Source organism: Ammospiza nelsoni, chromosome 5 (assembly GCF_027579445.1).
Source record: "Ammospiza nelsoni isolate bAmmNel1 chromosome 5, bAmmNel1.pri, whole genome shotgun sequence".
NCBI lineage: Eukaryota > Metazoa > Chordata > Aves > Passeriformes > Passerellidae > Ammospiza > Ammospiza nelsoni.
In genome coordinates this window covers 50,704,472-50,842,578 of record NC_080637.1, presented here as the reverse complement: position 1 = coordinate 50,842,578, position 138,107 = coordinate 50,704,472, and the positions used below count along the sequence as shown (strand labels likewise).

Here is a 138,107-nt window from a genome sequence, read left to right as displayed (position 1 = left end):
GCAGAAGCAGCTAAGCCAAGGAAGCAGAGCCTAATGACAGGACCTCTGGACTGCTAATTCGCTTCCAGCAGCACCCAGCAGGATGGGAGCAAAGAGAGAAGCATGTCTCAGGGACCCACAAGTGCACAGAATGGCCTCCTGAGTCTGGCTTGTCCCTGAGATCTGACCCATGCTGTTCCAGCATGGCTCTGCTATGCCCAGTGTGTCCCTCCGGGCTTTGCAGCAGGGCTTGCGCTGAGAACAACGATCCCTGGAGCACAGAGTGATATCCCTGTGCCTGGGCCCTGGAGCACTCGGCCAGTGCTAAGTACCCTTGCTTAGCGAGGAGCAGTGCCTCAGGCTGGGCTCTCTCCCAGGGCTGCACTCAGCATCAGCCCAGCTGCCTTCACACGCCCAGAGGTGCAGCAGAGGCCCTGAGCAGAGTCCAGCTTTTCCACTTTCCAGCACAGCAAGTTCCCACTCCCCCAGGCCCACCAGCCAGCCCCTGCCAAATCCATTTGTCCAATCTTGTGCTTTCTACTAATCCTGTTGAGCCATCCTTTAAGTTGCTCTGAGGCAGAGATAGAAAAATACAAAGATGCCCTAAGAAGCTTCCCCTGACCTTGCTCAATTCAAGATAAAGGGCTACGATTTAAAAAATTGCAGTGGGGGTCTGTCACTGATCCATTGCGTGGATTAAAAGGAAACAAACAGAGACACAGGATGCAGCTAGCGCTAGGTGAGCAGACAGGGAGGGGAGAAAGGTTACAATCAGCATGGGGGAGGAGACAAAATGAAAGAAAGAACAGAAAATGAGAGGGGAGGAAGAAAAATTACTTCTCCCTTGCCATCTCCATACTTGGTAGAAATTCTTTGTGCATTCATGATGTTATACAATGTCTCACCACTTTCTTGGTCTGTAAGGAAGAGCGAGGCAGCTGTACTCTCTGTGGTGTGACCAGGCTGGGGACAGGGTGCTGGGGCTGGAGATGAGCTCCTTGCCCTGCCAGAAGCATCCAGTGGGGTACCTGACTGAAATCCCAAGGCACAAGTGCCTGCTAAAGAGATTGTCATCACTATCTCTGCTTACGAAGTTGTTCAGACTTTTCTTCCTCCACCCCTTCACCCTCCCTTCACAGCAGACCTCTCAGCTCATCTCCTTCTCTTCCTGACAGTGCTGTCTCTCACTCTCCCTGCTGCTTGCCCTGGCCCACATCACATCTGGCAGCATCTAAACACATTTCCTACCACCCACCCCAGTCCCCTACAGCCCTTGACTCAAAGGTTACTCAGAACAATTTTCCTCTGTAGGAATGTCATAATGTCAATAAGGACTAGTGACAGTGCCTTCTTTCCCTGTACCCTCCAACATTTGTTCACCCCACAAGGGCCCTTTGGTCCCTGGCATGAGCCTGTTTCCCCCTCCTGAACCTATTCTTTTTGAAGAATAGGTTGGATCACTCACAAGATGGCTGGTGTTTCATTTTCATTCTTCTTTTACAGGTATGTTAACCAGAAAAGGAAGCTTAAAGAAGGTGTACACATCTCATAAAAAATGCTGGGAAACTGTTAACAATGGATGAGGAAAAGGCTAAAGTACTCAACAAAATTTTTTGTCTCAGTCTTCAATAACAACATTTCTTCCCACTTCTCTTAAGTGGATGGACAGGAGGATGGGGACATGGAGAGCAAAGTGCTTCCCACTCCAAGTTCAGGTTCATGGGCACCCAAAGAACCTGAACATACATAAGTCTATGGGCCCTGACAATATGCATCCCTGAGAGAATTGTCCCAGTGTAGTTGCCAAGCCACCCTCCATGATATCTAAAAAGTCATGGCAGTAAAATGAAGTTCCAGGTAAAGGGAGAAGGGAAGCACTGTACCCATCTTTAAAAAGGTAGAAAGGAGAACCCTGGGAACTACCAACCTGTCAGCCTCACTTCTGTGCCTGGGAAGATCATGGAAGATCCCCTTCCTCTTTTTCAAGCCTCCCCAGAGCCTGCCCACTTCTATCTTGATGACCAAGGCACCTTCAGCTGGTTTCAGAATTTTTGCCCAGCTTGTTCAGCTCCTCCTGTACCATGTATGGGCACTGCAGCTGACTGAAACATTTTCACGTGAGTGGACCTGGTGCAGTTCATTGCTGTGATGTCACTTCCCACCCAGCAATGCCCCATGTCCTGCTGCTAAAAGCTATACCACCGTAGCCAAGAAGGAGGCAGCAGATAGATGCAGAGAGATGAAAGGTGAAGGGATACAGGAAAAGAGACAACAGAGACCATGAAATGAGACAAGTCTGTAACACCACACATGACAAAGGAAGGGCAGGGGAAAGAGGTGTTAACAGCCTCTTCCCACTCAAAGATCAAGGGTCAGGAAATGAAACCAGAAAGTTACAGGTTCAAGACAAACTGCATGTGTGTGCTGCACCACTTCCTACTGTGAGATTCTGAGGATGCTAAAACTTATCTGACCTCAAAAATCGACAGGACAAATTCAGGGAGGAAATAAATCCACTGAGAACTAAAAGTGCACAAACAGCACTGGGTCCTTCAAATATGCTGAGGCTGAAAGGGTGTTCAGAGGAAGTGCTACTACACAGTTGTCCTGCCTATATGCTATTCCTTTTTTCTGCTGCAGCTGGAGATACTGCACTGGAAGGATCACAGACCTGGCTTGGTAAGGTCCTTTTTGTATTTGTATGGCTTTCCATAGCTAGGCTGACCCAGAAGTCATGGGGAAGAGTAGCTCTGAGTAACAGTATCATTTTGGTGCTTCAGATCATTTTGGAGATGGATGGACAAGGCAGCAAACAACATAGCTCATTCCAAGAAAGATTTTTTTTTCCCCTGACCAAAAGCTGGAAGGATGTCAGGTGTCATTTCAACCAGTCATTCCAGTATGGATCCTTGTTGAGAATAAAATCTCTGCTTGAGCCCTAGCTCCCTCAATGCCTATTTCCAGACTTTTCTAAGACCAAATCCCCTTTCTCTGTGTTGATAAACACAGAACTCTTTAAACAGACCATCTGTAACAGGTCCAACCCCTTTGAATTCCCTTCCATTTCCCTGACCTGTCTATCACACTATTCATGGCAGGCTCTCCACACTAATCCTTTTATTATGATCTCGCTCAATTTTCCTGGCCTATGACTGCAATGAGGAAAAAGGGGAGGGGTATTAATCCTTCTGACCTTGTTGTCCCAATTCTGGGCCATCTGTGACTAGGAATTCAGAGGAGGGAAGTCTGATCCTCCTGACCCCACTATCAACCCCTTGCTTTGGGAGGTTCAGTTTGTAGTGTCCTAGAAAGATGTTGTGGAAAAGCCCCTTTTCACTTACAGCCACTTCCTGTGAGATTGCTTCCTAGACTACCTTTCCAGCCAGAGAGGGTGGAGGGAATAATGCCCTCCACCTCCATCAGACTCTGTTTACTTATTCCTCCTGTATCACCTCTCTGCTCCCTCAACAGCACTGTCTGTGGGTTCTTCCCAGCCACGAGACAGGGAATCAATAAAAGGTGAAAGACAATCAAACATCTCACAGAATTTCCCTGGCAGTGCTGCATATAAAGGGGAGGCCTTGCAGCTCACTCCACTTCCACCAAGGGCCGAGTGTAGCCTGTTCCCTCTACCCCTTCCCACCACCATGTTTCCTTGCTGCCAGCAGCTGCATCTCCATAAACCTGCCACACTATTTCATAGACAGCTTGAGGACTCACAGCAGGAAGCTTGCATGTATCCTCAAGAGACAAGTATTCTCCTCTTTGCTCAACTTCATCCATACCTCTCACCTTGCCCATTTTTTGACACTTTAAACAATCTCCTCCTTTCCTTGGTGTTTACAGCTCTCAATACACACAAACTGTTACACATCATCGTTTAGTCAAGCTCTACATATTTTGTTCTTTTAATCTCTCCTCATAAATAAGTATCTTCAGCTCTTTCATAATTTTTATTGCTCTTCTCTGAACTCCCTCCTATTTATCACCTTTCTTCAGCTAGCACAGCACCCAGGTCTGCATGCTAGGTTTTCCAGACTGATCTTACTAAGGCCTTGGACGTAACATGAATTCAATCTCCCCAGTGCTTCAAGGCTTGATGTTTCTGGGTGTCCTTGAGTTTCTGGATGTCAGGAAAGCTGTCTCACTTCATACAGGTGGCATCAGCTAATACAACTCAAGGCTATCTCCCCAGAGAGAGGAGGAAGAAGGTTCATGAGAGGTGGGGAGAAGAAGACACATGGACAGGTGGAACAGATATCCTGCAGCTGAGCAGGGGACACGACTACAAACTCTTACATAGTCACACACCTCAAGAAGAGACATCAGATCCTGGATATGGAAAAGGTGCATATGCACACACACACAAACACGTGTTCACTCCACAAATAAACCCCCAGTGACCTGCATCACACACGAGTGCACACAGGAACACACACACAGGGATAATGCCACAAGGCAGGAATGACAGCCCTGTGTACGGAGACTTTGGGCATGCACAGGTAACCGGTGCACATAAGAGGACAGGACAAAGTCTAGCAGAAAATGGTGCTCTCCCTGCTCACAAACATACATGTTCTCATGCATAAACCAATGCTGCCAGAAGAAAGACACAGCTCATGGAGTCCTTATAGTAGCCTAAAAATACACAGGCAGCTCTGACCCATCTGGTCTGCAGATTGAGCCTATGAGCCATGGAAAGAATGAAGACAAACATATGACACCTTGCCTTAAGGCAACTGGTAGCACATGCATCATACTGAGCCAGTCTTCATATCTACAGACCCTTCCATAGTGATTACATTGTCACCAAAGGACCACAGAGGGGAAGAAAGGGACTCTCTACAGGGCACTTGTGGCAGAGCTAGGGATCCTGCCTCCTACTCTGTGACCTCCCCTCCCTGAGTCATGCTACCGATGATCCTTCCTCACAAGGATGTATTTCCTCCATCTCTCTGCTATCAGACATCCAAAGGAGCCAAAAGCACCCACAGTTTCTTGCAAACAGTCTTTCCCCTACAGCTTACCTAAACCAGACAGGTATTAACATTTTGTGAGTGTCAATGTATAGAGAATACAAATTCTTGGCCCCCAGACACATCTTCTCATTTCTGTGAAATTCATACTGCACCATCAGCTCCCCAGAGCATCACCTGAGAAGAAATTCTGTACTAAAGGGCTGAAAAAGCTGGAGATGCGCTCCCCAGGGTGATTGCAGACAAGAAAGAACAGCCCCAGCACATCAGTCAGGTCAGCACAGAATGAGCTTCACCTCCAACAGCAGAACAGACTCACCTGTGGGGATTTGATCCCATGCCTATCTCCATGGCATCTGATGCCATGCTGTAGGGCACCATGTAGCCACTGAGACTCCCCACACCAGTGATGCCTGGAGACCTTTAAAGACTCCCTGCAAGTGGCAACATCTAGGGACAAAACCCATCAAGTCACTCACCTTAACCTGACTCCTGGTAGCTTGTTTGCCACCTCTTAAAATGCCATGGAAAGAGTGACAACTGCCCTTCCCTCCTTCTGTACCTCAGCTGGTCAGCTGGAACTGGGTTTCCTCTTGGCTTATGAATATTGAGAAAATGAGGTCATTTCTCCTCAAGTGACAGAAAATTATTTGGTGAGAAACCAGTTCATCTCAGGCAATGGCTATGTACCCCTGAACTACCCAGGCGACCCTTAAAGAGGAGGTCAGGGCAAAGCAAGGCACGAAACCAGCACCAGCTGGGGAGCACAGGAAAGTCAGGGCACAAATGCAGTGCTGCTAAAGTGGGGCTGTAGCTGCTGCCAGACCAGCTCACCACTGAAGCAAACACAACAGCAGTGCCACAGTCTGTCACCTCCATAGTGTCAAGCTTGACTCATCTGAGGATTTAAATACAGCACTCATCTGGTTCACAGCTGTGAGAAACTCATTCTGACCCCGCAAAGAGAAAGGGCTGGAGGGGGGTCAGAACCCCGTGGTCTGCTCCCTGAGTTCTGCATTCTCCCTTTCCAGACCACAGAAAGGATTTCAGTGCCCCACTACCCTGGCAAAAGAGATGGCTCCCATGCCGGCAGCTTGCCTCTCCTTCAGTAGCTCACTCCATGTCCTCCCTCACCCTCTTCCCACATGGAAAGGCACTGGGGGACGCAGAGCTCTCTGCTCCTTTGGAACTGCTCAAGCACCTGCTGTAACTCCAGTCTGGGCAATCTTCACCAGCAGAACCTGCAGAGCTACCAGGCAAACTCCAGCTTTCCCCATAGCTGCCAGCAGCCTGGGATCCCTCACTGCTCAGGACAGCTCTGCTCCTCCATGAAGGAGAAAAGCAAAACCACTTCTGTTTCCAGAAAAGGGGATATTTTGCTGGAACACATTTGCTCTGCACCTAAGCTGCTGCTGTCTGCTCTGGTGCACAGGCATGGGCAAGCGCTGCAAGTGTTTTTTGGGACATCACATCCCTTTACCAGGGCAAGGCAGCCCTCATGAGCTCACAAGAGTGTGAGGACAGAGGTGTTCCCTACATGTTCTCTGCCCTCCCTCACACTAATAAAAGAAACAGCTTACCCCAGGTCCATTCTTACAGAAGACCAAGGGAAAAAAAAACCCACAGTATTTAGGATGAAGGAGAGAGCAGCCAGGTCTCTCTCCTCAGCAAATATGCTGATATTTTCTGACACAGCTGATAAGAGCACTGGGTGGTTTCAACAGGCCCTGATATGACCAGTAGCTTTTTTCCCAGGTGGGCAGAGCTTTTCACCACTCTTCAACAGGGTCAGATGAGGCAGCTGCACTCTGCCTGGAGCTGCATCTGGCTTCTGACATGACCCAGGTAAGAACAAACACCGCGGACATCATCACAGCTATGCTTCCCTCCCTCTGCCTTCCCTGCAGTTGTTACCTTTCCCATTTTAATTGCAAGCTGCCCCCCAGCAAAACCTCCACCCCTGTATGCCCCCCTTCCCCAAATGTCCTCCCTATCCTTCGAGTGGCTTCTGCTCCACAGCGTAGCTTTGCACCAGTGCAGCGGATCAGACGGCACTTTCCCAAATACCCACTTTGCCTGGAGCTGGGGCAGAGTGGGAAAGGCCATGCATGCACAGTTCTTCCCTTGGTGTCATAGTTTTTGATGGGGGAAGAGCAATGAAGGCAGTTTGCTTCATGCCGACAAATCTGCATGCTTTGTAGGATGGGTGCCCTGAAAGCCAATCTCCCCCCAGGGAAAACAAAGGCAGGAGGAGGGTGGCAGGTGGGGAAGGGGTTGGAGGTGGGGGGAAGGTTGGTAGGTTGGGGAAATCAGTGGGATTAAAGTGTCTGCTTCTCATCCCTGGCACTGCATCGGCACCCTTCCACTCCCTGCAGCTTCCTCACTGCTGCTGGTACGGTCTGCACAGAGCAGGGAGGCGAGAGGGGGGCTGTATTTAAATATATTAATAATGCATGTTCCATGCAAATGAAGCTTCCTTTGAATATTACATTAGCGATGCTGTCAGGCTGCGCTTCTTGGGACCCAGGAGTGACGGGATGTGTGGGGACCCGGAAGGGGGGGTGTGGGGAGGTAGGGCTCACCAGAAATTCCCTCATACCCCAGCACAGCCTCCTTCCTCCCCCTCCACCCCAGCTCCCCCACATTACACACACTCCCACTCCCTCCCACTCTCCGTGCATGACAAATTCCTTGGCTCACAGCATGCAATGCAGCCAGGCTCCCCAGTCCTCAGGCCCCTCCAGTGGCATGGGGCCCCCCTCCACTCCCTACATCATCTGTACCCTGCTCCAATCTCAGCAATGCTCTCCCTGCTCCACAGCTTGGTTCATACCTCTGTGCCTCCAGAGTGGGGAGGAGGGTCCTGCTCTGCAGCCTTCAGGGGAAAGGAAGGGGAGCAGTTCCTAAGTCCAGCCTGCATCCTGTGCACCCCTTTTGTTTGCACCTACCGTGCTCGTGTGAGCCCAGAATGGATGCCAAAGGACCTGTGCCAGCTGTATTTGCCCACAGCACAGGAGCGATGCTCTCCCTCCCCATCACAGACACCCTGTTTGTTGCCTGGACACTGGGGAGGCTGTTTGGTGTCTGTGCACAGCCAGCCCGGCTCTGTGCACACTCGGACACGGGACACGCACGCGTGTGCTGCGTGCACGGTGCAGGGCTGGGGCACACCAGCACACACACGCGAGAGGGCATTACGCACAGCAGCTCCTGAATGTGCTGCCTCCTGCAGTATTAGCTGATTTATGCTGCCTTTCCCCAGCCAGATCCAAGCTCTGGAATGGGAGCAGTGGCAGCTGTGCACTCCTGCCTGTCCTGGGATGAGAATAGGATGCGCCTGTTCGTCTCTCTCCCCCACCCCCCATCACTCCTTCTTCTCCCTCCTTTTGCTCCCATTCATTCATTCAGCTTCTCCTCCCCCCCATCCCATGCCCCAAAGCAGGAAGATCCTTATGAATAAAAATGTGGGCATGCTTTCTCTGGTGGAATAAACGGGCATGCAGACACCCTGCAGGCAATACATATACACTTACATATGCATTGGAGTAGCTGTCCTGGGCCCCTACATAAATACCTGGCTCCCACCACCAGCACAGACACATTCACACACCCGACAGACACCACGCAATGACTTTTCTGCAGCCAGCCAGTCTCCCAGCAGAGCAGTGTAAGAGCAGAGGAGAGATTTACTCACTCCCTTGCATGCAAACCAGGCGAATATCCACACTCCACATAACAGACAGACACACAGACACAGACCAACCACTGTCCGCAGAGGCTCCCCTGCAAAGTTTACAGAGAGACAGGGAACAGGGGGCTGAGGGATGAGACTGACTCCTTCTCTGTCCCATAACTGCAGGCGATACACAGAGAGGACTGTCTGTCTGAACATGCACATGTGTGCATGTGTGTGGGGGGTATATACGCACACCTATAGCTACACCTATACATGGATACACACATGAACTCACACAGATCATAAATTCACATCTATTCACACATATCTATATTCACAGACACAGGTACATATACATACATATATCACCTCCTTTTGCAAGGTCCAAATAGATGCAGACAGGTCAAACCCAGCTGTGTGCAGCAAGCCCTGAACCTATTCAGCATCCCAATCCTAAACAGAGCACACACACACACACACACACACACATACACACACACACACACACACACACACACACACACACACACACACACGGTGAAAGGGAGACCCGACTCCAAGCCTCTCTCCCTCCCTCCCTCCCTCCCTCCCATCACCCCATGTAGGCATAATCTCCCCCCCTCCGCCACCCCCAAACACACACACCCTGGGCCACTTCCCCATCTCCTTTGCACTCACCCCTCGCCTTCATCCTCGGATCAGAGGCATCCAACCCCCAGGGAGTGCGTGCACAAGCTGGAGGAAAAGGGCAATCCATGCATCCTGCCCTTCTCCCCCCTTTCCAATCTCAGCTGCTTCTCCGAGAGGCAGCACGGCCGGCAGCCGGGAGCCGAGGACACGCGAGGCAGCAGCACAAGGACTGCACACAAAAACGTGTCACACACGCACACATATACACGTACCTGCTTCTGGAGGGGTGACTGCTCCCAGCTTCCATACGGGGCATGACAGAGACGAAGTGGAGGCACAAAAGACCCCGGTCCTCGAGCAACTTGCAGCCCTGCAGATGTGTTTGTGCGGGGGGGTGTCCCCCACTGGTGTCACCCCTCGGAGCTGTAGCGTTCCCTGCCCCGCAGCTGGCTCATTCCCGGCCGCACCTAGGCAGCGCTCCCAGCCATGCACACGCGCGAGCACGACAGGCGGGGATGGAGCAGCAGTCCAGGGAGGGCACGCACAGCCGGAGGATTTGCTGCCTTCGCCGCATCCGCATCACTGGGGGAAGAAGGCAGAAAGGGCTGTATTGGCATTTAAAACGCAAGTGATTAATTCGCCACAGGCTCGGCTGATAGGGCTCAGGAACCAGAGCCGGCGGCACTGCTTCTCCCGGCTGGGAAGGCTCTGACAGGCAAAGGACCCTCTCCCATGGAGCCAGTTCCGAGCTCTCCTCGCCTGCACAGCCACTGCTCCGGTGCAGGCGGAAAGGGGTGGGCCTCCACCGGAGACATGAGCACACGCATGCAACAGCTGCTGGGAACTGCACACACACGCACGAACACACACACAGACACAATTCCCCACAACAGCTGCTCGGGAGCTACACACAACACACAACAGCTTCCCGGGAATACACACAAACAACAGCTGCTGGGAAATCGCACACACACAGAGGCTACAGCTTCTCAGGATTAAGTCACCCACATGAAAATACAACAGCTTCTAGGAACCACACAGCTACAAGCAACAGCTGCTGAGGAGACACACACACACACACACACACACACACACACACGCGCGGATGCATACAACAGCTGTACACCTACTGACACAGGTACGTGCAACAGCCATGGGAAACTACACCTGGATACAAGCCCCTGTGTTATTTGCTAAAAAAATTTGACATATAAAAACATAACAGGAGGTGGAGAAAACCTTTCATCCACACACAAACACATGCATGTGACTGCTCTGGGGACATTGTCTATCACACACCTCCTCAAATCACCACCACAGAAACACAACAGCTCCTCAGGAAGCTCCTGGAGCCACATACCCTCCTGTACGTCTGGAAGACCTTCCATCTCCCTCTCCCCAACCCCACACGTGCCATGACCAATGGAGATCTTGCTCACAGTCAGAAACAAGCATCCATGTGCACCAGGTGTTGGGGACTCAGCCACAGCTTGGCCCCCAAAAACTTCACACAGGCAATACCTGCTAGGAAAGCACATTACCAAACACAGGGACGCTCTTAAGAAATAACTCCCCAGTTCCTTGACAGAAAGCAGAAGCACACCTGACAGACATAAATAATCCCTGCACAGACAGCAAGACCACAGCTGAAGGGACACGATGCACCCCTCACACTCACCACAGCAGTGGAGGGACTGCCTGCTCACTCAGAGAGACGCACACAAGCAACAGCTGAAAAAACTTATAGACATTGGATGGGAGCTGGCTTCCTAGGATGTACAATCCAGCCTCCTGCTATTCCAGGCAACCACATCATACAGTCTAGCTCATAAATGTCTCCAGGTCCATCTGAGTACTGTGAGACTATTTGCTTCCTGCTCAGAAGCTACGTTGAAATTAAAAGCCTGCCCCAACATCTGCATTTACCCAGGCCCAATTCAACCCCACATGTTCCTGGGCCAGCTGGCCACATTCTTCACCTGGGCATGCATAGAGGGTGCAAGAACAAGTGGAAGTGCCCTGAAACCTCCACTCCCACCTGAACAGGCACTTGCTGCCCCCCTGCTTCACACAAACATAACACACACGCAACAACTGGGTGAAAACCTTCCCCTCAGCATAAATACCAACATGCTTGCAACAGCTTCTAGGTAAACAGCCATCTAAGCCTGCCACCCTCAGCACTCACATGGACTCAGGTACAGAATATACAAACATGTGTAACCTCTAATGGCGAACTAATGATTTTCTTCATGCAGTCCAGAAATTGAAGAAGAATTAGGCTGACACACTCCCACACCACTGCAAACAGCACTGCTATTAAATATATTATGTTAATGGCATGCAACTGCAGCAGGGGAGGTTTAGGCTGGATATTAGGAAAAGATTTTTCACCCAGAAGGTGGTTGACACTTGAACAGAGTCCCCAGGGAAGTGGTCACACCACCAGCCTGACAGAGTTCCATAAGCATTTGAGCAATACTGTGAGCCACATGGTGTGATTTTGGGGTTGTCTTGCGCAGAACCAGGAGCTGGATCCAATGTTTCTTGTGGATCCCTTCAAATTCAGGATATTCTATTCTATTCTATTCTATTCTAGTCTAGTCTAGTCTAGTCTAGTCTAGTCTATATTGTGACACCCATTGCCTCTGAAGAAGCTCACCTGTGGCCCACCTCCCCATCCTTCCAGTTAATAAATGAGCACAGAGCAATGTAATTGCCCCATCTGTCTCATGCCTGCAGCTTTATAGAAGGAAGGTGAGCTCTTTTGACCCCCCTGCATGAGGGGTCATGCATAATCATCTCATGTAAATCCAAACCCAGCAAGCAGAGGACTGCCCCTAATCTTCTCACAGGCCTACAAAAGCCTCATGGACAGAACACCAAACCAATAAACCTCTGCATGGGGAGGCAAACAATAAATAGCCCCAAGGGAATGAGCTGCCTCCCTCAGAACACAGGCAAGCACAAAGGACCTATCTACAGAAGGAGGCCCAGGATCACAAACATCAGCTGCATGGCATGAAGAAGCAAGTTGGCCCACTAGTCACAAACACACAAACCATCAATTCTTTTGAAAATGACACATAGGAAGCTTGCTGTGCCCTCTCGTACTCCAAACCTGCAAGCCCAAGTGGGAAAAATCACCCAGACACAAAAATACACACAAAGACCCACACACTCCTCAGGCAGACGAGCATGCAGCTCTGAGGACACTTCTGGATGTTCCCTGGACTATCTGTAGACATCTGTTCCCAGTGGATTAAATGCCAAAGCTACTCACACCTCCCAGAATCAGAGAAGGAAGCTTGTCTTGGCAACTACAGGCTCAAATTTCCTTGCCTTTATCACTTTGGGGTGTTATGACTGTGGGGTGTTTCCTCCAAGCTCTTTTGAAGCTAAAAGCTAAAGGAACATAGACTTGCTTCCATCTCTCTCTACTTCCTCCAAGGACAGACAGTATCTAATTTTGGAGGGTGTTGAAGTAGGAGAAAAGGTTTCCAACTCCAAATTAATGCAGGATTTGTTCCTGCTTGAGTTCCTCCAGGATCATCTTGCAGTCTGTTTGTGATGAGTCTCCCAGAGGCTCTCCTGCTGGCACACATCCCTTCAGGACTCAGAAGGGCTAGGGCAGGATCCTTGTGCAACCAGGGCTTCTTCTGGGGGTCAAATGGTATTTGCTCTTACTCCCACTGACCCAGGAACAACACTTAACTCCAGCAGAACAGAAGTGCCCCAAGAGACAAGCAGAAGCAAGTACCACATTTCCAGCAGTGTGGCACATTTGGGTCCTCAATCTGATTCAAAGCCAGTCCCTCCATGCGTATTTGTCCCATTGCAGATGATCTGGATGATACAAAAGCTCACCCCCATGTTTATTTTGCAGAGGCTCTGACCTTGCAAAAAGCCCTGGAAAGACTCTGTTGTTTTTTGCTTCACAAATTAAAAAAAAAAAAAAAAAAATCACTGAGAGAGGAAAAAAAACCTCCTAAGGACGTCATAGATACTCTAAGTCAGCTGCAGAGGTGCCTCATTCCTATGTCCGGCGGTACAGAAAAAGAATCACCTTCTAATTCTTTTGTGCTGATGTCTTTGAGACCACTACCTACAGTCAGGCCTGACCTCTCTGTCCCCTTAATGGGGATGAAAACAGCCTCAAAAACCAGTCTGGTTTACACCTTTCTGCTGAGCTCCTGCTCTGTTGGGCTGCCATGTCCTCTAAGACCGGAGATTCTGTTAGGGGTGAACTAGGGAGCTGACCTTATTAGAGCAATTCCCTAGTGTTTTCCCAACATATGCCAGGGAGTTGTTAAGTCCTAGAACAGCCCAGAATCTGGGAATCACAAAAGTGATGATAAAACTGTTTTTTTAACCCTGTGTGCCCCGCCTAGGCATTATCAGTTCAGTGGGGATGGTACTTCCACTCCACGTAAGGAGTAGGGGCGGGGAGTGCAGCCAGCCATCCCCCTCTCACCCATCGCCCTGTGCCGTTTGTCCCCGGCAGGAGCGAGGGCCGGGCAGGGAAGGCAGCCACGCAGTCTCCTGCACTACCTGCGGTATGCTGCCAGGCAGGGGAGCCTCGCTGGCAGCGCTTCCAGCTCGCCGAGCCGGCGGATCAGCCCTTCTCCCTCTCTGTCTCTTCCCCTGCCCATCTGCCCGTGTCCCACCGGGGCACAAGTGGGTCCCAGGGATGGGGAAAACAGGCCAAGGAAGAAGGCTGGGCTCTGCCCTCGTTGCAGTCAGAATCTCTCCACTGATCTATACTGCGGTGAACAGTGACAGATTGATTTTACAGCTCTGCTTGGAGCCGGCCGCTGGCCCTGGGCTGTGGATGAATCAGCTTTCTCTGGTCCTTGGCTTTTATTTCATTATTTTACTGCAGCCTCACTCACAGGCAGCTAAAGAGGGAGCGACAGGGAGAAACATGAAGTTGGCAGATTTCCTTCCTTGCTCTTGTGCTCCCAGCCTCCCAGCCTGGCTTTGGGACTCCAGGAGGAGGGAGGGAAGGGATTGTTTTCCAGGAACTGACATCTATCAGGAATAAAGACATGAGGCTCCTTCTGCATGGGCAGATGCATGTTGCAGTGGCTGTGGGAGACAGCAAGGACTGCACAGGCACTGCACAGCATGAACGGCTCCTGCTCTGACAGCATGAATGGCTCCTGCTCTGCTGTGACAATGACTCAATCCTTGCCAAATGGAGGGGGGCCCAGTTTCCAATGCAAGGGACAGCATGTTGGGAAATAACAATGCACTCAATCCATGAGTGCATTGGACATTAACCTGCTTTCAGACTCCAGCATGGAAGTGGTTCCAAATTCTCTTCTTATAGCTGTGGACATAGAGGAGGGGGCAAGGGCTGTACCCTGCTGTCCCCAGGAGGTCTCAGAGCAGACACAAGGTTCTCCTGGAATGAGGTAGCACCTCTAGGTATGGAATTGACTTTCTTCCCTCTCCTGGCTGTGGTTGCTCAGAGAAAGCTAGTTCTAACTCTCCTGGCTCTCGCACTGTCAAGAAGAGCAACAAAACTCAAGCAAGGATAGAGCAACAAAATCAAAGGGCAGAAAGGTGTTGGGTTTTTCCAGCTCTGACCTGGAACTACAGTGGGACAGCTCAAGCCAGACTGTTGAAGCAGTCTGGAAACAGAAGAGCAGAGAACAGAGGGACCGACCAAAGTGCAACAAATGTTCCTCTCCACACCCCCAACATCTCAGGAGTGAATAGGAGAGAATATCTGCTCTATCAGACTTGCTTCTGAAAAAATCTCTTTGTCAGAACTGAAGATCTACTCAGAGGGCCCCTCACCTTTGCTGGCATCTGCTCTGTAAAAGGAGGAATAGCCAAAGGAATCCAACACCAGTTTGGCCTGCTCCAACCTTCTTCCCACATGCTCATGTCCCAAGGGGGACACATCACAATGGGTGGTACTTCCATTGCAACGGATTCAGGACATCCTGGAGCTTTCTCCTGCCTGATTCCAGAGCTCTCCAGCAATACAGACCACCTAGGGAAGGAGTGTTCCTCAGAGGACAAATGTCTGAAGACAGACAGCTAAAGCATTGTGTCATTGGGCTCCCCCAAGCTCACACGTATCCTTTCTCTCCACTTGCCCCTGCACAAGCATCAGAGAGTGGCCTTGAAGGTGGCCAGCACAGCTCAAACCATCAGAAGGCAAGCGCCTTTTGATCTGCAAAGATCAAGGTGTGGGAGGGGAAGGGAGGGGAATCAAGACAGGAAAAGCAGGAGAGGCTTCCCAGTGGTCCGTCCCAGCAAGAGGGACGGAGACAGCAAAGTCCATCTCATCCATTTTGTGTAATCTTTTAATCTCTCGTTTTTTAATCTTTCACATCAAGAATGAGACACATCATTAAGAGCAGAAGAAATCCCAGTAGGAAGGGAGATGAGGATGGTGAAAGAGACAAAAAGTCCTCTTGCTTCTAAGTCTTCTGCTTTGTTCCCCTTCTCTGTGTCTCTCTCTTCCTTCCTTCCTTTTTCCTCTCTGCTTACAAGCAATAACATAGGTGACCTGACAGTCACAGAACACACTGGGGGCCTCAGCAGCTGGAGGAAGGGCAGTGCCATAGCCTAGGTGTGGTGCAGATCAAGCACTCCCTTGGTGGCACTCTGTGGTGACACACAGGCATGAGGCTCAGTGTGCCAGCTCCTCTTGAAAAGCCCTTCTGCAGCTAGAGAGACAATCAGCAAACATTGCCAGCCAGGCTTTCTCTTGTCAGAGACAGGGTGACCTGTAGAAGCCAGCCCACCCCTCATCAGGAGAGGAGAGACAAGTTTTTGGAGGGCAAAGGCGGACCTGGTAGCACTGACTGACTTGTCTCACAGCCTCAGGCTGGGCACTCCACATCTCAGCTTCTCCCATCTGTCCAATCCCATGGATAACAATCCTCACCTCAGAAGGTGATTGAAAGAGGTTAATGAATTAACATTTGTAAAAGCTTTAGATAAAAGGCTAAAGATTATTGCTGTTGTTATGCATGGAAACAACTCCTAACGAGCATTTCCCATCTCCTCCCTCCTTCGAGCCTGGGGGATCATCTGACACAGATCCTGCCACACAGGAGCTCCCCCAGAGATGGAATTACAGGGAGCAGGCTGCGGATTGCCAGAGACACTAATCAGGGGAAGACAAATTGGGGCCACTCCATCAACCAGCAACATGCTGGGCTGTGGGGCTGAGAGCCTCTCCACTCACTCTCTAATAACTGGTGACAGGTCCATGCCACCCCCATCGAAGTTCAGCAGGAAAAGGCTGCTGACTTCTGACCATAGCAAGCCTGCCCCTCCTCTTGCCCTTTCAAGGCTGTCGACTGACCCAAGATAGATGCACAAGGATTTGCTTTAAGGAAAGCTTGATCCCCAAAGGATCAACCCAAAGGAAACTTCTGGGCTGCTGGCTTGCAGTAAGATTCAGGAACAGGCCAGACAGACATTCCAATCACAGGCATAGGAAGAGACTAGCTGGGATCAGATTTCGGTATCTTAAACCTTGAGCAAAATGTTTTCTAGGCTAGGGATGAGAAGTAATTCAAAGCAGAAGTCTTAACAGTATATATCCCTCCCTTACACACAAATATAACCTCAAGGAAGAAAAGCCCTCCCTAACTTGCCTGCTATAAATACACCAAACCACTTAAAATGGCTACGTTAAAAGAGAGCTGGTAATTTGATAGTGGTCTCCACTTAATTAGATTAGGCTCTTCTTGAACTCAAGGGCTGAAAGCAGCTGATCCTCCTTTCTTTTTCAGTATTATCCCATCAGCTGCCATGCAGGAAATTATTGTAGTCACCCATGTCTTGGGCAGCTGGATCACCAACCACATCTGTGCCACAAAGTGCAGAACTCCAGGTCCCAGGAGAGAGTGGCTGCACCAGCACAGTGCCCTGTCTGGGCTGCTCAGCAGTGCTGAAAGTAAACAGTGCTGTGCACAGGTGGTGACAAAGCTCTTCTGTCACATCTGGGGCACAAATCAGCCTCTCTGCACTGCAATGGGTGGTAATCACACTTGAGCTAGGCAAATAGCAAACAGCACAGTCAGTCCCCCCTGCAACAGGAGACCAGAGGACAGCACTACCTTGGTCTTCGCAGGAGACTAGAGCATTTGTTAATAAACCATATACACAGACAGAATCTTTTTTAAAGTACCTTGTTTGTCTGACTTCTCATTTAGAAGGAAATAAGTGACCTGTTTGTAGGGTACTGGAGCTAGTTGCCAGGGTCTGTACCTGATCATCATTGATAATAAGACAGAAAGTCACTTGGAAGGGAGAGGCAAAGTTGTTCTGGTGTTAGGACAGTGACTTGGCTTCATCAGCTCTTGAGGGATTTGCCAAGCCCCCCCCAGCAATGCAGTCAGCCAGCCATTACCTTTTTCTCTGGAGTCCAATCCAGTTCTCATTCAAACTGAGAATAATTGTGTCACTGCTGTTAAACTGCTGTATTGGACTGATGTCCTCCCTCTCCTGGTCTTCCAGCCTTTGCTCAGTGAACTTTATTCTGTCCCTAGCAAGGCTGCATTCTGCTCCCTCCACAAAACACCTCCAGATCTGGAGAATTAAAATTGCCAGACCTTTTGCTCTCCTTCAACAATGGAGGAAGTTTGTTTTAACAACACATAATTTTCTATTCAGAATGTTCTTAATTAATAATAAAATATGTGTCAGTTGTTTTGTTGTGGTTGTTAATTTTTTTTAATCCTCCTTTTTTTGTTAGTTATTCAGTTTGATTTTTTTATTTTACCTCGTTAATGTAGTGGTGATTTAGATGCAGTTTCCTCTCTCTGCTGCACTTAATGAGTCGTCAGCTTTATTCACTCTCACCCGCATCCTCATGGGAGCATGCTTTGATTTTCTAGTGGGTGCATGAAAACACAGATTAAAGCAATTAGACAGAAATAATCTTAGGGAAAGGGGAAAGAGATCCAGAGCACCTAATTATACCATTTTAATCAAGATACAATTATGCAGAGACTTTTATAGATTATAAATTAACCAAACTCCAAAGGCAGAAAAAATATCATTTTAAATATGGTTCATTATGCTTGTTGTTTCTGTCTTGTGAGCTCTCTCAAACTGGACTTCAGGGTTCATTTAGAAAAAAAATCTGGACCGGGCTGTGCAGAAATGGAGGAGAAATAGACTTAGAAGACCCTGCTTGCTAGGATCAGGGTCTGGAAAGGGCCTCTGAGGGAAGGTGAGGAGACACAGCATGTTTCTCACTCACTGATCTCACCAGTCTTTTCACATTGAGTGTGTGCACCTGCTGGTTAGTCAGGCTGACTGAAGGCCTCCAGCCACCAGCTTGGCTCAGGTAAGGAAAGCCCCAGTTCATGTCTGGGTCTTGCTTTGCCCGAAAAGGCTGTGCCAAGCTTCCAGTGAAGGACTGTGGGTACTGTAGTCTAAGGACCAATTTTCCAAGCTACAAACATTCCAATTAGAAACACAGTGAGTGGGCAAACAAAACACATCAGGCTGGATGTGTTTTCTTCTGAACCCTGGAGGAACTTAAGCCAGCTGCTCCAGATTTATAGCTGCTCCAGATTTATTGCAGCAAAACCACAAGGCACTCAGGCTCTCAGAGCACGTAGGAAGGTGCTTTGCTCCTGCCGTCTCTGCAGAGGAGACAGGGAGACCCCCGCCCCCCCCCAGAACTCCAGGAAATCCCAGTTTCCCATGTAGCTGTCATACTGACTTTATGATGGGGAAGGTGTCCAGACCTTAGGCAGAAGCAGGAGGCCAACTCAGGCACCTCTGGCTCTGTGGCTGCAGCCCAGTCACATCTGTGAGGCGTCCTGCTGGTCACTTGTGCCATGAGCACAGCTCCAGCCATCCCTCCTGCACTGTGTGTGGCACTCCTCGAGCTGCTTCCAGGTGATGAGGAGACAGGAGAGGGCTTACCGCAGTGATCCTCGGCTTCCTGAGAGGTTTGCCAAATCTCCTGAACGGTTTTGCTGCACTGCGGCCTGTGCAAAACACTTCTCCAGAAGAGTCTGCTGCCAGGCACCTCTCACAGGGGCATCTCAACCCACCAGGGCTTGTCTCCATGGCCATGGGCACCCATGCCATGAGCAGCAGGGCTGAAATGGCTCCTATCTTCTCCATTCAAAGCCATGCTCTCATCTGCCCAGGAGCAGCCTTGACCATTTCCCACCTGCGAGTCAGTCCTGCTGACACTGTCTGCAAGGTGAGCATGGCTGGGATGTGCTCAGAGCTGGTCTGCCACAGTGACATCACCAGGACAGGCAGCTGGGAAAGGAAGGGATTGATGGGTCCTACCATGGAGCCTGAGGCTCCAGGGAGTGAAAGACAGCTGCCCTTTCACTCAGCTGCCCTGTGCCAGAGCCATGCCATTGCCTGGGTGGGGGAAACCCTGGCCTGTGTGTACTCTACCTCCCATCCATGTCTGTGTCCAAGTGAGCTGATGGAGACAGGCATGGGAGATTCCTAGGACTCCTCTCCCTTGCATCCTCCTCACCCATTTTCTCCTTCCCCCTCCGGCAGGGATGAAAACACGGCTTGCTGCTGTTGCACTTCATCATCATCGCCTCCTTCAGCCAGGGCAGAGCCCCTCAGGGCCACAGGGTTTCGGGGGCAGCCCGTTCCCCCTCTGAGGGCTCGGCCTGAGCGGCGGTATCGGAGTGCCCTCTGCTGGCCCCATGGCCGGACTATCTGGCCGGCCCGAGGCTCGCACACCGCCCAGCAGCCCTGGGGAGCTGGGTCTCGGCCTGCCCCCACCGTGCCCCGACATCCCCGCCATACTGAGCACCCTGCAGCCCACAGGAGCCAGCCCACGGGCAGCACGGAGCCCTGCCCGTGCTGGGCCATAGCCCCAGAGGAGCCGGCATGGTGGGGAAGGGGGACAGAAACGACTGCAAGTCAGCAATTGCTCTCCTGCTTACCCAGTGCTGCGGTGGCCTTGCGGCAGAGACTCCCTGTGGGATGTGTGCCCCATTCCGTGGAAGGAACAGTCCGTCCCATCCTCCTTAGCCCCAAGAGGCACAAAAATGAGTTGTGGTGAAAGGGGCAGAGGAAGAGAACTCTCTCTCCCTTCAGGCTTGGTGCCATTGGTTGACCCTGTGAATGAGTGTCCACAGAGCTGGAGCAAAACATCCTGACTATTTACCTGTTCCAGGTGGTTGGGATCTTCCGTCACATTGGGATGTGCGTGCATCTTATTCTCTTATTCCTCGCGCCAAATCTTCCTGCAGAGCTCCCCTAGATAACTCCCAGTGTTTTGACTATGCCAACCTTCCATGGTGAAACTGGCAGGGAAGACTGGAATCATTCTGCCTGGACCCAGGACACCAGGATTCAGACCCACCTGGATTCCCGAGTTATGCTAAGAAAGCTCCCAAGACTGAGTATGCAGAGTGGGGGTCTGAAGTCCCTGTGGATCAATGCTGATTTAAACCAGCAGAAAATATGTCTGGAACTAAGGTGACATTGAGTTGCTCTCAGGAGTGGAGAAAAAGAGAGTGAGAGGACAATCCAAGGAGCTCAGGTCTTTTTGTGGAGCTAGTCACTGGGTGCTTCAGCACATTAGCCATTCAAGCAGGGATCACACTGACCTGACAGATATGAGGTGAGCTAATCAGCAGTCCTTTTCTCAGGTTCCTTCCAAGCTCAGGTGCTGCAGAAATGCTGAATACCAGGTCTAGTTATGATCCAGGACAATTGTTAGTTGGAAAGAGGCAATAGAGAATGGTTTTCCAGGGAGATGACTTGAGTTTGGGTCTGGGGGTATGTTGAGGTATTTGGGAGTCTCTGAGGGAGAGATACAGCGAGGTGCTGATCATGCCAGTATGAGCAGGCCTGACAGAGCAGAGAGGAGTCCCAGAGGAGCCCTGGAGGAGAATCCCTGAGGAGAAATTTCCTCCCACATGTCATGGGTAGGCAACTGAGCCCTGCATGCTCTTCCACCAGGAACTGCCCTTTATAAATATTACAGAACATTGACTGCAAAAAACAAAAAGCATATGCAGTGAAAGGAGGGGTTTTGTAATGAAGAAAAAAAGGTGTCCTGCAGCCTCATCAAGGGGAGCAGTGCTGCATCCTGCACTGGAAGAAAACATTCAAATTGCTTAGATATGCAGTACATCAAAAGACTTCATCATGGGACTAACACAAAGTGTTGCCACCCTCACTGGGACTCCTTGTGGTCTTGAAATGCCATGCATGGCAGCTCTCTGCCAGGGAGGGGTATGAGTGGATACCATCCTTTCCTGGCCTTCATTAGAGTAATGTAAAAAATAAGCTGACAGCATCCAAGGTGAAGTAAAAACTTCCCTTTCCCTCAGCTTTTCATTAAGCACTGCTGAAACCACTGCCCTCTCTCCCTGTCTGATAGTCATCTAAATGTCGAGCCACAGACAATGAGGAGCCAACCTCTGCTCCTATTAACCCAAAGTGCTGGAAGGATTGCAGGGCAGAAAAACCACTTTGCCTGGTAAAAATGTAAATGTCACTTTACAGAGGACAACTACAATTTGACAGAAAATCCACTGCCTCTTCCAAACACTTTGTGAGCTTTTTTGGATGCCATGCCATGGCTTGTTGAGCAAGCAAGGTGGAACACAACTGCTATTTTTTCAGACCCATCCACTCAATCTCCATCTGCAGTCCATTTATCTGTCACTGGATGGGCCTGTCACTGCCACAAGGGCTCCCATTTTTAAAAAGCACCAAAAACAGTGAAAGGCAGCCAAGACCTCCTCACCAGACAAATTCAGATCTGTAAAATATTGGCATGGATCCCATTCTCCATGATCCCCTGGCTAAATCCCAACCAGAGTGGTGTCAGACTGGGAGTTCCCTGGGCTCCTCTAAATGAAAATGATTTTCTGCAACTGAAATTGAGATCCCATTATCCCACGTTGGATCACTTCCAAGTAGCACAGAAGCCTTCAGCCTGTTTTCTCACCCACTAGATACCAGCTCCTACCAAGTAAGTCAATATCCTCTCTCGTTTTCCTGCAGCAATGCTGGGCAACAGCTACAGGGACATCTCAGTGTTTGCAGAGCTACCAGAGGGAAGAAGCCTGTGATTAGTCCTGTGCCATCAAAACTAGACCTTAAGAAGAAGAGCTGAGAGATAGGAATCCACACTGAAGTCCTGGAGCAAGCCCTGACTACAAAGCTCTGCAAGCTTATTTTCCTCAATCTCTCTATGGTCTTCTGCCCCATTCCCAGCCTGGTTGTTCTGTGTTGGCACAGACCACATGAGAAACAAAACCCAGAATTCTTCTGAGATATAGGAAATTCTTTTTATCAGCGCTCTACCCAATCCACCCATCCATTAATCAGTGACTCCCACTGTCTGCCAGACTGTTTTAATTCCTTTTCTGTGAATGCTTCCTGCCTTCACCACCCTTGAAGTTCCTCCTTAGATCAGGTGGAAGGCACGGGGCAGTGTGTGAAATAGTTAACTCTCCTGCTGAGGATGCCAAGCCCCATCAGCCGTACCAGGGTTCCAAAAAAATAAGAACACTCCAGGTATTTTGCACTCCAGGGCAGAGAGGGCTCTCAGAGAAACTCACTGTGGAAATAACCACAGAGAAATAACCAGGAGAACAAAAAAGAGATATAAAAAGGAAAGCAGAAAAATGCACACATTTGAGGGCAGGGAAAGGAAAAGAGCAATGTGGAGATGCAGAGCAGCAGAAAGTGAGAAGATAAAATGATATCCACAGAGACCTGGCTATAGGGAAAGAGAAGGGGAGGGAGCCATATAGAGGAGAGAGCACAGATGCAAGGAAAGAGAACACAGGGCATGGAACGGAAGGGGGGAGTCAGACAGGGAAAAGGGAGGGATCTGGAGAGATTGCCTGATGTCAAATCTGATAGAAAAGAGGATTTATCTGCAAAAATAACCCAGATCTAAGCCACAGCTTCAGAGCAGCTGCGCACACAGCCGCAGCACTATTTGCTCTTAAGCAAGAGAAAAAATGTGCTGGTGCAGGTTGCAAAGCAAAGCAGGGTCGTGCCACACCAGGAGGCTGCCCATCAGCCTGGACCAAGACGAAGGCAGGCAAGGCAAGGCAAGGCTAAGAAAGAAAGACGAGGCAAGGCAGAGGAAGGCAAGAGCGAGCAGGGGCGGCGGTCGGTCCCTGTCCAGGGTGCTGACCAGAGCCTGCCGCCTCCAGACCCGCCCGCACTCCTCCTCCTGCCCCTTCCCGTCCCAGAGGGCTGGGGCCACTCTGGGGACTGCAGGCAGACAAAAGCACTGCGCTTCCCGGAGCGAGCTGAGCAGCGGGGAAAGACACACACACAGCTACAAATAAAATATATTTTCCCCATGCCTCTCTGCTGCCAGTGTTTTCAGCAGTGGGGCTGGGCTCTCTCAGGGCAGGCCTGGATGAGCAGCAGTAAAGTGCATATCCATGGTCAGGGAATGAATGAGCATAAGGCACCTCTGGAGCTGCACTTCTGACCTGTCTGGAAAGGTCATTGTATGGATTGGACATCCCCTCCGTGAAGGACAGCCCCCATTCCTCCTTGAACTAGCCTGTGCTGCCCTGGATGTGTCTGGGTGCCCTCTGTCTCTTTTGCTGCTGGATTCCAGGCAGTCAGAGATAGAGGTGGGAGGATGAACTCACAGCTATCCCACCTGCCCCTGATCCATCCAGATTACATGACGAGGAACTGGCAGTCACAAAAGCACAGTGTGTGTTGTCCCATGTTTGCCACCAGGGAGCTTTTGGTGGGGAGGTTTCACTCCATGGCCTTGATGATTACAAAAGGCTGAGTCTGAAAAGAGGTCCTAAAACCGTGGTCCACCCACAGGTGGACAGCTGCTCTGTCCACACAGCAGTTTGAGCTGTGACTGTGGCCTGCCAAGTCATTTCAAAAGAAGAAAGGGCTGGAATGGAGCTTGGCCTCCTCTGCCCTCAGCTCTAGGATGTGTCTCTGCCTCTTCCCAAACACATCCTGGCCTCACCAGGCCATTTTTGTTCCAGAGAATTGCAAATCAGCTGCCTCACAGAGGAGAAAGCAGTGCCCAGGACCCTGACAGAGCTGCTCAATGGGCATCTACAAACGGTGTTGGCACAGCGCTGCAGAACAAACCCATCTCTTCAAGATCAACCAGGTACAAGTGCTTTACTAGCAGAAACTGGGCTTTCAATTCCAGCACTGATAGTCTGGACAGAAATATGTGTTTTAAGAGCCAGTTGGACAAACATCTGATGGAAGGGGTACAAGGTGGCTGGCCCTGCTGCAGGATTAGATAACGTCCTGATAGCTGAATAACAGCACCTCTCTAACTCTCTGTGATTCTAATATGTGACCAAATCAGAGTGCAGTTTCCAGTCACACAGATCATTGTGATACCAGACTAAAAACAACACAAACACATTTTTCCAACACTGAAATCTTGCTTGTATGTCAAATGTAGCAGGAACTTGATATGGCACAAACATTATTCATGGCTTGTCCATGTAACAGCAAGCATGACTCTATAAGAACCTTTCTCCAGGTCACTGTAAGAGGCAAAATGACCTCCAGGGATGCAGATGCAGGGCATCAGCTGGGTCCCAACTCTCCTGTCAACCAAGCAAATAAGGAAGCTTTTAATCAACTAGGCCCACATTACACAAAGATGTGCTGCCTGTCAGCAAGCCAGCCCCATCTTTTGGGATGACTGAAGCCAGAAAAATAAACCAAGAAGAATCAGAACAGAACAGCACAGTCCCAGGTTAGCTAGGATAAATTACCTGCCTTGTGGCATCTCCCCCAGCTCTGCTCTCCTTGGCTGTGCTGTGCCCAGTAGCTGGCTGGCTGAGTAGCCATCGCTTTCTGGTGGCCAGTGCCACACGTTTAAGTTGGAACATTATTCTCCAGTTCTAGGAAATTGGATTAAGGTTCAGACAATACTGACTGTTATTTACCTTTGATTAAAACCAGCCCTCCTCCCTCCTGGGCCAGAGAGACCAATGTTGCTGTTATTTACTCTGCTGCCAAACCTGGAGTTCAATCCCTTCCCTGAGGCACTCAATAAAAGTCAGCACAGAGGTGGGGGTGTGCAGCAGGCAGGGCTGAGTGGGTGGAAGAGGAGTGATTATCCAGGCCACCATATCCAGTTTGTTTCTTTTGCAGTCAGACTCTGGCTCAGCAAGGACTGGGGTGCTCAAATTGCCTGCCTCTGTGGCTCGTAGGGCTGAGGAATCCAGCCAGGGTGATCCCAAGCAAGCCGTGTTTGGCCCCATGCCTGCCTCTGGTCCTCTCTCTCAACAAATCCCCACTTCCATACAGCTTTCCTTTTTGTGTGTCCTTCTTTCTCTCTCTTCCTTCAGCCTCCCCTCTCTGCCACGACCTCCCCGCCTCCTCTTTCTGCCTTTTCCTCTCTTCTGCTCCCACTCCTTCCCTCCCTCTTCCCCCCAGTCCCCTTCTCATTCCTCTCGTTCCCCTCCTTCCCTCTCCCCCAGTCTCCAAGCCGCTATTCCAGGACAATAGAGCAGATGGCAGGCTGTTTGTTTTATGTGTCCCTTTGGAAAATCAGCTCAGCTGTTGAATCTGCGACTTTTGCTAAAAACAGACTCCGTCCAATACAGCTGAATGCCAGGCAGAAAGGAGAGGGTGTGGGGGGAGCTGCTCTCCCTACCAGCTGCACCAAGACTCTGTCAGCACCCCACACCATGGGAAACAAGCCTGTCAGAGAGCCCAGAGAGGAGCTTCTGCCCTGGCAAGCAGAGAGCTTGGCCAGCTTCTACAGTCAGCCTCACTCCACCAAAACTGATGGTGATGTGGGAAAGGTGGGGCAGCGTGGAAGGGGCAGACTCTTGTCAGCACATCCATCCTGCTCATTGCCCCAGCTTGCTGCTTCTCCCAGTGTTCATGGAAGCTGAGTTATGTGGGGTATGCTCAGGCAGAAGATGTAGAACAGAGTAGAAGCTGATGCTCTTTGCCAGCCCCATATCTCCTCATATGCTACTGGGAGAGCCATGAGTGAAAAACCAGCAGCCAGTAATGAGTGTGTGGAGAGGGGAAGACAGTCCTTACCTTCTTCCTTCTGGCTTTCCCCCCTTTTTTTTGAAGCAGTACCCTAGGCCCCACGGTACTGGCCATCAGGCCACCATTCATTATTTGCCAGCATAGCTATGAAGAGGATGTAGATTTTTTTTCTCTGGTTCTTTCTCTTATCCAAACTGCTTGCTTCATTCCTCACCTCTCCCTTCACATGTGCTTACACCAAAAATCTTTCAGATCTTCATGGTATTTCTGGGTGGAAAGGAAACTCTGCTCCTGAACTCTGCCCCTTCTTGGCCCAAAAGGCATCATCTTCTCCCTGCTCAGACATAACAATACTGCCTCATCGATCCTGTAAGCCCTCTCCTCCTTCCTCACCCTGTCCCTGCTTGCAAGTAATTCAGAGTAGGCACCCTGTCCAGCACAAAGTACAGGCTTGCCTTGGCTCAGAACCAGGGCTGCTGGATTCTTTGCCAGTGCAATTGCTGGATATTTCATGGCTTATCCTCTGTTTGATACAACGTGGCCAAAGGCACCAGCTGTGGGCTCTCTCTGTGCTCCACTTCTGGGTGGGATGGGAAAAGCAGGGTTTCAGAATAGCAGCATCTCTCCCCATCCAAATGCCCTGTTTCATCACACTTCTTTCTACACTGCTAAAATCAACACTGTCTTGTTTTCAAGCAGTGGTAGAAGGGTCAGGGCCAGAAAATCCTATTTAATTTGTTCTTAAAGTTCACTAGGGATCAGATGCAGCTCCCAACAAAACCAAGAGAGGCTTAACCGAGGCACAGTCAGCTGTAAAATCAGAAGAGGCTCCTTAGCCTCACAAAATCCTGGAAGGCAATTTAAACACAAGAGATAGGCAAGGAGCCCATTCTTGGGGTCTGTAATTAATCACTTACAGTTCAAACAGGGAGAGAGATAAGTTCCCAGCTTTCTTGGAGTCCAAGCTGGATCAAGCAGGAAGGGAAAAAAAATCTCAGGCTGTCAAGGAACAGCCTTAAGAGGCAATGCCATCTGAGCAACAACAGCTCAGTTCTGCACTCCTTTAACCTCCCAGGTATTTAGGCAGAAAGTCTACAGGAAAAAAATCCTGCACCAGCTGGTGAGAACAGGCACAGTTACTTCAACATTTATGATGCTGCTCCTCGTCCTGGCCCTGCTTATGTCTATGGCAACCCTTGCACCCTCTTCAGTGGAGCCACATGATGAGCACTATTTGGCAGAGGAGAAAGTTCTAGTTAGTCTGAGATTCCATCTCAGGCACCAACTGCTAGCAGGTTCCTTGAGGAAAAATATAAGGATGGTCTATGCCTCCCTGTGCCCATGCACCTACTGAATGGAGCAGTCACTCATCCTCCTTCAGTTCTGCATCCATCCCAGAAGTGTGCAGAGCCAGCTGTCAAGTCAGGTTTTTCAGAGATTGAAGACAAAAGAAATTTAACAAATTAACTTAAAGAGTTGCTGATCCCACTCTGGACTATTTGAAAAGGCTGCATTGTAAGCAAGGGCACAAGTAACAGAAGAAGCTAAATCTGTTGTAAGCAATTGACTGTAACACTGGTGAAAAGCCACTAACTTATCTGGAATGTTACTAAAAAAAAGAAGAGGTTCAGGGCCAACAAAACTGATCTCACCTCTTCCAAGGTGGACTCTGTCTCACAGTCTGACATCTTCAGTGACATTGGTGAGCTGCAGTTGCCCTGATCACAAAAAGAATCCAGACCTGGGGGGCCCGGCAATACCCCCTTTCCTGCTCCTGCTGGGCAACCCCCAAACAGCACTTTCAATGCACTGCTAAAACTCCTACACTCCTCCAAGGCATTGCTCGATGGTTTCTTTCCTTCCAATCTCCTTTCTTCCTGTTCCCATTTCTCATCCTTTGACTTCTGTCTGATAAACTGCTCACCTTTTGAAGGCTGCCTCCTTAGCAAGAAGCCTGGGGAGAGAGCTGAAGGCTGCAGCCTGGGTACAAGTTGGGCAAATCCCACAGTGGCTCAGGAATCTGTTTTTTTCTTTGGCAGCACAGCTGTTAAGAGGAGTTGGCACCAGAGACAGAACCATTGTCTATTGTTGCTATTCTTCTCTCTCCCCTTCAAGTCTTTAGCAACAACTGCATTTTCCCACCTATTTCAACTAACTTCTTTTCCCCTAAAGAAAGGATAGTCATTAGCATTTTTTTGCACTGTCAAATAGGACTTTTCTTATAAAAATTCTTCATGCTAAGGGGAAAGTGAAGAAAAGATATTGTTAACATGAAAGCCTTACTTAATATTTTACATTTCAAATACTGTAACTGCTTTTTTTTTCCCTCCTTCTCCTTTTTCTGAATTTTCAGTATACAGTTTAAACATCATTAATAGTGTTGGTTGCTATGGTGTTGGGCAGGCAGAGGTGTCTGTACTTGAAACCTTGAACTACACTTAATGTTGTACAACAGCAGGGTCATGCCAACACCCTTGACTTTGACCCCATTTTTCCCAGTAAAATATAAAGACCATGTCTCCATTCCTTTCCATTCTTGGGAGAGGTTTTTTTTTTCCCTGCAATGAGAAAAGGAAGTGTGAGCTAGGTAAAGATATTTAAAAAAAAAAAAAGAAGAAGAAGAAAATACAAATTTAATAGACCCAGTGGAACCTTTCCAAAATCTTTGTTACATCAAGAGAAAGAGAATAAAAGAAGACAGCCCCCTGAAAAGTTTCACATGAGATTGTTTCTCATTTTCCCAAGCAGCTAAACATTTTAATAAACTAGGAAAATGAGACTGTAAAACCACAATATCTGACAGCAAGCCCCAGGGGCAGGAACCATTCCTGAAACTAATTTTAACTCATGTTTTAACGTTGATCAGATTTCATGCAGTGAGCGTCCCATTAAGCTGTCTCTCTGTTCTAAGAGAAAACCTGGTTTCTTTTGTCAACTCAGAAGCTATTTTCTTTCCAGCCTATTGTCGTCACAGGCATAGCAGGACTCTTCTGTCATTCATTTCTCTACAGCCCAAGAGATGCCCTGCCCCAGACATCTTCTCATCTGTTCTGTTTCCTTATGAGACAAGACATTTTCCACAAAAGTGGCACTTAACTGCTCTAGCAACGAAACCGAGTCTTAAACGGGTCCCCATGCAGCCACTCAAGGATTCAACCCATTAAACATCTGATCTTCAACCGTGCAAAAGGCACCAGGTCAATTCAGACCAGCTGAAGCCAGGATCCAAAGCAAGCTTTCAGTTTCTCTGCTTTGCTTTTACCCCAGGGAAGTGAAGCTGCTCTACCAGTTTCCTCACATGAATCGCATTTTGCTCTGACTGTCACCAGGACATCTACAGCCAGGACCAGCTTTTTACCTCAAAGTCTCTATTAACATCAGCTGAAAATCTGAATGGGGAAAAATGATATATCCAAGTAGTGTAGGTTTCTCTTGAAGACTCATTCCTTCTCACAAAACCGTATTTCATCTTCTGGCTGTGCCCAAACCACTAGTCCTGTGGGGCAGGACTTCTTGGTGGTGCATCCCTCTTCCAATAGCTGTGTCCCTGTTTTGTGCCATGTGGATTCTTGGCTGGCGTAGCTGTGTGAGCCAAGGGCTTTCCACAACTCAAGAAATGGTCACTGGCCTCAGCTCGCCCTTGCACCTGCTCAGGACAAACTTCTACTTCAAAGGCCTGTTGTGCAACAGAAGAAAGCAAGGCTGTGTGCTGCTGCACAAGCCGACTAAATGCCAGTAAGAATTACCAGGTTGGAAAACAGCTCCGCAGGCTCCTGCCTTCTGTTTTTTCCAAAAATTAAAGTGCTCATTCCTTTCTAGATCCCCCTTTACAGAGGTGGAAGGTCTTTCTGTCACCTTTCCTTTAAACTTTGTGTGCACTGTGTAGGAGATGCTGGTGCTTGGGGGTGGCAGGAGGTGACAGAGTGGCCAGTTTTCAAAACGGCAAAGCCACAGTGACAGTCGCCTTTGGCTCTTCCAGCCCACCAGCAGCAGGCTTAGTCACATCAGCAGCATCAAAGCTGAGCAGCTCTGTAGAGAAAGGGCATTTCTCCTTTCATCTGGAGATTACAGGATCTCTCACAGATCCCAGCAGTCTGTTTTGAAATACTCTTTAAAGAAAGATACCTGTTTGTGGCACCACCTGCCATTTAAAACTGCCTCTCTGCCTTCCAGGTTTCCTCGCAAAACCCTCCACCAGCCACTTAACTGTGTGTACAAGGACAAAATGATGCCAAAGTTCATTCCCCAGCAAGGACCATTGCCCAGCTTTCACACTGGGCACTGTATTGAGAAAAGCACCCTTCACAAACATGCCAGAAAGCCTGTAACCTATTTGGGTCCACTCCTTCCCTCTGTTAGGCTCAGCAGGGAGAGCAGGAAGGCAGAAAGCTGCTATTGGCACCTGGAGGGAAGCCCCACAGAGATAAAAAGCTCTTTGCCTTGCTGTTTCCATTCCATCATGACTTAATTTTTTTGGATGGGGACAGAAAAGATTATAAAGCCGTAACCTCTAATCCGCTCCTGAGAGCTCCTTCTCCATCTCTTCCTTCCTCCTCTCTTTCAGCCAGCTCTAATCCTTTATGTCTCTTCTCACAGATATGAGCTGGACTCTAATCTCAGACGACAGGTTGGTAATTAGAGCAAGAGATTAGCCTGACCCCACATCAAGAAGGTAAAAGGAGAGGAATAATGCAGTACCATACAAGATCAAACCTTCAACATTCAATGCAAGAACCATCCCCATCTCACTCAGTTTCCCCCTGGCTCCCTTACTCCATGCCCTCTTTTTTGTCCCAGCAGAGCAGAGGATTCCTGATTCTTTGTACTTCCTGTCCATCTCCCCTCTGTTGAGCAAGGACTATGCTTTTCCAGGATTCATTCAGCCCAAAAATGGTCACATTTTCCATTTCTATAGACTTTGACTATGCAGAGACTCAACAGGTCTGTGGCTGCAAAGTGTGGGCAGCAGGGAAAGCACCAATATGGAGGAAGAGGCCCTGCTCAGAGAGCCTGGAGCAATGACATGATGCCTCCCACCAGGAGCTGGGCACCAGGTATGCACACACAGGGCCCTTCTAGTCCAGAAAGATGCAACCAGGGCACAGCGCAGCAGCAGCAGCAAGTCCTCATCTCTGCTCAGATGCCAAGCAGTCACTATTCTATTCTTGATCTGCTCAGAAGGCATACTGCTCCCATTCCTTGCACATATCCCAACTCGCATGAGAAGCTCATTCATGTGTCCAGCCCATCCTATCCATCTTTGGATCAGAACTCGTCTCTTGTCCTGAGTCACCACTATTGAGCGAGGACCAAGAAAGCCATCACAGCACACCAAGACCACCAGGGTGAAGGTGAAATTGGGAGCACCAAGCTTCTTCCGTGTCCCACTCCCTGCAGGTAAACAGGTGTCACCTGGAGCCGCTGCAGCTGAGGCTCAGGCATCACCAGCCAACAGCCTGCAGGCACCAGGAGGTGTTGGGATAGAGGTGGCAGTGGAGGGATCGAAACCTGCTGGGGAGAAAGCAAAGTGAGGTCAGAGGACAGTTTTTACACCAGCACACAGCTAGAAGATGGGAGGCCTCTCCCTCATGCCCCATTCCACATCAGGTGCCCACCCTGCACCACAGAGCTCAGGACTGTTTGCTCACTCTAAGGTGTCTTTTCTCAGCAAAGCCTCCCTCTGATACCCAAATCCAGCTCTAGCCCATGGAGCCCAAGCCCACAGCTCACCCTGATCAGAGGCAGGGAGATGGGCACTGCACCAGCTCCTGCTACATGGTTCTGCTGATGCTCTTTTCATCACCTAGCTGCTTCCCACCCCTCCTATCTCCGCTAGGATCTTCCTACTCATGCTCTGCAAATAACAACTTTAGGTTTGTTCACTCAAAGAGGAGAAGGTAAATCAAAGAACAGTTTTGTTTGCAGTCAGCCTGAAGTGAACCTTTTTCTTTTTTCCCTTCAGTTTTCTCAGCAAAGCATAAAATGAAAAAAACAAGCAGAATTTCCTTCCTTGAGTTTAAAAGAACATTTCTGTTCCTGTCCCTGAGGTAAAAGGTTAGCTTGTTCAGTCTCAAAATGGGAAATAAACAGCAATACTTTTGGCTTAGGCATTGTCCAAATAAAATGTTTTAAATGCTTCATTTCTTTCCACTCACCCAAAAAGGTTTGCAATGTTTATAATGGTTCACAAATAGCTTAATGCTGGGGTGCCCCTCACCCAATAAGCCATGTGGCTGTAAGGTTCCTGTCCCTTCCTCTAGCCCTCCTGCACCCCATTGGGCTGCCTCCCCCTCCCAGCCTGTTGTCTGAGGGCTCACACAGCAGCAACACCCAGAGCACTCATGCCCCATACCTTGAAGGATCCTCCTGGGGCGAGAAGGGGCCGCTGAGCTCAATGACATTGAGTTTGTTCTCAAACACACCATAGCTGAGGGTGACCTACAAAGTAGCAGTGGGAAAAGAGTAGAGAGAATGAGATGAGTTCAGGAGCAAGGAATTTGCTGTGGATGACAAAAAACTCCCATTCTAGTTCCTTCTCTGCTGGCTTAGCCTCTGCTTTCCACATCTCCCCTTTTTTCCTTCCCATGATGGTCCACCCTACTAGTCCTTTGCAAGGCGGAGAGAGTGCCATGTCAAAGGCCCTTTCCCAATCAATCATCATTTCTGCTTGTCCCTGTGCCACATTCTCCCAGGGATGCCCTCAATCCTCCCATCACTCTCCCTACATGTGCTCCCCACCACTGATCCCAGGGCACTGTGACTGGCAGCTGTGCTGCAGGCAACATCTGCTCCTTATTTCAAAGATGCATTCGTCAGGAAAGCCTCCCCAGAAGAGCAGATGATTGATTCAATTCACATCAGTGCCATCAGTGGAACATCATGCCTGTAAGCTTCCTGCCACTCCTCCTTCCTCACACACCTCTCTCTTGCTTCCCTTCCCCTCCTCACCTGCTGCATGAGCTGAGAGGTGGGGATGAGCTGCAGGTTCTCCAGGTGGGAGTGGAAGAGTGCATTGGGAATCAGCTGCCCACCGACTTTGCACTCAATGATGTAACCCACGGTGCAGTCATCCGGCAGGCGGATGAGTTCCGAAGTGCTCAGGAAGTTCCTGCCACTGGAAGAGAGTAGGGCTGCATGGGCTAGGAAAAGGGTAGGGGCAGATGTAGGCATCCACTTGGGCAGGAGATTACTGAAAAACAGAGTAAATCCTGTAACCAGGCAAGAAATCCCTGAGTTCCAGCTGCACATACTCGGGAACAGGCTTGCTCTTTCACCATTCCCAGCCATGCTGTCCCTGATTCATGATCCAGGTCCTTGGTAAGCTGAGGCATAGAGCTGACAGACTTTACTGAGTCATTTCTCCACGTGTTTGGTGAAGTGCACTGAGCCCCTGGGGGTCAAACAAGCCACCACAAGAGAAACAGTGGGAGCACATGGCAAGGTCCAGGGGGAAGTGAAAACAGGACATGCAGCTTGGATAAGCCATCTACACCACATACTTGGCCACCTTCTGATGACAGACTATAACCAGTTTTAAGGCTTCGGGAACTGGAATTATTTACACAGTATGAGGCACGGTCTACTACAACAACTCCCAGCAAACTAAAATGTGTTTTAAGCATTTTAAAAACAGTAGTGGCAGATTTTATGCCAGGTCAGGCATTGTCTATCTGTGCCACTTTCACTTTACCCTAGATCACAGATCATCCTGTTGACTGGGTCTACCATACAATACCTATCATGGGATTTGGCTAAAGCAGCCACCTGGTGTGGATCAGATTTGTCCTTCTGGGTACGCTGAGATCTGGTTAAGGCTGGTTAAGGCACAGCCAATGCCCACCAGTGTACATGCCTGGGGTATAACCTAGGGCATCACCTTGTTCTAGGCTGGGATAACACCTTGGGACCTACCTGTGTTCTCCATGCATCAAGCTGAGGAAATGACAGTGGACACCTGAGAAGCCAAAGAAGGTTTAGGGTGAGGGAACAAAAAATTAGCTCAGGAGGGAGGTACGGAAATCTGGGAAGAGGCAGATGAAGGGGAGATGAGATAGGCAGATGGGAAAAGAGTCACACAAAGCTGAAAGGGATGGGAAGGAGTGTGAGGAATAACCAAGAGCCTTAAGGAGATGGGGAGAGAGGAGTACATCATCCTGTGACCATGTTTACTGATGTGCCTGCTCTTGCCAGTTTTCAGTGAGTTGGCAGACCCACCCACTACATCCTTCCTCCAGTCTCACATCTTGCAGACGTGCAGCACGCAGCACTCTGCACCTTTGCAAACACCACATGCACAAATCCAGGGCTGACACTGCCAGGAATTAATGTGCAGCCACGTTGCTCATCCCCAAAGGCTCCCACACTCCCCAGCTCACCTGGCCCAGGGCACCATCTTCCTTGCCAGCTTGCGGCTGATGCAGAACCCGGCCCCTCCAGTGGCAAACCAGAAGCGCACGGATTTCTGGAGAGAAACACCAGAGAAAATCAATGGCAGAGGCTCAGAAAATACCACACTCCCAGAGGTGGGAATGCTGGAAACCCAGCTTTGATGTCAGGACAAACACAGCCCTATTGTCATCCCAGCCCCCTGACTGCTGCCCAGAGGAAGGACTTTCTCGCAGTACAGCATGGATTTTCACTTCCTCATAACTAGAACAGCCAGTTGCTCCTGCTGGCAGCAACAGGTGGGGTGCCTAGGGCAGGCTTTTGTCCTGTTAGACATGTACCCAAAGGCAGAGCAGCAACGCGGGACTCTGCCCCTTGAATGATCAAATTTAGTCAACACCTTACAGCCATGTATAGACAAGATGGCAAGTTTTCAGCTGTTGTCATTCCTCTTGGGACCTGTTTCTCCTTGCAATAGTGCTGGTTTTGGCTGGGGTAGAATTAACTTTTTCACAGTGGCTGGTGTGGGGTTGTGTTTTGGATTTGTGCTGAATGCAGTGTTGACAATACAGAGATGTTTTTGTTATTGCTAAGCAGGGTTTACACAACAGCCAAGGTCTTTTTTGCTTTCCTACTGCCACACTGGTGAGGAAACTGGGTGTGCAAGGGAGGTTGTGAGGAGACACTGCCAGAACAGGTAACCCCAGCTGCCCAAAGGGATTTTCCAGCCCATATGACACCATGCTTAGTCTATAAAGTGTGGGTAGAAGGAGGAAGGGGAGGGACATTTGGAGTGATGGTGTTTGTCTTCCCAAGTCACCATTACATGTGATGGGGCCCTGCTCTCCTGGAGGTGGCTGAACACCTGCCTGCCTGTGGGAAGCAGTGACGTAATTCCTTGTTTTACTTTGCTTATGTACATGGCTTTTGCTTTCCCTGTCTTCACCTCAACCCACGAGTTTTCTACCTTTTACCCTTTCAATTCTCTCCCCACTCCCTCTGGTGGGAGAGTGAGTGAGCAGCTGCGTAGGGCTTGGCTGCTGGCTGGAGTTAAACCATGACAAATGTGAGCCAGAGCACCAAAACACCCCCTGCCCCCAGTCCACCTCACTGCCCCAGGCTGTACCGTCTGGTTGTTTGGCAGCGTTTCAGAGGCCCAGATGGGTCGGTTCAGGCTGGGTTTGCCCAGGTAAACATCCCGTGTCTCCGCATAGGAGGACAAGAGCTTCAGGAGTGCCCCAGGGTTCAGGTAGTTGTCATCATCCAAGTGGCAAAACCAGCTGGGGCAGACAGGAAGACACAAGAAGTTTTCAGTAAGGAGGGTGCCTCTTGCCCTCGGGGGTCCCCCCACAGCAGCCCTGACCCACCTCAGGCCGCTGGCCAGGAAGGCGTCGAACTCTGCAGCCATCTTGCAGGACAGGGCCAGGTGGCTGTGCTCGGCAGAGCAGTTGGTGAAGATCACATGGCCACCTGCCAGAGGAGGAAAAACTCAGAGCCAGCCCACTTTGCATGGTCACAGGGAGGACATCTGGGCAGGAGGGAAGGGGTTTGTTCACAGTCAGTGTCCTCATGCCCCCCCAAAAGGCATCCAAACCCATGGAGACACGGGTTCCACTCCTCCCCCTACCAGGAGATGAGACATGGACAGAGCCAAGCAATCTGGCCAAGACTAGAATGCCTGCCATCCACACTTCCACCCTGCCCACTGCCAACCATGATGCAGAGATTGAGGGGCTCTCTCATATGCCACTTCTACCCATGGATGCTTTAAAGCAGTCAGCACCCTGCCTCCAGCTGGCTGCATGCCCTGGGGTAAGCCAGATACACCAAACTATCACCATCACAGGACATGGCAAGGGGCCTGTTTCATTGGGCAGTGCTGGTGCAGGACAGCCACTCCTCACACCAGGCTCCTCTCAAGGCCAGGACAGCTCAGGGGCGGAAGGTGGTGGCATAGGATAGGTCATTACCCATTCTCCTTTCCAAGGCATCATCTTCTTCATCGGTGAAGATGTAGGTCTGGGGAAACAAGGAAAAGAGATTACTCTCAGCGATGGAGCTGGTGCTGTTCCTGGCTGCCCACTTCTTCCTCCCACAGCTGGACACACTTGACATGGTTACCCCCCTCCATGCTCTGCTTCTGTACCCACTCCCAGGCAGCAGATGAACAGAAGGATGGCTGTGCTCCCCCTTCCTGCAGGGCACAACCATCAGTACTTGTGTGGCTTCATTTTCACCCCCAATCCCACTGCCTTGGGAACAGGGGACCCAGGATACTGAGTGAGGGGGCAAGGTAGCCCTGGATTAGGTGTCAGTGGTAGAAAAATTAAGGCATTGTGGTTAAATGATGCTTGGGTTAAAAGAACATCTGCTTGTCTGTGAAGTGTGCACAGCCCCCTGCCACTTTCTGCCCCCTCCTCCTCCTCTTCCTCCACTCCCAGGCTTCTCTAATCCCCCTTGCTGCCATTATGTGGCACAGCTCCCCCTGTTCAGAGCCAGGCGAGGATCAGGGCTGGTGGAGAAAAGCTTTCCTCAGGCAGAAAATGAGCTTTCATGAAATGAAAAAGGAGTCGCGAGCCATAAACAGCCTCCCCACCAGCTGCCCACAGGCTGGTTAAACACAGCACCTGCACAGGCACAAAGGGAACAAGGCAGGCAGACAGCAGTTCCAGGAGCCATCACTGCTCCCAAAGGCAGGGAGACACGAGTCTCTACATCTCCCACACCCACCCAGCATGTGGGAGATATCCCTATCTGGAGAACATAGCAGGAGAAAAGTTGTGTATATGAAAATACGGCAGTGAAGGACCCTCAGAGATACCTGGCTCAAGCAGAGACAGCAGGATGGTTTCCTGATCTCAGACGGATGAGCTACAGGCTCGGTGAATTACCCTCTGAAAGCTGAGCTGCAGCAATGGAGCATGCACACATTCCTACCCCACCCCACCAGTAAAGTCTCTTAGTTAACACCACTTTCAAGAGTTTCATGTGACAAGCAGCAATTAGCCAAGTCTCAGGTGAAGGAACTGCTCTGGGTCAGGGGACCATATCACAACCTTCAGGCAAGGCAGGGACTGTCAGCAGCACAGGATTTCCCTTGGCAGCATGTCAGAGTTAGAAATTTCCACTATCGCAAATATTTCCAACTTAAGAAAAACAAAATCTGAAGCCATTGAAATTTTCTGACATTTTCAAAATAAAAAACCCAAGAAATATTGTTGCTGGAAATTAATTGCTTACAGATATAAAACCAACTTGATATCACATGTCAAACAAACATCACATTTGACTTAAAATAGCAAGATGCATCTTTTCCAAATTTTCTACTTGTAAAAATATTCTGAGGTTCCCAGTTTTCTCTTGATGCAAGATGAGAAATGTTGGGGGGTTTTTTGCAGACATCCAACATATTCCTGTAGAACCCAAGGATGAAAGTACACTGTCACCACAGGCAACACCAGACTGTCCAAAATAACTGGGAAAAGGGAAATATGAGTGTGGGGACCAGGCGAGTCCAATTTTTCTGGCACTTTCAAACTCTGATCTCCATGGCACACCTGGCTGTGGTCAAGAAGTGCAAAAGAAGATCACAATAGCAAATGCAGCTGCCTCCATCCTCGTCTCACCATCCCTCACACACCTGAGGGTGGGAAACCCGGCACAGCAGCTGCTGCCAGAGATGAAGCACAGAAAGTATCTCTCCATTCTGGAGCAGAGAAGATGTCTGTGTAGGAAAGGATGTCTGCTGGACATCAGTGCAAGCAGCGATAAGGAGCCATTGTGTCAAACAGCTCTTTCTGGCAGCTCTTCATGAACAGAAGAGCTCAGGCAATGGATAAATGCTAGACTTTGAGACCTCCTCACCCCAAATTAGGGAAATAGCCTATCAATAAAAAAGTAGCACAAAGGAATAAAGATGTGGAACCTGACAATCCAGGGCCGTGTTCATCGCCTAAGCTCCCAGGGTATCCTTCCTCTATGAAGAAACCCTCTCCAAAATGCAAACACATCAACAGGATTACTGTTGTGTCCTGCACAGAGAACAGATTCAAAATCTGGGGTGCATTCACATCACTGAAAATCTGAAAGCCAGTTCAGGATGGGCCATTCAAAGGTTTCATTCCCATTGGCTGGGTGTGTGGGCTTCTAAATGGAGGGGAAGTGCTAGAAACAGCTCACATTACCAAGCCACACCAAAAAGCTGGACTCCTCTCCATCAAAACTACTGGGGCCAGGAGTGTAAGTCACTCCAAGATTCTGTCCAGCTAAACAATCATCAGAAACCCCACTACTATTTAGATTAAGCTTTTGCTGAGGAAAAGGCTTTTCACTAAAATGGCTTTCACATCAATCTCCAGTGGGAAGTTTGTCATGGATCAGTTCTCAGGAGGCAGAGAATGGTCCAGCAAAGAGTGCCCATCTCACAGTTCCCCATCTCTCACCAACTGCATGTCTTCAGATTAAATTTCAGAGCAGTTTCAGAGACCTTCTCTCTCTTATTCTCTACCCCAACAGAGTCCAACACAGAGGATTTTTAATTCAGCTCCCATACAGTCTGTCCTTGCCATCAAAACCACAGCTGTTCCTGCCTCCTGTTACAGTCACCTAAGCCTGACCTGGGAGGTCTGGGCTGCTTCCTCCAGGAGGAAACCATGCAGGTATCCTGCTCTGAAGCCAGGCTTGGAATCAGCAACACAGCCAGCTGCTAAAATTTCCCTGCTGGCCACTGGTGGAGAAACACTCACTGAATTGGTCTCCAGCCATGACTGAGGGCAAGTGAGACAGAAAGAAGCTGGATCAGCCCTAGGAGAAGGCAGCCTCTGCACATCAGGACTTCTGAGACCTGAATTTCTCCAGGACTGGTTCCTAAAGCCTATGTCTCTCCATAAGGACTCAATAACAGGAGGTCTGATGTACTATTCCTGTCCCCACAACAACTGAATGTCCTTTGCAAAATGAAAGCTGTCCTTTTTTTGCTAAGTGAGGCTTTCTATATTGTCAAATTTTCAAAACTAACCATTTCCTGGAAACTTAAAAAACCCCTTAAACAGGAATATATTTTAAAAAATGGTTTTGACTTTCATGTACTTCTCTTTACCTCCCTTTCTGTTCCCACTCCCCTTCCCTCAAAGCCATTTTGTAAAAAAGAAGAAGAAAAACACAGAAAATTGAGGAGGGAGAAGGAAAATATCAATCTTGCAACAAAAATTGGTAACACTGAAAAAACTCTGTTTTAAAATGAGTGACACTCCCATTCTATGCCTTCCTTCCTATTTCTCTGCTCAGTCTGTGTAGCTTTCCAGAGGCTGGCAGCAGCATGGAAAATTCAACACCTCTTCCAAGGTTTCGACACCACTTCCATTCCAGAGGGGATCAGATGAGTCTGGGGAGCTAGTATCTAATTCCTGTCATCAGCAGAACAGCGAGGCACTGATTTGTCAAACAAAGGAGGGACAGGTGAATTGCTCCCTAACAACCCACTGGCAAGGCCCCACGAGCAATATCCTACTGCCAGTGCAGGCACGTGGTTGGGTTTGGTTTCTCCAAGGAGCTGCTGGGCTGGAGCTGGCTGGAGAGGAGAAGTGCCTCTGCAGGAGGAAGCAGGGCACCTCAGACACCGAGAGGGACACACAGCCACGAGAGGAAGCGTGCTGAAAATAGGACTTGGCTTCCTGTGACGACCGCAGCGGGCCAGACAGTTGCAGCACCACAAAGTGGAAAACCACCCTTACCCAGAAAACCCTGGACTGCTTCAGGCACTCTCCTACCCAGCATCTCCGCCCCCGTCCCCCTTTCTCACTGGGGCCTGGATTTGCCTTATAGGCACCCATCACACACAGGCAGAGGCAAAAAAAAACCCCTTCAGGGCAGCCATAGGATTTCTTCTTTCTTGAGGAGCAGCTCTGCAAGGGAGGGAGGAAAGCACCGAAGCTCTGGGGAGTGCTCCTGCCCACCAGTGAGCCAGCCTGCACAGCACCACTAATGTGGTGCCCTGCACCAGTTTCTCTAGCAGGAAGGAAACTCTCCAAACTCTTTGAGCAAAGGATGGAAACATTGGGCCCCCAGTTTAAAAAAAGAAAGAAAGAAAAAGTCAAAAATACACCCACATCACTTCAAGATCATGCACATGAAGGCATCTGCCCAAGAAGGAAAAGTATGGACTGTGCTGATGTGCTGGGGGGTGAACAGGGCTCACTACAGGAGGTCCTCCAGGAGCCTGCCTGCCTTGTTCTCTTACCCACTGCACTGCACCTTTACAGGGCAATGGGTGCCCAGGCACATTGTAGGCATCCTGACAAACAGCCTGGGGAGCCGGTCAGCTCCAAACCCAACAAACCCATGGAACCAGGAGAAATGGAAAGCCACCATTTCACACAGACACAGGCTGGTCTGTGCATTCAGTCTGGCATGGCATCTTCACCAGCCTTTCCCTGTTCCACCAGCTACTGGTGAAACATTTTGCTGAATAGCATCTCCCTTTGAATGTGAAGTGAGAAATAAGAGAAAATGAGGCAAAGCACTGAGGGGCACCATGATGCCCAGCTTCCCCTTCCTCTGGCTTTTATCCCCTTGCCCCATTACTAACACCTTCTCTCTAGTCAGAATCCACACACTCACCTGTTTGCTGGCCTGGGATATCCACGTGTCCAGGAGCAGCTCCATCCTGCTCCGGTGAAACCTCTTTGTTGTCTTCACAGCTATGAAAATGTCCCCAAGCGTCAGGCTTCCCTCGCTCCTGTATCCCTCCGGAGGATGGAGTCTGAGGTCCGTCTGCCCCCTGCCACCGGCTCCCTCTGGGCTCCCTTGGCTCTGTTGCTCTGGCTTCTCCAACATCCCCTCCCCGATCCCTGGGTACTGAGCCGCCTCCCGAGCCCCACGGTGCCGCATGGAGAGGAGGGCCACGCTGGCAAGGACGACTGCGGCTCCAGAGACACCGCGGAGGAGCCGACGGCCCATGGCTCCCGAACCGATCCTGCCGCAGCCCGTATCCTCCCGAACGGGGACAAGCTCTGCTCCACCTCCACGTGACGCTGCCTGCTCCTCTCGAAGCCTCCGAGGGGGCAAGATTTGTCAAGAGCAGGGTCTGAACAGACGTGGTCGAGGAACAGGGTGGGCAAAGACCAGGAAGCCAAAGAGTCAGCAGAGCCGAAGTATCCCGCTGAAGCAGGGGGGGTTTTCACAGACTACGGAGAGCTCAGTGCCCCAGCGAGGCAGGGACACACGGCTGGAAGACACTCCGAGGTGACAGCACGTGGCTGGCACAACCTGCCAGGAGGAAAGCGAGCATCCCTGCTTCCGAGGGAAAGGCTGCGTGTCCCAGGCTGGGTGCTGAGGGGGCGGCAAAGGAGATCAGAGCCATGAGGGGGAAGCCTGGGCCGAAGGCATCAGAAGACACCAGCGCACAGGGGCGAGCCGGCAGCAGGCGGGCGGCAGGGACGCGGTGCAGGGTGCGGCGGGGCTGCTCGCCACCTGCTCCCCTCGCAGTCCCTGGCCCTGCCAGCCCCGGCTCCTGCCAGCCCCTGCTCCCCCCGCAGCCCCGGTTCCGCCTCCGGGCACGGGGCGGGGCGGCGGCCCCGGGGAGGAAGGATGGAGCACGGGAGGCCCGCGTCTGACAGCGGGTTTGCCTCAGCAGGGCAGCCCCGCTCTGGGGCACCTGCGAGGTGACCAACGGCAACAGGAGGACAAACCTGTTGCCTGACTGATTTCCCCGCTTCTCTGTGACAGCTCGGCCCGATCTCTGCAGGCATGCTCATCCCCCTGCTCTTGAGAGAGGATGGGGACGGTGACACTGATGTGGGCTCTGGTGAAGTTAAGGTGCGGGGTCCTCTGTGGTTCTTGCAAAGAACGATTTTTCCCCAGGAATTCCCTTAGCCCCAAACTTTTCCTATGGATACAGGTCTGAGTTTGCTGCTCCTGCCTTTCAGTCCCAGCTTGCCTCCCAAAGTAGGATCGTGTATTCCCTGCTGTCCCTCCTGCCGCCACACCCCAGACTCTCAAGCTGGCAGACCCTCACTTCTAACACCCATCTCCCTAAACCATGACTCTGCTCCAGAAGGTCCCTTTTTCTCTGCCTCCAGCCCTGCAACCTCCACTAGGATATCCAAGGACATTCTGCTGCCCAGGTGGCTGCAGAACCAGTGACATTCACAGGAAGAGGTGCACCAGCAACCAAAAGCATGAGGAAGGGCGTACTGCCTCCCTTCCAGCCGTAGAATCACAGAAGGACTTGGGTTGGAAGGAACCTTAAAGATCATCCAGTTCCAAGCCCACTGCCATGGGCAGGGACACCTTCCCCTACATCAGGTTGTTCAGAGCCCCATCCAACCTGGCCTTGAACACTTCTGGGGAGCACAGGGTGGGGGCAGGGAGTGCAGTGTCACTGCTGAGTTTATATCCCATCCAGGTCCTTGCCCCCTGCAAGGACTGCAGCCCCTGCAGGGCTGAGCTCATCCATTTGTCCCTTGTGGGTTTTGTGCTATCCAAGATGTTGCTTTCCTTTCCCTGGGAAAGGAAAGGGAATGTCCTCTATCTTTGGAAAACCTGAGAGACCTGCAGGCACAGCAGCAAAGTGGCACCTCCAGCTCCCTCTTCATCCCCCACCTTCACCACTGGTCTCCCCTGAGCCACTTTCACTTCAGCCCTCTGGGTGCCAGCAAGGGACAGGGATATCAGAGGACGGGAAATTCTGGGGTGAGTACCACAGATTGCTGCATGCTTTTGCTGGTTCAGTTAGACATGGGGTAGGTGACCATGCAGTCCCTTCACACTACCTGCAGGCCACTTTACAGAGCAGCCAGAGAGATCCAGAGAGACCACCAGCCCAGGAGGGGGGATGATATCCATGCTCCCATCTCAGCTTCCCTGTGCTGCGAGCATGGGGCAGCTCGGGAGGGGAGGGGAGTGCTCTACATAAGCTGCTGAAATCAGAGCGCCTCCTCAGGGAGCTACAAGCTGTGGGCATCCAATCTCAGCATGGCAAAAAAATAAAAATAAGAAGTAATAAGTTGGGGCCCAGGAGAATTGGCGGGGGTGTGGAATGGCTCCATGTGGAAAAGGACACCCCGCCCCATGCACATGTCAGATCATGGGACCTTAGAACAGAGGGGTGGGCAGCCTGCCAGGGCCCTCTGTGCCACACTCCCATCGTGTGTCCAGCCACAGGCACTTCCCAGGCACACAGGGAAGATCTCCCTGCAGGGCTAAACCCACATGCTCAGTTTCTCCACATCTCAGATATACTTTCACTCTGCCCCTGTCCTGGCTATGGCTTTTTACTTTTGTAAGGAAGAAACCACTGAATCCTCTTCTCTTCCCTCCTCTCCTGTATTTCTCTAAGTCTCAAAGACTCCTGCCTTCCCCTGAAGCAAGAGCATCTCCAGAGCATCTCCTGTATCCCTTTGGAGAGTCCCTGCAGGTTTTATTTTTAGATCCCTTTGAATACTGATGCTTTCTTACACTGATTTGGGGCACAGGGGGAGTCATTCACCTTCAGGCCTTACATTACTGCAGGGATGTGAACCTGGTGTGACTGGGATTGCTCACATGGCTGGCCAATGCTCCTGAACCAGAAATTAACCTCCCTGAGTGCTCCAGCCACAGGCCAGCAGCCTCAGGCACCTGTAAAGGAAGCTTCTGTAGCTCCAAGGCATCCTGCAGCACCTTGCAGCTCTGGCTTAGGAGATCATTTGGGAGGCACAGGTGGGGCACAGGCAGGGCCCCTTAGTGATGGCCCCAGAAGGCATTACAAATACAATTCAAAGCTACCTCATACAGACCATGGTGCCAGGAAACTCTGCTGGGGCACGGGGCCACTGTGGACTTCTCAGGGTGACACATGTGCCACCTCAACAATCCCCTCCCTGGAGAGAGAAATCTTGCTCTCAGTGACTCTTTACAGGGGTTTGCACAAGACTGTTACAGCTGGTAATTGGTGCCCAGGGCTGCTAATTGCATTGTGCCTGTTACCTAACCTGTGACTCATTCCTCCAAGCAGGCAGCCACCCACCTAGGAGATAAAAAAGGTGGGCTGGAGTGTGCAGGGCAGACAGGGTCATTTATGTTTGCCTTGGAGCCCTCTGCTCCACTTCTCACCCATGTCCAGAACAGGTTAAGGCTGGATTTTTAAAGCCTCAGGGGAGAGAGGCTGGATGGAGAGCCTGGAAGAAGCCTGGGAGCAGGGGAGGCAGTGCTGCTGCTGCTTGGCTAGCTGGGCAGTGCCAGCCTGCCTCCCACAGCCTCCCTTTCCCCCTGGCTGAGAGCACTGATGGCCCAGAAAAGTGCTGGGGGATGTGATTCTTTGGGAGGGCAGCAAGGGCTGATATAGGTAAGCACAGCCTGGCTACCCACGGTGGAGGGGCTGCTTTTAACCCCCTTCAGCCCTGCCCATAGGGCTGGGGCTGGTTCCCAGTGCTAGTAGGGACAAGTCTGAAGCCCTGTGTCACAGTGCCTCACACACAGTGTTTTCCCTGAATACTCAAGTGCTACTTTTGCCCAGCAAAGATGCAAATTCCCATCTCCAAATCCATGACAGGGTGAATGGGAACTTGTTTTGGGACTTGTCTTCTCATCAGCTCAACAAGAATCCCACTTTGTTTGCCTGCAGGGCAAGCACCCTCCCAGGGGATTGGCTGTATTGCAATGCTCAGGCTGCATCCCCTGGAGTGGATGCCACTTGGGAGCTTTCATCTGGAGCCCTGTGTATGCCAGCTCCCCCTTCCCTGAGAGAAGAGTTGCATGGCTCCAGGGCAGAGCGAGGATTCTGCTCTACATTTTAGTGACTGCCAGTTAAAATCTTCATTTTCTTTCCTCCCCCCTTCTCTCTCGTCCTCATAAAAGACACAGGCAACTGGTTTAGAGCCTGAAATAACACCTCACAGGGGACTAGCAAAGATCAGCAAGTTAATCTTTGCTCAGAGCTTCACAAGTGCATGGCACCAGCAGTGCCAAACCACAGGGGCAGGGGGACACAGAGGGGACCTAACTCCGGTGCTGGCTGCCCATCTTCTCCCACTGACCCCAGCATCAGCAGACTCTGCCTGACCTCATGCCCCAAGAGCCCCAAGCCTCTCAGAGCCACAGACTTCATTTTCCTCTGGCCTGCCTCAGGAAAAACCACCTACGACCACAACCACCCCCTCTCCCCAGTGTGGGTACCCTGGCACCCCTTTCCTAGGGCATCTGCTAAGGGTGGCTGCATTACAGGATTTGGGACCATGCAGTTTAGGTGAGCACTGCTGTGGCTGCCCAAAGGCTCCGTCTTCCCCCTGCCAGAGTCTGAACCCACTCTGGCCCCATGTCAGGGTGAGAACCCCACCTTGCAGGGGCACTGTGCCCCTTTCTCCCAGCAGCATGGCTGGGCTCAGTCTCCTTGCTGCCCCCCAGGAGGCTGAGGTAGCTGGCTTGTCACGTCATGCCAACCAGGCCATGGAGGGATGCAAAGCTCTAGGGATCCCAGCCAGACACAATTCAAAACTCAAGTGAGTTTTTCCCTGACTTTCCTAAAGCACTCTGACCAACATCAGTGCTGGGGAGAGCAAGGGACTGAAAACCAGGGGCCAAGTAGAAAAAGGAGGAGACTTAGTCTGTGGCACACTTAGCCTGTCCTCTCCCCACACTTCTTGCTGCCCTACAAGAGCAACGTCAGTGCTCCCTCCCTCCCCTGAAGGGCTGGGCAGTTGGGTCTCACCTAAAGGAGGAGAAAAATATCCCATTGTGCGCCACCCACACCTTCCCAGTAACACACAAGCTGGCAGCCTGCCACCCATTCCCATTATGAATTGTATTTAATTCTCCTTTACAGGCGGTTTGCCAATGAAAGGCTCCATTAATAATTTACAAGCAATAAAGAGTACAGCTCCTATAAAACGAGGGTTTGTTGCAACCTGAATGTCACTCCAGCCGCCGTGGGTCACAGGTGCATGAGCCATGCTCCCTATGCCTTGGGGCCAGAGGCGAGGTAGATGGGAAGAGAGGACCCAGAGCACACGGTGCCACCGGGCAGGGGAGATGGTGGTGACAGGAGAAGAGCTCAGGAGCTTAAAATCTGTGTGAGAAATGATCCTAGGCAGCCTGATCCCACAGAGTTCCCCTACATTCCCTGTCAGTCTGACCACGTACAAGGGCAGCCCAAGGTGACAGGGAGCAGCCCACAGGGGTGGTTTCCACCATGGTGGTGGAAGACACCTTTCCAATGAAATACAGAAAGCTCAGACAGGAGAGGCACTGTTATCTGTTACTTCCTGGCTCTTGGTGGCCCTCAAGGGGGGAGAAAGGCTACCCTGGGGGGCCTTTAGCTACCAGCATCCCCTCAGGGAGGAAGAACACACTGCCTGGAGGGGCTTGGGAAGGCAGGGACCTCTGAGAGCAGCTCTTGGGGACAGTAGGTGGCAGGAGCCATTCTGCTACCTCCCCACTCAGTCCTCGCCCTCCTCAATCCACAGCGGGCGGGTTTGCTCCTGGAAGATGCAGCCACGAACCACCTTGGGCAGCTCCTGGGCGTGGCTCCAGGCGTGGGGCTCCACCTGGGCCCAGGAGCAGGGCAGGGTGTGGAGAGCCCGCTCCACAGCACGGCTCATCTTCAGCACCTCCGAGTCCCGCTGGCCCGCCTTCCCCAGCAAGCTCCTAGGGAAAACAGGGAGAAATGTCACCCTTGGCATAAAGAGGTGGGGTGGCCAAACCACCCAGAAATGCGCTCACACGTACAGAAAGGAATTGCTCCCCTCACAGCACCGAGCCCAGCACACACATCCAGTGCTCTCGCCTGATCCTTGCCGTGTCTCTGATCAGAGACCAGGGCTTCTCTCTCCTCCCGCGACACCCTCCATCCATGCCATGCTCTCTCCTCACCTGAGTCCTCGAACGTTCTTCTCAGTGACCTCGACATGGATAACGATGGGGTATATTTCACTTTTAATTAGATCCCTCACACCCTCAACTCCCAGCTCTAGCAGGCAGTGTTTATTCTGGAAAGGAAATTGAATAGATTTACTGATTTAAATGGAGAAAAAATAACCCCGGCCCCTGACAGTTACATTAAATCAAACCCCATACTGTGCAGTATCATTGCTTTTCCAATACTAATTCCATTAAAAGTGAGATTTATGGACAGTGCCAATAGAAAAGGGGAGAATTAAAGAGCAGGGTCACCCACTCCATCACTGCCAATCCAACCCAAGAGCTCACTGGACCCCTCTCTCAGCCACAACTCATCTTCACATCCTCTTTGTCACTTCTGTCACCCAGAGCCTCACATTTCTGCCCTGAGCAGAGCTGTTGCCACTTGGTGAACATGAGGAATGTGAGAGCAGGGAGGTCACTTCTGAGTATGGCATGTCCCACAGCCTCCCCCACAAATCCCCATTTCCCATTTATTTTATCTGAGCTTATCAGAGACTCAGGGAAATGTCCATATTTGCTGCTCCACAACTCCACAGCACCTTGACCTGAAACACTCCCCAAATTACACAACCTCCAAGCAAGCAACTCCTTTTCTATCACCACACCACTCTCCCTCTTCCCCCACTCAGCTGCCCCCTCCTTTCCTCTCCTCCAGTGTGAATGAGCTGTCCCATCCTGGCCCTTTCTCGCCACACCAAAAGCCTCAGCACCTTCTCCATTGCCTCCCGGATCATGTGGATTCGTCTGCTCTCCCTCTGGTCCTGGTGGGCAGTTCTAGGCACAGGGTGCTCCTGAGCGTGGGTTGTGCTGGGATCCCCTCCTGCCAGCTTCTCTGCAAGCCAAGAAGAAATGTCAGCCCCTTCTCCCTCCTGCACAGACTATCTACCTCAGATCCCATAGGTTCACTGCTGCACTGGTGCTTATCAAGTTCAGTGTTTACAGATTCTGGAGAGCAAGACTAATTATACAGCATCACACTCTGGGCATGGATCTCCTGCAGCTTTCTGGGAGGCAACAAGCGAGATATCACAGCTGAAGACACCTTGCATGGCAAGAGCAGCACCTTGTGTTGTATCACAGCAGCCTAAGCTAGCTCACAGACATTATCCACCCACTGCTACACTGTCCCAACCCCTCCCTAACAGAGCATGGCAAAAAAATAACCACTTTATCCTGCCAAATAGGTTTTCTGCAGGGTTTGAGTGCTACACAGGCTTATACACAGCTCCTGTAAGTGAGCACCATGGCTGGGGAAGCAAGAGGAGTGGGTGTATTGCTGGGAGAGTGGGAGGAAAATGGGGATGAGCTGAACCTCCTCTTGCTGGTGGCAGCCTGCTCAGAGGCAGGACAGCACGCAGCAGCCAGCACCAGGAAAGCAGCACAGAGGTGATGCTGGGACAGAGAACTGGGGGCAGAGCTGGATGCAGCAGTGGTCAAAGCAAGGAAAGCCAGGTGCCCCTGGTAACTCCCAAAAAAGGCTGACACCACACACACACACAGATCTGGCTTGGGAGCCACAGGCCACAAGCCCTGCACTCCAGTGTGGCTGAGGCAGGAGCCAGGCCTTACCTGCCTACCATGCTGCCCTAGGCAGCTGCCCACACTGCCACAGAAACATGAGGAGGCATCATAAAAAGGCTTTTAGGAGCTGCTTGTCTCTAAGATGGAAATAAAGTAATATTTTTAGCAGAAGACGTGTTTGGAACTGGGTCCAGAGCATGTTCCAGTTATCCCAGGTTCCAGGCTGGCTGGGCATTCTCTACCTGGTGACACAGTACTTCCCAGGCAGACCTGGATCCTGCAAAGCCATGTTTCCTTTGCAGGCAGCAGACTCTCCTGGAAGATCCAAAGAAAATACAGGCAGCAAACTAAAGAGAAATGGCTTGGGGCTCATGGATTATTTTCCTTCCCTCATAGACGGCAAAACTAGCAGGGGACAATGGAGTTTTTGCCCTCAGTGTAAGTTCCCAATCAGAGTAAAAGCTTGGAAGCAGGTCCCCCATGCAGTGTGAGGGGAACCCTGCAGAGGGCTCAGCAGGACAGGATATATGGCCAAGTCACTCAGCTGAGAAGCCCAGCAGCCAAAATTTTCAGAGCCATCCTTCAGGAAACCAGAGATTTTTCACTACCTCCATCATTACCCCGCAAACAAATAAACCAACTCATTTTTCAGTCCTGCAGCTGGCAAAGGGAGAGCTCTAAACATCAGGAAAAGAGAGCACTGGAGAAGTGAGGAGGAAGGAGGAAAGAGGGAGTTGTCCTCTCTGAACATTCCCTATGGGAGAAATGCCCTTTCCCCAGCAGCCTCTTCAGCCATGTGTCAGCATTGCATCTCCTGGCAGAAGAGGGGGATAACAGCTCTAAGGTTGGAGCCTCCTATTCCTGGGCAGGAAGAGCGGGCATGAAGTCAACCTGCAGATCCCACATCAGCCAGGGTTTTCATCTTTGGGAAGAGCCACCCAGAGCAGCAAGGCAATGCTACACCACTCAAGGGAAGAGAAAAGAACCCCATGTCTCAGGTGACCAGAAGGGAGGGCTGGATTCCCAGTGGGCCAAAGGGATAGGACACAGTTAAAAACTGCAGGGAACATCTTGCAGACACTCAGCCCAATAAAGTGACATGTCAACAGGTATTACATGGGAAAACCGAGAGATTCCTACATGCACCCTCTGAAGAGAGATCTCATGGGCTTTCCAAGACTCCCACGAGACCATAACTCAACCTTCCAAGAAAAGAGCAGCTCTTCACTGAAATGGACTGAGCAACCTCGTGTTTCTGCCTACCTGCTGGGCACACGTGGAAGTCCAGGCGAGAGGTGGGCAGGTCCAGCAGGTTCCTGATGAGCCGAGGTGCAATGCAGCTTGGCAACAGCACCACGGGACGGGGTGTCTTGACCACCACAGGGTGCACCAGGCTGTAAGGCTTCAGGGTCGTGTCTGGGTCTGAAAGACAGCATTGAAAAGAGAAAGGCAAAGACGAGAACACAGGAGATCAGGACAGCCTAAAGACCATCCCATTGTTCTGTACCACCTCCTCATCCTGAATCATAGAGGCACCTACCAAACCATCTTATGTCCCAGGAGAGACCCTACCCTGGTTACAACACTCACTCATGGACAGATACCCTGGATGCAGACCCCCTGGCCATTATCTGGGACTCCCTCGAGTTACACAGCAGTTTATTCTCCACAAAAAGTTGGATGGCCAGGGGACAACTGGGTCTCCAAGGGTGACAGGGCAGGCACAGGGCTCACCTGAGCAGGGGTCCAGCCACAGCTGCTGGGGAGGCTGTTCTGGGCTCTTCCGCGGTTTGGATTTCACCAAGCGCAGCTGGCCCAAGGCACGTTTCTTTAGCTGAGGAGAAAGTGAGGGCAATTAGGCTGAGAACACTGCCCTTTTCACACACATGAAGAACTGGCTGCAGAACATCCTCTGGCAAAAAGGATGGAGCACCCTTACAAAAAGCAAGGTATTAGGACTGCCATTCATTAGGTTCAGTCTGGGAAGTGGGGAAGTGGTAGAAAAGCAGCCACAGAGCAGTAACATTGTGTGGCCTAAAAGCTTTGTTTGCTAACCCATCTGTCACCTCTGCACAAGTTGGTTTACCAACAGAGTGGGGCAGATTGTCTCTGAGGTGATGAGATGGCCATGGGCACACACCCCAGCTATCATCACTCGCTTCTTTGCCTTACAGTATTTCTGTGGCCTCTCTGCTGCCCAGGCATCTGGCGCTTCTCCTGGATCTTCAAAAGCTGATGAGCCCTGAAAAGACAAAGAGCTTGCACTCAAGCAACTCCAGAAGCCCCAGGGACCATAGCCTGCAGGGATCCTCTTCACCAATCCCACAGACCTGCTGAAGCACAGGCATTTCAAAGCCCTCACTCAACCTCCCAGTCCCTCAAAGGCTCCCAAACGCTACCACACTGGTCCCTGAACAAGACTTAGTCATGCTACAGCATCGAGAGAACCCCAGGACTGCTAGGGGATGGCCAGCGCAGACAAGGGGCAGGCAGCCCCTGCCTCCCTCCTCGTACTGGGTACCTGCTGTAGTTGGGCACCGTGCCCTTGTCCAGGTCCCGCAGCGTCAGGGGGTCGACACGGGAGCAGTACCACTCCAGGCGGCCCCTGTGCATGGTGTCTGTGACGTGCAGGATCTCCCGACACCTCACGCACAGCGCGTACGGGTCCGACGGCTCCAGGAGCGACACGCTGCTGCGCACGTAGAACGAGTCCCCCGAAAACTTCTTCCCCTCCTCCAGGGCTGCCCGCAGAGACTGGTATCCTGCAGCACAGAACACAGGGCACCACAGGTGGGGACGCAGCAGACAACAGTCACCAGTAAGAAAGCCAAGTCCCCAGCACAGTTGCGACACTCTGGATTGGGGTTGGGGTGCAGAGGAGGCAAACAGACAGAAGGTCTGTACCTCTGTCCTGTAACTCAGAGGATGCACAAGTCACACCAGAGAGGGAAAGCTACTGGAGCTATGGCCAACCCCTCTGTCTGACATGGTGGCCTAGGACCAAACAGGAGAGGAGAGAGAATAACTGAGATTAATCTCCAGGTTTAGGTGGAGGGTCTAGAAAGGGAGGCAGAGAGCTCAGGTTCAAAGCTGATGTAGCTGCCAGCACCTTACCTTCTAAGTCAAGCTGAAAGATGAGACTAGACGGCTCATCCCAGTGCAGCAGGCTCAGGTAGGCAACCTCCCGTGTGCAGTTCTCCAGGGAAAGCACCTCTTCCTTCAGCGATGGCATCCTCAGCTAGCAAGGACCCGATGCCATTAGACCTAAGGGCTGGAAGAGCATGCACCCCCCCAGGCTCCCTCACCCATCAGGGTTACACAAAAGGTTTTACAGAGTGAGGCAGGTCCGGGAAAAACTGTATCTGAGGACCTGGCATCCTCAGTCTGCCTCTGGCTGATACCTGCTGCCAGCCATCACCCAGTCTGGATGGTGGGCTGTTGTGAAAGGAAATGTGTGTGTGCATGAACATGTGTGGGAGCAGGAGCACTGGTTTGTTTTCAGTTACAGGTGGGATATTAATTCAAGTAGTGCAGCTGTATTTCAAGTGGTGTCATTCTTGGCAAAAGAAATGCCCTTCCCTCCTTCCAGGAGCCTTCTTCAGAGCAATTATTCTCTAACTCAGGAGGGTCACAAAAGCCTGAGAAATCTTGCTCCAGAATTGATTGGTTTGTGATGGGCATGTGCAGGATGCGGGATGCAAACTGCTCTGAAGAGCCACAAGGTGACAGACACAAAGGTGAGGGACACAAAGCTGTACTGGCATCTTAATTGTGTGACTCATTTTTGTTTCTCCCTTCCCACACCTCAAGGAAGGGTTTCAGAAGGTCTTGGCATTTTTACATGCACAGGTACACTCAAGTACTATGAGACCTGGGTGGGTGTTCGTGCTGTGTAAGCTCTAGAATGGGAGCAGCCCTGGAAAATAAGAGAAATAGAGGTGGACTTCAAGCTGGGGAGAGGTCATCTTGCACTGGGGATCACTCTGCACTCCTTGCATCATCTCAGGTGCTCTGCAAACCCACAAAAGGAGCCCGTTCCCAGACTCACCTCAAGGAGCCGGCACCCTTCCCTGAGTCCTGCTTTTTCAGCCTGTGAGCCCGGCTTGACCCACTGGACATAAATTCCTGTCCTGTTCCCTCCAAGGATGGAGATGTCTGCTCCGAGCCTCTTCTCCTGGGGTGAGGGGTGGCTGGGATGACCCATACTAGTGAGCTGCACCACCAGTGACCTGGCAGGGAGAAATGCCAAGTCTGGCAACTGACGTTTACTGCCTTTTCTAAGAGCCAGTCCCCCAAGCCTTGTGTCCAGCTACAGCAGCACAGAGCTCATGACTCACCAGGGCACACAGAGCTGACAAAGCCCCACAGCCCCATCTATCCCACCAGCCCCACCACCAAAGCCAAGCTGGGTTCCCACAGTCCTTCCCTACCTCGACACTTGCATGTCCAGCCCAGAGCAACATCTCCAGCCCTACCATAACCAATAGGATGGTGCAAAAAATTGAAGTCCTGCTAGGAAGCCAGGACTGTAGGATCTTCATTTCTCTCCTCTCCCACTAGCAAGAAAGGGCCTGCAACTGCAAGGCAGGGGCAGAAAGGAAGGGCCTCCCAAGCACGGTCCCTGGCACCACGAAATGCCCCCTCAAGCACCACCACAGAGTGCCCAGTTCAGAGAGCAGCAGTCACCTCCTGGTGACCTCCTTGCAGCTGGAAAGCGTGGACAAGCAGATCTCCGACTTCACCCTGGTGTAGGTGCTGCTGGAAGAAGAGGAGAAGGCCCCCAGAAAGGTGCCAGGAAAACTGCTGCCTAGGAAAGAGCAAAAGGGAGAGGGAGCACTTTACCTGTGCTAATGCTACGTGTTCTGGGTGTGGCAAGGGTCTGCCATCCTCTCCTGACCATTTTCTAGCATCTGATTGGGAAACTGAGGTTGCAGGGAAGCTTTGAATAGTCATCCTTAATAAAAGGGTTTCCCGTGTTTCCTGAGAACAAGCAGCAGCAGCCAGGACCACCTGGATGTGCCCAGAGATCAGCCACCAGCACCCACCACAGGACCTGCCAGCACCAGGATGAGGATGCTCCTCTTCACTCCAGGAGACTTACAACCCATCACACAGGTAGTAGCAGGTGAAGGGAGCATCCAGTAACACCTCAGGGCAAAAGTATTTCCCTCTTCTATTACCTCCTCCCCTCAACAGCTCTCCATGAGCCAAACAGAGCTGATGCAAACAGCTACCTGCTCTGCAGAGGAAAAGCCAGCTTTTCCAGCTGCTGTGCCTGACAAGGCATGGGGGGATATGAGGGGCCATTGTGCCATGCTACAGGTTCAGAGCCCTCACAATGAGCTGCACAAACCAGAAGTGTGAGGGAGGACCAACCCCTCTCCCCACAGGCCCCACTCTTTTTCAGCTAAGCGCGTGGAGGAAAGCCTTGTACCTGTTCCATCTTCCATGCTGCTAAAGGAGCCACAGGACAAGCTAGAAAGGAGACACAAAATGGATCTGTAAGGTAGCAGCTTTTCCAAAGCCTGTTTGCATTCCATTCTCAATCTCAGCTCCACAGACTACCCCACAACCCCCAAGCACCCCTGGAGCCACCACACAACCTCCTGACAGCCTTTCCACTCACTTCCCACTCCAGGTTCTCTCCTAACCCTGCCAGGCATCTCCTCCTGGAGCGCAGAATGCCAAGAGGAGTCAAGCAGCCCTCAGCAATCACCTTTTGTGAGGCATGCACCTCTCCTCCCGCTGCCGACGGAGGATGGAGCCGATGCAGGGAGGGAAGGGGAAGGTGGAAAGGCGGTTGATGTCCTTCTCGCTGTCGGGAGTCTCATCCTGGGGCAGAGTGAGAGACATGCACACTAACACCAACACCCAGCATCATTTCTTCCCTCCCTTCAGGCCAAGGGAGCAAACAGCTCCTTGGCTACCACAGCCCTCTTTGGGATAATCCACATCCCTCCAAACTCCCAGGGGCACCTTGTTTTGCCAAGCAGATAGCTCAGCTAGAGGTCCATGACACTGCATCCCCATCTTTTTGCAAAGCACAAGCTGTGGGAGCAGTAGCAGATGAACAGACTATCCAAACCTAGTCCTTAAATTTCTGTTTCAGCCACCACACACGCAGAGGTGTGAGTAACCTGTGGCACTGCCCATTTCAGGGTGCTCTGGGATGACAGTTCAAGGAGTCAAAGGAAAGAACCCGACTCCATTAAAAATCACACAATGCTGCTACAGGGTTCAAAAGAGTCTGGATTTCTACTCCACCATGTGTAGATTAAATAGCATTTTAGGGAGGATAGCATCTTACATAAGGCTGTTGGTTTCTAGGGTGTCATATGGAATGAAGGGTTTTCACACACTTTAGGGCAGGATTGGCCAGTTTGTTAGAGACTGAGAGCTTCGCATTTGAGATCTGCTTACACCTTACACACCATCCCACACCAAGTCTCATGATGAAGCCACTCCAACGCCTGAGCAGTGTCTCCACTACCTCAGTTGAGGGCCAGCCTCACATGGTCAAGCACTCACCATGCTCTGAATGGCTGAATCTCCTGGGAATGGGGTGACAGAAGTCCCCAGGGTATCCATGAGTCCATTTGCAGGGCTGTCTATGAGGCTCCAGGTGCTGCTGAGGTTGGAGCAGAGGGAGTAGGAAGAGCTGCACATCTGGGAAAGAACGGACTTCATCATCCCATTTGCATCCTCCAGAAATCAGTCCTGACCCCTTTGCCTTCCCTCTTTCCCCTTCCTTCTAGCCACCCTCACCTTGCTGAGGCTGCGGCTGCCTTGGCAGCGCTGCAGCTGTGCCTCCAGCGTGCTGTTCAGCCCCTCTGCCTGGCTCAGTTTGCTTAGGAGCTCATCCCGCTCCTCCTCCAGGGCCCGCACTCGTTTGCGGTACTGGTCCTTCTCAATCAGGCTCTGGGAGTATTGCAGCTGCACCCCATCACGGCTCTGGATGGCCTGCAAGGAGCCAGAGAGCGAGAAAAGACACAGAATCGCACTGCTGACCCACACCTCCCACCCTGGCATGGCTGCACGACATCCACTGGGGAAGGAGAGGTATCCAGAGCCCTGTTCTTGCTGGGCAGTCACAAGCAATTTACCTGGTCCCGCTCTTTTTCGATCTCCTCCAGCTGCAGCAGCACTGTGTTCATGCGATGCTTGTAGAGATCACAGTCCTTCTGCAGCGTTCGGTATTTCAGCTGCAGATCTTCCACCTCCTGGAGGTACTGGTAACAGCAAGCAATGAGCATTAGCTTTCCTGAAAGCAACTGCCTTACAGCATCCTTCCCTTCTCTTCCAGGCCCTGCTTGGTGTGCAGGGACAGAGGTGGTGATGAATGCTCTACCTTATCCCTCAGCTCTTCGGCCCACTGCAGCTCATTCTGCAGGGAGTTGAGTTTCTGACAGAGATCCTGCCGGTCATCTTGGGCTTCCTTCCAGTCATGCTCCAGGATGTCCAGAAGGATCTGCTCAGAGCCTGGCACCGGGCCCTCACCGGGTTTCTAAGAGGCAAGAGGGCACTGTCACTGCACCAAAAGCACCAAGGGAGCAACAGAGCAGGGCTGTGACTGCAGATTGCCACAACTGCCATCATCATGCAGCATCAATCTGCTGTACACTCCAAAACACAAAGTCACACTTGTGAGCCCAACCAAGAATTACAGAGCTGGAAAAAAGCACCCATCACTACCTGGACACAATGGCAGCTACCATAACCAAGCAATATGCTCGGAGGATGGGACAGGCCAGCCCAAACCGACGATTTCCCCATCTTTCCAGTGGTTATGTAAACATCACTGGAGATGGCCCAGGACAGGAGGTGACCTGGAGCCTGCCCTGCCCTAGCAGGTACCTGCAGCATGCCCTGCAGCTCCTGCAGCGATGCTGTGAGCCGCTGGTTCTCAGCCCATAGCTCAGACACGGTGTCAGACTGGCCCCTCTCCTCCGCCTCTCGCTGCGGCGCTGCTGACGCCTGTCTCCGCAGCAGGCTGCACTCCTCCTCCAGGCTGGACACTTTGCATTTCAGCTGGTCCACCTGCAACCCAGGGAAGAAACAGTCTAACACACATGGCCCTGCACCTCTGCCTTACTAGGAGAGTGAAGCAGACAAGGTGCTGAGAAGAAAACAGGTCTGGAGGCAAGTAAGGCATGGGAGGCAACCACAGGCAACCATGTGAAGGAGTATCCTACTGCTGGGCTGAGGTTAGAGCACAGCTGCACTCAAAAGCTTCTCCCTCAGGAAAAGGAGGAAGACACACTTGCATAAGCACATTCAGGATCATCTCTTGGTGCAACAACCTTCTTGCTACCCCGGGGCATCCACAGTGCAGCTGGACTTGACTGTGGGTGGACAGGGGACCTCTGGTGCGCGGCCAGGGCCAGCAGCTGTATCTCAAAGATTCCTAGAGCAGCTGAGAAACAAATTCACAGCAGCAAAATCCACTGGAGGCTACTCAGTGTGGGAGGCCACCTCTGGCCTGGGAGGTGTTTTAGGCTCAAGCTGCCGGAGGCTGCAGAGTACTACAGAGGCATCATCATTCCCTGGCCTGGTCCCACCTTCCTCCACCAACATGTCTCATCAACAGGAGACAGCAGAGGTCAGTGACTTTTAAGGATAAGAAAGGTCCTCCCAGACCTGTAATGAATGATAAAATTGATCAGAGAACCAATTTCACAGGTAAGGCTTTGAGAGGAAACAGGACAGGAGAAGCCTATCAAAGCCACCAAGAAGCACTGCCAAAATTACCAAGGAGGGATTGAGGAACTGAATTACTTCTGTGAATGTGCCCAAAAGACCTACAATGACTTTTGGGGACCAGACACTTCTGGACTCAAGAGTAAGGAGAGGAAGGCAAGCTGAGACTCTGCTTCCAGGGGGATTTCTTCGGCCCACAGTTACCTTCAAGTGATTCACCTCCCTGCTCCAAAGAGACCCAGGGGAGCTGGCATTGTCAGGAATACAGAAAAAAAAAGGTAGGGGAGGATCCTGCCACTGGCAGAACAGAATGAGTTATGAAAGGAAATCACAAGGCTCTGTGAGAGGTCCAGGCCCAGACTGGTAGGGAGAATGCCAGGAGGCAGCAGAGCACTTAAAAACACAGGTTATTAATAGGTTCAAGGTAGGGCTGTCCTTGCCCAGACAGGAAATGGGTGCATGTTTGCAGGAGGTGAGAGCATGGCAGCTGGAGTGCAGCGTCATGAATTCCTGCAGCTATGCAAGGCATGAGTCTTGCAAACGTCATGAGAGACATGAGGAGGCGGTGGGGCGTGGCAGGGGGAATGGAGTCTAAGCCAAAAGGCTCCTAAGCTCAGCAAGGCAGGCTGGGCAGCTCCAGGCAGCACACATACACACCCAGTGTGAGTGGCTGCACAGCCACTGGCCCCCTTAGGGAGAGGAAAACACAATCCCTTGAAGGGGAAAAAGTAAATACAAACGGTTTGACAGCGTGGAGCTGTCTGCTGCCTGCCTGTGCCGCCCAGAGAGCAGTGCAGGCAGCACAGACAGGAGCACACAGGGCATCTTGTGGTGCCAGCAGCCAGGCTGAGCATCAAGGGATGCCAGGGAAGACATCAGCCCTGCTTCTGGCTCCTCTAGAGATATACCTCCAACCACACCAGTTGGCAGGAGCTGGTGATGTATCTCCAGCTGCCCCCGGTCATGGTGAGCCCCCTGCACTGTGCCCATGCCTCAGCCTCTCTGCAGGGCACATTTCCACCAAGAGCAGGGCAGGATCCCCATCACGCATCCTGTGTGCCATCAGCTCCTTCACGCTCTCAAGCCACCACGTGCAGACATCCATGGGCCGTCAGAGCCCCACCACATCCCGCTGCCCACCCCCTGCTCTCTGCCCAGGATCCCACCAGCAGCTGCAGGTCCCTGCTCCGCAGCACGGCCACATTCTTCTCCTCGCAGAGCTGCGCGTAGCGCATGGCCATCATGTAGTTCTCGTCCTTCAGCCTCAGCAGCTCCACGCTGTTGGAGTCCCACTCCTCTCTCAGCCGCTGGCAGCGCTCCTGCACCTTCAGGAGCTCCTTCAGCTGCTGCTCCAGCCGGACCTGCTCTTGTTCCAATGCCTGGTTTTTCACCTGGAGCTGGTGTTCCTTCAGCAGGTGCTCTTTCCGCTGAGCCCTCACCTTCTTCACCTCCATCATCAGGAACTGAGTTAGTCCCTCAGGGCCTTCCTCATCTGGGAAGAGAAAAAGGAGAACCTGTTCCTGGCTGCTGAAACAGGGGTAACCCCAAGAAACAGATTTGCTCAATGCTCTGTTTTCCACAAGGGGTGACAAGTTCTCCTGAGGGTTTGCAGCCCTTGCTGTCCCAGGCTTATGGCACCAGTCTGTCACACCTGTATACATGGCCCCCTCCCTGCCAGTTCCAGAGTACAGAACTGTCCTCACACACTGCCAGCATGAACCTGGTTTTTAAGCAGACACATGAACTTGCACAAAATTTTCTGGCCCTTCCATGCAAGCAGCAGCTGAAAGGAGAACAGAGCACCTGCTCCTACCCAGGATCATGGAGCAGCGCTGGGCTGGTTCCCTCCCCGTGAGCCGTGTGTAGTGCTCTGGGTAGTAAAACTCCAAGGATTCCAGGAACGCTTCATAGCCTCGCTTTCCACGGCGCCGAAGGATGTCCATCAGGTAACCTGGAAGAACAGATAAAGAGCTAGGATGAATGAAGATTAAGAGTTCTCCCTGCAAAACAGAGAACATTGTGTAGCCCCACTTCATGATATGAAAACAGCACCTCCATCAGCTCTACTTCCATCCACAAAAATGGGAGTGGCGAGAGGAGGGAGAATGAGGTGAGAGCACTGCCCTCTTCTGTGTGCAAGCAGGGGGAGGCCCTGGGTACAGAGCACCTCAGAGAACAACAAAGCATAGTGTGTGCAGCATCCACTCTGTGTCAGAACCACGTTATCCCCCCAAACCAGGCCCATCCAAGTGCAAGTTTGCGTCTTCTCCCACCTGTCTGGTTGCTCTTGCAAGGGAATCGGCAGGAGTTGAGCACCTCCTCCTCATCCTGCTCGTCTATGACGCGGCACTGGCGCAGGTACGGCGTCAGCTTGGCCGGGTTCAGGGAGCGCGTCAGCTGGTGTCGGGCACTCTCAATCTTCTCCCAGATGGTGTCTTCCTCCTCCTCCTGCTCTGAGAGGCTGCTGGCTGGGAGAGGTGCATTCTCCACGGCTGGAAGGATAAAAGGAAAGCAGAAAATGATGAAGAATGATAGAGAAGCACAGGCAGAAGGCATAAGTAGGCATAAGTCGAGGTATGATCCTGCAAATGATCCATTTGTCCAATCTTGCAAATGGGACTCAGATACATTAGAAAATATTTTACATACAAATGGGTTCAGCAGCTTCTTGAGTGTCCACCCAGAGCCTTAGATATGTAGAAGGCAAGTGATGCATAAGGGAGTTAGAAGCCTATATAGTAGGAAGTCTAGAGAAGATATAATCGTCCTCTCTCAAACATTCTTAAATCCCCCCAGCCATCACACACCCCCCCTTTTGTCCCATCCCTGAGAAAGAGAAACTCTCAGGACCAAGAATTTTTGCAGCCTGGGACATGCTTTCTCCTCCTCGGGGCTGGAAATTACCCAGCAAATGAATCCCTGGCGCTGTGCAGCAAGCATTGGTGACCAAACAAGTTCTCAAGGGCACCATCCCACAGAGAAGCTTGGCTACAGGTACTGGAATCAGCAGGGAATCACAGGAGCATATCTTTGGTGTATCTTCCGCACAGCTGTACGGAGCCCTGAAAATATGTAGCAACAAGGCAAGCACTCTGCCAGCCAAATAAAGCAAGCGAGAACCCCTCAAGTGAATGGGCCAAAACCTCTCAGAACCATGGTGAACCCGCTCCATTAAGTCCTACAAGCTGTGATGGAGCAGGTATGAGCAATGTGCTTTCTCCAGCCATGGATCAACTCAAACAGTGTTATCTGTTTTCACTCAAGGAATGAAGTCTGCTTCACAGGCCAACACAAATCCTTTAAGCTGTCAAGGAAAAGCACAGCAAAGATCTCCTGAGACTTAGAAGGATTTCTCCTCCAACATGTGCACGGTTACCTGCTGCTGTGCTGCTGGCATTGAGTCTAGCTTTGGAAGCCAAGGCACACAAACATCCCCAGGGGCAGGGCAGAGGTTCACATTCCATGGGGAAAGGAAATGTCCCAGTCTTTTCCTTTTCTTTGGAAATTTGAGGGTGGAGTTCTGTTTGTTGGTTTCGGTTGGTTTTTTTTGCTTTTTTTTAACTTGTGGTGCAAATTATAGCATGCTTTTTCAGACTGGCAGCCAGCACAACAAGGAGGATGGCTAAGAGAGCTGTGCAGAAGTGAATCCTCCAGATACAAACACAAGAGGCTTGGGGTCTGATGGATGGAAGATAGCAGGAACAGAGAATTGCTGACACCACAAAAGACTCCCAAGTGTCTCATTTTTTGCGCCAAAGAGTTTAGGAGCCTAAATACATATACAGATATGGATTGTTTTATGTTAAATAAAACCAGTGTTTCTTGCAGAAACTGAACTCTCATTTGAGACTCTTGTCCCATAGACGCAAGTATGCTGGAGGGGACACAACAGCAGGTCACAGAAGTTGAGCTGTTTCAAACTGCGCAGCAGTTTTGTCCCTTTAAGTCAAACTCTTTCTCCAAGAAACTCAAGCCGGCTGCACAAGCCGCGACCAGCTTCTCGGCAGGAGGCTGGGCAGAGATGGAAAGGGAGAGGGAGGGACAGAACGAGAGGAGAGGGGTGGGCAGAAGGTTCCAGAGCCGGCAGCCCCGCTCCCGCTCGGGGTGCCCCCCTCCCGCGGCGGGCGGAGGGAGCGCTTCCCTTTCGCGGTCTGAAGGCGCCCTTCGAGAAACGCCGAGCCGGAGGAGTTGCCGGGCGAAGAGGATAAGGAGCACAGACATCCCCCACCACCACCGCTCCCGAGCCGGTGCCAAACTCACGTCCCGGGGCGATGCCGACGAGCTCCGCCGCCTCCGCGCCACAGGGGCCCGGCGGAGCTCGCCGACCCGAGACCCCGTTCCTGCCGGGGTTCGCCGACCCGAGACCCCGTTCCTGCCGGGGCTCGCCGACCCGGGACCCCGTTCCTGCCGGGGCTCGCCCCTTACCTGCCATCCCCGCTCCCCGCTCCGCTCCGCGCTGCCGCCCCGCCGCCCGGCAGGTGTGTCTGAAGCGCCCTGCCCACCCCCCGCACCTTCCCACCCTCTTTCCCTCCCTCCCTCTCTCTCCCTCCCTCCCTCGTCCGGCCGGCTGGAGAGAAGCCGGCACCCCCGGGCTATGCAGGGCTCAGCTCCGCCCGCCCCCGGGGGTCGCGGGGCACTCACCGGCGGGGCGGGGGCGGATCCCCCTCGGCCACTCCCGGTTCCTGAGAGCTCCCGGCGCTCCTCACCTGGGCGAGCCGGGGAAGGGTTTTTCTCTGCCTGTGTCCTGTCCTAACCCACCTCGGTCCCAGCCCCGGGACAGAGCTGCTCCCCGGAAGGATGTGGCTCGCCAGCCACTTCTCTTCCGAAACGCCCCCGACGGACCGGCAGGGAAAGGGGGTGCCCGCCTTGGCCAGGACCTTGCCCGGGCGGGATGGGGGTCTCCTCGGCAAGGCACAGCCCCCCCGCGCTCTTCCACAAAGAAGAGATTCGTAAGGAGAGGCTGCCTTTGGTTCCAGGGCTGCAGAAATTGTAGCCAGGCCCAAGCTGTAGGCCTGGCTCTGGACTGGAGGGGGGATCCAAGCAAGGGGAAAAAGTTGAGAGTGTTGGAAAGATGCCTGATCCAGGCCAAGAAGACATCCCACGGGCTAGATTTTGGCCCCAAACCTCAGCTGTGTCCGTGGGTGGAACTGGGTGTGGAGACACCCCGAGGCAGTGTGATGGAGATGTACTCCAGGGCATGCAGGGGCTTGCAACCGGGGCCAGGCACAGTGGATGCTGGGAAGCCTTCCTCTGGTCCAGGTGGCCACAGCAATCCCAGGAGTGGACCTGCGTGTCCACACAGCATCCCAAAGAGTTTGCACAGAGTACCCTCCACACCTGCCATGTACTCAGTTGCCCAAATCTATGCACACCACTGAACAAAGAGAGCTCTGGGAGAGATGGAACTGGACACCAACATCAACCCTCCCCCTTCAAAGCTGTTCTTCATTTTCTCTAGCAACCCTATTTCACTCTCATTTCTTCATTCTCAGCTGTGTCAGACCTCAATAGCCAGGCTATGCAGTGCAGGCTCTGTACAAGAAATTCGCAATGCATTATCGAGCTCATAAGAAATGGGAGTTCCCTGATTCTCCCCAGCCTTGGAGTCAGCCCAGGGTAGCACAGAGCACTGCTGTGCATCCCTCCAGGCTCTGAACACTACATGAAGGAGCCCTGCACTGCTCCTGCCCCTGCCAACACACTCAGAAAAGGGAGGTGCCTTTAGCACCCCACCACTCCAGCTTCTAGACCCCACCTTTCCACAGAAATCTTTCTCTCCTCATTCACATAAGTGAAGAAGCGGATGTATGAACCAGGCCACCCTTCCCTAAAGAATTTCTGCTGCACCCAAACTGAACATCTTCATTTGTTTCTCCTCCAGGGCCAATGGCAGAGTTCCTGCACCAGTTTCAGTGAGGTGATTTGGGGGAAGGCAGGCTTCCATGAGACCCTCTCCCCATACTGCATAGCTCCTGTCAAAATCAAGCACAGCCAGCACCTGGGAACTGAAATGCATCTGTGTGATGCACAGAGCACACAGCCTTTTTGTTGCGAAATATACACAAATACTGAGCAAATTCCAGGCAAGTGCCCAGATGCGGAGCTTTCAGCAAACGGCCCTTGGGTAGCATCCATCCCAACAGGCACTGGTTGACACTCTGAGCACATGGATTTGTTGTTGATTCACCCACCCTGGGAGGGGTCCCAACAGCCCCTCCCCTCCCCTCCCCTGTAAGCCCAGCACTGCACAGCTCCTACACAGAGGGCGCATGGTGACCCAGGACCATCAGCAGCAGGGCACAGCTCCTCTCTCCAGCCCTTACCTCCAGCCAGAGGCATCCAGCTGAGTGATGAAAAGCAAGTACAAGCAAAGCTGCCGGCTGGAAACTCGTTCTGACTCAGGCCATGTCAATTTTTGCCCGCTAGGTATGCTCTCAAAAACCACTCAGGTCTCTCTCTCTCCCTCTCTAGTGAAAAGACTTCCTGAGCTGAGTATTATGTGGTGATAGAAGATAAGATCTTCACAATCCTGATAAAAGTCCCAAAGCAAGAGTTGGTTTCTCTCATTCACACAGAGACCAACACAAGGCTGATGACAAAGAAATCCTCTTCCTCCACCCACCCTGACCCCACGGGCAGTGGCTGCACTGCTTTGTGACTCAGAGCACTCAGACATCAGACAGAACAGGTCCCACATAAAGAAATATCTTCACCCTAGGTTGCCCACGGAAGAGTCTCAGACATCCAAGTCCAGGGAAAAAGAAATAATTCAATAACTGACTGGTACTGCAATGAGGGCAGGTCCTTAGACTGACTAAGTGACTAATTTCCATCATTAGTCTATTACCTGTTCTCCTTCTTGGAGAGTCTCTGAACTTGACAGGTATTCCACAAGCAACAAGACCACCCCTGGCTCTGGGCTGGGTAACTGATTCCAACAGCTCCTGAAGAGCAATAATACATTCCATGCTTTTTTTTTGGCCAGGCTGTGGGGGCACAGGGATGCAAAGCTCATGCTTTGGAGGGAAGCTTCAGTTGTATAAGACAACCCCAGTTTGCTGGAGCTACACAATCCCACCTGACTGTACATGCTCACAGCCAGGTATCACATTTCCAAAATAGCTTTAGCAGCAGCACTTGCTTTAGTGCTGGCACACTTGAGTTCACACTAGGAATGACACTGGGGTGTTTGGGTGGGGTTTTTTTGTTCTTGTATTGTTGGTTTGGTTTGTTGTTTTGGGTTTTTATCAAATCCTAACCAAAATAGTCACACTGGTAAAACTTTCCCAGCCGCACAGGCTCACAGAGGAAATCTATAACAAGCTAGCAAATGGTGAGCCACGAGTCCTTTCCACCACCAGAAGATGGGCTTAGCACACATGGCCACAGAGTGTGGCAGCTGCTGGGTTTTCTGCAGAGCCTTGTGGTGTGAGGTGGCACTAAGAGGTCAGAGGGATCCCGCCGAGGCGAGTGAGTCCGTGCTGTGGTGAGCTGGGCTGGCCATGCCTCAGCACTGCATTGTTTGCCCCTGCCTGGAAATAGCTTTAGGGAGGTCTGCAACGGGGCAGGAATTCAATAAATTCCTGATTGTGTGGCTAAAATGCCATTGGTACAAAGCTCAAGCTGCGGTTACAGATGGTGAGCCGAGTGCTCTGTAAAGTCTTGCCCTGTGTTTTGGGAAGCAGTAAATTTACAAAGCTGAAACTGCCTACCCACAGTGTCCAGAGTGTGAGCCAGTCAGAACATCTTCAGAACTTGGTCCTTCTTTTTTTTTTTTTTTTTTTTTTTTTTTTTTTTTTTTTTTTTTTCCTTCCCCAATCAAAATAAGTGATTCTTCTTGCAGCCTGGTGATTTGCGGAGACTTAGAGTTCCCACTGAAGTTTTAGGGGGGAGGTTTGTTAAGGTCTCCAGGGTGATCTCCCACCCAAGTCAGGTTGAGGAAGTGAGTATGAAATAATTCCCCTAATAATAAAAACTTCCACCCTGCAATAGCTGTCCCAACACGATTTGGTATCATGAAAAAACCCTCTGCAGTTTCTGTTCCTGTGTGGAACAAAACAAATGCCAAAAACACAAAAGGACTTGTGAAACAAAATAATCGACTCCAACCTGGTCTAATTGGCTCATGCACTGCTTCACGGTGGATTAGTTAACACACAGAGGAAAAAAGCTCCTCTTAACGACTCTCATCAAACTCAGTGTTTATATTAACAGCCTTTGCAAGGACTTTGACTACCTGTTCTTTTGCCCGACACTTTTAACAGCAGATATAATACCACAGAAGCACTGGCAGTGGTTTATTCCTTTCACAGCAGTGGCTGCAGAAGGGAGGAGGAATGAGGTCTCCCCTCAAAAAGCGAGTGGCCTTTACAGCAGGAAGGAAATGCGTGTGTCTGTGTGGAGATAGCAAAACAAGCAAATATTTCCTTCAGCATTCCTCCCCCTCACCACACGCACACACCCATCGCCTGGAGCTACAGGAGGCAAAAGCATGTGGGAGCCCTTTGGTAAGGTATTGGCAAGAAATCTGTGCCCTCCTTAGGGCACCAGAGGTGTGCAGGGTCACAAGGAAGACCTGAATTAGAGCAGAATGACGGGATTAGAGTCACTGGGATGAGCTTTCTCGCTCCAAGGCTGCCCAGCTGCCCCTGGCAAAGGGGCTCCAACTCAGCAGTTGCTTTACTCTTAAACCATTATCCCAGTGGGATTAGTCTCAGCTTTTTTCCCCTCGCTCTCCAGAATACAAGCCAACCAAGAGTCCATCTCAGGGGTCATTGTGAATCTGGTTGGTGACCCTTTGCAAGAGGACCATTAAAGTCTGCCCTCGGCTGCATAGGACGGGTCTGTGAATACAGGTTACAGTGAACACAGGGGAGCAGTCTGGTCTCCCCAAATATGACCCACTCTGTCTAGAAACTGGGAGTGAATTCAGTTCTCCAACAAGGGATCCACCTTTGTTGCTTACTGGACTGTGTGCAAGCAGAATTTGTTTCTCAGGGAGAGGAACTACATGGACTGAGGGTGTACTCACAAAGAGTGGGTATCTGCTCAGAGAGGAAAACAAATTACTGTCCAAGAGGAGAGGTGGTGGGGAATGGAGCCTAGAGAAGGAACAAATACAACGGCATTTCAACTGCAGCCAGCAAACTCACCCAACCCAGCCTGCCTGCCTTAGTACCTCCTTGCACTCCAAGGCTACAGCCACCAGAGGTCAATGTGACCACATGAACCTCACCCAGCGGCTGGCTGCTGCACCCCTTAGAAACTGGAACGTCGAACGCACGTATGAAGTAGTGTTTTCCACCTCTCAGGACATAACTTTGGGACAGATTTGCATGTAAACCAACATTCAAAGCATTAATCACAAAAGGGCCCCAGCATTATCCTGGGGGGAAAAAAAGAGCTTGGGAATGACAATGTCTCCAGTTAGCATCCTGCAAGCCCACTGAATTGAGACTCTTACTTGGCTGTGGTCCCCACAAGTGCTCCTGACTCTCCGGGCATGTCTCAGTCCTTCTGAGGGTTTCAGTGTCACTCAGGTATTCTCACCAATCCCAGCCTTGGGAGCAGGGAAGGAGTGGAAATGGGCAATCTATCCTTCCTGTTTCTGCTTTCTGGGATATAGGTCTGTCATAGTGAATGAGGTCTGCCCCAGATCCATTCTGGCTGGATAAAACAAGTAGCTGACCCGCAGCAATGGGTTAAATGGGTTAAATGAGGCAGGGTCATCAGTCTGGGTTAGAAGTCAGAGAGGGATGATGAGACTGCAGAACAGAAATCAATGTGTCTAGATAGCTTTGTAACAGCCAGCCATTCCTCTGCACTCCCATGTGCACCAGTTCTCCTCTCTATTTCCCCTATATCCTCTAGACCTCCTTAAACAGTCACAAGAAGCCCTTTCCATCCTGGCCTCCCAACCCCTGCATCACCTCTGTGGACACTCACCTAGTCAGAGCAAACAAAACACTCCCACTCCACACCAGCAGAGCTCCAGCCTTGTGGGATGTACAGGTTTCCCCAGACAGTACACCTCACCCTCTCCAAGAAGACTCCACTGCACTGCAGGATCACCAGTGACCCCCCCACAAGGCCAGCTGCCCAGACCAAGTGTGTTTCCACCATCTCCCAGGAACACTAGCTTAGGATGGGAGCAAAGAAGCACCAACAGGCAAACCCTGGCAGGGCAGCTGAAGGCAAAGATACTGTGACAGTGAGAAGAACCAGCTCAGATGTCATCATGGAGATGAGCAAACTGTCTGTAAGCAGTTTGAATTCAGAAGAATAAATTGTCACCAAGACATCAGCTGCTTAGCTGGGAGCTCTGCTTACCCCTGTTCAGAAATACTCTGAATGATTCAACAGGAGAAAAGGAAGAAACATAGATAGATATCACCATTTCCATCTTCCCTTCCTCTTCTCTGAGGTGATCCAAGTCCTGTATAGCTCCTCTCCTGAGCTGGTACATAAACATGCTCCAGGGTGTGCAGCTGCCAGAGTCCCTGGGTCAGTGTCAGGCTGAGACTGGCCAGATGCTGATGGAGGAGAGGCAGGAGGGGTGATACCATCCCACAACACTCATACTAAACATGTGCCATATCAGGGAAAGGGACAGGTCAGGACTATATCAGGAGCTTTTCCTCTTGGCTGGAGAGGAAACCTGTCCAGGACATGAAGAGGGGAAAGAGCTGAGTAGATGCTAAGAGGACAAAGTCTCTGTAGAGAGGGCAGAGAGCAGCCAAGTGCTACCATCGCTTATAACGCTACTCCAGAGCCAGAGGGTGTCACCACCCCACCAGCCAACCCCTTGGGGAAGGAGGTGGTTAGGCAAAGCCAAAATGCTGTGGGTCAGCCTGGCCTTAAACTGGAGCCCTTGCAAAGGGAAGGATATGGGGAGCCAAGGGCTGTGCCTGTTCCTGACCCACCCAAGGAGCCAAGGGCTGTGCCTGTTCCTGACCCACAGACCTGCCAGGGCTCCTTGCTTCTGACTGTGTGACCTTCCCTAAGACCTTTCATGGAATGGCTTTAAAATTACAGACAGCAGGTTTATATTAGATATAGGAAGAAATTCTTAACTCTGAGGGTGGTGAGGCACCAGAACAGGTTGCCCAGAGAAACAGTGGATGCTCCATCCCTGGAAGTGTTCAAGGCCAGGGTGGGACTCTGGGCAACCTGATCTAGTGGGAGGTGCCCCTGCCCTTGGCAAGGGGTGTGGAACTGGATGAACTTTAAGGTCCCTTCCAACCCTAGCACTTTTATTATTCAGTGATTCTATGACCTACATTGCATTCAGCTATTTGTGTCCTGCAGCTGCTGCACTGAGCCAGGCCTGGGCTTACTTGTGGGACTGCAAAGGGCTGTAACTCCCATCTGCCCCTGTTAGTGCTGCCTAATGGTGTGTCCTCCAGGGCATCCACCAGAGGTGGCACAGAGCACACCTCCACCCACACTCAGCATGAGCCAAGGACTACAAACCAAAGCTGAGATATGACAAATTCAGTACAGATGTGACCTAAGCCAGAGCAGTATTGTGCCAGAGGTGAAGAAAAGAGCGTGGCATCTTGGACCTCATTTCCTCCTCCGCATACCAGCACGGCCACACCAGATGCCCTGCAAGATGTGACCCTAGATAACATGGGAGGTCTGTATGGGATCTGTTCTAAAGCCATCATAGCTGAACAGGCACCCTCCCCTAAACATTCCACCGTGCCTAGCATTCCCAGTGCTCCCCATTCCTCCGTCCCAAAGCCAGAATACCCAGCTACCTCCTTGTCTTAGCCTGAGTGGGTCTTTGCCCTTTAGACCATCCCACAGAGACCAGCATCAGCCAGAGACAACCATGGGAGGAATCAAAGTCTGGCATGTAGCGGAGCTGTCCCTCACTTCCCAGGAAGCTAACCACAGTCTCTCCCTTAGAACAGAGCTTCACAAGGCCCAGAATGCAACCCTAGCCCTCCCTGGAGCTGGATGCCCATTTCCCCTGCAAACAAGTCACACCCTGCCACATAGAAGCAATCCCTGGGCTGAGTCGCAGACAGTCACTTGCTGGAGCCCGCCCAAGAGCAATGAGCTTTCCAAGCCCTTTCCCTTTCTTGGGGGTCTGCTAGTCACATAAACAGGAAGAGCCTGGCCCTCTCCCTCCCCCTCGCAGGTCTCTGCCTCCCTCCCCGCTCTGCGGCGGGTGGGCGCCGGCACGATGCAAGGCCCAGCGCGGGGCCTAGCCCTTCGGGAGGAGCTGCGGGCTGGCCTCTGACCTCCAGGCTCCGCATTTCCTGTGGAGCCCGCGAGGGAGACGAGGCCCCTTCTTCCAGACGCTGGGGCTGGGCGTAAAAGGGCCTCTATGGGCCAGTCCGCGGGGAAAAGGAAAGGTCACGGCGGTCCTTTGCCTGCAGCAGCCCGAGGTCGGAGGAGGCAAAGATGGCAGCAGCCCCGGTGGAGGAGCTGGGAGCATCGCTGGGACACGGCCGTCCAGCCTCAATGACAGGGCGAGGGCCCTGCTCCCGCCCCCGCCCTGCAGCCAGCTCTCCAAACCTTTCTTTATCTCCCGGCGTTTATTTTTAAAAGCTTTGTGGCTTTCTGTCCCAAAACCAAAGGCAGCCACACCAGGTCTGAGCTGCTGCCCAGGAGGGAGCAGAGCCCGTGCCTGCAGGAGAAGGGTGCAGCTGCAAAGCCCAGCACTGTTAACCCTCAGCAAGCTAAACCCAGCTGCAGGAATAGGTGCCTAGGTGCCTGTCCTAAAATTGCCTAGCTAGGTGTTGCCCCTTTCCCCCAGATCTCTCTAGAGAGGAGTAAGCGGAGACTGGTATCCCTGACTCCTCCTCACATCTCCCATGGGTCATGACAGGGAACAGGACTGAGACCTGCCGAGGGAACCAGGAAGAAGGACAGAGCCTTGCTGAAGGCATTCATTTTAAGAGGCATATCCCTGTCTCTGGGTCCCCATCCACGCCTGGGCTCTGTGCAAGCCCTGGCTTCTCAAGGCTCAGGATGCTGAGCACGTGTGATGCCCGCTCTTCACAACCTGGCAAGAGGTGCCGGATGCCTGGGGAGAGCAGGGAGGAGGGGATGGCATCCCGGATGGAAACCTCTGGTATGCCTCTGCACTGATCTCCACTCTGCCCTGGAATGTGCCGGCCAGCAGCATGTGGGAAAGTGGAGGCAGCAGAGACCTTGGATGTGTCAGCTCCCCGGCTGAGTAAACAAGAGGAGACCTGGCAAGCATTCAGCCCCAACTATCCAAGACCTTGGAAAAAAGGGGGCTGGAAACAGGGAGGTTCTTCTGTCCCCTTCTTGCTCAATCTTTGCAAAATATGTCCTAACCTCTCCCCTACCTCAGGTGCTAACACCACCTCCTCATATCCCTAGCAAGTCTGGAGAAGAAGTGTGGGGAGAGACTCTCCCTGCGGAGTTTCCAGCACCATGCTGTTAGATCTAACATCCGGGAGAGACACTGCCTCAAAAGGAGGGTCTGGAGAAGAAAGAGGTAGGATAAAAGGATTTATCACCCCCCACCACGCACACATATCCATGCCCCTTGGCAATCTCCCAGACAGCAGGGAGCACAGAGCATGAAGGAAGCTTCCACCAATACTGGCAGTGCCTCAGGGAGCAGAGTGACAGCTGGGACAGAGGCACAGTACAGCTCCCAGACAAATACCTTCCCAGCCCCACCTGGGGACATTCCCATTGGGGGGTGCATGCTCCAGCCTCACTCAAGGTTACAGAGGCTCAAGAGAGGCTGACAGTGCATTCCCCAGTGCTGGTTGGAAACGTGTTCCCACCACTCTTCAGGTTGGCAGCATTGCCTCCCTGGCCTCCTCTATAAAGTGCACCCACTGTGACTCAGCCCTTCTGCAGCCAGACACAGGAACCTGGGGCAGAGGGGTGGGCTGGGGAAGGTCCCCCTGCACCCCGCAATGGAGCCCATCATCTCCTGGGGGCTGAAGTGCTGCAGCAGTGGCGCTAGGAGGCTGTGCCTTCTGGCCACCATCCCGTGTCCCCTATCACTCCTCCGCAGGCGCAGACTCCCGGAGAATGAGCCATTGTTCCCCAGCCCTGCAGCCTCTTCCTGTCCCTCTAGGGCTGTGAGACAAACAAAAGCAGAGCCAGACGCCATGGGGAGGAGGCTGGGTCTGCTCCCCTCCTCCAGATCCTGCATCAACCCCACAGGCAGGCAGGCAGACGGATGCCCGCCTTGGGGGAATGGGCAGGGACACCCCTATTTTTAGCTGCTCCTGCATCCCCACCCCCTTCCTTCCGTGGGCCAAAAATACATGGGCTGGATGGACAGGCAAAATCATTAGGATAAAAAAGTTGTCCAGGCCTTGTGTCCAACCACTCCCCTGGCTTTCACCTCTTCCCTTTGACCAGAATGAGTTCCCCAAGCATGGTCTCCCACTCCCAGCAAGGATGACTTATCTCTTAATCCCCGTTCCTTATATCCCCACATCCTCTCTCTGTACACTGTACTCTTCCTCACCCCGCATGCCACTCCCTCTCTGCTCTATGGATGCATCTCCCATTCCTTGTTCCGTGACAGTCCCCTCTCCCATGCCACGCCAGCCCTGGGGACCTACTCCCTTCCCTTGAAATCCCCCAGATCCTCCTTTCCCCAAAACACCTTTAGGCACGTCCTCACACAATTCATTTCCAAAAGGCCCTTTCCTCATAAAGGCCCAGAGTTTCCCACTCACCCCCTTCCCCTCCTGCCCCTCTGTATCCCTCCTACCTTCACCATCTCCTCCTTTCTCTCCCTATCCCAACAACCTCCATCCCAGCTCCCTCCAGCCTGCATGGGCTTTAAACTCCTGTAGATGTGCTCCCCCCTCCTTGTCCTGCCAAGGGAACATATTTGAGGGAGGGCAAAGAGATTCACAGATCCCCCTGCACACAGAGAGCTGCTTTTCCAAGCACCAAATTTGTATCTGAGCCCTCCCCCCAGTCCCTCCTGCTCTGACTTTTACAAGGTCTGTGAAAAAGAACTGGAGAATCAAGGGTGGGGTTGTTCTGGGGAGATGTCTACATACATGAATATATATCTTTATATTTACATCTCCTTTCCTAGTACATGGAATCACAGAAGTGTTTCCAGGCCACAGGCAGCTGTTCCTGGATTACTTCTGGTTTATGCAACATCCTCCCTCCCCCTCCCAGCTATGTCCCAAACTCCCCCTCCCTCCCCTCTGTGCCCATGTAAAACTTGGAGGGAAAGCATAGATCAGAGTCTGTCCTGGGGTCTGTCCCTCCATCCTCACACCCAACACCACCCCACAACCCCCACAGCAGCCCTACAGCACCCCACATCCCTGGCCAGCAGACAGGAATAGCATACCAGGAGGAAGCCGGGGAGTGTGGGGGGAGGAGGAAAGATGAAAATATTTGGGATAGGAGGAGATGGGCAGAGGGAGGGAGGCAGCCTGCCAGCAAGCCTGGGAACTCATCCGTGCCTCCTCCTGGGCTTTGGCAAACCCCGAGGCTTTGAGTTCCCAGCCCTGCTCCCAGGGGAAAAGCACATACTCCCCCCTTTGCAAATCCCACAAGCAGGACGTGGTCAGTCCCATTCCTTGGCCTCCCACTGCTCCAGGGCAGGGGAGGAGCTGGTGGGGAGAGTCAGAAGTGGGTGTTTACAGGATTATCCACCCCACTTAGAGCATGAGTGGGTCTAAGCCAGCGCTGCTGCCTGCCTGGGGGTGCTCACCACAACCTCCCTCCTCGCCTTCCCCAGTGCAGCACAAGGATCCTGGGAACCAGAGCACTCCAGCCCCTTTCCCTGGTTATCTAAAGGCAACAGGCACAGCGTGGGGAACTCACAGCAAAAATGGGCTGAGCCTGGCCGAGCACATTTGGGGGTTCAGCCAGAGGAGAAATCACCCCAGTGGAGAAACGGCAGGGCATGAGGGACCCAGTGCCTACAAAGCCAGAGCTGGCATCTGACCAGGGATGCCCTTGGCAAGACGCTGGGTGCTTGCACCTATCCCTTGCCCCAGGCTGTCACCTCCTGCCGCCACTCTGGCTTGGTCACCCTGAAACCGGCTTTGCCTTCAGCTCATCCCCAGAGCAGTGAGACATGGGCTGGAGGCAGCACCGAGGGCCATGGGCTGGGAGCAGGGAGAAGGGACCTGACAGCCCCAGGGTGAGTGGGAGCTGGATGAGGCCATGCCAGGTGGGGCAAGGGAGCTCTCTGCACCCCCATCCCCATCGTGGCAGGGTTCTGCCCCCCCCCTGCTGCTGGCAGTAATCCCCATACCCATGTGGTATGTGCCCTCATGGCCCCAAGAGAAGAATGGAAACATCTGGAAGTCACCTGCAAACGAGCAGCACTTTCAGTTAATGAGGAAATATGAGCCAGAGACCCTGGGCAGCAACAGGATATCTGCTTCTTGTGCACTGAGCAATGCACCCCCTTCCCACCGAGCCCCCTGCCTGCCCTCCCTCTTCAGGAAGTTTTCAGCACTGTTGTGCTCTTGGAGGTCCATCCTTGGAAATTTCCCAGGGAAGGAGGGCAGGTGGGAAGGAAGCAAACTGAAATGGCAGGGAATATAAACCCATGGGTGAGCACCCTATCACAATGCCCTTATCACCTTCCCTTGGCTTCTTCCAGGCACTGGGGAGAAGGAGTAGAAGGATTTTTCTGTACTGGAGGGGAGTCCTGTATCAGCCTCCTTCAGGCATTGAGCCTGTGAGTGGAAGGCACTGCAAAGTGAGATAGGATGAGGGAGTGAGCACCAAGAAGTGTGGGGCAGAGACTTCAGCCCCCCCACATCCGTCCACTTCTCTCTCCTCCCCATCACATTCAGTCATCCATAACACCTCAGTCCTGTGTTGGAGGGATGAGTGCTGGGAAGATGAGGGGATGCAATTTGCACAGCCCTGTCTTTGATGTTGTGGTAGTCAAAGCAAATTCTCATCTGGGAAAGCTGCTGGGCCACTTGTCTGCTCCATGATAAGCCCAGTAGCCAGTCTCTGTGTCATGGTGAGACTGGTACTGCTGCCTGGGGGCTGAGGGTTACAGATGGGATGAAAGGTTGGGGCGACTGAAGGTAAATGAGGTAGCTGGGCTGGGAGGGGTCCAGCTCCTGCCCAGGGCACCCATGGGTGGTACAGTGACTCTGCAGCACTGTCCAGCCTCACAGCCACCTCTCCTTTATCAGCTGAGGTGGATAAATAGGCTGAGAAGCAGGATTGTATGGACTGACTTTCCAGGCTGTTGTATATGAAAGAAGGGGGTGCAACCGAGCAGCCAGAGGCCAGGATGAGTACTGACACCCAGAGCTGGCACATCCCCTGACCCTTGAGGTCACCAAAGCACTTCAGTGCTAGACCTAGGAGTACAAAAGTCAGAGCTTGGCTGGCATGGCTGCAACATCACAGGTTTGGGGCAGGATGCTGAGGAGAAGGCATTTCCAGATGCTTTCCTGGAAATGAAGCCCATCCTGGCCCAGAGCACAGAGATGCTGGGAGTAGCACTGAGAAGGAGGGAGTGGAGAGCCGGCCACCCTGCAAGAAGCAGAACGTGGCCCCTGTCCCATCTGGAAAAGATTTGTTCTGCATTCCCCAGTGGAGGTGGCTGCCGTGGCCCAGGCTCTGCTTCCTGATGCAGCCTCTGCTGCAGGGCACAGGGATGGGGGTGAGGGAGAGCCCCTCAGGCAGGGTGGGGGGAAATGCCCTGGCAGGCCATGCAGAGGCAGGAGACCCAAAGAAAGGGTCTTTCCTGCCTCTCCCACCACCCCAATTAGCTTCCACTGAGCAGGACCTAGGGGAAGGAATGCGTACCATACCCCTGGCAAGCTGGGAGGATGCATGTCATGATTTCTCCTTCTTTCCTCACTGATGGCAGAGCTCATCTCCCATCAGAGCTAAGCTTCCATCTTCCTCCAAGGCACAAACCCACTTCAACACCACCAACATGCACATATGGTCTTAATTCCTAATGGAGAAAACTTCCATGGAAGGTAGAAACTCCAACTTCCATTTCGCAGAAGAGAAGCCAGAGAACAGTGCCAAACCCCACTACTGCTGCTTAGCAAAGCTCTGAGCAATAGGGTGCTCCTGCCTGGGCACCCCAGCACAAGCCACCGAGCCACCTGACCGGCCAGGCTCCATTTTGACGTCTCCTCTGCAGACATCTTGTCATCCCTTCAGCCAAGCCCTACTTAACCCCAACAAGTCCTGTCTCGCCTTCACCTGCAGAGACACCTCCCTTCTCCTCAGCAGGGCCCTGAATAGGTGCTTGTGCGTGGCCAAGTGGTCCCCAGCAGGGCCACCAAGCCAAGCCTGAAGGCCATGAGGGTCACCACTGGCACAGATGGTGCTACACCCACCAGCAGGTTGCCCCTATTGGCACTGATAAGGTCTTCTGCCCTGTTAGTGCCAATAGGGACTGATCAAGGGATAACACACGATGCCAGAGGTATTTGGAGTCCCATGTGTGGGCAGAAGCTCTCCCTGGTGCCACCAAAGAGCGTCTCCTTGCATTTATCCACAGCCACCCCCTCAGCCTGGTCTGACACACTCTCGCTGGTATGACGCTTGTCCTGACCCTGTAACAAACACCAGGCTGGCCCAGGTGGCCTTTGGGGAGGCTGTCATCCTGCTAATGCTCACCCCAGTGCTACCCACAGCTCCTGGTACCACCACCCAGGCGCAGCCCCCAGTCCTGACTGGCAGTGCTTACTACACCCCTGGGAACTTCTATGCAATATGGGATCAGGGGACCCTGTGTGATACCCGAGGTGTCACACACACACACACACACACACACACACACAGGGTTCAAGCCCCTCTCCTTTGCCCTGCAAACCCGGTTAGACAGCAGCCTGGCCTCCCCCCTTCCCCCAAAGCCCCTGTAGCGGGAGGCGGCCAATGCCGGCAGACGGGAAATGGCACCGGGAAAGCGGGGAGGAGGAGGGGAGCGGCAGAGAAGTTCCTGAAGTTTTCTGTCCTGGATAGCTGGAATAAATCTCATTTTCTCTGGTCTCCCTGCCGAGGCGAGGATTGGCTCGGCAGTGCTGCAGCCCGCCCTCCTCCTTCCCACGTCCCCTCCCCGCCAGCTTCGCTCCCTCTCTCCTGTGGCATCAGGGCGTCAGCCTGGGAGAGCCAGCCTTGGGGGACAGCCGTGGGAAAAGGAGGGGACAATGCCTCCGCTTTTCCCCCCACTGCATCCCGGAGCGCAGCACCGGTAATCCTTGGAACAAGTTACAGGGGCCTGCCGAGAGTGTCTCGCAACTTTTCGTCTGGAGGACCGGGAAAAAAATAATAACGCTGGTTCGAAAGAGGTAAATCCTGAAAGTTTTTGGTTCGTGAGTTTGTAGAGCTGGGGGCAGGGGCGTATTGGGACCAGAAGGAAAAGGGGGGAGAGGGTGTTTGGACTGGGGAGAACCGGGAGGGGTGGCAAGGCAACAGAGACGGGAAGGATGGTAAAAATAAAGGGAGCAGAAAGCAGGAATGCAACAGGAAACTGGGAGTGAGGAGAGGGGACACGGGACGGGGGGGAGAGGCGGGAAGGAAAGGGAGTGAGAAGAGGGTCCCACGGATGGGGGAAGGCAGGAGGACGCTTGTTTCCCAAACCTTGCTCCGATACCCCTCAAAGCCCCACAGGCTCTCGGCACCTCAATTTTAGGGGTATGGAGGAAGAAAGAGAGCACTTTTTCGCAAGTGGGCAGGGAAGGGATGGCTGGAAACTGCCCATCTCCATAGCTCCAGCCTCCCTCTGTGTCCCAGAACGTCTGCTTGGAAAAATATCCTTGTTATACAGAGATATGACTATGTGTATATATAGCAGCCAGCAGCACAGGAGTCAGATTTAGGCATCTGCCTACTGCCCGGCACAGCTCCAGGGAAGCTGAGGGAGGCCCAGCCCAGCCAGCCAAGCCCCTTTCCCCCTTCCCCAAGAGCCTGTCCCTGCTGGCTTTCCTTATCCCAAAGCAGTCACCCAACAGGGGAACTCTGCCTCCCTTCCTTCAGGGAGAGGGAGGTTTTTCATCACTCAGGAAGGCTGGGAAAGCCTTTCTGGCCACCCACTGCCATTTCCACCCGCTCTTCCTGCTGTTGAGACCACCCCAAATTTCTTTTTCAGTATGTCCCCTTTGGGGGAGGGAAGAGGCTGCTTTCAGCAGCTCTATCCAACTAGACATCTGGATTATTTTCCCCTCCTTTCTGGTTTCCGCTCTTCCCAGCAAGCAGAACAGCGCTGGCCATTCCCAGCTAGTGGAAAACCAGTGGTAACCAGCTGAACTCGGGGGGGAACAGGCTGGGAGGAGGAGGAGGAGTGCTGGCAGTGGGTCTTTGAAAGCAGGGGGCTTCCTAGAGGAGGCAAGAAGGGAGCCAGAGGGAGTATGCCAGGGAAGGGGAGGCCGTGGTGGGCTGTGGGCTTGGCTTGCCAGGAGCTGGCGAACACCAAGGGCTGCCAGATGGAAGTAGTGGCACCCAGACAGAGAGAGGGCCAGGCAGAGGGTCCCTTTGCCCAGTGGAGGAAAGGACAGCACCCAGGTCACCCTTTGCCCACAGAATCACGAGTTCCCCTGGCCTGGAGGAGTCTGTTCGGGAGGGGGGAAGGGGGCAGGGAGCGACTCCAGGGGCAGAAGGAAAGAAAAGAAGGAGGGAGAATGGAAGGAGGAAAAGCCCAACAGGCCTGCCAGAAACCTGCCATCCAGGTAGGGCTGGGCACCAGCTGCTTCACTCCCTCCCTCCCTCTCTCCCTCCCTCCTCTTCCCAGCACTTGCTGCCTGCCAGCAGGCAAGGAGAGCCAGGGGCCAGGAGTTGCTGGCTTGCTTCCCTGTGGTGACCAAGGGACAAGGAAGGAGAAACACTTTCCTCCACCCCACTCCCTCACTCAGTAGTTGTCCAGATAGGGAACAAGGGGATGCTCTCCTCCCACGTCCCCCCTTTTCCTTGCCTCCCCACCCCACCCCAAGGTGTGATGTCCCACATAGGGGGGTGCAGGGCAGCTGTGTTGTGGGGGGATCTGGGGTGGGGGTAGGAGTAGCCCTGGCTGTGCAGTACATGCTAAAGGGGTCAGTCCCCACTTTGGGTTTCTCAAGGGCTCCAACGTGCAGAGGAAGGGAAAAACTTGAGTGCTGTAGCTCACCTAATCCCCTCTGCCAGAGTCACGTGCTTTCCTTGGGAGATCCTGGGGACAGCTCAAAAATATGGTTGCATCTCTCTCCCGGTGCTCCCAAGACCCCAGTTGTGCTGCAGGCACCATCCCATTAGTTTCCTTTGCACTCCAGGAGACCCCTGACCCAATGGCTGTGGGTGGGCTTTCACCACAGAAAGGAAATAGCCCCCCAGTTGTGTCTTTACCCCAAATCTGCCATGTGCCTGGTTTGCTGAAAGGCAGCACTGCATGGTGCCCGTGGGCAGGAGGAGGACATGAGCTACAGGACCTGGGGGCCAGCAGGAACCCAGCCTGCCACCACTCTGTCCCTGCTGCCACCAGCCACTGCCACCCCAGGAGGCCACTGCCACCCTGGGAGGCAGCCAATGGTGCTGGGTGCTGCTGGGGGAGGTTTGTTTTCCCTTCCCCAGTCATTAGCCCCGGGCAGATAAGAGAGGCCCCGGGTGAGCAAACAAGGCCAGGGCAAAGCAAAAATGCATCTAGCCAGCCAGGAAAGCAATTTCATGTCCAGGATCCCCTTCTCCAGGGCCTTTGCCGTCCTGGCACTGCCTGGCTGCTCCAAGGCGATGCACGGACAAGCAGGAGAGGCAGGGAACGTGGCAGGGAAAGCCATGCAGCACTGGGGGACCCAGCACACGCAGATAAGAGATGTGGCTCCTGCGTCACCGCTTGGCATGCTGTCCTTCACAGCCAGCCCTGCTGCAGGACTCAGCTCTGTCTGATGGCCCAGGCACAGAACTGAGCCCAGGGAAGGATGCGTCCCCAGCTGGCTTCCCAGGCCACCAACACTCTGAGATGTCCCAAATCCTCTCCTTTCCCCAGCCCACCCTCTCCCACTTGCTATGCACGCTAACAGGGGATCTGCTGATCTGACAGTCCTCCCCACTGACTGGGAGGTCATCACCCTGCCGTGCATCCAGTGCATCCAGCTGCTGCTTCCTGCCTGCCCCTCGTTGCCTCTGGGACCTGCCTGAGTGGAGGGACCCATCCCACCTTCTCCTCCAGCCTCAGGCAATCACCTCCCTTGCCGTGCCTCAGTTTCCCCTGTCTGCAGAGTGGCTGCCCTCCCCACACTGCCGACTCCCTGCTTCTCCAATATATCTGCCCAGCTCCCAGGGACCCAGCCAGTGAAGGACAAACAAAGCAATATACAAATACTGCATTTTTGCTTCCCACCACTTCTCTCAAGAAGCACATGGGCCCCAGGCCTCACCCTCTCCTCAAGGGTTCATCTGAATAGCAAAAAGGAGGGAGAGGTTTCTCACCCCAGGAGCTGGGGCAGCCAAGCAGGGCATTGCTCTGGGAGGAGGTTCTGCCTCGGAGGGAAATCCTCGGCCTGTGTTGTGGCGTGGGTCTGGCAAAGCTGCTTTGCAGACAGGAAACTAAGGCATACTGAGGTAGGTCAGCAAGGTGAGGGAGAGCACATATTTTTGGAGGAAAGCCTTTTTCTTCCTCCCCAGGAGAAGGGCCAGATAAAGGGGCAGCCAGTAGCAAGCTCGCCACTGCCTTTTGCACTGCCTTTAACCTCCTCAGGCAGTTCTGTGGATACAGCCAATGGGATTGGGAACATCCTGTCCAAGGCTTTCACTGTTCCTCTTGCCTTGTTTAGGTGGCCAACAAGGGGACCAATGCTCTTGCCCCGCCAGTCCACCTGAAGCTCCCTTTGCTGCCTGCTGTCCCATCCATGACTGGCTCCCACTCACCCAGCGACAGTAGAAGACAGCAGATTAACCTCTAAGTCTACGACCAGACACAGCCTCCAGTGACCTCCGCAGAACAGGGGGTGACCCAGACACCCCCTGGGGATATCCGCGTGCCACCACTATCCTCACCACTGGGGAGGTACCCTCTGAGGGTGATTTCATGAGCACAACGTAGCGCAGGGAAGCAGGAAACCTGCCGAGAGATAAAGTGCCATGCACCATCACCCCAAGAGCATCGGAGCAGAAGCAATGGGGAGGCTGGGGAAGTGACAGAGCAGCCCAGTGCCGGAAGCCTGGTGAGGGCTGATTTTTGGAGTTTTTTCAAAGGCAGGCTGAAGGGTGCAACATGAGCCTGGGGAAGCTGCCGGTGCTGAGCTGGGTGTCAGGCTCCCACGGCAAGCGGCGGCTGAAGTCAGAGCTGACGCCGGACATGATCAGCCCGCCGCTGGGCGATTTCCGGCACACCATGCACGTGGGGCGCGGCGGCGACGTCTTCGGGGACACCTCCTTCCTCAGCAACCATGGCGGGGCCAACGCCGCCAAGCCCAACAGCTTCCTGGCGCGAACGCTGCGGCATGTGCGCCGCAGCCCGCTGAAGAGACGGGGCAGCGGGGGCCAGGTGGGCGCCTCGCCCGCGCCCCCCGCCGTCTCGCCCATCATCAAGAACGCCGTCTCGCTGCCACAGCTCAACGAGACCATGTATGATGGAGACAGCACCAGCAGGGGCTTGACCAGCAAGTTCTCCTTCAAAAGTGCCTCTAACAGCTTCTCCAAAACACACCAGGCCTACGGTGAGTGCAGCGTGAGGCCCAGGCTGGTGCCCTGGTACTGAGCACCCTCTGCAGCCCTTCTCCATTGCTCCATGCCTCAGTTTCCTCCACAGTGAGGAACTTAAGGTTTTAAGGAGGAATGGGATATTTGTGACCGCCTGGTCTTGACAATCGCCCCAAGCAGATAATCCTGACCTTCCTCCTGCCCTTGGAAGGTCTCCTTCCAGGGTGTCCCTCAAAGCGGGGCAGGGATGGTTTCTCTGTTTCTGCCCCTCTCCTGCAGTGCCACACAGCCTGTGTGCAGTACCTGTAAGGGAGCACCCCCCATCTGCCTTTTTACTTGAGCAGCCTCCCTGAGGAAGCCAAAAAGGTGCTGGGACAGTGCAGCAATTCCCACTCCAAAGTAGTGAGGTCAAGGGGACCCACAGCATGGCCTTCCCCACCTCCACACAGATGCTCCAACCCTGTCCCTAGCTGTGCCAGCCTCTACATCTCCATATGCTGCTCCTTAGGGATTCCATCCACCCTTCTCCACCGTGTCCACATCCCTCCCTGCCAGCCAGGGTGCCCTTTGGGGAAGGGTTGTGGGAAGGACGGGACAGGACATCTGTATGGCTCCTCTCCAGCCTCACTGCTCTGGGCTGTGCTCAGCTTTTCCCCAGGGAAGGAGGTCTGGAGCAGAAGGTCTCAGGGTGGGGGTTGGATCAGGGGTGCCTGCAGCAGCCGGGGGAGGAGGCCGGGCTCAGAGGGAAAGGCAGGCTGAGGCAATGCTGCCATCTCCTGGTCTCACCTGCCTGGCTCAGCCCCACTGCCAGCTTGCCGAGCCCAGAGCCCACCTGGAGACCCTCTGCTGTAACTCTGTGCTTTGGAGATGTCCACAGAGACATTGACCTGTCCTTTAGAGGCCAGTGCCACTGACAGGAGCATGGCCTGAGCCACTTTGTCAGCGGTGTCCCTTTTCCCCTGCAGAACTAAGTCAGGCTTGCTCCCTCACCAGCCATACCTTCTGCCTCACAGGTCTGGAGTCCGGATTTTGTACCATCCCTCGTGTCCCTCGTTTGGAAAAGGCCCAAGAGAGCACCTGTCCCGGGGAGGATGAGCTGGATCGCTCCGACTCCCTGCTGTCCTTCCGCCTCGATCTGGGGCCCTCCCTGATGAGCGAGCTCCTCCAGGTGATGAGCTTCTCTGAAACCAATGGCAACGAGGTGGGGGAGGATGGCCCACACCTCCTGTGTGAAGAGGGGACCAAGGACAGGGTCCCTCCAGCAGTGCCTGCATCCCATGAAGAGGACAAAGCAGCATCTAGCTTCTGGGACCACTCCAGGCAGAGCGACGTGTCAGGGGTCAGCTCACTGCCAGGCCTGTCGGTCCATGCCAACGGAGAGGCACGTGCCATCGAAGGCGCTGGAGCGAACTCTGTCTGGGCTTCGGGGCCAGGGCCAGTGTCCACAGGGTCCCCGTGGCAAGGCCACTGGAACGACTGCACCATTGAGGCTGGAGAATTTGACCGAGCAGCCCAGGTCCTGGCCCGCCATTATGGTGGGACCAGCACCCCGCGGAGCCCAGAGAAGGGTGAGGGTCCCCGGCAGGCCCGGACACAGACCCCGTGGGAGAGCCCCAGCAGCAGCCTGTGGGGGTCACAAGTGACAAGGGAGAGCCGCTCCCCCGAGGCCAGCTGGAACCAAGGAGAGGAGGAGGAGGAGGAGACCAAGCTCTCCAGCCTGCAGGAAAGCCACAGCGGTGCCCGAGGGGGCCGCAGCAATTCCTTCGAGTATGCTGATGCGGAGGAGGAAGAGGACGATGAAGTCAAGGTGTGAACAGCCATCCCGCCCATCACAGGCCCCAGAAGAGACACTGGTGCCAGCGTCTTTGCCCTCCTCCCTGTGCCCCACCCGCTGGTGCTGGTGTCACCAGCAGGCCCAGTGGGTGACCTCCTTGCCAGGTGGGGGCACTGGGCAGGCCGGGGAGGGCAGGAGGAGAGCCCATCTCCTGGGGGGCTCCCTGGAGCTGGGCCAGTGGGCTCCACAGAGCCAGGCATAGCACCCCTACTCCAGCCTCACGGCCCTTAGACATCAAAGGAACAGCCCCATATGCCAAAGGAACCCTGAATCCTTCCTACCCCATCCCATTCTCCCCAGCACCCCCTCTCTCAAGCCCCAACCTGGCTCCACCAGCATGTCTGGGGACATACTTCATCCTTCCACTGATGTTCCCAGCCCTCCTCTGCAATGGCACGCGTGCCTCCCCAGAGGTATTCCCAATGATGGCTCTGGGAAGAAGGGGATGGCATTTCCCCAGCTCCAGCTGGTGCAAGACCCTTCAGAACAGCCCATCTATCAACAGGGGAAGGTCAGCTGGGGTCCCAAGGGACAGGCAAACCCCACAGAACTGAGGTTTCTCTTTTCCCCTGCCTCCCTCAAAAAGCTGTGTGCTCGGTGTTCAGGAGGTGAGAGCATGCACAGAAATAATCAGGAAAGTTTCCACTTGCCTCCTGCTGCTGGGCATCACTTAGGACAGCTTCCTTCCTTGCCCCCACTCCCCTCAGCAATTGAGAGGAGAGAAACTTTTTGGCTGACTAGTGGCAAAGGCAGGTTGTCAGGTCACCAAATTCTGCAGTTCAGGCCCTAAATATCCCTTCTTTTCCCCCTGCCTCAGAACAAGGAGACTCCTCTGCAACCACTTGGTTTGTGCCACCATCCTCGTGGTGGTGGTGGCACAGTTTGTGTCTCCATCCTGTCCCCTGCTCATTCCCCACACACACCCCTCTTTGCAGCGCACCCTCCCCAAGGGTGGTGTGGAGCATGGCTGCTGTCCCCTGCCGGGTGGCCCTAGGTGACACAGCTGCCCTGGAATGAGCTGTCCCCATGCTGGCCCGCGTGCAGATTGGCCCTCACAGAAGCGCCTTTGTGCCACGGTGTGGAGCCAACATGCTCGGGGGCTGAGGTCACTGGGGGGACCCTCACAGGACCCCCCTTGTTCTCTGGGACAGCATGGCGTGTGCAGTGGGAGGAGATGCTGGGCCATGGCTGCAGGACTCTGCTCCCACGCATCTCTCCTGCCACCCGGCTGCTTTTGCCAGGAAGCTCTTCAGAGCAGGATAAAGAGCTTCAGGATGCACGTGCAAGTGCCACTTGCAGCCAGGCCACCAAGGTTAAGGACAAGCCCATGTGCCCCAGCCTCCCCAAGGGGCTGCCTCATGCCAGCCACCAGCAGCAAACCAGGGCAGGCACCAGCTTCAGGAAGTCCCCAGGTCTGGCCACTGGCAGCCAGCAGGATCAGCCTTATTCTCCCATGCACCTTCCAGGGTGGGGACTGGGCTCTCAGGATGAGCTCCCCTCTGCCCTCTGCTTCCCAGACCATAACACAAGACCAAAGATCCATATCTGTGGAATTATCCTTTCTGCCTCCCCTCTGTATCCCATGCACTTATTATTGACCTTATTAAAACAGTTTTGATACTAACCTCTGGTGTGTCCTCTTGGCTGCTGTGACCTTATTGTCTTCCTTGCCATGTCTGCTGGAGCCCCAGCCACCAATCCCTCCATCTTTGGCAGTGAGGAAGTAGAGAGGGAGGGCCAGGACACTGCCACCTTGCCTTGGACCAGGCTCCCTGTAAGATGTTCTTCTACTCTGCTCTCCTCCCACCCAGCCTGAAGTGTCCCAATGTTTGTTGTCACACATCAGTCTCACTTTTGAGTTGGCAAGGTACTTTCGAATTAGAGCAGCACATGTAATAATTGGGACTAATTGCCTGTAGTCCTGTGCTAGGAGGCCAAATCCCACTGCCTCATTTTTGATGAATAGGATCTGCTGTGGAAATGTCAGAGTAATGGCTAACCTGACTGGAATGTGCCAGCAGATAAGTGAGGTGAGGTAGAAGGGAAAGTTGGAGACAATCCCTTATCTATGGCAGGAATGTTGGCTGGGGGCATACCTGTGCTGTCATCCCCATGCCACCTTTTAATGATGCACTTTTGTAGCACCTAATGCCACATCAAATGCCACTTCATTTACATTTATGCCTTCCTTCCCAATTCACCATCCCCCCTTCCCAAAAGCTTGGCTGCAGGAAGTAATGGAGCTTTGTGAAAAGATTACACATCCGTTTCCCCAGCAATCATGTGGTGTCCTCATCCTGGACCCCACCTACAGCCTGCTTTGGCCTACCTACCATCCCTTCAAGCCCACAGCCTGTTCTGACCTGGAAGGTATCTGGCATTATCCCACAATGGCTTCTTTCCTATTGGTGGGAGAACCTTGGGCTTGGTCACTGGCTTGCACAGAGACACAGAGCTCTCACAGAAGACCAAGCAGCTGGAACAGCCAGACTTCCACTGGCTTGGGTTTTATTAGAGCCAGGAAGCAGTGCCCATCAGGTGAGCTTGAAGGAGATGATCTTCAGTCCCCCCACGATGCTTACGTAGCTGATGTTGCGGTGGCCGTGCCGGTTGGGGAAGCACACCTCATGGCCATCGGGCAGCTTCACACGGAACTTGTCCGACAGCATTTCAATGAAGAACTGGGGAAAAAAGAGAAAGAAGGGCAGGAATTGGGAGCAAAGAGGGTATTCAGGGGTCAGCTTTTAGGCAAAAGGCCTGACTACATAAGAGGGTCAGACCTGTCCACTACAACCTTAAGCAAGGTGCTGGGGGTTGAGGTGAGGGTGATTCAGGAAATGAGCAGTTGATATCAAGGGTCTAAGCAGGAATACAGACTATGACTGGGGAGAGGATCTCTCCCAAGGCTGTTTCAGCTACTCAGAATGTAAACTCCCAGCAGCTAAACCCAGGTATGCCTTTACATGTATTCACAGAGCATATGGAAGGTGTACAACCACTGTTCTGAATAAACCTGACCCCATAATGCCCTCAGCAGGTCACCAGGACTCAGAAAAAGGAGCTTTGCTGATAAACATGCACAAGCAGACAGGACAAGAATGCATCACTGGTCATTCAAAACTAAAGGCAATGTTCCCCAAAGCCGTCACCTCACTACCCCTTCCCCAAGAGCTGGTTCTGTCTAAAGAAACAAGCTTTCTCTCCACAGATATAGGAACTGGACTACTTCTAAATGCAATCCTGTTAATCCTAAATGGACTACTCCTAAATGCAGCCCTGTTAGTGATTTGGGACATCAGATAAGGTGAGGCAGCAACTAGGACAGCATCCCTGGCAGGAAGAGAGAAAGGACAGATTGGCAGCATGGATCCAGGAGTAATTAGGACAGAAGAGTTCAGCGAGAGGCTTTTGGACATTGCTCCAAACTCGAGGTTGCCTTAAAGCCTGTGTTTACACAGGAAGGAGGGAGAGAAATAAGGTAAACAGCAGCAAACTGTTTCTCTGCTTCTTGGAGACTCCCTTTACTTTCATACATGCCCCAGGTACACTCCCCTGCTGAGCAGACAGAGGGGCCAGGAAGCACTTACAAAGTGTGAGACAGACAGGGCTCACTTAAAATTCCCAGAAACATTGCAATTTTGAAAGAGGAGTGGAAACGGCAATCAGGACCAAAAACCCAGAAGAGGGGCCATGGTGAGGGAGCAGGAGTTATTGGGTGGAACCGGGAAAACTATGGTATGGGAATCTGCTAACCAGGGGCTTCTCCTCACACCCTATCAGCCCAAACACACCCCACATACCCCCTGACACCATGCTGGCACCCTCACCTTGACAGTGCAGCCCCTGAAGAAAGGGAGGTGGCGGTCACGGAGTTCCGTCTGCCAGGAATCGGAGCACTTGGAGTTGCAGACGATGACAGACTCGTTGAAGCGGGGATTGAAGTGAAATGCCAGATCTCTTGAGCTGCAGCCAAGATTGATGCTGAAGCTGTAAAGGAGCATGAGGAAAATCATATGCATGGACAGGAGAGGGTCTTGGAAGACTTGAGATCCAACACACATCTCTGCACCCAGTTCCTCCATCAGTGTTGCAGGTGGCACAACAATGTGCTATTTTGTATCTGGCAACCTTGGAAAACCACCTTCCTCTATAGCCCACCTTCAACCCTGGCATGGCAAGGTGGTTTCTTTGTACTTACCCAACAGTATCAGCAGATATTTTGCCCTTCACCTTCAGGGTGTTCCCAGGCTTCATATTCAGGTTTAAGATTTCAATATTTCCCTAAGGGAGAGAAAAATAGTCTGTGGGGCTCCTTCAGCCATTCCTCCTGACTTGACACTACCATTTAGAGGGTGCTGCTTGGAGGCATCCCAGCCAGGAGAACATAAATTGCTCTCAGCTGGTGCTCCTCTCATGACAAAACCCTCCACACTGCAAGTCTTGCATGAACTTCTCATTCAGTGAGAGAAGAGTGGGCTGAGTGAAACCCGCAAGAGAGAAGAGACATCCAAGAGAGAGGAAGTGAAACCTGGCTTGTCCTCAGCAGAATGAAGAGAAAGCAGGACAGTGGAGACACAAAGAGCAGAGGGGCACTGTCCAGGGTTTGGTGGAAAGCCAATGCTGCCCAAGAAATGCGTGGAAAGCCAATGCTGCCCAAGAAATGCAAGTGGTGAGAGTGGCTATGACTCGCCAGTCTCACTCAGCCTTGCTGAGCTGAGGACCCTGGGTGACAGAGGACAGGAGCAGCAGCCCTTACAGGCATTTTCCTCAGAGGGCAGAGTAACCAGGCAGGGAGACACCAGCAGTTTAGCTCAGAAATGCTTTGCACATAGGACCTTACGGCTCTGGACTTCCCAAGGCTTACACATTAACATGACTCCTGCTTGTAAAAAACTCCAACAGCTGCTATTAAGCCAGAAGGCTTTGATCCCAGGAAAAAAAACTCCATATGTACACTTCTTACTAGGGATTCCAGCAAATAAAAGCAAATCCCAACCTCCTTGGTGGGGTCCCAGGGGAAGGACTATGACACAGAGACCTTAGGGGTGCTACTTTAGACATGAGATAGGACAAGCATCTTCCCAGCTGGCCAGGGAGGTGTGACCACCATGTTCCCTTCTTTCCTGTGTGTAACAGCTCACCCAAAAGAACATCCCAGCTCCTTCCTTTTGTGGCAAGGGGAAGCTCCGAAATCCATACCAGCAGACAAAAATGGTCTCCACCATCCTTCCCCACAGTGCTCCAAGGAAGGGCTCAAAGGGGCTTGGAGGAGAGGACAACCAACACATCCCCTCTAGATGGCTTGAGTTATGGAGCGTCCTTTGCAGGAGTGACAGAGTGGCATCCCAGCACCTTCCCTTCTTGTGGCTCTAGATTCAGCTGTGTGGATTGCAGTACCCATATGTGGCAGCTCTCTGCAACCTCCCATCCAAGCCCCATCCAAACCCAAACCTTTTAGCCTGAGGAGCCACACACCAGGCCACATCAGGTTCAATAGTTCCATCCTCCCTAATCCTTAGATATAGGAATGTTGTCCTCACAGGAGACTATCATCCCTGCTGTATTCTTACCAGGTAAGAGCTCAGCAGACAGTGCCCCTGCTTTGCAAGACCCCAAAAGTCAAGTGGAAAAAGGAGATGGAGGAGGGGGTCAAGGCTTGAGAGACCAGTCATCCCTCAGTCCCTCTCCCAAGCCCTACAGAGAGCAGCTGAGTGCTCCTGCTGCTGCACAGACAGCTGGTAGACAGCTTCTACCATTTCCTAAAACATTCTGAAGAAAGGAGAAATACTGATAAGCACTCCTTCCTTGGAGTGTTTCCCACAAGCAAGGGGTCATATACTCCAGCAGGCTTGGGAAATTTGTTTACTGTGGAGGACCTGAAACTGTTGGTGAAACTTCCAGGGCTGATCATGGAACCAGCAGGAACCAGTGCTGGGGATGGTGTTTTCTGGCATTGGGTCTCTTTCCCACCACACTGCTGTGTCCACACCTTCCTATCAACTGCTGCCCTGCAGCCATCCCAGGGATAATACAGAGCCCAGGGTCCCCTTCTCAAATATTGGAGCAAAACCTAATGACTGGCTAAATTGCACAGTAACTCGCTTTTTCTCTGGGGAGTAAGGACTTGCTGTCTGAACAGTATCCTGGGCATTCCAGTCTTAGTAAATATACCCATGAGAAGGGGGTCTTCTACAGACTTAGGCAAAAGCAAACAAGCAGTAATTGCTTATTTTCATTAAGTATAAACATATTAAACCAAGGCATATCTTTCCAACACAGTTTACAAATGTCATACTTGTTAACCTTCATTACTTGGTTGAATTTGTAAACAAAACTTAGAGATACATACACAAATTAAAACCACCAGAACATAGTACACAGAAAAGCTAAAATCTGCTGTGGGTGCCTAAGGTTGGAATAGGAGAACTCTCAGCTCTAGGTGCAGTTTCTAATATGCAGGATTCCTATAACCTGGAAAAACCATAAAATGGAATTGCTCCGTTTCTGTCTAACCAGTGCACAGTGGGTTAACAGGAGGGCATTATCCATCTGGCAATAATTTGATGGATTTTTCCAGAACTGTCTTTCACTTCCCAAGGGTAACACAGAAAACTTCAGCTCTGTCACCACCCTATCAATAGCTGCAGCAGTGGGTACTGTTAATGGAATCAAGTCTTGGTTTAGATTTTGGCTTTGCTGTGCTGGTTTAAATTCAACAGACTCACCAGGGGGGTTCAGGTGGCTTCCCAGAGGTTGCTCCAACCCATCCCATATGGCACCAATAATTCCCTATTTCCTGGGAGAATTCATACCAGGTAGGTATGTGAATTTGGTCTGTAGATGGTTGTGCCACTGCTGCAGTAATATTCATGGTGCCATCCATTTGTATGTGAATTTGGGCTTTTGAAACAAACATTTTCAGCCTATCTGGAAGGCCACAAAGGGGAGGAGTTAATAGGGCTGGACTGACAGGAGCTACCATCAGGACTCGCCTTAATTGGTGTCTTTCATACATTGCTTAATTACACGCTGCCTTTTGCACAGAGGCTGCCAGATCTGAGAATCCTGTCATTTTAAACAGCAGCAAGCTTTCCTGTGTCCTCTGGGTCTATGCCCCCAGCCCAGCAAGCAGCTCAGGCAGTCAATGAGTAGTTATGGTTACCCGGGGTGGTAGTTAAAAATACTCTATGTCACCAGAATCTTTCTGCCTCTTCCTCACTCAGCAAGATCTGATCTCTGCCCATAAGAGAAACTTGTATTCAGTTTCACATTCCCCTGAACATCTAGAATGTTCTTCCTGCAATGTATCTTACTCTGCAGGGAACAGTAGTGTGAGTTTCTCCACCCCCCTCATCCACAGTTTCAGTTTCAATTAAAGGCTGAACTTTTTCTGCTTTTGGGGTAGCGTGAGAGTCTGCCTCTAAATCACCACCACTGTACCAAATGTCCCCATCCCATGTTTCAAGATCCTCACAATATACCACCCTGTGATATATTTAATATTATTAATTATATTATTAATAGTGTTTTATTAATATATTTTAAATAATTTAAGTAATTTATTAATATAATGTAAATAATATATTAATTATTAATAGTAATTTACCTAGATTTTTCTGCATCTGTTTTTCTCATATTTCAGCTGCAGAACTTTTTTTCTAATTGTTCATTTTTATTTAAAATAATATCTACTAGTTTTTACAATTTCTCCCATGTCCCTTTCTCAAAAGACAATGCTGTTCTAAGAACCTCATTTTCTGACTTCAAACTCGTGAATTTTAGATCTGCAACCCTTTTCAGGAGGCAGGTTTGATTTTTGCACACAAGATAAACAACCTCCCAAATCTGCACAAATAACTTACCTTCTTACCTTTGATGGGCAACTTACCTTTTCCTCGTCCCATTTTTCATTCGACCTGCAAACTAGTGATGTGTTCAGCTATTGCCTGTACATTATCACAATTAGTTTATACCCATTCCAGCCCTAGAGGAGAGAGGCAATTACCAAGACAGAGTAAAATTTTAGCTTTACACTGGTCACCCTTGATAACCATCTCCCTCAGAAGGAGGTAACCTGGGCACACCAGGCAGGAGAAAGATGTCACCCACAGAGGGACAGTAAAGTAACAGTAAAGGCTTGGTCAATCTCCCACCAGGTGGGAAGAACAGTCAAAGTTTGGAATTGTTGAACAGCACTTTGGGCCAGAAAATGGTGATGCCAATTAAAATGCTACCATTTGCTGTTGAAGTCATCTGCCCAAATTAAGGTGGAAAGGAGACTAAATGCCAGTTCAACAATGCCGACTTTATTTTACAAAATTAATCTTATGTGGAAAAGAGGGAGAGAGAAAGAGAGAGGGGGAGAAGAAGAGAAATAGGTCAAGTAGAAGGTGGTCACCTCCATGGATCTAGCAGCCTCCCGTTGGTCCTTCTGTGCCTTGGGCTTCTTGATGGTGGGGTCTCATCCAGTCCACTTTATTTCCTCAATAATTCTCATGCAGTCCCTTATTGGGTAAAGAGCAGAAGTAGAAGTGGCTTTCAGTTCCACATTAGCATGTGAGGGAAGAGTAGGCATGGTTCTGCCACCGTGCACACTCAGATCTTAATTCAATGGTCACCAGGGGATTCTGGGGGTTGTGTGAGACAAGTACCTCAAAAAATAAGTGTCCTATTTGTGACCCCACTTCTTGCACTTCCACAGTAGTTCATTTCTTATCCAAACACACCACAGTTGAACTTTGACCTGAACAGTTTTGATTCAGTTGAACTGAACCAAAACTGAAACCTTGTTTCCTTCATGGGTTGTGCACAGGCACTTGTGACTTTTTTTCTGCAACAAGTTCACCACCAAGCCCTTGTTTAAGGCATATACTGCAAATTACTAACCCTTTCCCTACAGCTGCCTGAGAGGGAGAGCAGTGTGTGTCTCCTACTGTGTCCAGTCTGGGCTCCTCAGGACGAGGGAGCCATGGAGCTCCTGGAGCGGGTCCATCAGAGAGCTATGGAGATGATGGAGGGACTGCAATGTCTCTTACGAGGAAAGGCTGAAGGAGCTGGGCCTGTTCAGCCTTGAGAAGAGACAACTGAGAAGGGACTTCACTAATGTATATCAGCATCTGAAGAAGGGTGTCAGAGGGATGGAGCCAGACTCAGTGGTGCCAAGCAATAGGACAAGAGGCAACGGGCAGAAACTGATTCACAGGAAGTTCCATCTAAACATGAGGAAGTGCAGGTGATTGCACAGTGGAACAGACTGCCCAGAGAGGTTGTGGAGTCTCCCTCACTGGAGATATTCCAGGACCATCAGTATGTTATCCTGTGCAATGTGCTCTGGGACAATCCTGCTGGAGCAGGGAGGCTGGGCAAGGAGGAGATGAGCCCCTGTGGGCCCTTCCAACCTGACCCATTCTGTGATTCTGTCTGAGGGATGAGTAAAACCCTGTGCAGAGAGTTGAGTGCAGAGCCACAAGTACTGGGGATGTGAGAATATGCAGAGAGAGAGGCGAGCAGGAAAGAGGCACGAGCTGCTCAGAGAGGGGCCATGAGATTTTATCAAGATAACATTTACCCCCTCCTACAATGCTCAGCAGGGGCGTTCACCCCCCTTTTATTTGCCATTGGGAACAATAGTGGGAAGCCAGGCAGCAACTCTGCCAGCACTGGCGACTTCCTTCATCTGCAGAGCTGAGCCTCCACGTGGTCACACACCAGCCCTGTGCAGATGGTATCCCTTGTGCAGGGGTATGTGCTCCCCACATCCAGAAGGGGATGAGACTTTAGGGACCCCAGAAGAGACAAAATTCTCCACTGCAGTTGGAGAATTTTGGAGATGGCGATTGGGATGATGAAAGGAGGGTGACAGGGGCAGGTTGATATTTCCCTGCTGACACTGCAAAGCAGAAAGCCTGGGGAAACAATGATAGCATGGGAATGTAAATCCCAAAGAAAGAGGAAATCCGGCTAAAGAGCATCTGCAAAAGAGGTGGAGGATCTGTGCAGTAAGGAAAACATAAACAATAGCTGTGGAAGCTGGCAGCCACTGGTGCAAAGGATCCAGGAACCCTTCACTCCCCAGAGAGATGATCCTATAATAGGATACCTGATTGGGAGCACCCTGCCAGGTACCCCTAGATTTCTACCCAGGCCAGAGGGCAGTTGGCTTGTACTGGTATGGGACACCCATGTTCACATCTCTGTGACCAGAGGCGCATTTGCTGCATTCTCAGAGGGACAGCAAAGACCCAACAGGCAGTCATTTGGTGTGAGGGTGGGGGCCACCAAGGGCAGGGTGAGCTTCCAGCAGTGAGCAGGCAGGCCTGCAATTTCGCATGGAGAAAACAAAATAACCCTAAACATATTTTAAGAAGGGAAGAGCCTAATGCAAGCATGTTGGCTTTCAGCCAGGAGAATGGTAGGGAAGGTCCTCTGCAGACAGCTTTCACCCCATAAAATGCAGCAGCTCTATTGCAGAGGTCCCACATGGTAAATTTTGGGGTCAACAATCTTTCCCAGCCTTCCCGCTAGTCCTGAGTGATCTCAGGCCACCAGGAGCATCAATGGGATCTCAGGACCCTGGATGCCTCCAGACAGCAGCACCTGCTGTACCATAGCCTAGAGCTGCCACCACAGCCACAGGGCACCCACACAGCCTTTGAGAACAGACTGAATGCCACCCTCCCCAGCAGGCTGCCAAGATCCTCGGCAGCATCCTTGCTGGCAGAAGGATTTATTTTGTTTTCTTATTTGGGCAGGAGATAAGCCAGCTAGGTGTGAAGCCCTGAAGAAAACCACAGACTTCTCCACTTCCCAGCCAAGGCAGACTCAGCAGACAGCCCCCAGAATCCACACCAATCCAGCATGCCAAAATCATCCCCACCCTCTCTCTCAACAGGATTCTGAGGAAGGGCTGCAAGGGGCTCAGAGGAGAGGGCAGCCAACACATTCTCTGTAGACAACATGAGCTATGAACAGCTCCCTGCAGGAGTGACACAGGTCACCACCAGAGATAATGCTCAATCCAGAGGCATCAGGAAGATAGAGGAAGGCAAGGCAACCATCCTGGGTGCATGGATATATGTGCTACTGTCTCCACATCAACCCAAGCTCTGCAAGAAGAGGGCAGAGATCCCTTTAGCACCCTCATGAAAGGCTTGGTGCTAACTAGGCACCAAAGAAGTGGCACTGGAGAATGGCACTGCAGCATGGATGAGGTACCTGTCCCACGTTGCACTCCAGGCACCGAGGGAGCCTGTGCCTTGGACCAGGCATCAGTGTCTGCTCAAGGCAAAGGGAGCTGGAGAGATCAACCATGCATTCTTTCTCGGAGTAGCAGCTGCTTACTCTGCTATTATTTCCTACTGCTTCATATAATTTGTACTCCACAGCAAGCTATTGTCCTTTCCCACTGGCTATTTATTTCCTTGAATAGCCTCTGGGGAAAGATTTCAGTGCAAGAGTAAAGAAAAAAGAAAAACTCCACACAATAAATCTCAAGCAGTGACCTGATTTAAACTGTGTTCTCTGACCTCATCTGGGCCCTGGTTGTGTTCTTCGTGGCAGTTGTGATTAAGGCCTGTTTCTGCTTTGATTTCCTCTCTTCATTAAGCCTAGGGAGGAATGACCCCTGCCTTAGAGGGCTGTGGGGTGGATTTTCAGAGGCCACGGCTCAGGACACAACTGAGCAGAAGCTTCCACCACCTCCTAACGGAGATGCTCAGCCCTCCACCTGCCAGTACAGAAATTCCTGGATAGGACTAGCTTCTCCTTTAGTCAAGAGGTGTTGGTTGATCTCTCAGCAGAGAGTGCTGCAACCTACACCCAGCTGATCCCTGAGCTCTGAAAGTCAGCCAGCTTCCTAACAGAGGAGGACCGAAAGAACAGAGTGTACTTACCTCAGCCAAACACTGAGGTAAGCAAGAAACTGGGTAAGCAGGTCTGAGGATCTGAAGGGTGTTTACAGGACACAGTTGTCCAGGAGATGCAGGAGAAGCCAAAGCAAGGATGAGCACAAGAAAAAAGTGCCCAGAGCCTAAGATGTTACCCAGAGTGGGATGGCTCCTCTAGAGAAAGCACTGGTCTCCACATTCAGATCAGGTAAAATGGGAAGGAACAAAGGACTAGAGATTAATCTCCTGCCCCTCCTCCTGCCTCAGCTTCCTCACAGAGCATCATCCAGAGCACCGGTGGAAACTACAGAATTAGCATCCATGATCTAAACCAGAGGGCAGGAGATCAGAGGCCATCAGCATCCAGTAGGCTCTCCATGAACATCACCCCTCTTCAGCTGTAGGGTGCAATTTCTCTTCCTTAGGAAGTGGGGGAAGGAAGGAAGGAAGGAAGGAAGGAAGGAAGGAAGGAAGGAAGGAAGGAAGGAAGGAAGGAAGGAAGGAAGGAAGGAAGGAAGGAAGGAAGGAAGGAAGGAAGGAAGGAAGGAAGGAAGGAAGGAAGGAAGGAAGGAAGGAAGGAAGGAAGGAAGGAAGGAAGGAAGGAAGGAAGGAAGGAAGGAAGGAAGGAAGGAAGGAAGGAAGGAAGGAAGGAAGGAAGGAAGGAAGGAAGGAAGGAAGGAAGGAAGGAAGGAAGGAAGGAAGGAAGGAAGGAAGGAAGGAAGGAAGGAAGGAAGGAAGGAAGGAAGGAAGGAAGGAAGGAAGGAAGGAAGGAAGGAAGGAAGGAAGGAAGGAAGGAAGGAAGGAAGGAAGGAAGGAAGGAAGGAAGGAAGGAAGGAAGGAAGGAAGGAAGGAAGGAAGGAAGGAAGGAAGGAAGGAAGGAAGGAAGGAAGGAAGGAAGGAAGGAAGGAAGGAAGGAAGGAAGGAAGGAAGGAAGGAAGGAAGGAAGGAAGGAAGGAAGGAAGGAAGGAAGGAAGGAAGGAAGGAAGGAAGGAAGGAAGGAAGGAAGGAAGGAAGGAAGGAAGGAAGGAAGGAAGGAAGGAAGGAAGGAAGGAAGGAAGGAAGGAAGGAAGGAAGGAAGGAAGGAAGGAAGGAAGGAAGGAAGGAAGGAAGGAAGGAAGGAAGGAAGGAAGGAAGGAAGGAAGGAAGGAAGGAAGGAAGGAAGGAAGGAAGGAAGGAAGGAAGGAAGGAAGGAAGGAAGGAAGGAAGGAAGGAAGGAAGGAAGGAAGGAAGGAAGGAAGGAAGGAAGGAAGGAAGGAAGGAAGGAAGGAAGGAAGGAAGGAAGGAAGGAAGGAAGGAAGGAAGGAAGGAAGGAAGGAAGGAAGGAAGGAAGGAAGGAAGGACAAAGATAGCTGAAGAACTAAAATGTGGGGGAAACCCCACACCTTTCTTCAGGGCTAGGGGCAGCAGTGAGAAAGGGAATCTGCATCAAGCAGGGGAGCAGATCAAGAGCACAGGGAACAAGTACAGCCTCAGTCTCCATCTCTCTCCCTCCTCTGTCTGAAGGGTGGTGGTGCCATGGTGGCTGGCATCTCCCATCTCCATGGGAGAGCTTAAACGTGCTCTGATAGATGCTTTCCAAGTTATGTCCTTGAGCTTTGCAGGGAATGTCTGTCTCAGGCAGCTCTGAAGTCTGTATAAACATTTCTGTGTGGTCTGAGCTGTGCACAGGGAAGGGGAGAAAGGTGGCTCATTTGCAAGGAAGTTGGTCAATAAAGGGTCATTTTTATCAACCCAAGCAGCCAGATGAGTCATGTCTTCTGTCCTCAGCTTGGCTGAGGGGCAGGGGAATGAACACAAGTGGCAGAGGGTGGATAAGGGAGGTCAGAGCACTGATGGCATGCCACCCAGTTCATTTCCAGACTTCATTTCTCCAATTCTTTCACTCATAGGTGCATGCCAGGAAATGCGGGTTGTGGGAAAGGCTTTCAAAAACACGCCTGGAGATAATAATTCCCTGGTGTTGAAAGCTTCTCTGCTGGAAAATAGAAGATGTATAGAAAGCTCACAGCTTCTCTCTCTCTCTGGGATTTTTGGGATCACACAGCTCTACCCACAATCTCTAGATGAGATATATTAACTTAATGGGAAAAGGATCCTCCAAAGAGCACTCCACAAAGGATCAGTTTCATGAGGTCTTGTGGTCCACTTGCATCTTCCACCAAAAGATTATCATCTGCAACAGTTTTATCTTACCATTGAGCAAAGAAGATGGCAGCTCCCTCACAAGAGGAAACTGAGGCACAGACACCCAAGTTCACATCCAAAATCAACTCCTCCTCTTTGGATTCTCATCCTAAAGTTTTCACGGCCACAAAATCAAATCAAATCATTTTGCAAACCTGTGCAAAAAGCTAAAAGGAAGCTGTGCTCTCCTAGCTGATAGCACTGCAGTATCAAAGATGCTGATCTCTCATCACACCATCTACTATCAGCAGGAGGTACTGAGGCATTCGGTGCCTCTGGAAAAAATCAGCCCTTGGGTGGGTCCAATTAAGTCTGAAAACCAGAGGCATTCAAAGAACAGAAGTCTTCCTGCAGTGGAAGCCATGGCACTTCCAAGATGCCCCAAGCCCAATTTGATTGAGTTCAAGGGGGCCATTTCCCACAACAGAGGCAGCATGAGACCAGCTGGCTGGAACTAGAATAAGCCAAACAGAAATGCAGAATTGCACCATTATACAAAAGATCCTTGGGGACCTCCCTCCACAGAGCAGCCATCCTGGATTCAACTCCCCAGCACAGCCAGGGCAAGCAGTGAGAGTGCCTGCCGAGTCTCCCTTTCAGAGTGATTCTCACAGCTTCCTGCGCTCAGCCCAGGCAGGTTGGACAACTCTTGAGGATTTGCAGGAATCTTTCAGACAAGCAGAATCCAACTGAGTCACACACACGAGGCACGATGCCAATGGTGGCTCATCCACTGGAAAAAAAAAAAAGAGAGAGAGAAAGAAATGCGAAGGGAGAAATAGCAAGTTTTGAAAAGCCACAAGAATTAACAGCTCATAGGCTGGAAAGAAGGGGAGCAAAAAAAAGTCTGTTCTCCCATGCTCACATCATTAAAGCCAAGTATCCTTCATCTCCACTGGGAAGCAGCAAGCCACCTTACCACACAGCAGCTCTGAGAGCATCTGAAGGGGTGACCCACCCTGGACCCAAGGCCATGACTGAGGTCTGCAAAGGAAGGGGTTGTCAAGTCAAAACTATCCATTGCTGCAAAATCAGCTTGAACAAACTCCCTTTGATGGCACTGCAAAATGAAACAGTAAAAACCAAACCAGACGAACATGGGAAAGAAAAGCTGCCAAAAAAAAGTGAGTCCAAATCCCCAAATGACTGACTCAGTGCAGGAAATGGGCATCTAAAGAGGGAACTGCAGGCATCTGAAGGAGATCTAAGAAAAGATCAGGCCCACACAAATGACTCTCCATAATCCTTTTCTCCCATTTTCCAGAGGGGAGGGCACCAGAAATACCTATGGACCTTCAGAGTGAGACACAGGAAAAGAGCTGGGCCACAGAACTGCCCTGAGGTATTTCATCTCCACTAGATACTCCAGGGAGCAGGGCAGTGACTGCTTTGCACTGATGGGACACCTGGTCTCCGTTTCCAGCACTACACTGGGCACTCAGGGACACCCTGTCCCACACAGGTGTCCTGTCCCTTCTCTGGACTGCACCCACGAGCCTCTACTCTTGTTTCTGACCCATGTGGCCAGTAGTACATCAGCCCTCACTGGAGCACAGTGGATGTTTATTTTGCATTCCCAGCAGTCATGCCAAGCTCTTTGTTCTCTCTGGCTCTCTTTCCCTTCCTTCCAGTTTGTGCCTTTTCCTGCTGTCCTTTTTTTCCCTCACCACTGGCAACAGGCAGGGGCCAGAACATGGCTGTGTCTCTCTAGCTGCCCCCAAGTTTCTTTGTGCTGCTCCCCTCCTGAAGAGCCCCCAGCAGCAAAACAAACACCAGGCTTTAATTGCAGTCAGATTCCTGGACAGAGGATGCTTGCTCCAGAGAGAAGAAAAGAAATATTTGAAACTAAATGCCTTCAATGCGACTCACCCCAGACTAATCTTATCATATCATAGGCTGAATAGCCTCAAACACCGTTGCCAACAAACAGACTCAAACAGACTTCCCAAGCTGGGAGATCTGATAAGCACAATGTGAGGACAGGTGGCTGCGACTGCCAGGCAAGTTCCCATCTGCAGCAGCTATCTTATCTCTTCTGTCAGGATGGGACACACATCCACACAGCAGGGAAAAGCCAGTGGAGACCTGCTTTCTGGTCCTGAACGTGCACGTAGCACTGCTTACAACACCATCCCTGAGGAACATCTCTATTATTCACTCAGCCTCATTAGGAAAGGGGTGGGAATCTTTCCTGAACATCTCTGTCAGAGACAGGGCTTCCCTGAGAGCTGGCTCAGGATGAGCTGAAGAGTGCCTCACACTAGTTCTGGACACCAGCAGGAGAAGCACAGCAGTCAGAGAGAAGAAGTCTCATAGCCCACTCTTGAGCCATGCCATGACATCAAAGCTTTTAACCCTACCAAATCCCAGTACCCTCCTGAAATTCAGCCAGAGCACCGCTGCTGGGAACCAGGCTACTCCCTATGCAAAGCTGCTCTCTTTGGGGAGGAGCAACCTCTGTGGAAAGAGGAGCACCCTCTGCTAGGAGCATCTCCCTCCTCTCCAAGATGAGGGGGCTTGGGCTGCTCATCAGGGACAGCAAAAGTTCAAGGTGGTTGCAGCAAGAACCATCAAGAACATGGACACTGCCTTTGAAAAGCCTGTGGAGCTGAGGGGAACAGTGAGTGGCTTGAACAAAGTCCCTCCAAGTGGAGACAAGGCAGAGGCTGGTCAAAGGCGCCTGCTCCTTCTTCTGGCTGGGGGACACGTCTGTCAGCAGCATGTTACATGGGGGATACATGAGCTCTGCCCCTGTTCTGCTCCCTGGCTTGATCTCCCAAACCTGATGTGGCTTGGGGTGGCAGGGGAAAGAGGACACAGGTGTGTGTGCATGGGAAGTTCTTGCAGAAGCATGTGCTCCATGGGCTCCTTGTTCTGCCAGCCTCAAGCAGGAGAGCCAGAAGGGCAAATTCCACGTGCTTTTATGCCCAGGCCTGTCTGATCCCTGCATCGAGGAGCAGGCCCACACACTGACCTCATTTGCTTGGGCAACATTTTCTCCTAATATCTCACCCACCCGACATGACAGAAGGTCAAATGCAGCCAATGATGCATAGCATGGAGTATTGGACACTGAGTCACAACCCACAGTTCAGTCCAGCAGACAGAGCATTTCCCAGTTTCAGTCTGGCACACACACCTCCATCCCACACACTCACCCACGACCTGTTGCATGACATTCCCCAATCTTCAACGAGGAAAACACTGGAAAATTAGAGGATAAATGTACAGGCTGCAGGTGACTGCACTTCAAAAACCTGTCTTCTGAAGGACCTGGGCTTACAGGGTGTAGCTGTTTCACCCTTGGCCCCAAAAGCCAAGGAGCAGAACACAGCTCCCATCCATGGGGTTAAAAGCATGGCAACAAGGCTCTGTTTGGAACAGCCCCCAGCCTACCCTGTCCCCCAGCCATGCCTGGGCACTGTGGCACTGCTCAAAACCAAGGCAGGGGGATTGCTAACAACGGCACGACACAAGCTATCATCCTGAGGCAATGCTGAGGCCCAGCCCTGCTCCTGTTGCACTTACTAAAACAGATGAAGCCAGAGGGACTAGAACGGAGCCTATGAAAAGCCAGGTCCACCCTTGGGTAATCTGCGTATGCAGACTCAGCGTCTCCCTCCCCCTCCTCTTGGGTCACAGCTTTCTTTTGATCCCTGGCTCCACGTCCACCCTGTCCCAGCACTGGGATCGCTCTGCCCTGCTGCTCCTCACCATCAGCAGCAACGGGGCAGAAGCTGGCTGTAGTGCCAGGTGGCAGAGACTGAACAGCCAGTCTGCAGGGAGGGCGCCGCCGGACTGCCTCCTCCTGCTGTTCCACAGCCCGGACTTCAGCCAGCGCTGGAGTTTCCTAGGGAACCTGAGGCGGCTGCAGCAAAAACGAGAGCGCTGGCAATGGGGGATTTTCAAGCCTGGGCCAAAACCCATCTATTCAAACTCATCATGGCACACTTGAGCCAGCTGCACAGCTGAGTACACGTGCATTCGGCACTGGGGCACTCTGCACCAGGAAAAGAGATGCTGCACACACCTGATCCCTGAGCTCCTGGGTGGCTGCCACATTAACCATCCCCAGCAAACGCTGCACAGGGCTGATCCCTGTGCTCCTGGGTGGCTGCTACATCAACTGATATAAACAAAGGCCAGGAGAATTCTTCTACTTTTTAATGCCTTTATTAAAAGTGATCAGCTCGGGATTGGGCGGCTCGACGGGTCTGCAGCGTCCGTCGTCTCTCCCAAAGCGACTCAGATGAGGAGGATATGCACAGCTCTGTCCACCAGGGGCAGAGCTGGGGATCAGATCCTCTTGGGAGCCTTTAGGGCGTGCTGATCCCGTCACATGGTACCCCTCCCCCTCTGTCAGCTTGGTCTCACCGCCGGGGGTCAACTCTCGTGGTCAGGGCGAGAGGGTCCGAAGGTGTTCCGCGTCTCTGCAGGCTCAGCACTCGGCTCCTCACGTCCAGACATCACTCCAGTCTCTCAACTCTTAGGTGGCTCGTTGTTTTTGGGGTTTCTCCATGAGTTTGGAGATGGGGGTCCCACAAAGCATTCTGGTCTTGGGAGTCACTTTGCACAACCCCCCCCACCTTCTCAGGTGTCTTCCCTATTCTGAGAAAGGTAAAACTTAGCCTCGGGCAAGGTCCCCACCCAGGAGAAGGGCCATTACCTCGCCCCAGCCAGGGCTTTTACTGATACAAAAACAACCATTAACGACAACGACCCGTGATTACAATAACAAAGGCAGCAGCCCAGCAGTAGTGGTAACTTTTTCTCACAGAAAAAAATATTAACCGAATTTTTGTTCATAACATTAACCATCCCCAGCAAACGCTGCACAGGGCTGATCCCTGAGCTCCCAGGCTGCCACATTAACCATCCCCAGCAAACGCTGCACTGAGGCACGCTTGGCTGTCGCCGCAATGCGGGGATGTGTTCATCACCCAGCTTGGGGATTTGCTGCAGCTGGGCTCCCCGATTTGCTTCAGGATGCTGAGCTTCGTGTTGCCAATTTCTGCTCAGATCACGCTTGGGTGCCCATGAAAAATGCCTTTGCAATAGGGTTTTTCTCCTTCTCCCTTCTGCTGTTCTTTAGAGCCAAACTGTATCTCAGCAAAATCCAGGCTCTTGAAGTGCTTTTCTCCCTCCAGTACTTGTGCTCTCTCATCATGCCCCTCCCATCTGCCAGCTGCAACTCTGCAAGCAAGGGGTAAAGCAAGAATGGGTGAATCTGTTCACGTTTTCCAGTGCCTCTGCCGACTCCGGAGCACCGAGTGCACAGTATTGGTCATGGATCTGTTCCAGTCTGGAGCTGATCTCATCAGCAGTGCTGTGAATGACTCCATCGAGGCTCCCCCTTGCGGGCTCAGCGCCCTCAGCGCTCACTTCAGCCGCATAAATTCAAAGCAGCTCGCTCTAACCTGGCAGGTCTTCCTCTCCTTGTTCAGTTTCCAGCTACAAAACCTACCAGCCCCCAAGCCACAGCTACAACGAGGGCTTCTGTCCCATCAGTTTTATTTCATCTTTGCCTGCTGCAGATACAGCTCCTCAGCAGCAAGAGCATTCCCATATTCTCAGAGCACACCCCAAATGCCCCAGACCTCGTTGGAAAGAAGCTATCAGCATCAGCAAACCCACTTGAGCCTTCCCCAGCATGTAAAGAGACAATTTCACACCCCACACTGCACAGAAAGGCACTGCTGCCTGCTCAGGCAAGGAATAAAGACATCCCTTGAGCTGGGAAGTAAGGCTTGAACACAAGGAAACAGGGATCTGCACATCTCACCTCTAACTCTGGTATTTGCTTCTCTCACTTGTCTCGCTGAGCCAGTTGCTCTAATGACAGAGCCAATGTGGAAAGGAAAATTGGTGTACAGAGGTCAAGGCAATTCCCCAAAGGAAGAAAATGAAATTATACCCCCATGCTAACAACCAGGGAAACTGAGGCAGCAAGATTAGCTGAGTATTTCCCCGAGTCTTGCTTCAAGACGTGCTTAATTGCAGAGATCTAGCCAGCAGGTTTTCTGATCCCTTATGCAGCATCCTGTTTCCTCATTCTGCTCCTGTAGCTGCAGAAGGATGCCTTTGATCACCGGGGACAGGTCTTCCTACAGCTGAAAGGGAAACTGCTGCAAGAAATGGAAGGGAGTAATCCTGGTAGATGATTGCATACAAGAAAGTGCTGCATATGAAAGGGAAGGAGACATTTCCTATTAGATTAAAGGAGCTCAAACCTGCTCTCCCTCTACAGAAGTATGCAACTCTATACTTGCCTCTCTAATTGCAACCCTCTGCTGGGAAAGGTGCTTAAAAGTATTGCAAAAGGAAGGAGATTAGCCAAGGCCAGGGAATGGCAGGGCTGCAAATCCAGAGGACTATGTAAAGAGGTGCATGGTCCGAGGTGTTTTTAGGAGAGGTGCTGCCTGCTTGTTCCAAGAGTGAAAACTGAGCCAGCCCCCAGGAACTGGCTGCTGGAGTCAGCCAGAGCAGGAAAACAAACAAACAAACACACACACACAAAAAAAGTAACAAAAGATCACAATACCAAACTTCAGGAAAGTGAAAGGTCTCTGGCAGAACACCTTGCCAAAGAAAGGAATCTGATGGGGAAAGGAAGGCTCATGTCCTGGAGCAGAGCTGACGACCCAGGAGGAAGCGCACACAAGCACATCTGAAAAAGATCACAGGGTTCACATAAACCCACACGGCAGAGAAGCCAAACAAACATGGGAACTGACAAGGGGTGACAGGGTGGTTCTGGCCGGCAGAAGATGACAGAGCAGGTGGAAAACCCCTCTCCCAGGCGGACCCGGCACTCCTCTGAGGCCTTTCCTTCCCGATGGAGAGGGACTTGGCTTGTTTGGGATTCACCTCGAGTGTGCAAGCAGCAGGAGCGCTCGCTGAGCCCGGGCCGCTCAGGCAGGGGCTCCCCTGCCTGCTGGTGCCCTCTGCGGGCGGTGCTGCGGAGCCGGGTACCACGGACTGCGTCCCTGTGCCGAACCTGGGACTGCAGCCCTGTGCCGAACCCGGGACTGCACCCCTGTGCCGAACCAGGGCCATGCTCTGACCCCATGAGCCGTGCTCATCCAGACCTCTGGCTTGCACGCCACCACTTTCCTCCGCAACTGGCTCCAAGCTAATTATAGCTCCGGTACTTTCCCTCTGGAGCAGTGTTAATTACAACTTGGAGCGCCTCACTCCGTCCAAACCTAGCTTAAAATTCCAGCTGTCGGTAAAAATAAATCGAGGGGAGAAAGGTTGTTCCTTATACATCATCTAGCCGCTCTTACAGGGAGCAAAGATTCACATTCCGATCTCTTTTTCCATTGGCTGCACTTTGGGTCCCTGCTATATGGAAAGCAGATGTACCAAAGGGGAAAGAGACTTGTAAATCTGTGAGAAATGAAAGCAAGGTCGCCGCTGACAGGACTGTTATGCACGAGTTCACTCGCCATTGTTTTCAACCAGCCGAAAAGAGGCGCAGCCTTCCATTCATCCTGGACTTGCTAACCACTGGGTGTTGCCAAAGACAGGAAAACAAACACGCTCGAGACTCAGACAGACCGAAACCTGAGCAAAAGGGGGCTGTGTAAAACACCGGCCTGCGAAACTTCTCATTCAGAGGCATCGCTGTGGGGGATGGAGCGGTGCGTGCCTTCTATGCAGATCGTACATGACCTGGAGGGCTCCTAGAGATGACTTCAGGATTCTCAGAAAAAATCAAAGGAATAGTGACAGGCAGGGCTGACTCATAAGATTATTTTAATCTGCGTAAAACGTGCCTGAACACAGCAAGGGGAAGGATGTTGCAATTTTCTATGAAAAGCACTTTAAAAGGGCTTTGTGATGCAAGGCAGTAACAGTTAAAAAAAAGAACTACATTCAGGCGCCAAAAAGTGCTTTTTAATGGCCAAAAAGCCCTTACCAAAACAATGGCTATCCATCAGGAAAAGCCATTAGGGGTGACAAGAGGGCAGTTCCCCCGTCAGCCGCGGGATCAGCGCTGTAAATGAGTAACCCAGCCCGGCCGCGGTGCGCTCAGACGCCTGTCTGCACATCAGAGGCCGGAACGCCGAGCTGCGGCTGCACTGTGCTCTTATCGCCGAGGCCCTGGCCCGCCCCGGCCCCAAGCCCGCCGCCCTCAGCGGGCACCCCTCACACAGGCGCCCCCCGAGGTCCCTCGGGATCTGAAAGGCAGGAAAGCGAACTGCCAAAGCAGCGAGTCGGGGAGAAGCCGTGCTGCTCCTGGAGCACAGAGAAAACAGGCGCTGTTAGGTGCCCAGCTGGCTGGCCTGGATCACCAGAGCCACACGGAAAGCGGATATAAACGGAGTTTGTATTCTGGGACAAACGGAGTTTGTTTTCCTGGAACGCTCCAGCGGGTTCTGGAGCATCACCCCCACCCCCGCCCGCTCCACACGCTGCTCGGCCAGGCAGAAGGGCCAGGCCAGGCGCTGGCCAGAAGATCAGCTGCTATTTACAGTACAGTGCATGGAACGGCACTTGCTACCATTTATATTTATATTTATTACTGGCCGACACCCGACCCCGGCTGGACTGCCGGGCCTCGGCGGGCGCGCAGCGCGCATGCGCGGCCCCGGCGGGCCCGTGTCCTTTTAAAGGACACCGCTGGCTGCCCGCCGGAAGTGCCCGTTCTCCATGCCGGAAGTGGCTTCACCTGCCAGTAACATGGCTTCTTCCGGGAGGGGCCGGCTCGCCCGGTTTCCGCGCGGCGCTGCTTTCCGGCGCTCCGCCCCGCGCCCGCTTGCCCTCTGTGTCCTTCTCCGGGAGGGCCTTCCGCCTCCCTCCGCTTCCTTCCGCTTCCTTCAGCCTCCCTTCGCCTCCCGCGCCCTTCCCTGCCCTGCGCGGTGAGCTGATGGTGCAGCGGGAGCGCGGGCCGCCAGGGGGCGCGCTGGCAGCGGAGCGGCGCTCCGCGCGGCCGACTTCCGGCTCTCGGTGGCCAGAGCGATCGCGGCTCTCCATGGCGCGGCCGCGCCGGGCCCGGCGGCAGGGCGGCGGAGCGGCGCTGCCCCGCTGAGGAGCCGCGGGCCGCCGACATGGAGCCCGAGACGCTGGAGGCGCGCATCAGTGAGTGCGGCTGCGACCACCGCTGCTCTCCCAGTGGGGCGCGGCGGGCGCGGGGGGCGCAGGGCTGTGAGGGAGGGGGCCTGTGAGGGAGGGGGGCTGCGGGCGCGGTGAGACCCCAGGGCCCAGCCGGAGGCAGGGGTAAGGTGGGCCAGCAGGGAGGAGGGAGCCACAGTTGGTGCACAGGGCTGCCGTGGGAAGGGGCGAGTGGACGCGAGTGTGTTTCTCCTCCCACGCCGTCCCCTGCTGCTGCTGCACCCGCTGGAGTTGGCAGGGAGGGAGTGGCATCAATGATGTCCTTCCACACAGTAGGAGCCTGTTGGGTTTTTCTTCTCACCGTCCCCTCCTCCTGCCCGCAGACAAAGCCACAAACCCCCTGAACAAGGACCTGGACTGGGATGGTATCAATGCGTTCTGTGAGCAGCTCAATAAGGAGCTGGAGGGGTAAGTGCTTTGTCCTTTCCCCAGGCTTCTCCAGGTCACAGGCCTGGTTATGATTTCCCACCCAGCAAAATCCAGTGGGATTGCCCCAAAAGCTGAATAGGCATGAAGGCCCTTGAGGTGGGGGTAGGTGGGGGATCCACTAATGGAAGGTTTCCTCCGGATTTTGAGGTGTCTTAGTGCCTTATCAGCATCTTCAGCTTGCAACATGCTTTTCAGCTCTGGATTTGCAGACAGAAATGCAGGTACCAGACATTTTGTCAATAACCGGCGAGCTTTTCTTTTCCCCTCACTCCTTCCAGTCCTCCACTTGCCACCCGGCTTCTTGCCCACAAGATCCAGTCTCCACAGGAATGGGAAGCTATCCAGGCCCTCACGGTAAGGGCATCTGCAGGCTGGTAGAACTAGATGGAGGGGCAGGGTGTGGAGATGCTCCAGCTTGACTGGAGAAGCACGGGAACCTTTGAATTCCCTCTGAGAAAGCCCTAGAGCACCTGGGCCCTTGGGTGGGAGAGGGACTGAAGGTGGTTCCACAAGTCAGGAGAGGTTACTTGGAAAGGTTTTGTTCCTAGAAGGATCATAGCCTGTTGAAGTTGAATAGGAAGCTTTTTGGCTTTTGTTGTGGTGGCCTTGGCAGTGCTGTGTTAATGGTTGGACTGTATGATCTTGATGATACTTTCCAACCTAAAGGATTCAATGATTCTTAATCATGTTGTGGATCCCTACTTTGAAACCCTGGTGTTTGTGACCTCTCTAAGGGTAACCCTTTGGTTGGGCTGTTCAGTCATCTCTGTAAAAACTGGCCCCAAAGATGGGAATCTTTCTTCCCTGAGGGAGGGTGCTTGAGCACCCGGGAGGGAGCAGAGGATGTCCCTTTGTGCTGCTGTGACAGTAGCCACATGCTCTGTACCTGGTGAGGGGCAAGCAGGAAGGAGCAGGCTCCTGACCCTGCTGCTGGCCCCATGCTGGGACTCACGTGGCTGCTGTCCCCAGGTGCTGGAGTCGTGCATGAAGAGCTGTGGCAAACGCTTCCACGATGAGGTGGGCAAGTTCCGCTTCCTCAACGAGCTCATCAAGGTGGTGTCCCCTAAGGTGGGTCTCATGGCATTGTGCTGGAAGGGAATGCTGCCTGGTGGCAGGAGGACTTTGGGAAAAAGTGGTGGCTGAGAAAAAAGGTCAGACACCCACTGGGATGTGTGTGAAATAGGACAGTGTTAGTAGGAGATCTAGTCCTTGTTTCCTGGTGAGTTTTCTGGTGGGAAGTGAGTTTTCACCCCGCTGTTCCAGGCTGATTCTTGTTGTAGGAAGCTGAGCACCAACTGGACATGGTGCAGCCAGCACTTGTGAGACAGCTGAGCTCATGTGCGTGCCTGGAGTCACCTTCCCTGCATCCCTGTAGGGCTCTGTCTGTGCTGCATGTGCTCAGGAACATCCCCCAGCTGCGACAGGACCATGTCTCTTTGGGGTGTCCCAACCTGACTGAGACACTCTTGGAGGGCAAGCCCAGGCTTGGTCAGGGGTGTTCTGGTGAGTCCATCTGAAGGACCAAGTCAGTACCTGCTCCTGTGCTGATGCTGCTGTTCCTGCAGCAGAGCAAGCTGTGCGGGCTCCCCTGCTTCAGTCAAGGCAGTGAACACCAGCAAGCGTAGAGTTAAGGGAACCCAGGCTAAATATGACTAAGGAAAACCTTTGTCTGCCAGTCACAGCTTGTGATCTGTGATGATGAATAGCCCCAGACAGTGACAGCAGCATCCTAAAGTTCTCCTGCTTGGCACCCTAGAGTATGTTCTCTGCCTTAAGCCACTTGTTTCTGGTGGCACATGCACTGTTTGTACCACCAGTGCTCCCATCAGACCCATGTGAGAAGGCTGAAGGATGATTGCATGGCGCCTGCTGCGTGCTGCTCAGCTGGGCTCACCTTGCTCAGGGCCCTACCTCTGAGACCATTACCCACACCCCTCTCCCAGAGGGCTGCCTTGCTGAGCAGCTTCTTTTCACAGGACCCTTCCCTTCACAAGGTGACAGGAGACCTGCCTGAGCCTTCCCACCTGTCCCTGTGTGCCACTGAGGAGCTGCTGCTGCAGCATTTCTCACACCTCTTGTTTTTCCTGTGATGGAAACCAGGCACAGCATAGCATGTGTTGCAAGGCCCTCGTGAGCTTTCCTGCCTGCTTCCTCTTTCCTCCTTGTGCCATTGGGAACAGTCTCACTTCTCCTGGGAGGGCGAGGAGAGGAACAGGCCAGATTTGCAACAGCTCAGATCAGCTTCACACCTCCTCTTTTCTCTTCCTCTAGTATCTTGGCAGCCGGACATCAGAGAAAGTGAAGTCAAAGATCCTGGAGCTCATGTACAGCTGGACATTAGGGCTGCCTCATGAGGTGAAGATTACTGAAGCCTACCAGATGCTGAAGAAACAAGGTGAGAGGCAGTGGTCTGGAAGGGGCAGTGGACAGAAGGTTTTGCCCACCTTCATTTTTTGTCTGGGAGAAATCTGAAACAAGCTCTCCCTTCCCTCTGCCCAGACCCAGGGCATTCATCAGTCTGACTCAGCACCAGGGTCAGGAGACAGAGCAGGTGCCTTGGAGCTCCTGGCTGAGCAGAGGGAGTTGCTGGGTTGGAGGGCTCATCTGCTTGCTCACGTGGGAGATGGGGCACTGGAAAGGTCTGGGGCTGAAGGGCTGCAAGTACTTCAGCAGTATAGACTGGAATTTTCTAAGCAAGGATATTTATGGGGAATGGAAACACAATCCAGGATCTTGTGTAACAGGAGCTAACCCACACACCCTCAGTCCCAGCTGGATTTGGTGGGCCATTAGGGAAAAAAGACCTGAGTGGCAGTGCCATCCCTGTGTGGGTGAGTCCTCCTGATCTCTCCTTCTACTGCAGGGATTGTGAAGTGTGACCCCAAACTTCCTGATGACGCTCCTTTTCCACCGCCTCCTCCTCGACCCAAGAACATCATCTTTGATGATGAAGAAAAATCCAAGGTAAGGGCTCTGTGCAAGGAGAGGGACAGTAGGCATCATCTTCCTGCTCCAGCACCTTATGTCCCCCTGATATGGGAGAGTCAAAGTCCCTGCTGTCCTTCAGAAAATGCATCACAGGAATGCTGAGGGCCTGTTCCAAAATCATGACAAAGGAAATATCCAGAGGAGTGGGGCATGTGGGTCTGTTTGACCTTTGGAGCACTTAGCTGCAGGATGGTGCAAAGAGTGAGGCACTGACATTGGCCCAAGCAGGTCTGGGGAGGTTTGCTGCTGTGAGCTCTCTAGACTTTGGAGTTATCTGGCCATGAGGTTTAAATCTCAGCCCCAGATGCTGCTGCTGTTATCTCTTCCCCACCCCCAGCACTGCAATCTGCTTATTGCCCAACCACTTATAGCCACCTGGACCCATCCTGTGTTGTCTTTCCATCAGAATTGTGTCACCACTCAGGCAAACCTCTGCACTATCACATTTAAGCAAGTACTGGGCTCCTCTGGGTCTAGTTCTACAGCAGGAGTGTGATGCCAGTTTGCGGTAAGAGATATAGTCTGCCTCCATGGGTCACGGTCTGAAAATGAGGATTTGAAGATGAGCAGTTCACTGACTGTGGAGAGGAAGTGGGAGCTCTCTCTCACCACCAGCAAAGAGGCATGTGAACAAGTCCAAGTAGGAGTCCATTACAATGCCACGGCAATTCTTGCATAAACCAGGCTCTCTTCCTGTCTCAGTGCTGCTGCACTCCAGACTCTCCATGGTGGGTAATGGGCAGGCCAGAGCAGGTTTTGAATGCAGGGGATCTTCAGGGAAAGACCTAGCTTGCATAACCAGAACTACAAGAGGAAAAGCCAAGCCAGTTGTACTTCTCTCCCTGGTCTCTGATAGCCCACAGGCTCCTGTGGCTGGGCTTTCTAAATGATTAGAGTTGTCCACTGCCAGATACAGGTTTGGGATGGGGACAGCTCTTGGCTCTAGTGATGCAAGAGTGACTCTGGCTGCCATCCCTCAGCTTGAGCTCAGGAGTCCCTTCTCTTTTGCAGACACTGGCTCGCCTCCTGAAAAGTTCCCATCCTGAGGATCTCCGGGCTGCCAACAAGCTCATCAAGGAGATGGTTCAGGAGGTGTGACTGGGGAAGAAGGGAGCTGGGGGGTCATGGTCTGGGTGATGATGGCTGGCACCAAAGGAAGACTGGCTTTGTGACCTCATGACCTCAAGGCATATGGAGCTTCTGCCCAAAATTTGGGTGCAGCAGCTGTGAAAGAGTCCTTGTGTGAGTTCTGCCATCCCCTGGCTGCTTGGGGGAATGGCTCTGAGTGCATTCTGTGGCCCAAGCCCTGCTGCAGCACAAGATCCACAGCAATTCCATCCCTGTGTGGCATGTTCCTGCCCTGAGATGACCTGGAGTTTTCCACTGGAGTGGGAGCTGTTGTGAGGGCAGTGTTGCTGGGCTTTAGTCCAGGCTGGCTGGTTGGCCTGGCCTTCCTCCTCTCCAGGTGAGGACATCCTTCCCCATGTGCTTCCCCTCCAGGACCAGAAGCGCATGGAGAAGATCTCCAAGAGGGTGAACGCCATTGAGGAGGTGAACAACAACGTGAAGCTGCTGACAGAGATGGTGACAAGCTACAGCAAGGGGGAGACAACGGAAAGCAATGAGGACCTAATGAAGGTGAGGAAAGGCAATCCCAGAATCATCCTTGGGCTTAGCAGAAATGGGTGACCCTTATCCCCTCATCCTCCTGCCTATTTTGCACACCCAGCTGAGCATCCTGCTGCTCAGGATGCTCACCTCATGACTGTTTCTCTGCTGCCCCAGGAGCTGTATCAGCGCTGTGAGCGCATGAGGCCCATGCTTTTCCGGCTCGCCAGTGACACAGAAGACAATGATGAAGCTCTAGGTAAACATGTCTGACCTTTCTCCTTCCTGCTGAGCCTGCCCTGGAGGTGTCAGTGTACCCTGGTGCAGCCTGCAGCAGCAATGGTGGAAATGCTCTCTGCAGTGGTTTTGTTTGCAGCAACTTGGGCCTTGCTTGGGAGAAACAGACAGACTTAGGGTATAAGAGTTACTCTCTTCGCTTGTTTTCAGCGGAGATTCTGCAAGCCAATGACAATCTGACCCAGGTGATCAATCTCTACAAGCAGCTTGTACGGGGAGAAGAGATCAATGGGGAGACGGTGGCCAGTCCCCTTCGAGGTGAGGAGACTTGAAGAATGGGGACAGGAAGGTCAAGCAGAGGGACCCTGTTGCTGGTTTCTTGCAGAGTAAGAGAGGACTGAGAGAAGTGGAAAGGGGAAACCTGCAGGAGCTTAGAGTGGGGCTGGTGAGATAAGGAAATGGCTTGTGGATGTGCATGAAGAAGGGGAACTGGAAGGGAGAGCAGCGGGTGTGAGGAAGGATGAGAGCAAGGCCTCACCACATTGCATAAGGACTGGACAACGTTTTCAGAGTCTTTTGTTTTTGCAGGCAGCACCTCAGCACTTCTAGATCTGTCTGGCCTGGAGCTTCCAGCAACAGGCCCTTCCTACCCAGCCTTGCCCACCCTTTCAGGTGGCTCAGCAGTCCCTGTGCCTGACCAAGCTGGCTCTGTCTCCTTGCTGGATGATGAACTTATGTCTTTAGGTGAGAAATCCAGAGCAAAAGTTCCTCGTTCTTTGACTCTAGATAGTTCTTCTTTGGCAGGAACATGAATAAGAGAGAGCTCTGGTAGAAATGAATAATGAAAGACAAAGAGGTTCTTTCATTTAGTGTGAGGGAGAGGAGGGAAGGACTCTGCTACAATTCTGAACTTCAGTCCCATTGTGTTTTCCTGGCTAGTCAGAGAGAGCCTGTAGGGATGTGCCCACTGATTTGCTCTGGGTAAACTGACCTGGCAGGTAAATCAAGAGTGATGCAATGGCCATCCCCAGATGGGATCACAAGGGTGGGTCACCCCCAGCTCCTCGTGTTTTCTGCTTGCTTTTGAAGTCATGAACTGACAACAGATGCATGGGACTTCCAGAACTGTTGACATGAAATCATGTAAAGTGTCACTCCTAGAATGCTCTAGAGTCCTGCTTTGCACAACAAAAGTGTCTGTTTCCTAAGTCAAGTGTTTTTGAGTACAACAGCATCAAGTAGACAACATGGTCAGTCAGATTGGTCAGCTCAGTAGCAGTCATTTTTCTGTTGATTGCAGTGAGACATGAACTATAAATGAAGCTATCTGGACAGAAAAAAGCCTGTCACCCTCCTGGCTCTCCCCCACGTAAGGATGGGAGCCAGAGATGGAGACCACATTGGCAGTTCTGCCCTGCTGCTTCTGTGTCTTACTCAGGCCATGTTTAATGCTCTTAGTGATTTGGTAGGTAAGCTGAATGTTTGCTTATACTCCTGGCAGGCCTGAATGACCCAGCACCACATCCTGTCCAGGCCAGTGACAGCAGTGGCTGGAACAGCTTCCAGGTAATGCACTGGGAGATAGGGCGGAGGGTGGTAGAAGCCCCCTCAAATGAAGGCAGGGAAACATGCCACAGCTGGTGTTGATATGCAGCCCTGCTTTGGGGCTCTCCTCCGTGCTCTTTTCACAGTCATCAGACAGCAATGAGCTCAATATCACCCCTATCATGGCAACACCACCACTCAAAGCAGATGCTGGTGCATCCTCCCCGAAACCATCTCCTAGCAGCAGTGGCCTGGATGACCTGGACCTCCTGGGCAAGACACTGCTGCAGCAGTCTTTGCCTCCAGAATCTCAACAAGTGCGATGGTAAGCACTAGGTAGTGCAGTCTGGCATCTCTCGCCATTGTTTCCATTTCTGGGTGCTGGACAGCATTTCAGTGCCCTCTTCCACTCAATCTCTCTCCCCCTGTAGGGAGAAGCAGCAGCCACCCCCTCGGCTCACCCTGAGGGATCTGCAGAACAGGAGCAGCTCTGGCACCACAGCCCACAATCCCAGTGCTCTGCCTGTACTCCAGAGTATTTCCCCTAACCCCACGCTGCCTCTGACCTCAGAGCTGCCTGCCGCTGCCACACTTCCAAAAGCTGCCACCACACCAGCAGGAAGTACTGCAGTGCCACCACGGCCTCCTGCCACTGCGCTGCCCCAGGAGATCTCGCTGGCCAACATCACTGTGCCTCTGGAGTCAATCAAACCCAGTGAGCTGGGGAAAAATAGGGGGGCAGGCATGGGGGAATTCAACCCTGCACACATGGAAGGGAAGAATGCGAAGAAACTTCTTGCTTGTTGGATTTTGTGGGATTTTGTGGAGGCTGAAGAGGAATGGTGTCTCTGTCACTAGGATGATGGGGAAGGTTCTCAGGCCAGTTCCCTCCTGGTTGACTGCTGTGTGTCCCTGCCTTTCCCACAGGCAGCATCCTCCCTGTGACAGTGTATGATCAGCATGGCTTCCGTGTCCTCTTCCACTTTGCTAAGGATGCCCTGCCCGAGAGGCCTGACGTACTTGTGGTGGTGATTTCTATGCTGAGCACAGCCCCGCAGCCCATCCGCAATATTGTCTTTCAGTCTGCCGTCCCCAAGGTAAGACAGCTGCTGGGGCTGAGGTCCCAAACTGGGCAAAGCTTTATTCTACTTCTGCGGGAAAACTGGGTGGATGGAGAGAGCTCCCTGGGCATGGGAGCAAATTCTGATGCCTTCAGATCAGCACAATGCTTTTCTCTTTGACTAGGCAGCAAAGCTTCCCAAGTGCAGCAGAGCTTCTGGCTGCCAAGTCATTCTCAGGAATGTGGTCACTCTCTCCTCTCACTCTTTCCCTAGATAATGAAGGTGAAGCTACAGCCTCCCTCAGGCACGGAGCTGCCAGCATTCAATCCCATCGTCCACCCCAGTGCCATCACCCAAGTCCTGCTGCTCGCTAACCCACAGAAGGTAACAGCACTGTCCCTGGGGCATGAACAGGGGCTGGTCTTGGTGCTTAGGTGAAGCCTCACTACCCTATCCCTGTTCCCTCTGCTCAGCAGCATGTGAGATGTGAATGGTTTGTGCCTCACGCCTTTCTTCCTTTTTCTCCCATGTCCAGGAGAAAGTGAGGCTACGGTACAAACTGACCTTCACCATGGGAGAGCAAACCTACAATGAAATTGGGGACGTGGACCAGTTTCCCCCACCAGAATCCTGGGGAAACCTTTAGGGCCACATGTTGCAGGCACTACACTGCAGATTCCTTGGGAAGCCAACCCTGTGGGGCTGGAGCAGCCAGAGGAAATGGGAGGGTGGCTGGGGGCTGGTGCTCACGCTCTGTTCTCCAGATGGCCGGGCAAGGGCCAGAGGGAGCATGCCTCAAGGAGGAGAGCAGAGATGCCAGGAGATGTTAATCTCACAGGACTAGAAGTGGAGTGGAAAGCTTCATGTGTGTGAACAGTTGCCTTCCCTGCTCTTCTGAAGATGACACTCCCTCCCCAGTCTGTCCAGCTTGTCTTCTAACCCTGCTTTCCTGCTTTAGGTGCATAGGGAAACAAGGATGGGGAGCTTTAACAGCCTCAGCCCAGGGCAAGGCCTAGCAAAGGAAGATCCTTTTCCTTGTCTGCTCCCTCCACACTTCTCAGCCCTTCAGCTACTTCGTGCTCTATGGTGCTCTCTCTTGCCCCCTTGCCCCCTCCTTAGAGCTGGGCCCCAGTGATTCCATGTGGTGGGATCACACTGGAGCTGATGAGGAACAGGGCTGAGCAGAGCTTAGGGATCTCTCCAGCACCAGAGAGCAGACAGCTGTCTCTGCTTTGGGGGGGGTCAGGGGGAGTGATCATCACATATCTCTGTCCTAGCTGCTTACAGAGCTGTTGGTGAGAGGTAGGGCCTCAGGGGCTAGGAAGGGTTGCTCTGTGCCTTCCCCGCCCCTTCAGCTGGCGTTCTGAACCCCTATGGCATGGTAGGAACCATTCCCACAGCCTTTATCTATCATAGCAAGCTGTGGGAATGGTGGCCAGAGAGGGGCATGCTCTGGGGGTTAAGACTGCCTGCAGCCTCCTGGCAGATGGGGAGAGGAAGCAGCAGTGAGGCTTCCTTTCCCCAGCTGGGCTGGAGAGCTCGGTGGGGCAGGGGGGTTTTCTCAGCTCTTGAGTGTCCTCTCGCAGAGGGGTGAGTGATGGGCTGGGAGCTGGGGGAGATGGGAGCCCAGCTCATCACCACCAAGCTCTGCACTGGGGCATGGGGGGGTTCAGCTGTGCCTTGTGCACCTTTGCTGCAGCTGAGGGCAGGCCTGGCTCCCTGTGGCAGGGAGGGGGCTCACCCCAGCCGCCTGATCACTGTGACACAAGAGCTGGGATCTGCAGCACCGAGGAGACCGAGGGTAGCACATCCCAAGCAACCCCCAATCCCATGGCACTTAGGACCATGGAAGCTGCTTCCCATCCCTAAGTTGGTTTGGAGAGGGCCTGATCATAAAAAGCAGAGGCAAGCTGTGCTCTGCAGTGGCTTGCCAGAGGTTGAAGGAATCATGTGAGAGATGGAGATGAGCAGGGTGCCTCGCACTCAAGGCTCGGGCAGCGAAGGTGATGTGTCTCAGAGCTGGGCACAGCAGGCAGTAAAGGGGAGGGGGAAGCAAGGTCTTTATGCTGGGATTCTGCTGTCTTCCCTTTCCCGTCTCTTCAGGGTTTTGTATGGGTTTTTCTTTGCAGATCTTGTTTGGTTCTTGAATAGACTTGTATATATTTTCAGTGCAAAATTCTGTAAATGGAAGAAAACAAACATTTAAAACAAGACGCCCGGCGCGAAGAATCTGCTGTATTTATGGGAAATAAAGAGTTCTTTCCTGATCCTCCTCCTCTGTCTTTTGACCCAAGGAATGCATTTTTCCCCTTACTTTTCCTGGACCCCTGAGGAGCTTCTCTGCATCCTGTCCAGCTCAATCCTGCCCCCTCAGTCCTGTAGTTCATCCCTCAGTCGCTCAGGCCCTTGTCACAATGATTTCCCTGCTCCCAAGAGCAGGGTTGGTGGAATTCCCCTGGCAGTTCTCAATTCCTTTTTTGAGAGCAGTGACTTCCAGGCTTTGAACTGGGTGCTGCGCACTTCCCTTGTGCCCCATGGAGAGGCAGTGGGCAGGAATGTGTGCCTGACAGCCCATGGAAAGCAGGGCTTGAGCTCACTCCCATGCCTCACATGACTGCAGCTTCACCACTGCTGGTGGCAGCACTTGGAAGCAGCTCCACGAGGCAGTTTTATTTCAGGAGTACAAAGGGGGATCTCCTCTGACAAGCAGCAGCAGCAGCCCAGGGCTGGGAGCGGCTCTGATACTGCATATAAGAATTCGCCCAGCCCCCCCTTGATGCAGCCAGTGAGGATCTGGGGGGCCTTAGCTGCATGTTTGCAACAGGCGCTTGAAGCTGCCTGTCAGGAGCACCCAGGGCTTGATGGTGGAGGATTAGATGTGCTCTGCCGCAGGTTGAGAACAGCCTGGTGTTTTGGGCAGGGAGACAGTGGTGCTCTGTCACCCCACAACCACTTGAAAACAGCTGCCAGCACCACTTTGCTAGACAGTAACTGGAGACCTGATCCTTGCCAAGAAGCACAGCCTAGCAGCCCTCAAATTTTTGCTCCTTCACCTTCAGGGCACACATGAAGTGGCCCTTCTGCCTCATTTTCTTTTGCTGCTTGCCTCTTCTACCCACAACCTGACCGCTTCTTGTTTTGGCTTGGTTTGCTGCTTCCTTTGCCAGCCATGTAACCCAGCTAACAGCAACCTCTGCCCTCTCTTAGTGCAGGTGAAAAGTCCTATCTGCAGGTAGCCAGAAATAAAGTGAGATAGATACATGTCTCAGAGAGTCAACACCAAAAGTCGTGATGGTGTGGAGTGGATGTTTTTCGACAAAAAGGAGAAAAGAAAAACAAACAAAAAAAAAATTGTATGAGCTCTGGTGCGGCTCTGCAGAGAGCAGGCAGCAGCTGAGCCTGAGAACCGGGAGTTTGCGGTCCCCGTGCAACTGCGGCTGCTGCTGGCCCTGCTCGGAGGAGCTCCTCTGGCGGGGGGAGGGACCAGGCAGCAGCCGCTGGCCGCAACTTTGCGGTAGCTCCGGAGAGCCTCAGCGACGGCAGAGAGGGAAAGCAGCAAGAGGGTGCAGGGGTGGCTTTGCTGCTTGTGCCTTGCTGCTTTTGTCGCAACAAGGCGGTATGTCGCAGGGCAAGAGGGTGGAGCTGCACCCGTGAGCATGGAGAGGTGCCTGAGCAGTGCTGGCAGAGTTGGGTGGCCAGGTAGGGCAGGGTGTACATCCATATGAGCTGCACAGGCAGCTGGCACCGCACGGGCTGCCCCGCGGCACAGCTGCTGGTGGGCACGGGAAGGAAGGAAGGGGAACCACCCCAGCTGAGACACAGCAAGAAACAGCGTGGGCCCTTCACGCGGGCTCGGCAGCGGCATGTGCTTGTCCTGCCTTGCTATGCATATGCTGTAATAAAATTTCCCCTTTAAGGCTGGGCTGAAGTTATTTTTACTTGTGGGCTGGTGACAGGAACACAGAACGGAGCAGGAGCTCTGAACTGTTCTTACCTGATCTGTGGCGGAGGGGCGGACGGAGGAGGAAGGAAGCTCAGAAAAGGAGAGGGAGTGAGAGAACGAAGCTCAAGGGAGGGGAAAAGAAAGCAGGCAGGGCATCCCTAGGGAGGGACTAGGGAGGGGACCAGCTGGGGAAACTGAAAAAGAGGGAACGAGGGAGGGAAGAAGAGGAATAAGGAGGCAGAGGTCCTCTGGGAAAAGCAAAGTGGCTGCAGGCATCCGATGCCAAGCATTACCGAGGGCAGCTGAGCGGGTACAGCCAAGCAGAGCAGCTTTTGTGGTCTCCTCCCGACTCTCAAGATGATGAAAAGACAGTTCAATCGAATGCGCCAGCAGCTGTCCCATCCCAGTGCCACCACCAGGTAAGGACTTCTCCACCAGCAGTACCGGAGGGAGCGGGATGCGTGTCCTGGAGGGCTTGTGCTGGGGCTGTGGCCTGGGAAAAGGGGAAAGGAGGGGGAAACCTTTAGGGTTTAGAGCATCTTCAGCACAAGCTGAAGGGCTTTGTGAAGGCTGCATTGGTGCTGCTCAGCAGTAAATGACCCTCAAGCCCAGCTACCTCTCCCAGGGCCCACATTCCTGCATTCACCAGGAAACAGGACTTTGCCAAGCTTGGCTTTGCCAGGATGTGGGACAGTGGGGCTATGAGGAGGGACCTTCCAGCCACATGCCCCTGGCTATGCAATGACCAGGAGGGGGATTGGGCTGGGACCTGCCCTCCCTGCTGAGTCTGGGGTGCCCCACAGGAGCCAAATGCCCTGCATAGCTCTGGCCAGCCCAGCAGCGTGAGCAGCCCAGAATGCCCTTTGAGGAGAGAACCAGGGGCCCTCGGATGGACCCATGGAGGACTTACAGCTCCACACAAAACCCTCTGTCCCTGTTCTACCTCTGCCATTTCCTTCTTTTTATCTTTGACTTTCCAAAGCTCTCCCCTTGCAAAACCCAGAACTGAAATTACAGGGCTGGGCCCTCCCTGCTCAGCCCCCTCACTCCCTTTCCTACTGCCACCTCTGCAGCACTGGGTGGCTAAGAGGGACCAAGCATGTCCCCTGAACCATTGAGGTCCTTCAGCCAGCCCAGCAAATCAACCACGAGGAAGCAACTCCTATATGCTGGTGGCCTCTTGCTCTCCTCACATTCCCTGGAAGGGAGCATGATGCCCCTTCCCATCCCTCTTCCCTCAAGATTTCATCCATGTCAGATGCATCTCCCTTTTGCTTCATGTCAGGCAGGCAAGCCTCAAGCATGTTGTGAAGTCCAAGAGCAAACTCTTCACCTGCTGAGGAGCCTCTCCTCTATTGACCGTGACCTCACGTGATCTTGCTTGCCTTCAACCAAACCATGTTTCCTGCAGCTCCACATCCTCGTGCCACATTGACTTTGACAGGCAGTGAAAAGAGAGAAATGTGAATGGGGAAAAAGCAGCAGCAGATGGAAATCAAATGGGGTTCCTGGGACATAGCAATGATAGAAGGCTATGAAGCAAGGCTTCGTCTATAGGAGGCATCAGGGAGGCTTTAGGGTCATGTGGCTGGTGGGTTTTGAATTTGGTTTTGAGCAGAACCACAAAAAGCTGGATTTGTGAGGGCATTTCTGGAGGGGCTGGTGTTGGTCTTGGACCCCAGATTGATCACAAGGATACCTTTGCTCCCACACCAGTGGCCCCACTGCTACTGAGTACCCAGGCCTGCAAAGACGTGTGCCAGACTGCAGCATCACTGCCCTGGCTTCACCTTCAGGGGAGAGATGGGGCAGTCAGGGGCAGTAAACATCCTGCTCCTGTTGTGGCCCTGCTAAGCACTCTGACTCCAGAAACACAGGCCACACCTGGACTTTTTGACTGAGGTGCACAGACAGGAAACCCTATCTGATGGGGTGTCCACCAGCCAGCAAAGTTGGCTCCCTTGCCCTGCTCCTGCTGTTCTTGTCCTCCCAGGCTCGTTCTACCCACGGCCTTGTAGGCCTTGTATCTGATGGTCCAGGCTATAGCCTGTGTCTCCTGCTCCCAGGAGCCCAAAGAGAGGCCAGGAGGCACAAGGACCTGCCTTCCCAAAGAAGCTGGGTGGAGGTGACCCCCATTCGCTTATGGTTCCTTCTCCTTCCTCTGCAGAGCCCAAGAAGCAACTGAGCTCCTGTCAGAAGATTTGCTGCAGGTGAGGTGTGGGCTGGGCTGGCAGGCGTGTGTCTGCTTGTGCCTGGGCGTGGAACCTGCCCCGCTCCTGCTGCCATCTGCCCTGCCAGCACGTCCAAGTCATGGGGCTGGGATCTGCCCGCGTGCCAGAGGGTGATTTCAGGACCACAGTGTCAAGGGATTGGCAGGCTCCTGCTACCAGCAAGGGCTTTCCCAGCAGCTCACAGAGGGATGAGTCCTGACCGGGAGTTGTGCTCCCTTTTCACTGGACCAGATGCTCCAAGCTGTGGCAGGAGGCTGGGCAGGTGTCATGGTTTGATACTGCCCAAATGCCATGTACCCACAAAAGTTGCTCACTCATCCTCCCCTGCCACAGTTGGGCTGAGGAAAATTTAATGAAGGCTTCATGAGCTAAGGACCAGGAGAAAACACTCCAAGGGCAAAACAGGCTTGACTTAGAGATACAAAGTGAATTTATTGCTAACAAAATCAGAGGAGGATAATGAGCAGTAAAATAAGCCCTTGAAAACACCTTTTCTTCCCCCAATCCTTCCCTCCTTCCCACTGACAGTGCAGGGGACAGGGTGTGGGGATTTTGGTCCGTTCATCACCCGAGATATTCTTCCCCTGCTGAGGGAGAGGAGTCCCTCCGCTGCTCTGGTGCACCACAGGAGACCTCTGTGAACTTCTCCAGCCTGGCTCCAAATCTCATGAGCAGCAGTCCTCCCAAAACTGCTGCAGCATGGGTCACTCTTCCACGGGGTGCAGTCCTCCAAGGACAGGCTGCTCCAGTCTGGAAGCAGGGGCCCTCTCTCCAGTGGGTCTCCCACTGGATCACAGCCTCCTCCCGCTCCAGTGTCAGCACCTCCCCCGTGGGCTGTGGGTGGATCTCTGTCCCTGTGTGGATCCCCATGGCTGCAGGGGCACTGCTGCTTCACCATGGTCTCACCATGGCCTGCAGAGGAATCTCAGCTCCAGTGCCTGGAGCACCTCCTGCCCCTCCTTCTCCACTGGCCTTGGTGTCTCCATGTTGTTTCCCTCACAGGTTCTCACCTGCTTCTCTTCTCTGGCTAGGAAAAAAATGTGTCCCCACTTTGTTGTGATTTTCTTCTCAAACATGTTTTCACAGAGGCATTCCCACTATCTCTGATTGGCCCAGGCTTGGCCAGCAGCATGTCCACCTTCAGAGCTGTCAGGGATTGGCTCTGCTGGACATGGTGGAAGCTTCTGGCAGCTTCTCACAGAAGCCACCTCCATGGCTCCCCCTGCTACCCAAAACCAGCCCATGCAAAACCAGCACAGCAGGCCATCCTCACCCAGAGCAGGGTAGTGGGGAAATGGCCTCGAGGTGCCATGGCTGACAAAATGGCTTCCCCAGTCCCACTTTTCTGCCTGCAGATTGAGCAGAGGATTGAGCCAGCCAAGCGAGCAGCTCACAGTGTGTCCAAGAGGCTCCAAGCCTGCCTGCAGGGACAGTGTGGCTCCGAGATGGACAAGCGAGTGGTGAGAAAAATCTTCCCACGCAGCCTGTGCTCACCCCAGCTCTGTCCCTTGCCAAAAACAGGGATGCCAGGCCCCTGCTTTGCCAGCTTTGCTGAAGGGTGGCTCAAAGCTATGCCAAGCCCAGGTCCCATTGTCAGCAGTGACCTCCAGCCTTCAGCTCTGCCTGGGATGAGCAGAGCAGGGCAACCCCTTCAATCATCACTAGTTTAGGACACTCCTGAGAGACAGCGTCTTTGCATTGAATAACCCTCCAAAGCCCTTGCTGTCTATGTTCCTTCCCAAACCCCCATGAACTCTGGCACCCATGGTGCCCTGTGGTGGGGAGCACCACATTGTGGCCAGGCACAGTGGTGTCACCACTCCTCTCCCAAATCCTTGGCTCTGTGCAGAAGAAGCTGCCCTTGATGGCTCTGTCCATGGCGATGGCTGAGAGCTTCAAGGAACTGGACACAGAATCTAGCCTTGGGTAAGTACTGGTGGGAAAAAGTGCCAGGGTGACCCCAAAAGATGCCAGATCCTGGTGGTGACACTGTCTTGGCTCAGGGTCTGCCATGGCTCAAACCATGTCCCAGAGCAAGCACTGGTGTTGCACTGGGAGAAGGGACAGCCAGAACCTTCAGCCTGCAATTGCAGAGCAGGGCTGGGGGCTGGCTCAGGGTCCCCCATGGGTACAGGGACAGGGGGATGTTGGGTCAGACAGGGGCATGGCTCCAGCCTGCAGTCATTGCATCTCTGTCCCACACAGGAAAGCCCTGGAGATGGGTTGCTGCATACAGAGCTCACTGGCCAAAATCGTGGCTGAGTTCGAGATTGACCTGGAGCACTACGTCCTGCAGCCACTCAACAAGCTCAGTGAGGTAGTCCTGGCTGCTCTACTGGCTCCACTTTCCAATCCTTCCACCACTCCCTCCTGTGTCCCCAGACCTCCCCCGCTCACTCTGGCCCTCTCTCCCCCAGGAGGAGCTCCCCACCATCCTGAAGCGCAAGAAGACCCTCCAGAAGTTGATTTCTGACTGGAACACAATCAAGAGCCGGTATGGGTCACACTGCAATCCTGAGGCCCAGGGCATGCCCAGCACAGCCCCCAGACAGGTTGGGGAGAGAGGAGGATAACTGCCCTGGAGACTCAATTTCCAATAGCTCTTCAGGAGCACCCAGCTAGCTCCTCTGTAGGTGCATCCTGCTCTGGGCTCACATGCTGATTCTAGCACCAGAGAGAAGGGCAGCTCTGCTGCTAAAGGCAGTAAAGTGCCCTGGTGGTGCTTGGGACACTGAGATCACCTCATTCTAGTTCTTGCCAGGGGTAGCCCTTGCCATGCCACATTTCTCTGAAAGTCTGCACACCAGTTCTACCCAACATTCCTGGCACTGAGACCATAAATGCACCTCTTCTTTCCCACCCCAAAGGCTGAACCAAGCTGCCAAGAGTTCCAGTAACAGCACTGGGGCTGGTGCTGGCCCGGGGGCATCTTGTGCTGCCACCAAACTGGAGATCTTGAAGGAAGAAGAGGAGGAGGTGAAGAGGAAGGTGGAGCAGTGCAAGGTCAGAGGCTCACTTGCTCTCCCCCATGGATCAGCTCCAGGGCTGCAGACCTGCTCCCCTCCACTAGTCTTGCCTGAGGTGACCCCATGCTGGGATGGACTGCAGCCAGCCAGCATGTCCTGCCCTCTGAAAGCAAATGGGGCCCTCAAGCAGAAACAGGGAGATGGCCCAAGCCCGGGGAAGAAAAAGAGTAAAGGAATTCAAAGTGCAAGCTGCTGCAGAGAGGAGGGGCCAGGGGCAAAATCAGGGAGCATATGGGGTCCATTCAGGGTGGAAAACAGCTGAGCTAGGATCTGTCATGGGTGGCAGGGAAGTTTCACATCAGCTTTCTCCACTTCTGCCCCATGTCTCTGAAAAGCCCAGCACCTCGTCTGGCTGAGCTCATGAGCTCACTGGAGCTGAAGGTGCAGAGGCCTCTTGTTCCTGAGCCACTTGTGCAAGGGCTTTGATCATGGGGCAGGTTGCTGCCACTACCCAAACACAACTATGGGAAGCAAGAAGAAAGCCCCACTCCCCCCAGAGACCCTGTCTAGACCACTCACAGGCCAGATGAAAGGGCGTCATGGAGGTGTCTCCTCTTCCTTGGGTGCCAGAGAGGGGATGGAAAATTGCTCTTCTTTGTCTCCCCTCCTAGGATGAGTACATGGCTGACCTCTACCACTTCTCCACCAAAGAGGACATCTATGCCAGCTACTTCATCAAAGTAAGTCTTCTGTCTCACTTCTCCCCAGTATGTGAATGTCAGCTGCAACGTGTCTGAGCCCAGCCTTGCCCCCATCCACACCAAGTGCCCCCAAGCAGGGCAGGGACAGATCAAAGCATCAGCAGCTGGCCTTGCTCCTGCCACTGCAGGTTAATGCCACCACTAGCACCGAGTGCAAACAAGCAGCTTGTCCTGAAGGTGCCCCTCTCCAATCTGCCCTCTATGCCTCACTACAGACACAGTCCCATAGACCCCGGGGGGGGCTCACCTTGCAGCTCCCTCTTTGTACTGTCTTCATGTGGGTGCAGTGCCCTGGGAATGGGCACCTCTCCAAGAGGGGCTGGTGCCAACTGAATGCCGTTTGCCTGTCCCCTGTCTGGCAGCTATTGGAAGTCCAAGCCCAGTACCACCGGCAGTCACTGGAATCTCTGGACTCAGCTCTAGCAGAGCTGAGGGAAAGCCACAGACAGACAGGTACCCTCTGGCTCTCCGTGCAGCCTGGCAAGGGCTGCAGCTGAGCCTGGGGGATACAAGTATGTCCAGCAAAGCTGGAAAAGGCTAATTTTCCCTCCCTACACCTGCTGCTGCCTACCATGTTGGGCTGGTAGGTTGGGGACGCAGCTTGACACGGGCTGGAGATGCTGCCTGTCCTGCCTCTGCCTGTAGCCAGCCTGGTTCGGCTTGGAGCAGGATGTTGCCATGGCCAAATGCTGAACGGTCCCAGGGATGGCCCATCATCCCTCTTGACATTTTCCTTCCTCTTCCAGAGCCTTCCTTCACAACAGACACGCCAGTGGCAGGGTACTACGGTGTGTCCCTAGAGACACACCTCAAGAGCTTGGGCCGGGAGATTGCGCTTCCCATCGAAGCCTGTGTCATGATGCTGTTGGCTTCCGGCATGAAGGAGGAGGTAGGGAGTGCTCCAGACTCCCTCATCACCTTTCTTCCCCAGATGCACTCCTCCCAAACTCAAAATGCATCCCTTCCCTCTTCATGCCATCCCCAGGGACTCTTCCGGCTGGCAGCAGGTGCCTCAGTGCTGAGGAAGCTGAAGAGCAGCTTGGCCAGTGGCTCCAATGCCCTGGAGGAGTTTTACTCAGACCCCCATGCTGTGGCTGGTGAGGGCCAGCAAGGCACATGACTGGGCAGTCCCTGCCATCCCTCAGCTGCCATCAGCTCCACTGCTCCCCCTCTCCCCCCAGGTGCACTGAAATCCTACCTGCGGGAGCTGCCCCAGCCTTTGATGACCTTCGAACTCTATGACGAATGGGTCAAAGCAGCCAGGTGGGTCCAGGCACTGGGGTGGAAATCCCTGGCAGGTCTCAGAAAGCCCCCAGTCAACCCTCTCCATCCCTCCTGGCACTTGGAGCAGGGGTGCTCTGTCTCACTTGGGGAGATACAGACACAGAGCCTCCGTGCATGCCTGCCTTCACTGCCCAGTAAAGCAGGACATCTCCATCTGCGGGGCTATGGCCTGCACGGGCAGCCAACACTGCCCTTCCTCCTTGTCCAGTGTCCCCCTGTGCCACAGGGAAAGGCTCCTCTCTGCTCCTCCTTCTCTCTTACAGCCTAAAGGACATTGACAGCCGCCTGCAGAGCCTGCGAGACACCTGCGGCCGCCTGCCCCAGGACAGCTACAACAATCTCAGGTGGTTTGTCAGAACAGGGCTTCTTCAGCCCCAAGCAATCACCAGGGGTAGCCATTTCCTCCTCAAATCTCTTTCTACTAAACCCCTGCCCTCCTTTCACCCCACAGGTATCTGATCAAGTTTTTAGCCAAGCTGGCTGAACACCAGGAGGTGAATAAAATGACCCCCAGCAACATTGCCATTGTGCTGGGCCCAAATCTGCTGTGGTCGCAGCAGAGCACAGGGTAAGGTCTGGTTTGAAGGGGTGAGAGGCAGCTCCCTAGCCCCAGCTGGGGTGCCCTGAAGGCAAAAGCCATGGCAAAGGCTGATCCAGCACTTACAGGCTGGTCTAAAGCACTTAAACCTCTTCCATCCTCAAGTCCTGTCCCTTGGTCCCATGCTCCCCAGGTTGCATGTTCCCTCACCAAGCACATGTGCTCTTAGCCACTCTGCAAGTAGTAAAGGAGGGGACTGAGATCCAAAGCACTTGTGACATGGGTGGCTTTCAACACCACTGGTCTCCAACACCAAACCAGGGTTCCCAGGACAGGATAAAAGCCCATCACCCATGTTGCCGTCGCCCTTGGCTGGGCTGCCTTCCCTTCAGACCCTAACCCCTGCGGAATGAACACAAAAACTCATTTGGGGTTAATACCCCCAAACCCTTTTTCTGATGCCTCCCCCACCCCTGTCTCTCAGAGACCCCATGCAACTGGACTTGGCCTCAGTCTCCTCCATCCAAGTTGTGGTGGAAGCCCTCATCCAGAACGTGGACACTCTCTTCCCTGGAGGTAGGGCCAGGGCATCACTTGGTGGGCCACAGCAGAGAGTGAGAGGGAGTGGAAGGGAAGGGAACATTTCTCCATCTCCAGGACGGGAGAAGCGGGAGGCTGCTCTGGCTCCCTGCTGTGGGGTCATTGCTCTGGGTGGGAAGTGCTTCCTCACAGGATCTCCTCCTTTTTCTTCACCCAGAGGTAGACTTCAATGTCTCGGGCATGTTCATGCCACCCACAAACACCGGACTTTCCAAGGCTGTCCCAGAGGAAGAGCCAACTCCTGCGACCCCTCCAGCCAGCACCCCCACCCTTTTGGATGGAGAGGCGTAAGTCTGATAGCAGCTAGAGGCTCTGGCTGTCCCAGCTCTCCCATGCCCTCCCTCCATCCCACCCCACACCAGGGCCATACTCTCACAGGTGGCTGCAAGGTGCCTCACAGCCAGGACCACCATGCCCAACCAAAGCCTGACTTGCCTTGTTCTCTGCACAGCACCTCCAGGGACCCTGAGGCCAGGTCCCAGCCCGCATCCCCAGGACTGCCCGGGCCATCTCCTGAAGCAGCAGGGCCACCGGCTCCAGTGATGACTGACAACACCACCCGCAAAGGTTAGGGTGCCCCACATGTTTGGGAAATTACACCCCCCAATGCCACCTCATGTGGTTTAGTCATCATCCTGCTGTTCCCCACACAAGTGGGCACTGGAGATGTCCTTGTGGGAAAGGCCTCTGGCCAGGGCAGCATGCCCACAATCCAGCCAAGATGGGGCCATGGGATGGATGAAGTACGTCCTCCAGTGTTGGGTTGAACACCTCCAGTAAAGAGGTGTCAAAGCTTTGTGAAGGGAAGAGGGAAAGGCCCCCAGAAAAGTTGGTGTGCGTCTTCAGGACAGGAGCTGGGCAAGGGGCAATTTTTCCGGCCAGCTGCCTGCAGCCCCGGCGCCCTTTGGAGAGCCCCGGTGGCGAGGAGCCCAGCCCACCTCAGCTTTCTTTCCAGGCAAACGCCCAGCTCCGGCCCGGCCCGCAGTGCCCCCGCCGCCCGTGGCGCAGCCCCGGGGCACGGCCCCTGCCCGGGCCGCCAGCCCCAAAGCCCTGCCGCGCCGCACCGCGCCCGGCCGGGCCCCCGCCGTGCCGCCGCCACTCCCGCCGCAGCCGGCGCCCCGCCACAGCCGAGACGATGCCCCACCGGCCCGCAGGCCTTCCTCTGCTGAGGCTGACACAGCGGCTGCCGGGGACTGTGTGCCAGGAACCACAGAGGAGGGGCAGCCACTGCCTGCAGGAGGAAGCCCCCTGGCCACATCGGCCCCAGAAGGACAGCCCACAGAGAACTGAACAGGGTGAGAGGCATGGAGGAATCACAGGTTAGGGAGATGGGATCTGGCACCTCTCTGGGACCCAGCAGACACTGTGGAAATGCCAGGGTGGCCTGAGGGATAGCGTCTCTTGGTGTTCCACCTTGTTCCCTCACACCACCTGGCATAGCTTTGCCGGCCTTCTCTGACTCCCCCATCTCGGTCGCCACCTCCCCACACTACCACGTCCCTGCCAGAGCCCAGCCACCAGATCCCTGCCCAGATCCCCAGCCTGATCCCCACCCTGATCCCCCACTGCAGGCTCAGACACTGCTTGCAGCTCTCGGACAGCTTGGCCCCATGGGGCCATTCACGGATGCTCAGCCATGATCCCAGCCCCGTTTTGCCTTAAAATGCATTGCCCCAGGAACACACAGATGGATATATATAAATACAGATGTATAGAGATATATATAGATATATACACATAGATATATCTATATAGATACGTATATTTGGAGTGCATGTTCTGTTAGGCTGAAGGAGCTGGGGTTGTTCAGCCTGTAGAAAAAGAGGCTCAGGGGTGCCCTGATCACTCTCTACAACACCCTGAAAGGAGGCCGTAGCCACGTGGAGCTCGACCTCTTGTCCCAGGCAGCAAGAGCACATAGTCACAAGCTGCACCAGGGGAGGTTTCGGTGGGACAGTAGGAGGGAACTTTTTCATAGAGTGATTAGACATGGGAATGGGCTGCCCAGGGAGGTGCTGGAGTCACCGTCCCTGGGGGTGTTTAACGCTGGATGTTGCACTCAGTGCCACGCTCTAGTTGACATGGTTCACTCTTAGGCTGGACTCGGTGATGTTAGAAGGCTTTTCCAGCCTAAGTGCCTCTGTTGATATTTTGCCAGAATTTGAGAAGTTGTTGTCAAAGCCGCACGCCGGTGTGAGCAGGGCACACTTGGCAGTCTGAGGTGATGGAGGGTGCAGCCCGTGGGCCCCAGCGGGAAGGGCAGGAGGCGGGACCACGGCGGGCGCCCGGGGCCGTGGAGAGGCGGGCCGGGCCGTAATGGCAGCCGCCCTGCCACAGCCCCGCCGGCCGGCAGGGGGCGCTGCGCGGCTGCGCGGGCACGGCGGGGGGCGCGGGCCGGGCACGGCGGCTCCAGCCAATGGGCAGCGGCCCGGGCCTGTCCCCGCCCTCTCCCAGCCGTGGTCACTTTGGGGCCGGCCCTGGGCCTGGCTCTGCCTCTGGGAGCGTCAGGGCCTCCCATTGGTGGCGGTGGCGCGGCTGGGGGGCTGTGATTGGCTGCGCGGCGGGGCGGGGCGCGGCGGGGGCGGTGATTGGCTGCGCGGCGGGGCGGGGCGGGCTGCGGCTGCGGCGGCGGCGGCAGCATGGCGAGCTGCCGGCGGCTGAGCGGCGCGGGGCTGCGCGAGGTTCTGGGCCCGGCGCAGGGGCTGCTCTTCGACTGCGACGGCGTCCTGTGGGCGGGCGAGCGCGCCGTGCCCGGCGCCCCCGAGCTGCTGGAGCGGCTGCGGCGCAGCGGCAAGGCCGCCCTTTTCGTCAGCAATAACAGCCGCCGCTCGGTGGCCGAGCTGGAGCGGCGTTTCAGCCGTCTCGGCTTCGGCGGCGTGCGCGCCGAGCACGTCTTCAGCTCCGCGCTCTGCTCCGCGCTCTTCCTCCGCCAGCGCCTCCTCGGCGGCGGCGGGAACGGGAGCGGGGCCGGCCGCGTCTTCGTGCTGGGCGGCGAGGGGCTGCGCGGCGAGGTGCGCGACGCCGGGCTGCGCCTGGCGGGCGAGGGCGAGCCGACAGCCGGCGAGCCGGTGCGCGCCGTCCTGGTGGGCTACGACGACCAGTTCACCTTCGCCAAGCTGGCGCAGGCCTGCGGCTACCTGCGCGACCCGCAGTGCCTGCTGGTGGCCACCGACCCCGACCCCTGGCACCCGCTCAGCGACGGCCAGCGCACCCCCGGTGAGCCCGCGCCCCGTCCCGCGCCGCCCCGGGGGGAAGGGGCTGTGGCGGGGGGTGGCCTCGGGTGGGGTTCGCTGTCCCAGGTGAGGGCGAGGCGGTGCCCTGAGCGGCAGGGCCAGCAGGGATGCCCTGGCAGTTCGTGCCAGCTCCCGAAGCGGGGCTGCCAGCATCCCTGTCCTGTGGCGGGGCCCGGGCGCTGAGCTGCCCGCGGCTACTTCTGTTCCTCCTGCTTCTCTCCCGCAGGCACTGGCAGCCTCACCGCCGCAGTGGAGACGGCTTCGGGCCGCAAGGCGCTGGTGGTGGGGAAGCCCAACACGTACATGTTTGATTGCATCGTGGAGCGTTTCGGGGTCGACCCGTCCCGCACGCTCATGGTGGGAGACCGTCTGGAGACAGACATCCTGTTCGGCAAGAACTGCGGCCTGGCCACCATCCTCACCCTGACAGGCGTGTCCCGCCTGGAAGAGGCGCAGGCCTACATGGCCAGCGACAGCGCCGCCGCCAAGGATCTGGTGCCCAACTACTATGTGGACAGTATTGCAGACTTGATACCAGGCCTGGATGAGTAACAGTTTGTACATGTGAGGGCAGAGGGGTCAGTTCCCCATCCCAGATCTCCATCTGTTCCCATTTCTCTCTCACTGCCCTATTCCCTCAATCCCCGGTTTCTTCACATGCCAACATCCTTCTTTGGGGGCAAAATGGGAAGGGGATTGGCAGGAGGGGACAGATTTCAAGTTGTCTCCTTTCTGCTGAGAGCTATCCATGATGGACTGAGTTCTTGTCTCCCTCATTGCCAGCTGCCAGCATCTTTGGAAGAGAGCTGGAGTCCTTGAGGCTGCTGAGGGGAATCAAATCAGTGTCAGTCTCTCCAGGGGTTTGGGACTGGCTGCTTTAGTGTTATTTTTCCCTTGGATAACCAGTGGCAGCTTTTACTGCTGTCCTTTGACTTGTAACTCTTTAATTCTGAGCAGCATCCCTGCAGTCCTTGTGGTAACCCCCTCCTTGCCAGGGGATTGGCTGGCACTGTCACCCACCTCGTGTCTGTCAGTGCCAGGGCATGTGGAAGGAGTGTGCCAGACCTCTGGAATCATGAATGAGAGCATCTCTGCCTCCCACAAGTGAAAGAGAGCATTGCCTCATCTCTCCTCTCCCCTGTTCCTTAGAGAAGTTTCTCCCACTACCCCCCTGCCCCGACCCAGTCAATAACTGTGCCAGTGTCCATCTGAAGGACAGAAGAGACCAGTTTGAGGGTTTTTTCCTGTGCCAAACAGACAAGCTGTGACTGCACAGTGGGTCTGCAGCTGTACCTTCAGAACCCTTTCTGAAGGGGCTTTTGAAGGACAGAGGGCTCCTAGGCCATGACAACACAGCACTAGTGAACTGTATGACTCTCCCTGGCTGCCCCTTCTCAGTTGGATTTTGTCATAGTACAGTGAGAGAAAAGTGCTGATGGGGGTCTGTGCTACAGCTGCCGGTGTGCAGGTGAGATGGTGATGGTGTTGTCACTGCTGTGAATGTGTCACAGTCCTCAGAATCATTCCTTGCTGCTTTGTCTTTCTACGTTTTTTTTAATTTCTTGATCTAATTTATCAAACTTATTTATTGTTCAAATATTGTATTATTTGTATAAATTATGCTGACTGGTTGCACCAAGGGGACAGAATGGAGTGCCTTTGGGCATCCCTTACTGTCCATGTCCCATGTTGATGTTCTTACACTCACTGTGTCTCTGTATATAATAAAGTGTGAGCATAGGCTGGAAATGACCTCTTTATTCACTCATGGTCCCATCAAGATGAAACTGCCCTAGGTATCTTTGAGCCCTCACAGGCGAGGATGTGGCAGGACCTTTCCTCACTCAAGGGGGTGCTGCTGGGTAGACAAGACAGCTGGGTGGTGCCTTTGAGGTGCCCTTTGCTGGATCACTGGTGCCTCAGCACCGCCTGGTGGGGCTGTGATGCAGAGTGCAGGGTCCAGCCAGGTCACCTGGAGCAGTGAGCAGTGCAGGCCTTGCCAGCTGCCTTTGCATTTCACAGGGGACATTGCTGGGAACAGTGACCTCTTGTGCTGCACCTGAAGGCTGCCTCTGCTGGCCAGGTGGGCCCCAATGACCTATGTGGCCCTGCTGGGCTAGGGGTGAGGTGCCACCTCTGTTATGTGCATAGAGGGGCTGAGAACTGCCCAAGCGAGGTTTTACTGTGGCCTTTCTTGACTGTGCTGTGCTTTAAGTGACAGGGAGATGGCTGTGACTGTAGCCCTGGGGTGACCTTAACTGGACTAAATCTTGCCTTGTCCTGGGTTTGTCCATACTCCCAGCCCAGGGAGAAAATGGATTGGGTAAGAGTTGGAAGTGACTCAAATGTGCTTTGCCTCCATTCCCCATACAGGAACCAATCCTCCCCTTTGTCTGCCAGACCCCTTTAACTGCTGTTGATGGGAAGCAGGCATCACATCTCCGGCTGGAGAGATCAGCACTGAGTGTTCAGTAACTGCTCTGTGTCAGGTACTGCACTGTCAGCTCACATGGGAGGATTGCATGCAGCTTATTGTCCCTAGGATAGTTCCAGGTGCCTTCTTTGTTTTTTTCTGTCCAAAATAACCTAGGAAAGAGCCTTCCAAAATAAAAGAACATCCAAAGAGCTTTCTGAATATTGCCTGTCATCTTAATCAGTCCCCTTTGCATATGACCATTTCTCTCTTTTGTCTGTCCCATGTCCAATTAGGCCACCAGAGGACTGGTACTTGATGAGTACTTGACCAACACTTGCATCATTAAGTAGAGCAAGATTGACACCTAATGTGTCTGCTAACTTGGCTTGCCAATCTAGAGATACCCAGAGCCTGGTTTATTTTTCAGAGCTCTCAGTTCTTGTATCAGGCTGAAATCTGAAGTGCTGTTGTTGTGACTTTGGGGCCACAGCTGGAAATGCTCAGTATGGCTGCAAACTTCCCAGGCTGAACTGGTTACTTGTGGGTGTACAGAGGAGACTGTGCACAGTGAGAACATTCCCAAGACATGCCTCCTTTTTTCTAGGGTGCTTTGAGGGTGAGCGCTTGCCTGCTCTGTTCTTTCCAGTTCTCCCAGACAGCAGATGGGATGCTGGAGGCTGTAGTCTCCCAGGCTGGCACACTGGAAACAAAACAGGAAATCCAGTAGCTGGTCAGAGTGTTCCAGCCTGTGTTTGGGCCATCTCCAAAGATACTTTGGAGTTTGTCCTTTGGATTCCAAATGGTGAGCCTGCAGAGTAGGTTTTTTTCATGTGACTGCTGCTGAAAACACAGCTCAGCAGGAGTGATGGCTGATCCCTATCTCTTATGACCATGTAGCTTCTTTTCATCTGCTGCATCTCTCCATGAGGGCTTTGCTATGAAGGAGAGGTGGACTTGGAGCAAAGGGTTTATCTGTCCTTCCCTTGGTTCATCATGTAGGTGAGGGTATTAGGCAGGGATGACTTCTGTCCTGTGTACATCAGTGCAGCTGCTCTTGCTCTGAACGGGGATGGAGCAGCACTGGGGTCCATCAGGCCTGCCAGGCTTTGGTTTTGTGTGGCTTCTCCCTGCTACTATTGCTCCTGCATGTACTGGATGTGCATGTGAGCAGATCTTGTCAGGAAACTAGACTGACAGCACTCCTGGGGTAAAGAGCTCCCTACCCAAGCCTGTCAGACATCCATTCAGCCACTGACAATAGGGGTCTGTGATCCTCAGGGGGTTCAGGCTTTGGTTCCCTCTGGGATAGGTCTGGTAGGGCTGCAGATAACATCTGCTGTTTAAACTGAAAAAAGCAATGGTTCTTGCCTAAGTCAGCTGATTTCTTCTTGTCTAATGCAGCTTTTCTTCTTGGGTTGAGTGTTTAGGGAAGCAGTGCAGTTGCCAGGGAGGACAGGGCTGTGAAATGTAGCACACAGGAGGGTGGAGCAGATGGGAAGCCCCACTTGGTGTAGTGTGGGTAAAGGTATTTATTTTCCCCTCCTCAGAAAACTGCATTGCCCTTTCCTGCCGTGCAGCAGAGACAACAGCCAGACAGGTGGCCGTTGTTCCATTAGACCAGAAAACTCCTATCCTCCACCCATAAGTGCAGTTACTGTGGCAACCATTGGCTGGATGATGTCAGCTGCAACTTGCTGAGCATTGCCTGCTCTGGGCAAGGCTTTATTCCCTTAGTCATCTTTGTGCCCCTTCTCTGGACTCTCTCCAATATGTCTCTGACTCTCTTGTACTAGGGAGCCCAGAACTGGACCCAGCACTGGACCCCAGGTCCTTTTCTGTCGTGCTGCTTTCCAGCTGGGTGGTCCCCAATATTTACTGGTCCCTGGGTTACTGTTTCCCAGATGAAGGACTTTGCACTTCTCATTGGATTTTTTGAGATTCCTGCCAGCCTGTTTTCCCAGCCTATCAAGGTGGGTGGGACCACAACCCTCTGGTGTGTCAGCTGCTCCTCCCAGTTTTGTGTCACCAGCAAACTTGCTGAGGGTACACTCTACCTCATCTTACAGTTCATTAACGAAGATGCCAAACAGAATAAATACAACAGTATTGACCCCTGGGGGACACCCCTAATTACAAGCCTGCAGCTAGATTTTATGCCACTGATCAGCATTCCTGAGGCCCAGATGTTCTCACAGTTTCCTGTCCACTTCACTGTTACCTCAGCCAGCCCATACTTCCATTACCTTCTCTAGAGGAATGTTGTGGGAAGCAGGGCCAAAGGCCTTGCTGAAGTCAGGGTTTATGTCCACTGCTTTCCTCTCATCAGGCAAGCCAGCCATTTCATCATGGAAGAGTGTCAACTTGGTCAAGTGACTGACACTTCAGGAAAACAACAAACGGGCCCAAAGATATTGATCGGTGAGTAGATGTCTTTAACATGAGGAGCTAGAGATCATCCTGGCTGGGAAGCTGTTAATGTTCAGCCACATGACATGGTAATAGAACTGGCACAATCTGGAAGGTGTTGAGACTGGTAGGACAGAGGAGGTTTTTTTGCATGGGAAAGTGCCTCCAGAGCCAAGAAAGGATCATGATCCTAGGAGCTCGCTCGATACTTGCCCAACCTGATGTGAGAGTCCCCTCTGCCAAGGCAGGCAGCTCTGGCGCCACCCTGTCCCGCAGCAGCTGGAGCACGGAGGAGGAGGAGAAGGTGAGGAGCAGCAGCCTGTTACTGCCTGCCCTGCCAGCATTTACTCTTCCTCCAGCAGTAGTGTGGGTAGAAGTCCCTCCTCTGCAGCACAGCTTCCCCCTCCTCACTCTTTACTCAAGGCATTGTCCCATCCCCACCATAACATGGGGTTTCAGGTTCCTCTTTGCCATCTCTCTATCATTATCCTTTTTTTTCCCTTCGTTACTACTGCCTCATTTGCTCTATGGACTCTGACCCCAGAAGCAGCCCAGGAGAATGACATGGCTATGCACATCTAGGAACTGCTACTGTTGTTGGACTCTGCCTGGGAACTGTGTGTGGATAATGTATTGGAAGTGCCCCTGGCAGACAAGCTATTTTCCTTATACTCTCTGGGGGATGATGAACTTGCTGAGGGAAATTAAAAACCCTTAAGGACTGCACCAGCTTTCAGAGTTGTACTGCTCTTTGTAGCTTCAGTACCCCACTGCAGCAAAGCACTGTCAGCTCTGTAAGCCTCCAGCATGGAGACAAGGGAGATGTGATGCCAGAAACATTCCCAGATGACAGGACAGCTGCCTGTGACCATCCAGGTTGTTCTGCCCTGTGGTTTAGCCTGCTGGATGTGCAGCTCCAGCAGCTAGCAGTTTCCAGTCTGTATAGGATATTGCTGAGCACTGAGATGCTTTCTTCACGCATTGGGGTGAGAGAAACCTGTCCTTTTAATGGTTGTTCATCAGATAATTCAAAAGTCCTGTGCCAGCCTTTCTGCCCTTGCTGAACCTCTGGCCTGGCTTCCACAGAAGCTGGACCAAAAGTAGTACCTGGGTAAAATTTATGGCAGGAATTGCACCTATACTTGAGCTGTTTCAAGCAAGATGAAACAACTCAGATCTGTGTTTCTGTTTCCTCCAGGTACACTCCACTGCCATACTACAGCTGCCTATGTGCAAGTAAGGTAGTTTATCCCTGCAGTACAACAGCCAGAGGAAACTGAGTCTTTGTGGGCTGTAGATTAGAGATTTCCCACCTGCTGGGACATAACTGTGGCCCTGGCAAGGTTTCCTTCATGAAACAGAGGTGTTCCTGACTTGGTGTCCTTCTCTGGCCTAGTGTTTGCAGGCTTTTGATTCCACTGGGTTTGGACAGAGCCTGTGAGTGGCACGGAGCAGTGCCAGTCCCTACTTGTGCACTTGTCAAGGCTGGAGGTAGACATGTGAAGAATGGCAATATGCCACTGTTCAGCACCTGAGTACAACTAGAGGACCATGTGCCTGCCACAGTCTTGGTTACCTGGAAACTGACACAGCTCAGGAGACAGGGTGGCCATACTCCTCCAGGAGAGTGTAGGCTGTGTTTAGGTTGTTTCATGATGCCTTGCAATTCATCACAGTCTCATTAGCTGCCTTCCCACAACAATTTCAGGGCTGAAAGGACCCATGTCATTGAGCAATCCCACACTGTGTTTGACTCCTGTTTGGCCATAAGCAATTCTGAATGCCCTTGAGCTGATGTTGCTGGAAATCTGCCTGTTAGTTCAGGTTCTTGAGCTACTTTCTTGTCAGTTATTAAGAATTAATAAGGTATTAAGGATTCTCAGAAGAGCTTCCTACAGAACTAGTCTTCCTCTTGGTCATTGTCACTTGCTGATGACCCAGCAGCAGTAGAACAGTCCTAGAGGAGCATATCTGATCCTTGGGTCAGCCCAGGGATTGGGGTGGCAGGTAGCACCTGGTCCTGGCTGGCACACCCTTTAAGTAGCAGGATCTGAGGCAGACCCCACAGTACTGCTTGCTGATGCAATTCAAATCTCTGTCACTACTCCTTTGGGTGTGTTACGAGTTTTCCAGGACAACATGTCCAGCAATGGGACACAAACAGCACCAGGAAAACCTGTCTGATTCCTGTAGTGACTTGGAAAGAGATACATCTACCTGGAAAAGGAGTACATGAATTACCCTGGGACTTCTGGCATCAGGCCTCCAAGCTCAGAACATGGAGGCATCCTGTCTAATATCCATAATTTCTCCTTTTTCCGGGCAATGTTCAGCAATGCAGAGGGGTAAGACACCTGCAAAGGATCATCCTTATATGCTCCTTGTCTCTTGAACTTGGATGCTATGCCAGATGCAGTAAGTCAATTAGACAACTCTGGTAAGGCATCAGTCTAGGGATCTCACCCTCCCATCCTCTGGACTATTGTTCTTTAGGCTGAAAATAAATCTAGAAGTAGGAGGCTCCTGTATTGTGTTTCCATTATGCTGGCTGGAGTTAATTGACACCAGATTTTTCTTCCATTTCATAATATTCCCATGAAATGTTCTCTTTCCTTTTACCTTTCTGTTACCACTAACAGGGCCTCTACTGCCTGCCTGTTCCTTGTATGATTGTGTGAGTTGGGCATCCCTGTCACCATCCAACCCACCAAGACCAGCTGTCAGCCTGTCCTGTAGCACACAGCTGGCTGATACCTAGAGGCCTCGGTGTGGGCATGGTAAGAGGCAAAAATACAACTGATTAGAAAGAAGTGCAGCTGAAATTGCTCTCCAGCAAGACCTCACTTTCACTGTTGCCTGAGCCTACTGTCTGTCTGTCTTTCTCAGTAGGAGGAAAGGAGTGGGAGGTTCCACATCAGCATTTCTCCATAGATCTGTAAACCCAACACAAGCTGGTGCTGCAAAAACCGCAGTTATTTTCACATCAGTCTGATGCTCAGCAGCAGGAATGCTTTCATGACAAGACAGGAGGCTTGCAGGCAGGGGTGAACAACTGAAGGCTGGAGAGTTGAATGGGAAGGTGTGGGGTGTCATCCCAGCTGATATGAATGAGCTCACAGAAATATGGACTGATCAATGGCAGCTGGTTGGGGAAAGAGTGTGAAATCCTGTCCCTTTGCACATTCAAATCTTGCATTCCTCTGAGTTGTTCAACAAGACCCCTTCCCATGAGCTGAAAAGCTGGATTTATACTCACAGACAATTTTGGCTGTACTTCTGGTGTCAGCTTCTTTTACTAGACATTGTTGACACTGCAGGGCCCTAACTACCCCTGGCTCCCTGGGTGCAGGCAGCCCCCTGCAGCTGCAGCTCCCTGCTGCAGAGCTGGTTCTCATCACAGCTCATTCTTCCTTCAGCCCACAGCTCCGCTCGGCAGCGGCTTGGTCACGCAAGCATCTCGCTTAGGAGAGCTTGGCTGCTGGCAAGCACAAGGCTATGTCCTGGATAGCAAATGGCACACAATGTGGCC

General features: G+C 52.8%; 7 protein-coding genes across 11 annotated transcripts; 4 read left to right on the top strand and 3 right to left on the bottom strand.

Annotated features, from left to right (window-relative positions):
• Window positions 1–28,874: 28,874 nt before the first annotated feature.
• Window positions 28,875–41,565, bottom strand: MFNG (MFNG O-fucosylpeptide 3-beta-N-acetylglucosaminyltransferase). Of its 2 annotated transcripts, XM_059472365.1 has the most exons (8): window positions 41,227–41,565; window positions 36,579–36,627; window positions 35,976–36,078; window positions 35,735–35,888; window positions 34,599–34,684; window positions 33,172–33,337; window positions 32,576–32,661; window positions 28,875–31,731 (listed from the first exon to the last, which is right to left on the bottom strand). In XM_059472365.1, exons 1-8 carry the CDS (start codon window positions 41,563–41,565, stop codon window positions 31,665–31,667), a joined length of 1,050 nt encoding a protein of 349 aa, XP_059328348.1. In that variant the 3' UTR covers window positions 28,875–31,664. The 2 variants fall into 2 exon arrangements, with proteins under 2 accessions (XP_059328348.1, XP_059328347.1); XM_059472364.1 differs by having other exon boundaries at window positions 35,735–36,078.
• Window positions 41,566–46,432: 4,867 nt separating this feature from the next.
• CARD10 (caspase recruitment domain family member 10) lies at window positions 46,433–62,183 on the bottom strand. 2 transcript variants are annotated; one of them, XM_059472222.1, is made up of 21 exons: window positions 62,149–62,183; window positions 59,997–60,215; window positions 59,537–59,674; window positions 58,890–59,215; window positions 56,881–57,063; window positions 56,375–56,530; window positions 56,130–56,255; window positions 55,792–55,986; window positions 55,555–55,692; window positions 54,743–54,858; window positions 54,461–54,501; window positions 53,713–53,833; window positions 53,075–53,255; window positions 52,141–52,264; window positions 51,548–51,788; window positions 51,199–51,268; window positions 50,761–50,860; window positions 50,290–50,448; window positions 48,216–48,337; window positions 47,455–47,570; window positions 46,433–47,229 (listed from the first exon to the last, which is right to left on the bottom strand). In XM_059472222.1, the coding sequence occupies exons 1-21, from the start codon at window positions 62,153–62,155 to the stop codon at window positions 47,022–47,024; spliced, it is 3,087 nt and encodes a 1,028-aa protein (XP_059328205.1). In that variant the 5' UTR covers window positions 62,156–62,183; the 3' UTR covers window positions 46,433–47,021. The 2 variants fall into 2 exon arrangements, with proteins under 2 accessions (XP_059328205.1, XP_059328204.1); XM_059472221.1 differs by lacking the exon at window positions 62,149–62,183 and having other exon boundaries at window positions 59,997–60,279.
• A 14,608-nt stretch (window positions 62,184–76,791) lies between these two features.
• CDC42EP1 (CDC42 effector protein 1) lies at window positions 76,792–84,770 on the top strand. Its single transcript, XM_059472821.1, has 3 exons — window positions 76,792–76,994; window positions 80,445–81,329; window positions 82,326–84,770. The coding sequence occupies exons 2-3, from the start codon at window positions 80,885–80,887 to the stop codon at window positions 83,123–83,125; spliced, it is 1,245 nt and encodes a 414-aa protein (XP_059328804.1). The 5' UTR covers window positions 76,792–76,994; window positions 80,445–80,884; the 3' UTR covers window positions 83,126–84,770.
• An 848-nt stretch (window positions 84,771–85,618) lies between these two features.
• On the bottom strand, window positions 85,619–91,620 carry LGALS2 (galectin 2). 3 transcript variants are annotated; one of them, XM_059473147.1, is made up of 4 exons: window positions 91,545–91,620; window positions 87,345–87,427; window positions 86,974–87,133; window positions 85,619–85,827 (listed from the first exon to the last, which is right to left on the bottom strand). In XM_059473147.1, exons 1-4 carry the CDS (start codon window positions 91,548–91,550, stop codon window positions 85,681–85,683), a joined length of 396 nt encoding a protein of 131 aa, XP_059329130.1. In that variant the 5' UTR covers window positions 91,551–91,620; the 3' UTR covers window positions 85,619–85,680. The 3 variants fall into 3 exon arrangements, with proteins under 3 accessions (XP_059329130.1, XP_059329131.1, XP_059329129.1); XM_059473148.1 differs by lacking the exon at window positions 91,545–91,620 and adding an exon at window positions 91,035–91,130; XM_059473146.1 differs by lacking the exons at window positions 87,345–87,427; window positions 91,545–91,620 and having other exon boundaries at window positions 86,974–87,228.
• A 14,540-nt stretch (window positions 91,621–106,160) lies between these two features.
• Window positions 106,161–116,467, top strand: GGA1 (golgi associated, gamma adaptin ear containing, ARF binding protein 1). The gene is made up of 17 exons (XM_059472436.1): window positions 106,161–106,299; window positions 106,656–106,740; window positions 107,040–107,115; window positions 107,731–107,829; window positions 109,033–109,156; window positions 109,625–109,725; window positions 110,761–110,841; window positions 111,250–111,387; window positions 111,535–111,616; window positions 111,805–111,912; window positions 112,183–112,338; window positions 113,096–113,160; window positions 113,286–113,464; window positions 113,571–113,854; window positions 114,067–114,236; window positions 114,474–114,584; window positions 114,736–116,467. The coding sequence occupies exons 1-17, from the start codon at window positions 106,269–106,271 to the stop codon at window positions 114,844–114,846; spliced, it is 2,001 nt and encodes a 666-aa protein (XP_059328419.1). The 5' UTR covers window positions 106,161–106,268; the 3' UTR covers window positions 114,847–116,467.
• Window positions 116,468–118,324: 1,857 nt separating this feature from the next.
• SH3BP1 (SH3 domain binding protein 1) lies at window positions 118,325–128,254 on the top strand. Its single transcript, XM_059472501.1, has 18 exons — window positions 118,325–118,562; window positions 120,311–120,353; window positions 121,730–121,834; window positions 122,224–122,300; window positions 122,580–122,691; window positions 122,792–122,868; window positions 123,242–123,377; window positions 124,012–124,080; window positions 124,464–124,554; window positions 124,848–124,990; window positions 125,087–125,198; window positions 125,283–125,364; window positions 125,649–125,729; window positions 125,837–125,953; window positions 126,408–126,499; window positions 126,681–126,810; window positions 126,975–127,090; window positions 127,479–128,254. The coding sequence occupies exons 1-18, from the start codon at window positions 118,501–118,503 to the stop codon at window positions 127,811–127,813; spliced, it is 1,980 nt and encodes a 659-aa protein (XP_059328484.1). The 5' UTR covers window positions 118,325–118,500; the 3' UTR covers window positions 127,814–128,254.
• A 908-nt stretch (window positions 128,255–129,162) lies between these two features.
• PDXP (pyridoxal phosphatase) lies at window positions 129,163–131,505 on the top strand. The gene is made up of 2 exons (XM_059472172.1): window positions 129,163–129,739; window positions 129,983–131,505. The coding sequence occupies exons 1-2, from the start codon at window positions 129,163–129,165 to the stop codon at window positions 130,306–130,308; spliced, it is 903 nt and encodes a 300-aa protein (XP_059328155.1). The 3' UTR covers window positions 130,309–131,505.
• The last annotated feature ends 6,602 nt before the right edge of the window (window positions 131,506–138,107 follow it).

Bases quoted from the DNA above. Each gene is read 5' to 3' on its own strand.
- MFNG (XM_059472364.1), bottom strand. From the start codon at position 41,565: ATGGGCCGTCGGCTCCTCCGCGGTGTCTCTGGAGCCGCAGTCGTCCTT. The intron at 36,628-41,226 runs GTGAGTGTGTGG...TTGTTTCCCCAG, and splicing joins TATCCCAGGCCAGCAAACAG to ACCTACATCTTCACCGATGA. The intron at 32,662-33,171 runs GTGAGGAGGGGA...GCTACTTTGTAG, and splicing joins CCTCTCAGCTCATGCAGCAG to GTCACCCTCAGCTATGGTGT.
- CARD10 (XM_059472221.1), bottom strand. From the start codon at position 60,279: ATGCCTTCTGCCTGTGCTTCTCTATCATTCTTCATCATTTTCTGCTTT. The intron at 56,256-56,374 runs GTAGAGCATTCA...TGCTGTTACCAG, and splicing joins CCGAAGAGCTGAGGGATAAG to TACCTCCAGGAGGTGGAAGA. The intron at 53,256-53,712 runs GTGACTGCTGCT...TCTCCCTGCCAG, and splicing joins TGCAAGGAGGTCACCAGGAG to GTCACTGGTGGTGCAGCTCA.
- CDC42EP1 (XM_059472821.1), top strand. From the start codon at position 80,885: ATGAGCCTGGGGAAGCTGCCGGTGCTGAGCTGGGTGTCAGGCTCCCAC. The intron at 81,330-82,325 runs GTGAGTGCAGCG...TCTGCCTCACAG, and splicing joins CAAAACACACCAGGCCTACG to GTCTGGAGTCCGGATTTTGT.
- LGALS2 (XM_059473146.1), bottom strand. From the start codon at position 87,228: ATGGAGGAACTGGGTGCAGAGATGTGTGTTGGATCTCAAGTCTTCCAA. The intron at 85,828-86,973 runs GTGAGGGTGCCA...TTTTTTCCCCAG, and splicing joins TCAGGGGCTGCACTGTCAAG to TTCTTCATTGAAATGCTGTC.
- GGA1 (XM_059472436.1), top strand. From the start codon at position 106,269: ATGGAGCCCGAGACGCTGGAGGCGCGCATCA. The intron at 106,741-107,039 runs GTAAGTGCTTTG...CACTCCTTCCAG, and splicing joins CTCAATAAGGAGCTGGAGGG to TCCTCCACTTGCCACCCGGC. The intron at 111,617-111,804 runs GTAAACATGTCT...GCTTGTTTTCAG, and splicing joins AGACAATGATGAAGCTCTAG to CGGAGATTCTGCAAGCCAAT.
- SH3BP1 (XM_059472501.1), top strand. From the start codon at position 118,501: ATGATGAAAAGACAGTTCAATCGAATGCGCCAGCAGCTGTCCCATCCC. The intron at 118,563-120,310 runs GTAAGGACTTCT...CTTCCTCTGCAG, and splicing joins CATCCCAGTGCCACCACCAG to AGCCCAAGAAGCAACTGAGC. The intron at 125,730-125,836 runs GTGGTTTGTCAG...TTCACCCCACAG, and splicing joins GACAGCTACAACAATCTCAG to GTATCTGATCAAGTTTTTAG.
- PDXP (XM_059472172.1), top strand. From the start codon at position 129,163: ATGGCGAGCTGCCGGCGGCTGAGCGGCGCGGGGCTGCGCGAGGTTCTG. The intron at 129,740-129,982 runs GTGAGCCCGCGC...TCTCTCCCGCAG, and splicing joins CGACGGCCAGCGCACCCCCG to GCACTGGCAGCCTCACCGCC.